The 114,697-nt window shown below is 32.1% G+C and overlaps 8 protein-coding genes, 4 long non-coding RNA genes, 1 other non-coding gene and 1 pseudogene across 19 annotated transcripts; 5 read left to right on the plus strand and 9 right to left on the minus strand.

The window, feature by feature from the left end:
- Positions 1 to 617: 617 nt before the first annotated feature.
- LOC123909640 lies at positions 618 to 1,602 on the minus strand. Its single transcript, XM_045960509.1, has one exon. It carries the CDS (start codon positions 1,346 to 1,348, stop codon positions 722 to 724), a length of 627 nt encoding a protein of 208 aa, XP_045816465.1. The 5' UTR covers positions 1,349 to 1,602; the 3' UTR covers positions 618 to 721.
- Positions 1,603 to 17,242: 15,640 nt separating this feature from the next.
- LOC123908544 lies at positions 17,243 to 18,831 on the minus strand. The gene is made up of 2 exons (XM_045959216.1): positions 18,406 to 18,831; positions 17,243 to 18,054 (listed from the first exon to the last, which is right to left on the minus strand). The coding sequence occupies exons 1-2, from the start codon at positions 18,769 to 18,771 to the stop codon at positions 17,452 to 17,454; spliced, it is 969 nt and encodes a 322-aa protein (XP_045815172.1). The 5' UTR covers positions 18,772 to 18,831; the 3' UTR covers positions 17,243 to 17,451.
- A 15,320-nt stretch (positions 18,832 to 34,151) lies between these two features.
- Positions 34,152 to 38,746, minus strand: LOC123909406 (transcription factor TGA3-like). 3 transcript variants are annotated; one of them, XM_045960236.1, is made up of 10 exons: positions 38,501 to 38,746; positions 38,317 to 38,377; positions 37,858 to 38,033; positions 37,687 to 37,761; positions 37,486 to 37,545; positions 37,329 to 37,406; positions 37,154 to 37,217; positions 35,324 to 35,598; positions 34,676 to 34,903; positions 34,152 to 34,569 (listed from the first exon to the last, which is right to left on the minus strand). In XM_045960236.1, the coding sequence occupies exons 1-10, from the start codon at positions 38,501 to 38,503 to the stop codon at positions 34,396 to 34,398; spliced, it is 1,194 nt and encodes a 397-aa protein (XP_045816192.1). In that variant the 5' UTR covers positions 38,504 to 38,746; the 3' UTR covers positions 34,152 to 34,395. The 3 variants fall into 3 exon arrangements, with proteins under 3 accessions (XP_045816192.1, XP_045816194.1, XP_045816193.1); XM_045960238.1 differs by having other exon boundaries at positions 38,361 to 38,377; positions 38,501 to 38,745; XM_045960237.1 differs by having other exon boundaries at positions 35,324 to 35,595; positions 38,501 to 38,745.
- A 3,958-nt stretch (positions 38,747 to 42,704) lies between these two features.
- Positions 42,705 to 53,782, minus strand: LOC123909871. 2 transcript variants are annotated; one of them, XR_006810024.1, is made up of 5 exons: positions 52,358 to 53,782; positions 50,072 to 50,232; positions 49,052 to 49,622; positions 46,969 to 48,684; positions 42,705 to 45,712 (listed from the first exon to the last, which is right to left on the minus strand). It is a non-coding gene; the product is annotated as an uncharacterized LOC123909871 (long non-coding RNA). The 2 variants fall into 2 exon arrangements; XR_006810023.1 differs by lacking the exon at positions 49,052 to 49,622 and having other exon boundaries at positions 50,072 to 50,245; positions 53,596 to 53,782.
- A 2,998-nt stretch (positions 53,783 to 56,780) lies between these two features.
- On the plus strand, positions 56,781 to 57,754 carry LOC123904491 (annotated as a pseudogene).
- Positions 57,755 to 61,468: 3,714 nt separating this feature from the next.
- On the plus strand, positions 61,469 to 64,826 carry LOC123908036 (zinc finger BED domain-containing protein RICESLEEPER 2-like). Its single transcript, XM_045958542.1, has 4 exons — positions 61,469 to 61,991; positions 62,512 to 64,084; positions 64,176 to 64,518; positions 64,664 to 64,826. The coding sequence occupies exons 2-4, from the start codon at positions 62,522 to 62,524 to the stop codon at positions 64,726 to 64,728; spliced, it is 1,971 nt and encodes a 656-aa protein (XP_045814498.1). The 5' UTR covers positions 61,469 to 61,991; positions 62,512 to 62,521; the 3' UTR covers positions 64,729 to 64,826.
- Positions 64,827 to 66,979: 2,153 nt separating this feature from the next.
- Positions 66,980 to 74,056, minus strand: LOC123908037. Of its 2 annotated transcripts, none has more exons than XM_045958543.1 (13): positions 73,705 to 74,055; positions 73,471 to 73,558; positions 72,801 to 72,900; positions 72,644 to 72,717; positions 72,463 to 72,534; positions 72,211 to 72,288; positions 71,183 to 71,307; positions 71,014 to 71,086; positions 70,019 to 70,080; positions 69,562 to 69,942; positions 68,938 to 69,040; positions 68,116 to 68,323; positions 66,980 to 67,227 (listed from the first exon to the last, which is right to left on the minus strand). In XM_045958543.1, the coding sequence occupies exons 1-12, from the start codon at positions 73,782 to 73,784 to the stop codon at positions 68,132 to 68,134; spliced, it is 1,428 nt and encodes a 475-aa protein (XP_045814499.1). In that variant the 5' UTR covers positions 73,785 to 74,055; the 3' UTR covers positions 66,980 to 67,227; positions 68,116 to 68,131. The 2 variants fall into 2 exon arrangements, with proteins under 2 accessions (XP_045814499.1, XP_045814500.1); XM_045958544.1 differs by lacking the exon at positions 66,980 to 67,227 and adding an exon at positions 68,568 to 68,634 and having other exon boundaries at positions 68,183 to 68,323; positions 73,705 to 74,056.
- A 2,361-nt stretch (positions 74,057 to 76,417) lies between these two features.
- On the plus strand, positions 76,418 to 76,512 carry LOC123912048. The gene has a single exon (XR_006810908.1). It is a non-coding gene; the product is annotated as a small nucleolar RNA snoR113 (small nucleolar RNA).
- A 1,479-nt stretch (positions 76,513 to 77,991) lies between these two features.
- LOC123905446 lies at positions 77,992 to 83,092 on the plus strand. Of its 3 annotated transcripts, none has more exons than XR_006808373.1 (3): positions 77,992 to 78,270; positions 78,743 to 78,900; positions 82,703 to 83,092. It is a non-coding gene; the product is annotated as an uncharacterized LOC123905446 (long non-coding RNA). The 3 variants fall into 3 exon arrangements; XR_006808374.1 differs by lacking the exon at positions 82,703 to 83,092 and adding an exon at positions 81,583 to 81,851; XR_006808372.1 differs by lacking the exon at positions 82,703 to 83,092 and having other exon boundaries at positions 78,743 to 79,781.
- Positions 83,093 to 84,438: 1,346 nt separating this feature from the next.
- LOC123910131 (histone H4) lies at positions 84,439 to 84,826 on the minus strand. The gene has a single exon (XM_045961183.1). The coding sequence runs from the start codon at positions 84,772 to 84,774 to the stop codon at positions 84,463 to 84,465; it is 312 nt and encodes a 103-aa protein (XP_045817139.1). The 5' UTR covers positions 84,775 to 84,826; the 3' UTR covers positions 84,439 to 84,462.
- A 3,290-nt stretch (positions 84,827 to 88,116) lies between these two features.
- Positions 88,117 to 90,707, plus strand: LOC123908595. The gene is made up of 3 exons (XM_045959279.1): positions 88,117 to 88,266; positions 88,348 to 88,512; positions 90,418 to 90,707. The coding sequence occupies exons 1-2, from the start codon at positions 88,161 to 88,163 to the stop codon at positions 88,503 to 88,505; spliced, it is 264 nt and encodes an 87-aa protein (XP_045815235.1). The 5' UTR covers positions 88,117 to 88,160; the 3' UTR covers positions 88,506 to 88,512; positions 90,418 to 90,707.
- Positions 90,708 to 93,423: 2,716 nt separating this feature from the next.
- On the minus strand, positions 93,424 to 95,273 carry LOC123904492 (auxin response factor 17-like). Its single transcript, XM_045954151.1, has 2 exons — positions 94,263 to 95,273; positions 93,424 to 94,023 (listed from the first exon to the last, which is right to left on the minus strand). The coding sequence occupies exons 1-2, from the start codon at positions 95,271 to 95,273 to the stop codon at positions 93,424 to 93,426; spliced, it is 1,611 nt and encodes a 536-aa protein (XP_045810107.1).
- Positions 95,274 to 98,851: 3,578 nt separating this feature from the next.
- LOC123909653 lies at positions 98,852 to 99,475 on the minus strand. Its single transcript, XR_006809983.1, has 2 exons — positions 99,234 to 99,475; positions 98,852 to 99,123 (listed from the first exon to the last, which is right to left on the minus strand). It is a non-coding gene; the product is annotated as an uncharacterized LOC123909653 (long non-coding RNA).
- A 9,635-nt stretch (positions 99,476 to 109,110) lies between these two features.
- Positions 109,111 to 109,934, minus strand: LOC123909158. The gene is made up of 2 exons (XR_006809841.1): positions 109,607 to 109,934; positions 109,111 to 109,495 (listed from the first exon to the last, which is right to left on the minus strand). It is a non-coding gene; the product is annotated as an uncharacterized LOC123909158 (long non-coding RNA).
- Between the last annotated feature and the right edge of the window lie 4,763 nt (positions 109,935 to 114,697).

Genomic DNA, 114,697 nt, shown 5'->3' on the forward strand with positions numbered 1-114,697 from the left:
TTGGACCACATGTTATTAGGTTTCCGATATCAGATCACTCACCATTTATATCCACGCACCAAACCGAATAGTGCCGAGTGTGAGAGATTGTGTTAAGTAGTCTCACATCGGATGTAAGATGGTCTGGACTTGAGTTTATAAAGTACAGACAACTCTTATCTTACAAGTTAGTTTTCTAGGGTTGAATTAAGTCTAACTCTCAATTCTAAGGGTCATAACAACGACATTCTTTTCTCAAAAGATAGCGAGCTTGTGTTATGACCAATATTCTGCATCATGTAATGTTTCCTAAATTGCATTTGAATGTGCAGAAACCAAAATCCATTTTGCTAAGTACTTGGTACAAATTCTGAAACCTCGTTGTTGCTATGAAGCGCGCGCATTAGACACCAACACCAGACTCAACACCGGTCGATATTGTCACGTTGACATTGAGTATAATTTAAGAAATTATAAGTGATTGAAACCACATATGTATATCAGTGTCGTGTGAGTATCGGACCTTGACACGTGAAGGACACCGGTCACTCTTTCAATCTGAAGAGTCTTTGCTACACACACCAGAGATGGTATGGTTTTTTTTGGACCTTAAAATGTTTGGATCTATGATCTATTCATTAATATATCCAAATGTCATACAATACAAAAACTAAAAACAGAAGATACAGGTTTTATATGTATAGATTTATCTTAAAAGATATTGCATCCATCTAATCATTTATCAAACACTTGTAAGCTGAAATTGACGTCTTCTTTGATGAATCTGATGAAGCTCTAAACTTTTCAACCCTGCCTCACCACCAGACCTTCTTTTCCAAAGACTATCCACCTGATTTTCATTCTCCAACTTCCTAGCTCTCTTTATCACAGGCAGAGGAGGATCCATATTTTCAATACTTATAGGAACAATTTTCTCATTATTCCTATGACCCTTTTGGTTGTAGTACTTTCTACATAAATCTCCACTATTTACCGACACTCGGCTTGGCCTAATTCCGCAGCTGGACGGTGTGGTAGCCGTTGTCGCAGCAGTGTTTAAGTTTTTGCTAGAGAAAAGTTTTTTGAGCATGGAATATTTTCCAATAGGAGATAACATAGAGAATGTGTTACTTTTGGGGATGAAACTAATTTTGTGGTTATTCTTCTTCACCTGACCCGTGCAACTTATTCTTGGAGATAAAGGGTCATTGGAGAAAGACCTTAAATTGTTTTTACATTGTGGAAGACTTACATCTTTGATAGATCTTGAACATAGCATTGGCAAGAATGTGGCTTTGTGATGGATATGGAGATTTTGATGGTGGAAATAATGAAGTGGATGTTGATGGTGATGATTTTCTCTTCCCATGTTTATGATATGTGTTAGAGCCTTAGAGCAAGATCAAATTTTGAGTAAGGTATTGTATGTGAATAAGCCTCATTGAACACTAGTAGACACATCAAACAAAGAGGATAAGGACCTTTCTGAATTGGTTTTGTTTGGAGTTTAACAAAGTTAAGATTTCTGTATCTTTGATTATAAATTCTTTAATACAAATTTAGGGGAGGAAATTATCATGAACTTGGCATCTGTGTGTGTAATTTTGTAGACTATGATGGAGAGATTTGAATCTAATCAGTTGACAATGCCACAAAGTACACACCCAACAGGTGGTTAAATCAAAGGCTGAACAACCATTTGTCCCCTAATGGGGTCCACGTCACTTAATTACAAGTTTGTCCCCTAATGGAGCATCCAGAATTGATTCTGAACGTGTAGAATTGATTCTGACTTGTTTGGTTTCTCAAAAGTAGAATTGATTCTGCCTCCAGAATTGATTCTACTTGAAGCTAGAAATCGTAGCTTCTGATTCTAGAATTGATTTTTACACTCAAATTTTTTGTTCAACTCACTTTTTCATGAATATATCCAAACATAAACCACTTCAGCTTAAAATCAATTTTGGCCAGAATCAATTTTACAGAATCAATTCTGCCAAAATCAATTCTCTCCGCCGCAGAACCAAACACACGCTAAGTTTATATGGGTTAAATATATTTTTAATATCTATAAATATCTCGAATTTCGTTTAGTTCTTGTGAAAAATTTCAATAAATTTTGATCCTTTCAATATTATCTGTCCTAATTTTTGGTCTCTACTTTTCAGTCAATTCTTATATATCATTCGAAATTTAAAAAAAGAATTGCGGTTTTTTTTTGTTGACATATTATAGGAATATCTTTTGCAAAAGTTTAAATTTTATTAACAACGTATGAATTAAATATGAATACTTTAGTTTTTTGGCATAAAAATTCATAAATATTTCATCTTATGTTAAAAAATTCTAAATTTTTGTTAGAGAGGTTTTTATAATATTATAAATATGAATAAAGAATCATTCAAAAATGCGAAAGTACACAAGAGTTTGATTAAAAGTAAAGACCAAGAATTGTCACAGAAAATATTTAAGGAATCAAAAGTTGCTGAAATTTGTTATAAGGATTAAAAACAAAATTCGCGATATTTATTGGATCTATGATGACTTTCACAATTTGTGATTGTATGATCTGCAAAGTTTAGGACAAAAGCTTATAAAGTCAATACAAAGAGCATAATAATGCCCTAAAAGAATACATTACCGATTACTCCAACTAGTAATAGACCCGTGCTTCGTAACGTTACGGGTTATTTATTTTAAGTTAGACCCCTTTGCTCCTCCTTAAAGACCTTAAGAAAAGACGTCGTCACTATCACTACTGGTCCAATCTACAATTTTACTGAGAGTGAGGTGGTTATTAGCACACTATGCAGTGGGTAATTTCAGAACTCGAAAGGGAGAACATTGGAATTTGGTTTGTGAAAAATTGATAGTGCTTTGTGTAGAACTTGAAACAGAATAACAAATGGAAAGGATGAAAAGTGATGACAAATGCAGAACAAAACAGAAATCTAAAAATTTGGCGGGCAACAATTGCTAGAATGGATAAATCCTAAGAATTGCTGGAATGTATGAACATGCTGCTCTGGAGTTTCATTAACATTCTCCAAATCATATCCCCAACAGTAAACATGAGTCTCGTGTGTACACATGACAGTATGACACATATAGTGCTTTATCGAAAACTAGTAAGCATTAGACGACTATCCAATGTAGAAGCATTGCAGACTAATAGAAAATTATATGTTCATGATTGTAAGTTTTGTCCAAAAAGAAATACCATTGAGGTGGAGCAATTATCTAACAAAATACTAGCAGACTCGGCATCCATGATTCGCGAAAAGTTTCCTCTTTGTTTCACTGAAAGGAAAACGAGGTGGAGCAATTATCTTTCTTAATGATGGCCTTAAAAATACCATTGAGGTAACAATATATATTAGCACACACTTCACAACAGCCCCTCAAATTGATCTCTCTCAGTTGTGTGCAATTTTCAATGACGACATGCTTCACTTCTCTGTGACATGACTACAGCCTTTCAGTAACAGTTGCAAAAGCCGACGACAACTCTTTGAGATCACATTCAATGATTCATCATCAACTCTTGAATTGACAGTGACACCTTCAACACCTCCAGTTTGGGAACTTCAAAGTTCATACATACCACGCAGCTTCACTTTTGGACAGTAAGTTAAGTCCAAATGTTTAATATTAGAACATCTCCTTAAAACTTGAAAAATACCTTGTTCAGATATATTATCGCATCGCAATAGCTCAAATCGAGCAGTTGCAAATTGGGGAAAATGGAAGCAAATATTTTGATGGTTTCATCTGTTAACCATGAATTGAGAGGCAAATGGAGAGACTTAGCTTGAGGACTTGCAACAAAATCAGTCAAAGAATTAGAATTATCTACACAAGCTTCTATCCAATATTACTGTCAAAACTGGTAGAGCATCAGAGAAAACTTATTACTTATTATATAAATTTAGGCTCCTTCTAATTTGATAAAGTGAAGTAGGTTTTGTATTGTGTGGTACACAGCTCTATAAATTAGACTAATTTCTAATTTCTATACCGTGACAAGTTTGACCCCCAAATATAAAAGCTCCAAAGCAAAGTCCCGTAGACAGCTTCCACTCAGAATACAAATCTCATAAACTCCACTCTGACTTATCAAATCCATTATTTTGACTTACTCACCATTAACATTACTCTCAGCAACACATGCATTAGTTACACACCCACTTGAAAATGTAATGTTTCACTTTTTATTTTGACAATTTCTATATTTTCTATATCAAACAAAGTAAACCACAATCAAATTAAACAATTCAATAAAGTGACTATGCAGAAACTTCAAACAAATCATCATATCATTAATAAATTACAAAAAATCATAAATGTTAGAAAATGTTAATTATGGATTCATGTACTTCATGTCATACGGTTCACAATATGACATACAACATTTCAATTGCACTCAAAACCTCAACACAAGAAGGTGATAAAACAGTTACATTGGGAGAAACTTGCACATGTTTAACCTTCTCGAGTAAACAATCCGAAGGATTTTATCTTTAACATCAGAAATGAAAATCCTTTTCTTATCAACTAAATCACCATGATCCTTAATAACCTACACACATTCAAATCACCAAAATCAACAATAACTAAACAGTAAACACTATAATTTCTACTTCTGGTGTTCACAACACTAATAGATTCATGACTAATTTTGTCTCGTTTATAATTTTTATCCTTTGAATTACATTCATGAATGAATTTCATACCTCAATTTTCAAAATATTTAAAAAATTTCTCATCTATGCATATATATGGTTGATTTCGATGCTTTAACAGGTGAGATAATCAATATGACATTCACATTGCATTGAAAGTTCCACAATCCTTAAGCCAATACACAGAAAGTAAAATTAAAAAATACAAAGACCTTAAATTTAACTAATGCTATCTATGATCCAACAAAACGTACGAACTTTTAATCAATTTAATTAATAAGAATTAAGAAATAAATTCAAATCCCTAAAAGAACAAAGAACCAGAGAGAGTGAGTGATCTCAGAGGGTCACAAAATATCCAAATTGTTTTATATTAAATTTTAGGAAATTTTTATGAAAGTTTAATATTTTTAATCATATTTTTATTCCAAATAATTAACTAAAAACATCTGCATGTGTCCAAAAATTACCCAATGGTACCAAAATTCCCAGAAGGAGGAGTGCTAGCAACACACTCTTTAATAAACACACTCTAACACACTTTCTTCTATTGGTTAAAATTTATATGGGTCCACATTTTTTTATGGGACCCATGTAAATTTTAACCAATAAAAGAGAGTGTATTGGAGTGTGTTTGTTAAAGAGTGTGTTGCTAGCATTATTCTTCCCAGAAGATTGTTTACTATTTTTCTATAAAAAAACACTGTAGCTTCATGGCCCAACCAGCTTCTTCTTCGCCCGTTTTCCATGTACGGGTCACCCGACCCGGTTTGTTCTCTCTGGTTTCTCAACGAACTTGCTACCTTTGTGATCGTCGATTGATTTTAAAGAGATATAAGTCATTAGTTTCAAAAATCGGCAATCGAATCGCATATAAAAAGAGGCTAGAGTTCTCTTTAAAAACAAGAATAAAAACCCAGTCCCTTAAGTTAATAACCCAAAAACCAAATTTGTGACTTTCTAAAGTTTTGAAACAACTCCATCGATGAACTCAACGACTCATTCAAACAAAACAGCACATAAAGACAAGAACTTTATGTTAGAATATTTTCTAATATTAGGTGGGCTGCAATCAATTGTGGGTTTTGGTTTTAATAAAAACGGGTTGATGTTGTTGTGATCCATTTGATGATGCTTAAGCCCGATAATTGTGATCAGTAATAATGGGCTTGAACACTAATTCTGATTTGTGTAGAAACAAAGTGTAGGCCCAACTCTAGAGTCCATGATGGGTGGTACTAGGGTTGTTATCTTATAAATAGGTAGGCTAGGTCCCCTTTGCCGTCACGTTGTCAAGCTAGCAATAAGCTGAACGCTCATTTGTTGTCTTTCCCATCAAAGACCTCAAAGACTGGAGCATGTGATTAGGCAGAGGAAGACCTTGTCTAGTATATCGATGTTTTCGATATTGGTGCGCTTCCGGTAACGATGGTTTGTGATTATGATTATCAAGTAAGTGTGTTCTAATTTCATATAATATGTCGATCTCTAAATTATTAATTATTACATGTGGTATCAGAGCTTTTATTATATGATTTAGAACCCTAATTTTAACTATGAAATATGACACTTCAATAATAATCAACTCAAGTTATATAAATAATAAGATTAAAGGATTTGTAACACCAAATGTTATCTATATTTTAGACTCAACTGGAAAGTATCTGCTTTAAACATTTCTTGTAGTTTTGCTTGTTAATATGATTGAGCCTGTTAGTGGCAAACAAAGGTGTTCCCATACCTTAAATTTTCGTTTGACCAGATGACTATTAATACTACTATTTTAAATTGATTCTGGGGTTCAGATTTTGTTTATACATAGCTTCATGTGTATAGTGTGATGCTAATAGCCTTTTGGTTTATACACATGTGCTGCATTCGATAATTTCTTTTCTCAACCGTTAATTGGATTTAAGTTGAGTACTATAATACTTTTGCTCTCTAATTATGTTGTGGGTCTTCTTCCTCAATATTGGGACCAATTAAATTGTTCTATGTGGGATTGCTACTAATTCTATTTTGCAGCAACCATGTGAAATATGTTAAGAGAAATTTGGTGAGAAATTTTTATTTATTTTTGGTACCACCACTGATTGCGGATTGTTCAATTTAAAGTGTTATGGTATAAGTGCTCAAATTCAGATTATGGACTATTAATTTTGGATGTTGCTATAATTTGCTCAGAGATCAGATTGTTTTTTCAGAAACTTAATTTTCTTAATTTCATGTGTTATATATGATAGAGTTTGAAGCTTCCGTTTAATTCCATATATGATTTAATTTTCTCAATTACGGGAGCATTCCGAGCGTAAATTTGTGCAATATTATGATTTGATTATCTTCTATGCTTGCTGCTTACATTTGTCGGTTGATATATATGAGAATAAAAATATAAAATCAAAGGATATGATTTCGGTTCTGACCTTATTCATAACTTGTGATCAGTCTCTTATGTGTTGTCAAGAGTTAACTGATAGAAGCTATATATGTATAAATTTGAGTGGCAGAATATTTATTAAAATCGTGTGTTCTATTTTGATTGGTTTTCTACGCTTGTTATTGAATTTGTGCACACAAGCTGGTTCCGATTTAGTCTTATACTACACTTTTGCCTTGTTGTTCTTGGTGTACATGCTCAACCGTAAACTAGTACTGAAATTAAGTTTTTTTTTGCAAGGCAATTGAAAATTGAATTATCCTTGATTGTTTATTATTAGAGTCGTTTTATTATGATTTAACAGTTTATTGATTGTGAACTGTTTGAGATGACACCGTAAAAGACTTCATGGTACTCTCGAATCATTGAAGTTCATTGACTCTATTTGCAAGGATGTAAGTCACACTCTTGAAGGTTAGTTGTGCAATTATTTTTCATGTTGTGACTTATTATACAATTGCATATAAGGAGAAATTTGTTTTCAATATCGTCTACTCCTTTTGAAATAATAAATGTGCAATTATATACTAAAGTTTTGTTGTTTTTCCAGAATATTCTAAATTAGAAACTCTCTATATAATAATTAATTGATTTCAAGTTACATACTCCAATTTTTTAAATTTTACTCTATTGAGCGGGAGTATTTCAAGTTTAATATTTTGAGAGTTCTATTCTGGAAAACTATAAATTTAGTGTGACATTGTTTGACATGTTCATTGTGTGATAGAGAAAATAGTTGAATATTTGTTTAAATATTTTAACACTTTTGGATTGGTAAATTCAACTATAATTCTCTATCAAGTGGGAGAGTTTTACATGTCAACTATTTATAAATGTTTATAGAGACTTATATTGAGGAGTCCTATGTTATTTATAAAAGTTCAGGACTATCTGCTTTATATCCTCAATAATATTCAAATGAAGTCTCATATTATTCCGCTGCGTAAATTTGCATTTATTTATTATATTGAGTTGTATGTTTCACAGTAATGATCTCTAATGAGTTGACTGTTTCATAGTAATGATCTCTCTCCCCAACGAAAGACATATAATTATATGTGAAAACTTTTAATTATTGATTCCTATGCAAGAGATTTCGTGCGTTGGTATAGGCCGTTACCATCAAAGTGGGACCGCTTATATTAATTGATGGAATTTTCTTTGTAGTTTGAGGAATGTTTTTAATTGTGACATGTGATTTTCTGCCTAAAGGTGATAATTATATGTTGTAGTTAAAAAAAAATTAATTTGAGATGAAGTTATTGGAGGATGTATTGATCGAAGGAATTTGTCTGCCTAAAGGTGACAACTTTCAAAGTTCAATGTATACTCATTGATTAACTCATCTGAGGTTTTGACTAAGGTTTTGACCTTAGTTGGTGCATTCTGCCCAAAGGTGATTGTACTATTATATTGGCCTCTTTTGATAATACTAATCCAATTTGGTTTTGATTCAAATGAATTTCTCCAGTTATGTTTCCATTGAAATGTTGAACATCATAGATCACTTGATTAGTGGGAGATAACTTATATTCTTTTGATATACTAGTGGGAGTTTAAAATTTTATATTAACTCCTTCATAATGTTGAAAATATTTTAATCAAATATAAATAAATATTATAGCTCAGTGTTGTTGGGATCACTATGCCGGTGATCAACACTATTTTGGAGCTGAGGCATTATGTGTAAACATAAATAAATAAATTAAGCTCAGTGTTGTCGGGATCACTTAGCCGGTGATTAACACTATTTTGGAGCTGAGGCATTATGGTATCTTAAGAACCATGTAATTTCTCTGGCTTTGAGGCATTTGAGAGAAATTATGTCTAAAATATTAGAGCTCGATATTGATTAGATCATTATACTGCAGTAGTCAACATCATTTGGGAGCTTGGACTTGTGGTATCTTATGGACCATTGAATTTCTCTGGCTTTAATGCATTTGAGAGAAATTGAGGACTCACGAAGAAAATGATAGTATGGTTAAGATCACAGACATATCATTTTCTCGCTACACTCTACATAAATGACTAGTTGACGGAGTTTGGTGGTATTTGTAACCACAGAAGGTGTTGTATTGATAATGATATAATTACCGCTATGATTCGATATCATTTAACTTTTGTTGGACGAAGTCTTAATTAGATGTTGCATCTTGGGATCAATGTGGCCACGTTAAAATATGTTATCAACCCGAGAGTCGTTTTCAAAATGTTTTCTTCAAATTAAATATACACAATTGATTTTGTCCAAGTGGGAGAATGTTAGAATATTTTCTAATATTATGTGGGCTGCAATCAATTGTGGGTTTTGGTTTTAATAAAAACGGGTTGATGTTGTTGTGATCCATTTGATGATGCTTAAGCCCGATAATTGTGATCAGTAATAATGGGCTTGAACACTAATTCTGATTTGTGTAGAAACAAAGTGTAGGCCCAACTCTAGAGTCCATGATGGGTGGTACTAGGGTTGTTATCTTATAAATAGATAGGCTAGGTCCCCTTTGCCGTCACGTTGTCAAGCTAGCAATAAGCTGAACGCTCATTTGTTGTCTTCCCCATCAAAGACCTCAAAGACTGGAGCATGTGATTAGGCAGAGGAAGACCTTGTCTAGTATATCGATGTTTTCGATATTGGTGCGCTTCCGGTAACGATGGTTTGTGATTATGATTATCAAGTAAGTGTGTTCTAATTTCATATAATATGTCGATCTCTAAATTATTAATTATTACACTTTAATCAAACAACATCACACAAATTCAACCGCACACAAGGCATAAACAACAACAATTACACGTTCAGTAAAAGAAATAGAAAAGAAAGCAACATATTACCAAATATTCAGAAACTTACTTTGGATTTGCAGTGAATTTTGTGAGGTAATGCTCTTTTATCCTTCTCGAGTAAGTTATGTCCTTGAACTTTGAAGTCCTAGTTTTTACATGAGCATACTCTTAAATTTCTGTTTCATTTTACTATGTAGCTAGAAACACCGCGGTCTTTGGGGCGTGTTACACTACACTGAAAAAATGTGCCATTTATGGTTGTCAATCTTGGATAAACAGCGCGGATATGCTGATATTGGAACCCAAATTTAGAGAGAAAAAGATACCATATTTATTGATTGAAAAAAGATGCATATTACAGAAGGAAACCCCTGTAACCCCAGAGCAAAAACTCCATTTATGATTTGCAATGGTATTTACGGCAGTAGTTATGTGCTAAATTTGTAAGAAATAAGCTTTGACTTACATGGAGTCATTGTTGCCCTTTGTGTTACTCCCCTTCCGAACCCAAAGAGGCCTTCGACCCTCTTTTTCTTTCAATGTAAGGAATGTGGTAAGAAACTTTGTGACTCCACTCCATGTCTAACCAACTTTGTATTGTTAGTGAACTTCCTCATTGTGTTCAAAGCTCATGACTGATTATAAATGAAGCCTATAGAACTAACCCCTCTTTGTATAACCTCTAACCATAGAAATCTTTCCAATATCTTCTAAAAGTCTAGGCAATTTGCACACGGAGTCCAAAACATTTATGTTATTTTGGCTGTTCCAAGTCTACCAGCCAATATGTAACCAGTTGTACAACATTTGGTTCACCGATCTCTAAATCAAAGCTGTGCGCTCATATAATGTTTCCCTAGTTTTCGATCATGTATGCAAAAGTATCAACACTCTCCACAAACACTATTCCAAATGGAGAATTCACCAAGAAATCTATAGAAGTTGTATCCTTTCTGTCTCTCCAACAATCTGACATAATTGAACATTCATATTATGCTCATTGCTTGTCATGACCCATCATCAACAAACAAAAACTTTGTATATTCCAACTCCTTTTTAAGGAATGGAGCTCTCCTCATTTATAGCTTGGAGCCATCAAATGAGGACCATAATTTCCAACAACTTCTAGCATTAACCTTCTCTATATTGTGTCATTCTCATTCTCTTAATGCATTAACTTCCACATTATTAAGTAAAGGGTACTTCGAAGTTCGAATATATATCTTTTGTCTGTTTTGGGGGTAATATTGCAAATCTGTGATTATCTTATATTCTTACTCATCTCCAGCAGCCTCTGCTTAAGGAGATATATTCTTAGTTAGGCATTTTCTAAAATATGCAATAGTCAGATTAAATTGCTGTCTTGTACACTGCCTACAGGAAAAATTTCCAATAGTGTGATAGTATAGAGCCATATGTAATTCATTTATTCTTATTTCTTAATGACATTTAGTTTTTGTACTCCAAACCTATTGCTTTGTTATTTAGATGTGTTTAAACTACTATTGACTCTTCTGAACAACTTACAAACTCAAGCTGCTCAATTTTTTCTTTATCTTTATTCAGGTATTACTGCTACGACAACTAGAGGCTTAGATGGCGATTTTTGATAGAATGGCTGATTTTTCTTTTGATGGAAGCTTAGATAACCAGCATTATACAGAGTGAACATTGCATGTCATGCGGTGTTCTTGAAAAAAATATTATTGAGCTTAGAAATCGAGCTTGGAATTCAAGGGGTTCAATATTTGATTCTTGCAACCCCGTCTGCCCTTATATGCGTTACATTATTTTGATACGACTTGGCTTACTATAGCAACCTATGTGTAGCACTGACACTTCACATTGAAAGTGTATTCGGTATCCAACACCGATAAATGGGGTTACATTTAATTATTTTACTTTCTCAAATTATCACCAGTGTCATGTTTGGTGTTCATATCTTATGTGGCTATGTCATTGATTCATAGATGATAGTTTTGTTCTTACTAGCTTAATATATTTTCATGAAGTTAGATACTGCAAATTGTGTATGGAAATAAAGTCGGATCATATACTTGTTTAATGCTGATTTTAATATTTTTCAAAGATTCTCCTTCCCAGCCCACAGTTTTTATGGCTGTGTTTAGAAGGAATTTCATTAATTACTTCACACTGCTAGAGCTAGAGTTATATAGTTCTTACTTTTAAGTGCTCATTCATCTTGATGTTTCATTTGAAGTATGCATGAGATTATTCAACTTTTTTATAAAGTGCATTCTATTATTTCATATTTTTAAAGCTTATAACTTTTTTATGGAGCCTAATTGCTTTTAGGTGAAGATGGACTGTAATTTATTTAAGAACACGGTTCAATTTTACCTAACACAAGCCCTTATTGTTTTTGTAGACTGAGCATTATACTTTTTATGGGGGGTAAATGCTTTTTCACCTCATGCAGTAATTGCTTTTATTGTAGGGTAGCTCCCTACAACATAATTTGTGGCATGCTGGATTTTGGTTTTTCTGTGTGTTTTGTTCCTTTAGGATTATTTTGTTGTTGGGTTTGAAAGCAGCACTCATATGAACCCTTATAAGGAGGCAACTCATGAATTTCCTCAAGGTAAAGTAAATAGCTTGAGTAGGGATGACAATTTGATTCATATCTAATGGGTACCTGTAAAAAATACCTATAACGAATAGGGTAAAAACCCGCATTTTGGGTATGAAGACGGGTATGGGTAATTACCCGTAAAAATGAACGGGTATGGGTGCGGGCAGGGGCGTCTCCGAGTTTTAGGAGGCTCTGTGCAAAATATAAAAGTGGACCCTTAATAAAAAAATATAATTTTTTTTAAAAAAAAATATTTGTCGAATTAAATTGCATATAATATATATAAAAAAAAATCATTATTATTCTGGCAAACATATAAATTATCAATATTAAACCAATTGCATTAAATCAAATGACAAGAAATACAAAATAATTATCTTTGTATATAAACCTCCTAATCTAAGGTTAAATTTTATGTAAAGATTAAAATGGACTAGAACTATATTTACGAGTATAAATAACTAATATATTGATACTCATGATATTTTATGAACATTAACAATATATAACTATTATTTTAGGGCCTAAAAATTAATCTATTAATATACATTATTTGATATTTTATAGATATAAATAATATACATGTAATATTATATGACCTCAAAATTTTGAGTTGAGGCCCTCAAAATTTTGAGGCCCGATGCCGTCGCACATCTCGCACGTATAGTTAAGCCGCCACTGGGTGCGGGTACAAGTACCTTAGTACCCACCGCACCCCATACCCACTATATATATATATATATATATATATATATATATATATATATATATATATATATATATATATATATATGTTTAAGTGAACCAATATTGGGTTATTTACACATATGTATGGACAAAATTGCGGAAAACCGAACAATTATACAATATTTGCCTTATGTAACACATCGGGATTATGTTCACAGAAGCAATAACCGTAAGCAGACCAGAACAATTGGAAAATATTCAAGTACCTAAAAGAGCCAGCTATATACGAGTAATTATGTTTGAGTTAAGTCGTATAACTTCTCATCTACTATGGCTAGGACCTTTTATGGCAGATATTGGTGCACAAACCCCTTTTATCTCCTTAAAAAAAACATGTTTATCAATTTAAAAAAATACAACACTATTAAACCAATACACATTTTTAATAAAATGTTTATTTATAACTTAATACAAACACAACGTGATTATGAATATGTCAACAAAGAAATGAACTTTAACATGATGTTAATCAAATTTTTGTTTATAATTTTCATGAGTCGGCATTAAAATCTTAAAAATAAAATTAATTATATTAAAACAATATTATATTTTATAATGTATCGATTTATTTTTAGTAAAAATGCGGGTAACGGGTACGAGTATGAGTACTTAGGTACCCATAGGGTATGAGGACGGGTACAAAAGTTGTTACCCACGCGGGTATGAGGATGGGTACGAGTATTTTTTTCAAACTGCGAGTATAGAAATGAGTACTATAGTACCCTACCCATACCCTACTCATTTACATCCGAGATACATTTACAAATGAGATGAGAAAGTGACCACTGAAAAGTTTTTATATAGTAAAAAAAAGTTGAATATGTTTTTAGTTTTTATAATTATTTCAAATTTTGTTGTCTCTATACCTATTTTTCACTCCTTCCAATTCATATGATATAATTATACTTTGGTCACACTTATTTTTCAAATATTATTTTAAGTAGTTTATGAGGTTATAGTTTATTGTTTTTCTTCAAATTTTACTCCTATCATCTTACTTGAAAAAAATTAATTAATTAAATATATTTTTTTATCATTTCATACTTATAAGTTAGTTCAACCGCTAATTTTACCAAACACTACAAATTCTATCAGCTAGCTTATTCGCTATAAGCTAAAAGTTAACTTATAATAGTTATCCGCTATAAGCTTATATGCTATAAGCTGACTTATCAACTATTCGTTATTTTTTATCAAACAAAGTCATAATGTATTTTTTTTTTTATTGATAAATTAGAGTTCAACTGCGAAGTAAATAAAACTTGGTCGCCGAATGAAAAGTTTTAGGAGAATTTAACTACGAGTTCATTGTCTTGGTTTATACATGTACCGTCCCAAAAAGAATGATCCATTTTGAATATATGCACTATTCATATATATTGTTTTGACCATATTTTTCTACTAATAAATAAAAATAAATATTAACATATAAGATGTTGTTAGATTCGTCTCGATGAGTATTTTCAAAATATCAATTTTTTATAATTTTTACTATTATACAATTAAAGATATTAGTCGCCAAAGTTATGCATTGACATGCGTGTTTCGGTCAACTGGGTCATTCTTTTTGGGACGGAGGGAGTAAAGTATATTTACCAATAATAAAAATCTTTCCGGAGAGAAATGTAGTTGGATGAATTTTGATACAAAATCTTACCCTATATTTTAATAATCATTGAATTGTTTCCTATGTAACCGAACCGGATCAGACAAAAGCTTGGTAGGAGTAAAAGAAGTTTGCTTTTTGAGGTTAAAGTAGTTTAGGAATCTTAAAGAGTGTGTTCCCTACAGTACTAAGCTTTCGTTTTCTACTATTTTTTCAGAAGTAGAATCATTAATCATTAGCCATAATAAAATAAGAGAGCACTCTTTCAGATTCATAATGAATTGACCAAAACTAGTCACTGCCAAAGAAAATCAATTCAAAATTAATCCGATGCTTTACTGTCATTGTTCATTTGTACTTATTACCTTCTTTTCCTTTATTGGCTTCTTTAAATAATTGTCTTTTTGATGTGTTGGACATTTAACATAGTAAGTGCAAGAGAATTATTCCATTCATTTAAAATGAGTGTCATTTAATTATCAAAAAAAAAAGAGTGTCATTCATAAAATTTACTTTTTCAATTTTTTTAAATAGTGCTTCGGTGCCACTTGTTAAATTTTGCATTATGTACCAAAAAAAAAATTTGCATTGAAAACATTTTTTGTATCTTAAGAATATTGACTACACAAGTCCAATGCACTAGTTAGCAATTTTGTCATGCATAGCAATGTGCTATCTTATAAGTCTCAAGATGTAATGTTCAAAAAGATTTGTTTTGCCATACAAAAAGAGTCAGCGGCGTATCTTGGTTGTCAGTTTGTCTTTCAAATATCATTATCTTACATATATAAATAGTGGTCCAATGTCATATAAGCACCAACAATTATTTAATAAAAATATCGCATTTTCTTACAACATTAGTGCATTTCTTAATCTAAGTACAAAAACTCTAAACAACACTTATTTTAAAACAGAGAGAGTAACTATAAGTGTTACTACCTCCATCCCTAAATATATAACCCTTTGAGAAATTTTCTTGTCCTTTTTATAAGACCCTATTTTAATTTTCAACCATATTTATAATTTCTTTACCTATATGTCTCTACTTGTTTTGCCTCTTTTTCTACACATCACAATAAATACTACACTAAAAATAATATCCACTATCAATAAATTAATCACTACTATCAATTTTATAATTCTTGTAATTTAGTCAACAAAATCCTATATTTACATACAAAGGTAATAGTTAGTAGCAATTACTAGTATTACCAACATTACTTTTTGGTCTAAGTGAAACTAAAGCTAGAGATTCCTTAATTAAAGGTCTTTGATTCAAGTCTCGTGGATGAAAAAATGTATGTTATGTTTGGTTGCGACCGTGAAAATGAGAAGTTAAGAAATAGTGAAAAATGCGTAAAAAAAAATATAGTGTAAAAAGAAATGCACATCTTGAACCCTTTAGAAGACTACATGCGGAAAATAATAACACCTGTGTAGTCGAGAAAATAGACTCTATTACTGGAGGTCAACCAGAAATTGATTAGTCGTTGGCAAACATTCATCGATAAATTTCTCGAAATTTATATAATCTTATGAATTTATGTAGGTTTCATTTACCATTTTCAAACGTTCAAAAGAGTTTCATAACTCAAATAGTATTGTTAGCACTTTTTTGTAAATAACTGCATATAGAATATACTATATACTATAAAATGTACCAAAAAAAAAAAAATAGATACTATAAACAACATTAGATTACATTATTTGAAAATCTATTCTTAAAATCTACATATATTAATACAATTTTTATTTTAAATCTTTACAAACAACTACAAATATAACATTTTTCATTAAGTTTGTCATCACGTAAAAATTACACTTATAGTCCTCATATTTGGATGGAAAAAGTAACAAACAAGTGATTGAGTTGAAGGAATTAATCACCTTCTCTTAAGAACAAATTGTTTTAGAGCACTAGAGTTTCATTTTTGGGAAAAATATTTCTTAATTACATTTTATTTATGTTCTTGCCGATTTTTAGATTATCAAGACATTTTTTCACTAAGAACCGTAGGATTAACACACACGAAAAAATATTATGATCAACATATTAACATTGGTTGTACAGAATCAATTAAAGAAACTTCTTGTCTGACTTATGCTGCACAATCAAAAAGCATGGAAAACGGTAACTAACTTTCATCTTTTGGATTATAACTACAGTAACTAATTCATTAAACAATAGAAAAAGACCACAAAATAGAAAAAGAAAAATCTTAAAAAGGGTTGAAGGTACAAACAAACAACAATCGACATCAACTAACACTAACAACAACCTAGTCATTGATTCCACCTACCTCCTATTCCTCATACTCTATTTTATTTTATTTTTTTTCATTCAACTTTACTTACACTAACTAATTAACAATATTTAAAGAAAAGTCCCCAACATCATGATTTTTTATATTTAAGATGCAACTATGGATTACATCAGTTGTCACGATCTACTGAGATTAAGTCTTGTTGTTTTCAACTCATAATCTAATAAAACAATAAATTACATCAACCGCAATGAGTGTATTTTTTTTCTTCATAATCAAGTAATGCGGTTTGCATAATTGCTTACCATAAATGTTACTCCAGCCCGCGACTATAATTTAAAACCTCGGTAATTGATTTACCTATGACTACAAAAATCTAAAAGTTTTTTCCTACCTTCCACAATCTCATCAAAAAAATCATCAAGCTGACAAACAATATTATCAGCTCCAGATTTAAGAACACCAAAACACATTCTAACACTCTCTACTCTCTCCCTCAAACCAACTTCCATTTCCCATTGAACAACCTGCGACGAACCATTCCTCTCCATTTCGCCTCTCAGCTCCTCCACCATCACTCTCGATTGCCGAAATTCATACAACAACATCCCCGGCTCCGCCTCGCTCATCTCTGCTGACACTCTCTGCTGCAACCTCGCAGCAGATATCATTAGTCCAGACCGATGAAACAACCGACCCTCGTACCCTGAAACCGTGCCTGATGTGTCCGGAGAACGGTACACCAAACCGTGTAGCAAAATTGTGAGCAGCATTGAACTAATGTTTCTCATTGCATATAATACTCCCCTGAAACCATTGAAACCGTTTAGCTTTGATTCGACCGATACTCTTTCCTCGAAACACAGAGAAGGTAGTTGGACTCTTGTTTCCATCAATGCACGATTTTCTTCCTCCAATCCCATAGCTTCTCTTCTACACCCAGATATGCCTCTCAGAACCTGAAAATTATAAGGACTTCAAAACTTTGAATAGTTTCCAAAAGGGTAAAAATCAAATCAAAAAAAGAATGAAACCAAGTAAGATCCAAAGTCCTCTAGAAAAAGTTCATCTAGTTCAACATTGAAATTTTCTAGCTTCTATTATGAAAAAATGAGGATACAATTCTAGTTATTAAATCCTCTGCAGCTCAGTCTAGCCTAATTTTGAACGTTGCAATGATCCAAATGGGTCAAACAATGATCAAAATAAAGCTAGACTATTCGTGCTTCAGAGGATTTAAGTTTCGATTATAAATCATTTAGCAGTCCGTTTGGTGGTCAGGATAAGATAGAGACAAATAAAAAGTTAACCTGTCGCCAGAGTTGTGGAGTGAAATGAGGGTGAGAGTCGAAGAAGTTGGTGATGTTGATGCCGGTTGAGTAGTAACCATCCAAGCTAGAAATACCAGATTTGAGAAGGTGACATGTTTCCCAAAGCTTGGAACTTTCATCCATGTATTCATCAAGCCATTTATCACCAACCGGAAGATGAAGTTTTTGAACCAAAAAGACTAGTTGGGTGTGGAAGGATCGAAGTATAGAGAGTACCCTTTGAAGGAATTGGATTGACATTAAGTTGTTTGAAAGAAAAGCTCTTTCTAAATCATCAATTCCTCTGCTCAGAAATGTGTAGAAACCATTCACTGAGTTTGTGTTGGAAGAAGGAAAAGGTTCCATTTTGTGAGTGAGTGATTAATTTTTGAGTGAGAATGGTTGTGTTAATAAATGGTTTGAGAAATGAAATGAAAAGGAAAGGAGGGAGATATTTAAATTGATGGGAGAGAATGGAATGTGAGATTTTAATTTTAGCGAGGAAATAAATTACTCACTCCGATTTTATTATAAGAAAAAATTTACTTTTTAGATAAATTAAAAGTTTAATGTATCTAATCTTGATTGTAGTCTAAATAGATCAAACTTCAAATGTACTCCCTCCGGACATAAATATAAGCAAAAAATAAATATTTACGCGGTATTTAAGAAATTTAGTTAAGTGTAGCTAATTTTCTTGATTTAATGCAAAACATGAGTTAAGTTTACTATATTACCCATTTTGAAAAGTGTAAAGGTGAAATAAATGGCTAAAATAAAATAGAATTAAATAAGGGTATATTATGAATAATAGTATTAATTAGTTTAAAAATAGTTAACTTTTGCTTATAAAAGTGACCAAAATTTAAAGTGTTTTTTTGCTTATATTTGTGTCCGGTATCTAAAAATTGAATTTTTTTTATAATTAGGAGGAGAGAGGGTATAAAGAGAAGGGAAAAGGTGGAAAAGAATATTGAAGAAAGAGAGGAATAATATGTTAGAAGTTCTCACAGGTTTCTAAGGTTGTAAAAGATTATTGAGGGGAATGATGGGTGTTTCCTGCAGAGGGGAAAGGATGATTGGTAATATGCCATTTTCATTGATTTTATGGGCACCAAAGAGAGGTAAACAAATTAAAATTTAAAGGGAATATGAATTTTGAATAGTGAAAAGAAGAAAATATTGAAAATAAATGCACAAGTTTTTTTGTTTTTTGTTTCCAGTAAATATTAGTAATAATATACTCCCTCCGATTTCGCTTACCAAAAAAAAAAATTCTTCCTCTGATTTCGTATATAAATTTTAATTTTATTTTTTAAGTTTATTGAATAACTGATATATTAAATGTATAATATAAATTAGATATATCTAGTATTGAATAAAAAGTTTAAATATAAAACAAGAGGGAGTACTCTTTTAGTGGTTATCACTATTTTTTAAAGGAATCTCTTTATCACTTAAATCCTTTGTTGTTGGTTTTTTGGTAACTATTATTCCAATCCTTATCTTATAAGATATAAAAAAGGTATCTTCATACGCAATTATGAAGAGTAATTTTTTTAAGATAATTAAGATTTATTTAAGAGGTTGACCTCTCATAACAAATATTTTTTCATAGGCACTAGTCGGAGATCGAATACAAGACCATATAATTAAATGAACCAAACATCAAAACCACTTATACTATAATATCAAACCAAAATTATAAAGAAAACAACCAAATGATTATTTGCCCTTAATTTTATCTTTTTTTATGTGAGTGTCAATTTTTAACAATGAACTACCTCCAATCTCCTCAAAAAAACTTTTATATAAATTAGGAAAATGCTAACTAGTGCCCCCGGGGCACTAGTTAAGAATACTAATTATAATAAAATTACATTGAAACTTGTGTAATCAATGTTTGTAAAGTATAAACAGTGTCATTTCTAATGCAAAAATTACTTTTTTTGTATCCTTAACTAGTGCCCCGAGGGCACTAGTTAGCATGACCCTATAAATTATTAAGGTCAAGAGCCCCATAGGGAGTGGGTGTGGTCGCAACTTAAGTAATTCCATTATCTATGATTTTGGGAGTTGGAAAAGCAAAGATGCTTCCACCGTTATAGTCAATGTATTTGAATATATGTAATTCCAAATTCTAGTGTATAATCCAAATTAGAAGTGTCATATTATGATTGTATATTATCCATGGCTGTGACGAAATAAACAAATAAAAAATATCCGTGCTATTTATTGAGTAGGCCTACTATACTACCCCATCAAAGAGACATATGTTGGAAGAAGAAAACGATTTTTAATTTGGTTCCATAATAAGTGTATCAATAAATTGAAACCAATTGAAACAACAACAAAATTAAAATTGAGAATGAGGTCGTAAGTCTTCTCAAAAGAGTTTTAAAGATTATACACAACAATGTTGTGATTCTTAAGATTTACTTCTTCCAGTCCCTTATATAAGAAAACTTTTATTTTCTAGATATATAGAATGATTGATGTATCTAGTTCATTATTTAGACCAAATACATCAATCATTCTATGAAACTAAAAAGTGAAAATTTTCTTATATTAAGGACCGAAGGGAGTATAAATATTGTTATCTAAAAAATTGATAATGGTGTAGTTGTCATTTATATTTTATTATGTGTAATTATCCTGTATTTATTAATGAATAGTTATTAAAATTATGAACTTAACACATAAATTAAACTAGTAAAACTTCAAATTAGAGAAAGAGAGAATGAGTAACATAACATCAACAATAGTAGTGGTTCAGTATTAAAGACCTACTCCATATATCGTAGCATGCAAGACAAATGTCATTATAATGAGAAACAATTACAAGATAATGCCCATATATTATGGTCAGGAACGGATCCAGAAATTGATGAGACAGGGGCCGAAAAACGTAATATTAAATGTTAAATAAGTAAATGAATTCAGTAGAAAGATGATTAAGTAAAGTCTGACAAAAAAAATTCCTTCAAAAAATTGATAGTATAATTTTAAAAGTAGTACATTCCATTTTTATTTCTTTAATCATTGCCATAAAAACACTATTTAGCATGACCTTAAATATGACTAAAGAAGGGAGTATAATCCTTTTATCCAATATGACTACACATATATTATTAGTATTGTAAGACAATGAACAAGAGGGAGAGAGGAGCCCAAACCCCTGCTTGTCCCTGCCCAAGTCCGTCCCTGGTTATGGTCTCATAATAGAGTTTCCCTTTACCCCTTGAAATACCAATACAAGAATTCATAAGTCTCTTTCACGACTCTATTTTTAGACAGTCTCTTGATCTCTCAATATCTCTATCTTTCTTTTGACAAGCAGAGAGTTACATATATGGTTATCCCACTTAACACCCTAAAGTGTGTTTCAAATCAATTGTTCTCCTTAGACTTACCTCAAAGAGATACCCTATGAGCCTTGTATAGACCTCTAAAACAAACCTCTAACTAACATAGAATAACATCGATACATTGATTTAATTGTCAATCCAATACAAGATACATATTTACTTTTCTATATTTTTATCGAAACAATATCTTTTAATCACCATCTCAGTTGTAATAATAAAAATGTCCATTAATGTCAACATCTTGAATCCTAAACATTTTTCAAATACTAATTTATGGTGGATATATTTATTTTTATTTTTTATGAAACATTGGAGGCACAGGAATAATATGATAACTATGACATCTCAATTATATTAGCACCACATAATCATCATCTATTATTTACAACACCCAATAAATTTATTAAATAAAAAGATTATATTGATATGATAACTATTTCAGTGGATAATGATTATGTTGATAGGATACATATTTTGACCAATGCATTAGGGGGGCTGGTGATTGTTCTAATTCTTGGAAATGAGATTGAATGAATAAATAAATAAATAAAAGATTCAATAAATAAAAATACCAAAAAGTGTAGTAGCTTCTTTGCACCCACTTGCTAAGAAAGTCAAGCAAAAGAAGTTATTTGAATGATTGTTTTTTTATTTGACAAAATTTGAATGATTGTTAATGATTTCTCTTCTCTTATTTTTCTTCTGGTCTCAAGAAGTCTCAAGAGATGGTTAGAAACCAAATCGTACGGAATGAAGTATCAAAGTATAGCAACTGAGAAGAGCTTGACATCCACTCATTGTAAGACCATGCAATCATCATCAATAATGAGATTCTTTCCCTTTCCATTAATTTGAAGAAATTAAAATCAGAAATATTAATTAGGTATGGCGGAGTGGAGACGGATTTTGCCTTCCAAAAACTCAAACCTATAAAGTTCAGGTATCCTCATACATACCTGTCCCAATTCTCAACGGGGATCAAAACTAGAACCTCAAACCCATATCCCACGGGGTTCAGGTTGGAATTCGGGTATCTTTATTTCGCCCTACCTCCATATGAACTTATCCCTCCGCCACGACACCAAAAAAATCGGGTCGAACTCCTAAAATTGTGTTTTGGCTTCTTTCTTTTTTTTTTTATTAAAAAAAGGGTTAAAAGTGAAAAACTATTTTGTTTCAACAATATTTATACAAATAAAATAAATAGAAAAAACAAATTGTTTAATACTCAACTTAAACATATGAATGTAATATAGAGTTTTTTTTAACAGTTTCTAATTTATGAGCGATCAAATATAATTGGACATGAATGGGGCTGGTTCCGGGTGAGTATCAATATCCTCATTACCCGCCCCACCACCGTATTTTAAAATCGGGGAAACTCAAACCCAGTCAACTCGGGTTTTCCCCATCAAAATCGGGGTGGGACGGATGGGTAGCCGCATGTATGAGTTTTTTATTAGTCATTTTGGTCTTTAAATACATTTTTAGGTGATTATTTAGTCTTTAAATGTATTTTTTGTTAGTCAATTTGATTTATATAACGGTGTAAAAGAATATATATATATAATGCCCCCACTACTTACAATGTCTGTGTCCGTCCCCGATAGGGACACTAGTTAGCAAAACTCAAATATTAAATAGTAAGTTTTTATAATAATATGTGAATTCAAGGGAACCAATGCGCGAATTTCTTCGCAAAACTTGGAAAGCCTCCTCCAATGCCAGCTTGTCTATTCATGCTACTGCTCCAAAAGGTATTCCAAATCTTCTCATAAGTGACACTGTAGGAACATTTTTCCTTAGAGATTAGGGTTTTTTTCCTTGTCTTTTTAGCTTTGTAACCAAAAATTGTATTAAAAATTAAAATATTTAACTTTTTAATAAACAATTTCTTTAAATTGAATTTTTAAAAAGTGCCATGGAAGCCTTCATTATCAAGATCCAATTAAAATAGGGTGAACATTTGCATAGTTAGAGTATAGGATACTATTATATATAGCATTTGCTTAATCAATATTTTGGTCCCTTAAAGAATTTTTTATTTTTTTTGGTGAATGATTTTCTTTTTATTTTACATCGGTCTCGTAATAAATAAATATTCCGATTTGGTCCCTTAAAGATATCTCTATTTGTCACATTGGTCTCATTTGTTAGTTTTTTCTAAAAAAAAAAAACCGTTAACTATAGAAACCTAGAAAATTTCAATTCTTTTATCATCTTTATCACTAAAAATCACATTTTCCCTTTGAATGTTTTAGAAATCATGATTTAGAATGTTGTGAGGGGTATGTTAGATATTTGCTGTCGAGAGTTGTGTGGGTGTATTGGGATTGTGGGGCGGTTGAATATAGTCTATGTGTTATAACAATTTTTACATAATGTTATTTTTTTATGTTGTCATTAGAAAATAATCGTAGTTCTTTCTCGGATTTGAAGTTTTCACGTTATATTATCGTATTTTTATCAGAGGCGGCCCTGAGCAAGGGCAAGACAGTCCTTTGCCTAGGGCCTGAAAAATAAGGGGGTCTCAAAATCGGTTTGTTACATGTTTATAAAATATTTGTTAGGTATGTTTAAGTATAAGTTAATAGTATAAAATGACACAATTTGGTTTATAGCTATTAATTTTGTCATTTGTGTGAAATAATGAAACATTTTGTCTTTTGAAGAATAAAAAAGATAAAATCTTATTAATTTTAATAAAGTTTTTTATCTTCTTAAGGCTTCAATTTTAGTTTGTCTTGGGTCTCGAAATACGTCAGGTCGGCTTTTTTTTTTTTTTTTCTATGTTTAATTTTCCCAATAGTTATAATATATTTTTTGTCTCAATCCTCTTCTCGTTCTCTGGTAAAATAGATTCTAGTATATATAAATATAATCTAACAAAAAATTATTTCAGTTGAAATTTAAATTTGTATTCTTCTAAATAATTATTTCGTTTGCGAAAGCTCGTTAACTGTTCTATTCCTATTGTTTTCCAACATCTTATTTTTAATAATAAAAAGACATTTTATTTTGTTTACAATGGGGCAGAAGATCGAACCTAAAATTTCATGTATATTACTCAAATATTTTAACATTAAACCAAATTTAGTAATTTTATTTTCCAACATCTTTAAAAGACCTATATGTTCAACTTAGCTACTAACTAGGTATCAAAATCCTAACCCACTTCCGAATTCAATTCCCAGGGCCAAGCAAGTCTGAGTAGTTGTATTTTTACGAATTGGTTTATGATAAAATTGAGATTTTTAGGGGTTAATTAAAGACAAAATTGAGATTTTTTTACTGAACTATTTATATATAATACCATTTATTGTAAAATTTTGTCCAAACTCTATCATTCTTCGGACTCCTTCACTGTCCACTATTGCTACCTTTTAATCCTTTTTCGCGTCCCCTAAGAAATGAGGGGTTTCTCGATGTCAAAAAAAAAGGAGGGGTTTCTACAACTATTTTTTTTTTTACAAAGGGTTTTTTTTTAGTTACCATGATATTGGTACGAAGTTTCCAACGCCGTAAGCGATCACTAATCTCCGTCAGGGAACCTGTGGGGCACACAAGGTGGGTTCTCCCCTCCCAACCGAATTTTCTCCATACGCATGAGCCAGGAATCAAACCTCTGACCACATGCTTAAGGGGATCAAGACCCTTACCACTTGGACCAATTTAATGTTGTTTTTTACAAATGGTTTCTATAACTATATAGAAAGAGATTTTCGAAGAAAGCTTAAACCATAATAACTAAGCATTTATACAGTAATCCATGAAATGTCAGTGCTACCACGCTTTATAAAGGGGTATATTTGAGGAATCATTTTATGTGGTGGGTGTGTTGCAACCTTCCTCTTTCATGATTGTGATTTTGATATGCCAAATTACCTTCAAGGCAGAAGGAGTAATGATACATGTCCAAATTTTTGTACACAACAAAATCGAATAAATTAGAATTGTAATTGATTACTTTATACAAGCCACGATAATAATTTTCAGTGGGTCATATTACCTTTAATGATAAGCCATAGTAAAGTCGATCACCAATTGTTCATAAGATCAAAATCAACCGATAACACGGATAGATTGAACATATGTATGATTTTCGAAAATAGTCGAGACTAAAAATTTGAATTTAAAAAAAAAAAAACAATTTTGTGTCAGAAATATATAAAAATAATTAGTCTTCAAAATATTTTAAGATGGTGCTTTGAACACTCTCTTTCCAATATTCACTCTATTTTTAGAGCATCTCTAACGCAATATTGTTCCTTATTTTGAGCTTGCTACTAAGTGCCTATGTTGTATAGTTGTGGGGCACCTATGAAGGTTTTATATTAGCCCATAGTACTTGGTTAATATATAATAGTCGTGGAGCTTCAAATGGATTCCTTAATTGTGGTTCAGGGTCTTCGTGTGCAACTAAAGGAAAGGTCAGGGCTAGGCTTGGAAGATCCGGCATATTCATCGAAATAATAAAGTAGTTCCCCGAAAACACCAATTAACATGACCTTGCTATATTTACATTTACGGTGAAACGAATGGCGTTGTCGATAGATTGGTATATTATGAGGTGTGTCACATAATGTGTTTTTTTTTTTAATCATGGACTAAACCCTCGGTCGTGTTACTTCTGTTCTGTACAATTGTTCTTTTTGAACTCTTGCTCCTCTTATTAACGAATTTGGGTTGTGAGAACTGTTATTTTAGATTTTTTATTTCAATTTCATGAATTGTGAGATCGACTTGTGTTGGAAATAATATAAAATCATTGATGTGACTCTATTCTAACAGTTTAAAGATAATCGGTTATTTGACAAATTGTTCTGCTAGTACAATTTTAGAGATTGAAAAGATGATTAATACCTTTAGGTCAGAAGAAGTTTATCAACAATATTTGAAGAATCACTTATATGAAATTAAGACTCAAAATGTCTCTATAGTTCACTATGTGAATAAGTGACAATCGACCATACCACACCATCACCATTATTCACCAAAGGCCAACAATGGTTGTGACTGATCAGTGATCTGAATTTGGGCTTGAAACTTTGTGGAGAATATGCATTTGATAGTGACAGTCCAGCTTATCTTGATAAGGACAGGGCCCAACAACTAATGGACAATCCACCTTTCGTTTATTTATAACATAACATGGTTTCTGTGCTTTTACATGAGTAAAGACAATTTCTATAAGATAATTGTACTTGAATATTTTTGTAATGACATAAGCACATAGTCGTGTGTAGTATACATAATGCATAGTGCATGTATCCACCACACAACACAAAATGCAGTTCAAATGTTTTGGAGAAGGGGATATTAGGATTCACATTAGTCCTGTTTTTAGTGTGTATGATGTATCTTTCTTAGCCGACAGTACTACGGCCTAGTGAAAGGGACTTCCATATATTTTTCAACCAAAATCTTTTTAGAAAAGTGGAGTCAAAGATTCACTTTTTTTTTTTCTTTTTCATTTTACAATTTAGTGTGTATCATTGCAGGATTATAACGCAAAGCTTTCTAATTTCGGGTTGGCAAAGGATGGTTCAACAGGTGACAAGCCACGTCTCTATCCAAGTAATGGGAACCTATGGATACGCAGCTCCTGAATATCTAGCCACAAGTATATTTGAGTTCATGTTGCCGAACCATATATGTTTTTCGATTCGACTTTTATAATTTTTTTTAAGTTATTCTAGGTTCAGCTTAGTAGCATTTCGGTTAATAGCAAAAAAATTATTGTTACCGTAGGTCATCTTACTACTAAGAGCGATGTTTATAGTTATGGAGTTGTCCTGCCGGAAATGTTATCTAGTAAAAGCGCATTTGACAAGAATAGACCATTTGGACAACACAACTTGGTGGAATGGGCTAAACCGTATCTCGCTAACAAACGTATGGTTTTCAGTGTGTTAGATAGCCGACTCAGAGGACAGTATTCATCAGAGCATCTCTACGAGGTTAAAAAAAGCTTTTTGTTTCATTGGCGGGTGCATGCAGGAGCAAGTTTTCGTAAAGTTGTGTACAACTTGATAACATTGATTAATGGAGTGATGTCATTGGACCATGACAAAAACTTAGAATTCATTATGTGTACACCTTTGGAATAGAAATTTTATGGTATGAATCATAATATGTATTTTCCTTTCAGATTTATAATTTTTTAATATTTAATCAAATCGTGAATGTGATAGAAAATGTACCTCAAGCCTTATAAGTATTCAATCTTAAGTTTGTTAAAGGTGTACATAAATGAGCTTGAGAAAGTAACCAAATCAAGCATGCTAAGTCACCAATCGAACCTATGATGTTTTCATGTCATTGTGCAACCAAATTTGCTTCTTTGGCTAATGAAATCACAAACAATAATTTATTCTTATTTTTTCACACAAGTTATGCTAAAAACACTACTCATCAGCTTTTAGTGTGAAGGAGCTGTTTTTTGGATTCTGATGGGCCGATTACTTTTGATTCGAGATCGGGAGTTAGTGTCTAGCTAGTGGCAACTTTGGGGCTGGGTTGGTGTCTTTGGTGGTCTGAAATCTGGGGGTGTTTTCTGATTAGGAGGTGGACCTTTATTAGGTGTTGTTTGTTTTGGTGTTTATTTTGGCGTTCTGCATATATACGGCACCCTGTTATGTAGTTATTTTTTTACCGGTCTCTGTTCGTCTTGTGCAGAGATCTGGATAATAATATATTCGATGTTAAAAAAAAATACAATAACAAGAGCGTTAAAGGAATTTAAAGTGAGAAAAATTGACACCATTAACCAAGCATCTTCTATTAGCTTCTATGATCAATGGTGGTGGTGGTTTTTGGCTTAAAAATGTATTAGAGTGTGTTTTTCTTTGTTTGTGTGTCTGAGAAAATGAAATAGATTAGTGTGTTTGTGGTTTTAGTAGTCCTTTATGACAATTTCCAACTAAGCACTTCACTTATCGAATATCATGCGGTTGTTTAGTGCTGTCAACAAGTTCTTATGAAGTTGTTATCTATCTATAGAAAAATATTCGAAATAATATATCATATGTGGATCCGTGGCGCAATGGTAACGCGTTTGACTCCAGATCAAAAGGTTGCGTTCACGTCGGTTGCAATTCCTACAATCCGCACTAAATTTTTTATTTCTTCATTTTATTCCCTCTCTAGTGAGATTGGTTTTTACCATTTACAACCGAAGGCCCGGTTTGTCATTGGGCTTAGTTATATTTGTTTAAGAGAAAGGTTATAGAATAATTCAATAATTCTGGACAAATAATAATAATAATTCAATAGTAAATATTTGAGAATTACCTTTTTGTCACCCTACTGATTCTCGGGCGCGCCCTATGAAATTATCAGAGTACCCCTGTTCGCTACTTAGGTCACGGAATCGTAACCGGAACATAGGTCATGGACGTGTTAAAAATTTCAGTTTTGTTACAAGTTGATGGTGCACGCGCTACCAAACACCCTATGGCGTTTTGTCGTCCATGACATAAGTAGCGGTCTAGTGTTTGCCAATCAATGTATATAACATAAAACGCAAATAAAGAATACAAATCATAATATTATTACATTACAATTCATGAGATACATTCATATTATAACATTACATTTGTAAGAAATACAAAAAAAAAAAAAAAAAAACCGATTAATCATAATGATCCGTGGCCAACTCTACTGTATCCCTCTCCTCTTCCTCCAGATTTTTATCCTCATCCTCCTTCATATTTTCATCCTTCTCCCCATTCCCATTTTGAGGTACAAATGAAAGAGAATAAAAGGGTTGAAGGGATCCCTTCCGATTAATCATAATGATCCTAAGAGGTCTCAAAAAGTCACTCGTCGATTAACATAATGATCTCAATCGCCGTCATCAAAGAACATGCATGCATGCGTAAGATCATTGAGGTTGTTAACGCCTAAAAACAACAAAACTACAACTAGACAAACAAAATTTAAGAGAACAAATGGTCGAAGAAAGAAGAAATGAGAATGTGAGAAAATGAAAAGGAAGGGCTTCAATTTATAGGATTTTGGCCTGAATTTCATTGGCCGGTCAAAGTAACAGCTGCATTGACTGCCAATCAATGGCCACCACTGTCCTTGACCATTGACTGCCACCAAAGACCACAAAAATTCTGACTACCGACCGCTCCCCTACCTAAGTCGCGACTGTACTGCGTAGGGTGTCCGTGACCTAAGTCGTAGACTGGCTGACGTATATAACAAGGCCACCACCTTCTTCCCCTTCATTATGTTAGTTTCAAAACAAATAAAACCCTACAAAATCGTCCCAAAACCTCAAAACACAAAAACAAGTCCAAATTCAACGATTTTTTCGCCATTCTACTCGGAATCAAGTCGAAAACAACTTCAATCATCATCCAATGGCAGGTTAGTTCATTTGTTCGGATAATTTTTTGATTTTCGAGGTTTTTTTCTTCTTCATAAAACTGTTTCATAGAACTGTTCAATTCTGTGACTTAAGTCACAGATTAAGCTCAATTCGGTGTTGTTTTGTTGTTGATTGATATGTTGATTTGTGTGGTGTCTACACAACCCGTCATAGGTAATTTGACTCCACCTATCTCTCAAATTAACCACATGCCGAAGTTTATGCACTCTTATATTGAAGACATTATTGATGTCGAGGGTGACAGTAATTGTGGATACCGTGTGATTGCTTTAGACAGTAGAAATAATGAAAATGGTTTTGAAGCTATTAAAGTAGACATGATTAATGAATTGAGGTTGCATATGGATGACTATTTGAAATTATACGGGGGTGAGGAGCGTTTGGCTTATGTCAAAGAAGCACTGTTACCACCAAAGAGAAAGTCTAGGCATGGTGTTGTGCTAATGGAAAAATGGTTGACGTTTCCGGATATGGGACACATTGTAGCTTGTATTCTAGGTAGAGTCGTTGTAAAGCTGACAAAACACGGAGCATCCGAGACTTTTTTTTTTCATTGCGTGGCAGCCCACCAACAGACCCTTCTTCACATATTCTTTGCCTTGGTTACATTCCCGGTCATTATGTTTATGTCAAGTTGAAAGATGGATGTCCGATACCTCCAACGTGTGGTTAGTGGAAGAGGCGTTGTTCTGCAACAGCTGTTGCATGGGAGTCAAATTTTATGGATCGACAAACCAAGTTTGATGAACTCATGAAAGAGGAAAGAGGCGACAACAAAGCGAATATCAAAGTTGGTTCTAAGTTTGATCCTATCCCGCTTTAATTTATTATGTTTATGTAAGATGTATTTTTTATTTAGGCTTAATTAGTCTATTGGTCCCTTCAAGACATTGTAGGTTTTACAATGGTCCCTTAAAGAAAAAAAGGTCTGAATTGGTCCCTTAAAGGAAAAAAAAAGGTCCGGATTGGTCCCTTAAAGACATATATTTTTGCCATATTGGTCCTTTCCGTTAAAATTTAACTCCAAATATAACAAAAAATTCCAATGGTTAAAATTTTAAAAATTAATAAGGTTTTTGGTGGACCACTTACACTTAATGACATCCACAATTCAGTCTACTAAAACTAACGTTTTTTGTAAAAAATTGACGGAAAGGACCAATTGAGAAACATATGTGTCTTTAAGGGACCAATGCTGACCTTTTTTTCTTTAAGGGACCATTGTGAAACCTAAAATATCTTTAAGGGACCAAAAGACTAATTAAGCCTTTTATTTAAGTCATTTGGAACAAGTGTGTATTTTATTTGAGTCATTTTGATGTCTTTTTGCATATGGTTATGTACTTAATTTTGTTTATCAAATTTGCATATGGATATGTATTGTTAATATGGATTGTTGTGTCCTCGGACAATTATTTTTTCCAGACAATTTTATGTTATTAGGATACATCATCATAGGAACTATGTAGCCATTTGAACACGAAATGAGAAACACAAAAATTCAGTTGCTGCAAACATTGCGCACCATGCATCGCGGACGTCAAACGTAGGGTGCGCCGCTACTTAAGTCGTGAACGGTGGATCTTGGTAAATCAGCAAAGTTGCAAGGAATATATATATATATATATATATATATATATATATATATATATATTACGTCCAAATAAATGAAATGATAAAGCAGACAAAAAATTACTCAAATAAATGTTCATTATAAATTAGACACAAAAATTACACCAAATTATACAATTTTGTCATTTCAACTATAAGGAATTTCCCCCTTAGAAAAACTAAAAGTTACATAAATAAAATCGGCCGAGGATACACCACTGACCAGGCAGCCAAAAGAGTGGTCCGTGTTGACTAATATTACATGATAGACACAAAAATTATATTGCAATTACAAACAAATTTGTGCTATCTCATAAGGACGAAAATATCCGACCTGCCATATGTTATCGAACACTTCGGCTTTGTCTAAGAACTTCTCAGAGCAAAATGTACAAAACAGAAAACTCGGCAGACAGATCATGATACCATCGTGACCATGATCTTATTGTGGTCTAACCGATCATGATTCTATTTTCACCTTCGTTTTCGACTAATCTTATCTTAGCTAAATATCAGGATACAAAAGTTCCCCATCGAATAACATACCGCAGCTAACCATGGTTACTAAACAACATTGGTAGCTGCGGTAATATTAGTCGACGACGGACTATGAGACCACTTAGGCAGAAGGATAAAAATTAAACACTACAAACACTAAAAAACAAAATTAACCGAAGAAGAGGAGTGGGAGAGAAGAAGTGTGAATTTTATTCACGGAATGAGTCTTTTTATAGCCCTCCTGGCCACGTGGTAGACCTTTGACTGAGTGGAATGACTTGACAAGCGACTGTTCCGCGACTTAGGTCGCGGTCGGTAAGGGTGAAATTGCTCAAAAATTACTCATTTAACAACGTGAGTAAATTGTAGGACGCACGAGTAACCGATAGGGTGAGAAAAATAAATCTCTAAATGTTTCTTAAGATTGTGCATTACTATTTTCTATAAAAAGGATTAGTCTTACTATTATAAAAGAAAAAATAACAAAAAAATTATAAAAAACAAGTTAGAAAAAAGATATTCTCTTCACCCCGCTTGTGCTTCTACTGCGTTCTAACACCTTGACCTCCTTGATTTACTTCGGTTCTCAACAATAATACCATGTCTAGACATTGAGTTGATCGGGCTCGGCACACGATAAATTCAGAGTAAACTGTATTGAGATACATTAAAATTACGCGATAAAAAATCAATTTTTTTGTCCTCTTCTCTCATCTTCCATGAAATAATTTTGATTTAAACATAGTTCGTAAGTTAAAGTATGAACTCTCAATTCACCCCTAAGAAAATATTTGAATGGAACATTAAAAAAAAATGATTTCAATTTATAGAATTATACGGTGTGTATGTGTCTGTGATTAATCAATATTGTCATAACCGCTCCAACTGCCAATTAAAATATGGTATTGGACGATGCCCAAATTTTTATAAGGTTCAATAGTTAAAGTGCAAACTGATCGCACTCTAAATAGTGAATTGTGTTTCAGTTCACACTCTAAGTATCGAGTGACAATATTTTTAACTCAAATCCAAAGTTTCCGCCGCCTAGATAAAAAAAATCATTAAAAAATTATTTCGTTTTCTAAAATGCAAACTACGAACTGAATTCGTTTTTTAGGATGCAAGTTCGCAATTCTAATGAATTTGTACGTTGTCAGGCTCCGATGAATTTGTTCTAAACAAGTAATATATAATATATGTTGATGGTGGTTTTTAACAACTCTGCTTTTATGTGTCAGCTTGATATATAATTAGTAAGGTTGTTACTCTCTCTTTTACTCCCTCCGGACACAAATATAAGCAAAAAAACACTTCAAATTTTGGTCACTATTATAAGCAAAAGTTAACTACTTTTAAACCAATTAATACTAATATTACTAATATACTCTTATTTAATTCTATTTTATTTTACGCATTTATTTCACTTTTACACTTTTCAAAATGGGTAATATAGTAAACTCAACTCCTGTTTTGCATTAAATCAAAAAAATTAACTACACTTAACTAAATTTCTTAAACCGCGTAAACAGTTTTTTTTAGTTTACTTGCAGCTTTTGTTAATAATTCGATTCGATAGTGGTCTTTTGCAAAATAGTGAAGTTACTTTTGTTTAAAGAAGCACATTGAAGAGTGTTTTAGTCTTAGAACCAACTTGAACGAATATATTATAAACATGACTTGTATACTCTCTCCGTACATAATTATAACTAAAAAAACATTTTTTAGATTCATTGAAAAAATAATGTATCCGGTCTATATTATTGACCAGATACATTACTTTTTCAATAAACCTAAAAAGTGATTTTTTGATTCCACGTTAATTGTATCATAAGTTACATTAAGTTCATCCTCATATAGTGTTAACCCGGAAAAAAAAAAGTAATTTCTTTTCTTCAAAATATACTCCAGATGTAAACAAATTATTGTTCATGTAGAAGATGATAAAATCTGTATTTACAAGTTGTTCTCAATAGAACTACTACAAATCATATAAACTATGCTTCATGGTACTTGGCAGCATCAATACTTGTTCATATAAGTAATATATATACATATGGAATAATTAAAAAATGAAGAATAAAACTTAGGATTGAAAGTAGTCTCAACTCAATCTCAATTTGAGTGTTGAGTAGGGTAGAAATGATCACATGAACGAGCAGTCCACAACGAACTAAGAGTGCGAAGACGTTGAAAGTATTCCCCCATAGCCAGCAAGCCTCTAGCTGATTGCCCGATTGTCAAGATACGAGACATGTACAACAAAGCTTGCTGCCTAAGGTGATCTGCCTGTAGAGAAAGAAAAACATGAATAATTTATCTATTGAAACTTTGAAAGCGTAGAAAATTCGATGTAGGACTGACTAATCACTCGCATTTTACTTTTTTACAATACCTGGATTACAAAACCTTCTACTGCTTCTCCTTTGTCCATGGCAGAAGCCATCTGAAATCCATAGTTTCCAAAATCCAAGGGATCAGCTTGAATGTTGTGGATCATACTTTGCTGGAGTTTCTCCAACCCTATTGAAAGAGCGTCTTCAGCTTGCTGAGAGGATAATCGTAGGTTGTTAATGCTCGCAATTTGTTGATCAGTTAAAGCCTCAAGCTTGGGTAAGATGATCTGTGAGAAAAATTCAAAAGGGTCGTTAATTTTTCATTATAATTTTTTGTGAAAATAAAAAACGAACCAAGTCAATATTTTTTCCACTAGGTGCTACATGCGTCAATTGACGCTATAGAAATTAAATTTGGATTGTGTGCAGTCATAATTTTAAAAAATAATTGAATCTACATTAAAATCTTATTTGTTTCATCTTGATTCAATGTCCACCAATGTTTCTAGATGTCTGATTGCATAGAATTGTGACCGCACACAACCCGCGATAATACTAAAGAATGAACAAATGAGTCTTTAATTCAGTCCTCACACTTTAATGTGGTATGTGTTTTACAAAATTATGAGCTCCTATCCTATTCTGCACATATAATGAACAGAAAATATAACCAATTGTGAGAATCAGATAACAATAAGTGAACGTACATTTAGAATCTGTGACGGACGAGATCCTCCAATCCAAAGAAAAAGGCGTTCTACCGATGATTTCCATGCGCCAGATATTAAATAGAAAACATCAGCTTTTGCAGCTTCTGCTTTCATTCTAAAAAGATTTGAGTATTGATTCAAGCTACTCTCAACAAGTAGATGAAATTGTATATCAGATGCATTAGTTTGCAATGCATTTCTTAGTTCTTCATTTTGTCTATCTTGCTCTTCAATCCAACGTCCATATTCAATTTCAAATAAAGATATCCCTGCTTCACAAAATAATAGGACTACTTGAAAAAACAGAAATGTTTTTTAGACTTCATAATTTGACATTAGACACCCTGTTCCGAGCATATTCTATACCATTTCCGATTTTACATTGTTTTTTTCTCCTATTAATCCGAACACACTGAAACTAGGTAGTGGAAATTGGATTTGCTTCAACCGTTCCCTTTCACGCAGTCACGACAATGGTGGCCATCGGACCCAAAAAGAGCAGATTTAATTATTTTGTCCTACAATTTTAAAAATATTGAGCTTAAATTTAAACTGTCTGATCTTAATCATACGTTCATTTGATGCATGACTGTGTGACTGTGGAATTTGTTGAGTAGAGCAAATCCGGGTCCAGCTGGGTGTATTTCATGGTAACAAAATTTTGCGTCCATATATCATATCATATCATATCATGTTTAAAAAAGAAATCCATGACTCCACTCCACACACAAGCTACAAAAGCAATGATCGGGAAATAAATGGCATCTCATAATGCAATAAAGAAAGAAAGAAAGAAAGAAAGAAAAAGTGTCCTACATTAATATCTAAGAGGACTATCAATATATTGTTACAAATAATTATATATTTAAAGGATCAAAAGTAATCTCCTTAATATGAATCATTCAGGAGAACAAAATTCGATATCTGGTGGCAGTGACGGAGCCAGAAATTTTCATCAGTGGGGGCACTATTTAAAGTCTCACATTGACTAGAGATATGACATAGATAGTCTAAACTTCTCAAATTCTAATTTGCACCGCATATATAATTTTGTAGCATTTTATATGTATACACACAAATATATGACATTTTATTTTTGACGGCATAACAATATATCACAAATATTTTCTACAACTTTTTTTTTTGTTTTGAAAACTTGGTATCCAGCCTTACGACCGACTAATTCAAGGGGACCAATCCCATCAAAATTGGCACCAGTGGGAATCGAACCTGAGACCTTGAGAGGAGCATACTCTAAGGACCCAAGCCAACACTACTCCACCAACCCCAAGTGGGTTATATTTTCTACAACTTAATATAGTTTGGGAATATTGAATGATTTTTTCATAAGTAACATTAGTTAGAATTTTCCTTATTTTAATATATATGAAATGAGATGAGATATGAGATGAGATATGAGATGGCTTGTGTATGATGGATGTGCCCCCACACTCTACTAGTGCCTCTAATCCTAACATCTTTCTATGTGTGTTGGTCAAAATTTGAGCACATATTTATAACAACATATACTAGTAAAAAATTCTCAAAATATTTGTGCAGGCATGTGCCTTCATACTGTTATATGTGCCTCTGTCCCTGTCTGGTGGGAATAATTTTTATCTAAATTTTATATACTTGACGTCGAACTCTAGATTATTTAGGGTTCGTAAACAGAAACAAAGGAAACCTTCCTAGTAAATACAAAAGCACAAAAGACAGAAGCCATTAAATCTCTGCACTAGCATCTAAAAGTAGTAAAGTGATTAACTAGGGAAAGCTCACTTTGAGGAAGCTTAAAACAACAATTATGAATCACAAATCACTAACCTGAGTTTATTATTCCAGATGATCTCATATAACTGACATCAAATGAATTGCTTCTGTACAAACCCTGCGTGCATAAATAAATTTTGATATATACTTGTTGGAATGATAGATGAAATATTATATACATGAAATTAAAGAAATAAGTATGATGGTTTGTTTATTTATTTGGTATCACCTGTTTTCTTGTTTTCTCAATCTCAAGTTCCAATTGCATGAGCTTCAATCTACTTGTTTCCAATTGTTGAACATAAGCCTGTTAATAAAAAAATACAAATCAGATCATAAACACTAGTAACTTCATTCTTATATATAAATTAAGTTTTTACAACAACCTTCTTTCGCAATCGACATTTCCTAGCAGCCTCGCGATTTTGTGCTTGACGTCTTAGCACCTACACATACATATTTCAAAACTAGAATGAAAAAGGCAAAATCCATAGATAAGTGAAATAGCAACAGAAGATTAGAGACGGAAAAGGACAAATCGTTATTTCAACTTTTTCTAGTATTGAATACCAAACTTATTTTATCACCTTCGGAACAGGTTCTTCAGTAGTTTCTTGATCATCTCCAGAAGGCTCTCTTGATTCATGAGGAATATATTCACACTGAAAAAATAAAGTTCAAGACTATTACCAACTAATTTTCATATAAAACAAAGCTAACCTTAAAAACAAAATAGAAATTTATGAGATTAATTTGACCTTGTTCTCCAAGCTACTAATGTTCATCTTCAACATTGGTGAAGCAATTGAATTAAGGGTGCTATGATCAACTTTAAAGCTATCCTCCCACATGCTCAATTGATGGAATGGCTCATATATGTCCATCCTTTTCGGCGCGATTAGTTCAGTTGATAGTGATGAAGAGTTCATATATACTAGAACTCATAAAAAGAAAAATCATACATCAAATTGGAGAATCAAAGTAACATAATGTTGACCAAAATAAAAAAGAGAAAATGAAAACTTGGTCACCATATAAGAATAATCAATAATTGAATGAAAATTTTGAATCTAACTTCAAAACTTGAAATTATTCAAAACATCAACATCAGAAACAGCAAAAATATGAAAAAGTTTGCACATGATTGATGTTCTTTTTTCTCCAAAGAATAGTATAATTTTTCTAAATAAATAAAGATAATACAAATATTTTGATACCACTTAAAAAAAAGGAAGAGTTGAAGCTGAAAAAGAAAGCAAACCTATAGCTTGATAGAATCTGCAATCACACCAATGTTAGCATTAGTCCAATTTAGACCCCAAATGAAAATGAATCTATCTATCTATCAATCTTTTTATATATGCAAAGATATATTTGAACAAATTTAGAAAAAAATAATACCATTACTTTCCCACATGCAAAACAAGCTATGAAAAGCAAAGCACTCACAGAAGAAAACAACTGAAAATTGGATTCAATAATATAAGTAATAAAATAATTTTTCTTAAGATAACAAAAACTTTTTATTTTCACATATTTTTTTATGCAGGGTTTAAAAAATTCTGCTTTTATGTGTCAGCTTGCTAAAGGACTAAGGCTGTTTACTTTCCATTTTAAGAGAAACAATTCAGTGGTGCATTAAAAATCAAAAGGAATGAGCACAGATGAAAGTACCTTATAATTCACAGCTTTTCTTATTTATATTGATAGTGGTCTTTACTAAATATAAGTAGTGAAGATACTATTTTTTTTTTTTTTTAAGTAGCCTAGTGGCTAGAAATTCTACCTTAAAGGTAAATAAATGGAGTGTCTAGAGTTCGAACTCCGGCTCCTGTATATATAATGTGATGTCCCTATCAACTGAGTTGAGCTCGCAGCGACGTGAAGATTGCTACCTCTGAACAGTCACACAATTGCAAATTGCAATTTTTCATAATGACCAAATTTGCAACCCTCCTCTCATGACCTACAACAAACCAACCCCAATACACTCAAAAGTCAAGATTTGTTGCGGTGAACAAATCTCAATATAACTCTCCATGTTAATAATAATTTTCTTCTTGGATGAGTATTCACTTTGACCCATTATATCCTCCCTTCATCCAAAGTCTCACATCTCTTCATTTTGTTATCAACTTCATCCTCACAAATGAGAATATCATCATGATCGTCATCATAACCAACAACATTTACCGAGGGAGCACTCTTCAACTTTTCTGTTTTTTCCTTAAAGCTTTGCAAATGGTCCATGACTTTTGGACATTTAATTTGTATGTAACCAAACTCTTAACAATAATGATATCTAGAAATACTCATATCTCTTCATTGAACTCAACATTCATCTTTATTGAGTAAAATTTATTTTGTGGAGATTCTGTTTATTTTTGCTTATTGTGTGGAGATTTTTTCTGATTATTTTTCCCAACAAGTGGCATCAAAGCTCTGTTCGATGGAGCAATAAGTGAGTGGTGATGGATCATGGACACGGAGAGACTCACACTTGAGAGGAAATGTTGAGATCTATTAAATGTGAGTTAAGTTTCACATTAGTTGGAAGAGTTAAGGTTAAGCACTTTATAAGTGAGAAGACCTATAAATCTAATGTCTTAAGGTTTTAGGTGAATTTGTTGTGTCAAAAATCACTTTTATAGTTGCCCAATGCCCAATATATTGAATCAATTCAGTGAGGCTCCCCCCTCACGACTCAACAAGTTGTTATATTTAGAATACCACAACGAGTTAAGTTATCCTTAATTGGAAGCCTGTTATTAAGCAAATGTCAAACTAAAAGATCACCTTCAAAGCAACCGTCTCAGCCACATGAGTAAGCATATGGTAGACTCCATTAACGGAATACCCATTTTTAGGACAATGACTTCATTCCCATCTATCCGGGACATTAAACCTACAAAATAAAGTTAGATAGCCTACCCCAAAAAACACAAAATTGGATCCAAGTCTAAACACTACCACCACAAAAAATTATACCCTCCTCCATCCCACATGTCCTCCATATCCACTAACATTATCCACCACCATTATCCCAAAACCATTATCACAATCCTTACACGCAATATTCCATTTAGGACCCGTTTGAATTAACTTATTTTTGAGTTTATAAAAAATAATTTATGTAAATAAATAAATTTTTATGTTAATTTATAAGTTTTCACTAACAAAAATTGTATCTTTATATATTTTTTTCATAAACTACATTGACAAACTTATGAGTATACTACGTAGTACACAAAAGCTTATTTATTTTCATAAGTTTAATCTGGTTTGGGTTCAACTCTCTCCTGATCACAGGTGCAAGGGATCAAAACTGTATTCCTCCCTACACTGAACGATTGGTTAAGTTATTTTTGTCTAAGCTTAAAAATACATTCAAATGGACCTTTAATCTAATGAATTTTTCTCTCTTTCTCACTCTCACTCAATATTAAAGATTTAAATAAAGATTAAAACTTAAGTACGTAACGTAGTGCACCCATATTTCATCTTAAAACTCAAATATTTATCAAGGCAATCTGTAATTTTGCAGACTTTAACTACTACTAACAATTAATTAACTTGCAATATAATTGAAAGAGAAACTGATTTGTTCATACATACGTATAGAGAATCCAAACAACCCAATCCATATGGTGAAATATTAACGAGGACCTTATCATGTTAGGTTATGAAAGGAAAGTATCTAATTAAGTTGTTTAACAAAAGTGTTACACATGCACCTTACACTTTATAACTTTGATGATAATATATAATCATATTACTTTTTATAAATTAAAAGAAGAAAAGTTCTAATCAAAGTAGTATTAATTTGTTAATCATATTCATCCTAAATAATCAACCGTAGATTCGATCGTATAGTTGTCTCTTTCCCACCTCACATGGAAAAGGTTTTGCACTTCATAAACGACATCCCAAAATGCTTTTGAAAAGAAGATAAAGGATTTCATTAGAAAAAAGTAGACAGGTTTTTCCTTTATTTCTTCCCCTTTTAATCCTTTTCTCATCACTAAAAGCGTTATAGTAAGCTCAACTCAATCAATAATTTGATTATAAAAAATTAAGTTGCTTATATTGACCAATAGTTTTCATTGGACACTTTTATGTTTTTTTTTAAAAAAAAATATCAAAAAGGGCTAACGTCCGGAAGAAAGATATTACTACGAAACTAAACGATGAGAAGATATTTCCTATATATCACTCACCGTCACTTCCTCTTAAAATTCTTCCGCATCTAATAACTCCAGCATTTCTACACAATCCATCCATGTTCAATTTTACCCACCCCGTCGGCAGAGTTTCCAATATTAGTTATATTGATAGTGATAACTAATTAACAATATGATTTTTTTACGCAATAACAATATGAATTTAATCGGTTCATAGAAAAATTAATAAATAAGATAGGCTAACAAATTAATGTAAAGTTACTGCAATGAAGCATGCTATTGCGCTTGATTTGTCTCTATTGGCTTTGAGAGAGTAATTTTCAAAAGTGACTGTCAACAGCTTGTGAATGCTTTTGGTAATGATTGTTTGTATGTGAATGAAATGCAATGAGTTAATTTTGGACTAACTAATAAAAATTCAAGTAATTTTTCCTTATGAAAAAGTTAAAGTATTTTGTACTAAACTAAAAGAAAAGTTTGAGTAATTAAAGTCTTGCGTAAAAAAAATGTAATTAAGACCGAGATACAAACATGGAGAAAAATCTCTCTCTCATCCTTACATTTAACCCTTTACTCCTACGAACAATCTAACATTCCATTTTACTCCGTTTATTATTTGACATAACCACTATATATAGGCAAAGTTACAAACTGAAAATTTAAAAAATGAGTTCCAAAAATTTAGCTACAGCTAAACTTACCTAAATTTCCAGTAAAAAATTACAAACCGAAACAATTGAAAAAAGATTTTTTTTTTTTTTTTTGATAATAATTGAAAAAAGATTTTTGAAAAATCTAAATAAGAGAATGACCGTAGCTAAAACTAAAATTTGGAAAAGAGCTTTCTAGTAAGACGAACAATAGCATCTTCAGCAATATTCATCAAGAGCAAAATCAATTTGAGGAACAAAATCAATCATGCCAATACTCCACAACCTTTTAACACCAGTAGCACCAATAGGTCCATCATGTCCACAAGAGTCTCTGAATCAGAGTCTCTCATCATTTATGGGACATTGATCTCATAATGAATCTAAAATGATGACAGTCGGCTATTACAGAACTGCACTAGTATACTACTGTTGAACAAAGTTCTATATATAAGAATATGTTGTTATATGAATCTAAAATGAATAATTCAACCATGATTGAAATCATAAAACCAATACAAACAATCACAATTAAATTAAAAAAAATAAAAATAAAAAAATAAAAAAACTTGAATAGCTCATCACCTGAGAATTCCTTCTCATCAACTAGCTTTCACATTAACTGCCGGATTGGTTTGAGGTAGATGGAGGGGAGGGGAGGTAAGGGGGGTAATCTTGACAAAAAAAAAATTCTTTTTATTAAATCATTTTTTCAAAAAAAAAATGTTTTTATTCTTGAAAAAAAAATACAACATTTAAAAACAAATTTTTTTAAAACGTTTTTTTTTCAAGAATAGAAAACTTTTTTTTTTTGAAAAAATGATTTAATAAAATGAAATCTTTTTTTTTGTCAAGATTACCCCCCTCCCCTCCATCTACCTCGAACCAATCGGGCCCTAAGGCATCATCCTGCATTTTTGGACCATCAAGAAAATCCCTTACAAAAATCACAGAACAAAGTATATTCATCTTATTGTTGAATTTTGAGTTAGTGGGCTCATGTTTACCACACAACGCATTATAGATAATGAAAAGAAAAAAAAATCATCTCAGATTCATGATTCGAGTCATAATGCATTTTACTCTAACGCCATTGTCTCATTGAGGCATCCATTCCTTACAAACTTATGAAACATTGGGTAATAAGGACAAATCACTGCAAAATTGAATTTAGGACCTAAGGATCACCGAAGCACTATAGATATCCATTCTTGCATTTTGAATAAAAATTCATATATATTTTTTGACAAAAAAGAGGGAGACACATAGAGACAATTGTTTGAGTGACAATTAAAGCAACAACTAGCTTTCACATTCAGGGATTAGGGTCATTAAGTTCATCCAGCATTTTACTCTATAGTCATTGAGGCGTCTATGATCCATCCGTTACAAAATTTATAAAACACAGTACATTCATCGATTCCAATAGTCAAATTTAGGGTCTTAGCACAAAGAATATCAGTTTCTTTTGAATGTTCTTGAAAACATTTTGTTTGATTGTCTAATATCCCATAAGGCTGAGATTCAAACAATTATTATGAAGAAAGATGATGAGCTACCCCTGGGATGAATATAATTCGGGAGAACCCAAATTTGAATCCCGGGAGAAACAACCTCGTGGCCATAATGCCATATATACCAGATAGATATTATAAGAAACAGTTTAGACTCCAAAGAGTTGGTTTCTATGTACTTTGTTTAAGTTAATTTGTGTCTTCCTTAGAGAATTTCTTTGAAACCCTTATCAGTAGGCTAATCAAACACAAGGACGCAATGCTTTTTGAATTTGCAAAATTAGTTCATATTGTAGTTGCAAAATTGCATTTAGGGACTAGGGTCATTAAAGCACAATAGATAAGAATCCATTCCTTATATTATGAATGAAATTTTATATTAAAATCGCATTTAAGGCAACAACTAGCTTTGACATTAAGGCATCATCCAACATTTTTGGGCCACCAAGACAATCCCTTACAAAAATCAAGGAACAAAGTATATCCATTGAATTTGGAGTTATCTCATGTATGTCATACCACTAGTGACAGTTTCACAATTAGGGTCATAAAGAGATGATAGACACCATCCACGATTAGAATAAAATTTCATATTAAATTGTTTTCCCTTATGAAAGCCACCATCCAACTTTTCCATTATGAATAAAGAATTCATAATGCATTTTTCTCAAAGGTCATTCAGGTATTCATCCCTTACAAAACTTATGAAACATTTGGGACAAGGGTCATTATGTTCATAATGCAAAATCACTTCTAATTGCAGTTGCAGAATTGAATTTAGGGACTAAGGGTCGTCAAAGTATATACCCATTCATGCATTATTATGAATAAAAATTCATAATAAGGAAACAACTAGCTTTTGCATTCAGGGACTAGGGTCATTAAGTAATTTATCCAACATTTTTTGGGCATCAAGACATCCAATCACTTTTATCGAAGCATAAGATTAAAAGTTTTTATCGAAGCCCATCATATCGTTCCCAACAGGTATTGATTACAAAGCAGATGGGGCAAATATGTTGGAATGAAAATTCCAAAACGTGCGAAACTACATTTTCCTAACAAACAAAAATCTGTTTTTTTTTTAAATATTGGTACCAAACATGATCTTGGGACAGAATACGTTTTGCACAATTAAGGTTCTTTTTGTTTTTCTCAAGCAGAAGATCGAATGCTCTTCAATGATCAAGAACCAGGAGAATGGGTAAAGTTGTACCTCTTTTTCAAGCAGAAGATTGAATGTTCTTGACAAAATAAAAAATGGGTATCTCAACATATATGATTCATGAATGCAAAGATGTTGAAATGAAAGTTCCAAAATTTACCGTATCAAACGAAAAAGTTAATCTTTCAAAAATTGGTGCCAAACAAACAAAAGGGTCATTGGACAAAAAGAACACATTTGCTCAATTAAGATTCTTTTGTTTTGTTTTTATGAAGCAGAAGATTGAATGTTGTTCATAATGCAATCACTTCTAATTGCAGTTGAAGAATTGAATTTAGGCATTCAAAGCTGAATATATATAACCATTCATGCATTATTATGAATAAAAAAGCGGACACCGATAGAGACGATTGCTTGAGTAGCAATTAAGGCAACAGCTAGCTCATTCACGGACTAGGTTCATTGAGGCATCTATGATCCATCCGTTCCAAAATTTATAAAACAAATTATATTCGTCAATTCCAACGGTCAAATTTAGGGTTACCATGGCTATATACTCCACCCTTTTTCAGATAATGAAAACAGATTCTTCACACAATGAAAATTTAGGGTTACAGGAAACCCACCATCGTGCCCAATATGTATCGATTATAAACCAAATGGGGCAAATATGTTAGAATGCAAATTCCAAAAAAACGAGTGAAACTCTCCTTATCGTGACAAGCAAAAAATTGTTTTTAAGTTCCTTTTGGGACAGAACAGAACACCCTTTGCACAATTAAGGTAATTTTGTTTTTCTCAAGCAGAAGATTGAATTTTCTTGAATGATCAAGAATGAGAAAAAAATGGGTAAAGTTGTACCTTTTTTCAAGCAGAAATTTGAATGTTGTTTGTTGATGTTGCAAATAATAAAAAGTGGCATGTTGTCCTGTGTACTTAGCTCAATTGGCAGGACATTGCATTCTTAATATAATATATAAGCATCTCATTAATCTAAAATCTGCCATAAGCTCTAGATAAACTAACCAAGTAGAAATATATAATACCTTTTCTTTCTGTTTGTAGATAGCATCAACCTTCTTTATGTAATCATCTGTCAGCTTCTACAAAACAGCACAATTACCATGAGAAAAAATCAATTATTACTTTTACTTTTGAATAATAAGCTACCCATATAAATCCATCATCAATAATGAAATAAAACAGCAAACTGTCCTAACAGGAAAACTTCACACTGATATTGAACAGATAGATAGCCAAAACTTTAGCTGCATGCTAGTTGCTACAATATCTAAGTTATAAAGACGATAAAATTACCACGTGTCTGCAACACGAAAAAGTTCAAAATGCATGGCATATTACGATATTGCATCATTCCCCAATAAAAACAGAAAAGAAAGATGGCAGCAAGAGTTTAAATAGACTAAAAGCACATTGTACCCTTGGGATTATGACCAGGAATACCTTGAAATATTTGTCTTGGGTAAAATCCCCTTTGTCATTGTATTGTCTCTCTTGTATATATATAGTTGTACAGATTCATTTGTTCAAGAATAATAGAATCATTTCGGATTGTTAAGCTCTCCAGTTGATACCTACCTCAAATTTTTCATCTGACATAGTTCAATCTAAGGTTTAAGCCGTTGTGAGCACACTGGTCCATTGTCAGTACTTGACTGCTCACATAATTGATACACCCCCCCCCCCACCCCCCCCCCCCAATAAAAAAAAAAGTAATCCATCTCAAAAGCTGCAAATACGACTCACCTCCGTGTGCCATCACCAAGTCTTGGTTCATGTGATCGCATACACAAGTTTTCAGTCCATTGTTATAAGGCACGTGAGCACATACTACTTTACGGTCACTACCAAATCTCATTGATACAAGGGTGGCAGAGAAAACCTTCATTGTTCTATTGTAAGTTAGATTGGTACACTTAAAAATATTGTTATTCCTTGCATAGGTTTCCGAAAAAAACCACCAACATAACGAATACCAAAGACAGAAGACCGAGTTTAAGGGGATATTAGCAATATTAGCAACCAAGAGCTCATTGAGGATTATTTTCATACAAGATACCATATTGACACATTTAATCAAAACTAAAATTATTTCACTCATGTTATTGAAAAATATCTCAGATGGGATTGTATGCAATATTGCATACTACTCTACTCTTACTCTCAATCAATGACTCAATTCAATGGAGAGAAAAAGAAGTCTGTCGTACAAATCATTCCGAGCATGCCACACATTAAAAAGAACACAAGTATATACAATAAGTTTGAATAAGATAATTTTGATTTTGTTTCTCTATTTCATTCTTTCTGGTTTGTCATATATAAGTGCATAACATACCTTGATTTGTCTGATGGTTGTTGTACCAAAAGAGAACAATTTGTACTAACTACTAAATAGCATATTACGGAACAACAGTGGATTGGTTGAATTCTGCTACATTGTACCGCTACTCTAGTCGATGTTTGACAACACTGAAACCAACCCAAATCAACTAAAAGGAAGTAAAAATGACAGAAGCGAAAGCTGATAATAAGATAGAAGTCATGCAATGAAAAGTGATCATGAGTCATGAAGGACAAGTAGCAATCACTAAACTAAGTGATTGGACTCAAGTGATTAATGAGCTCCACCTGGGATGAATAATTCGGGAGAACCCAAATTCGATTCCTGGGAGAAACAGCCTCGTGGCCATAATGCCATATATACCAGATAGATAGATTATTATAAGAAACAATTTAGACTCCAAAGAGTTGGTTTCTTTGTACTTTGCTTCAGTTGATTCGTGTCTTCCTTAGAGAATTACTTTGAAACCCTTATCATTAGGCTAATCAAACACAAGGACGCAATGACTTTTGCATTTGCAAAATCAGTTCATATTGTAGTTGCAAAATTGCATTTAGGGACTAGGGTCATTAAAGCACAATAGATAATATCCATGTCTTATATTATGAATGAAATTTTATATTAAAATTGCATTTAAGTCAACAACTAGCTTTCACATTAAGGCATCATCCAACATTTTTAAGCCACCAAGACAATCCCTTACAAAAATCAAGGAACAAAGTATATCCATCGAATTTGGAGTTAGTGATCTCATGTATACCATACCACTAGTGACAGTTTCACAATTAGGGCCATAAAAAGACAATAGACACCATCCACGTTTTGAATAAAATTTTATATTAAAATTGCTTTGCTTTGAAAGCCTCCATCCAACATTTACATTATGCATAAAGAATTCATAATTCATTTTCCATTGAGGGACAAGGGTCATTAAGTTGGCATCAAATGCATTAATTTAACATGTCACATATGTTTCTAGAGATGTAGGATCCATGTGGAAAACAACATATTCGTTTAACACCCCCACATTATAGCCCCCTAATGGCAAAAGTTAAGGGATAAATATTTTTGACTGATGTGTTACAATTTCATGAATGTATTTGCCAATTCGATTATTTTGATCGATACTCACAATGTTGAAGACCAATTTGCCTATTCATTCAAATCTTCATTAAGTTATTAATATTGAACACAATCAAGTCAAAAGCACCAAAGATAGTCTAAAAGTTACTCTAAAGTTCAAATGAAACATCTTTTGCCGACCATTACATAGCGGCTTTTTTAAATTATAGTACAGTGAAAGTGAGAAGGGGGAGAACATCAAGGAAATCATAGAAGTACTTCCAAAAAACAAAAAGAATCTTGTAACAGCGGCTTTTTTAAATTATAGTTTTTTGTGAGTTGAAATTATTTTTTTGTTTCTCAATATATTTCAGAATCTCTCATTTAACTTCTCTAAATGTAATAAAAACTACTTTTGTAAGTGACAAACAATTAACTCATTTTATCTGAGAAACTTCTTTTCTTTTTTTCTTTAATCTACAATCTCATTTGAAAAATGGCTTTGAGAGTGTAATTTGTGTTTAAGCATCTCATTAATCTACAATCTGCCATAAGCGCTAGATAAACTAAACAAGTAGAAATATATAATACCTTTTCTTTCTGTTTGTAGATAGCATCAACCTTCTTTATGTAATCATCCGTCAGCTTCTACAAAACGGGCGCAATTACCATGAGAAAAAATCAATTATTACTTTTACTTTTGAATAATAAGCTACTCATATAAATCCATCATCCATCAATAATGAAATGAAACAGCAAATTGTCCCAACAGGAAAAATTCACACTGATATTGAACAGATAGATAGCCAAAAATTTAGCTGCTTCATAGATATTTTTATCATCTTTTTAACTTTAAGTCATCCAATTGACACTACAAAATCCACATATTTGAATAGACCTTCAAAAGATTCTTTCTACATAATGCAAATATAAATAACCATTATAAATGAAACAGTTTCATAATAAGGTAAATGAATAGCCGAAATAATACTCTTGGGATTATGACCAGGAATACCTTGAATATTTGTCCTTAGTAAAATCCCCTTTGTCATTGATTATGATTATAACCATAATTTATTCTATCGTTGTATTGTCTCTCTTGTATATATATATAGTTGTGTTGTGCAGATTCATTTGTCAAGAGAATAATAGAATCATCATTTCGGATTGTTAAGCTCTCTAGTTGATACCTACCTCAATTATTTCATCTGACATAGTTCCAGTCTAAGGTTTCAGCCGTTGTGAGCACATTGGTCCATTGTCAGTACTTGCCTGCTCACCTAATTCATACACCCCTCCCCCAAAAAAAAAAACATCTCAAAAGCTGCAAACACAACTCACCTCCGTGTGCCATCACCAAATCTTGGTTCATGCGCTCACATCGTATGCACAAGTTTTCAGTCCATTGTTATAAGGCACGTGAGGGGATATCATCTATTTTCTTCCAGTTAATATAAGAAATACCTTCGGTTCAAGGTAGCCTAATAGGCTTTTTCTTTGGCCCCTGTAGCTCATACTGAAAATTCTACTATTTATCTCTCACTCTTAGATCCCAGTTGACAGAGTTGGTTCCTCACATTTCAAACCTATAGAGCTTGTGTGTAATAAACATTTAGTGTTGTATCTTATTTCAAAATAAGGACTAAATGCATAGAAGTTGACTGTCATTTCATTAGAGAAAAAGATCCTCTCAGACATCATCAAGACTTCAATGGAGAAAAAATCATCAAAAGACTTCAATGGAGAGAAAAAGAAGTAAGATCCTCTCAGACATCATCAAGACTTCAATGGAGAGAAAAAGATCCTCTCAGAGATCCTCAAGGCTTGTGTGTAATATTGCATACTACTCTACTCTTACTCTCAATCAATGGCTCAATTCAATGGAGAGAAAAAGAAATAAGGCGTACAAATCATTACGAGCATGCCACGGATTAAAAAGAACACAAGTATATACAATAAGTTTGAATAAGATAATTTTGATTTTGTTTCTCTGTTTCATTCTTTCTGGTTTGTCATATATAAGTGCATAACATACCTTGATTTGTCATATGGTTGTACCAAAAGAAAACTGGGATCAGGAGTGCTTATTTGAGCAATGGTCTTCAGTACTAAATAGCATATTACAGAACAATAGTGGTTTGTTTGAATTCTGCTACATTGTACCGCTACTATAGCCGCTGTTTGAAACACTGAAACCTACCAACATCAACTAAAAGGAAGTAAATGACAGAAGCAAAAGCTAATAATAAGATAGAGGTCATGAAATGAAAAGTGATCATGAGTCATGACAGACAAGTAGCAATGACTATACCAAGTGATTTGAGTCCAATCATTGGACCAAGAGGTTAATGAACTCCCCCTAGGATGAATAATTCAGGAGAACCCAAATTTGATTCCTGGGAGAAACAACCTCATGGCCATAATGCCATATATACCAGATAGATATCATAAGAAACAGTTTAGACTCCAAAGAGTTGGTTTCTTTGTACTTTGCTTCAATTTATTCGTGTCTTCCTTAGAGAATTCCTTTGAAACCCTTATCAGTAGGCTAATCAAACACAAGGACGCAATGCCTTTTGCATTTGCAAAATCAGTTCATATTGTAGTTGCAAAATTGCATTTAGGGACTAGGGTCATTAAAGCACAATAGATAATAATCCATGCCTTATATTATGTATGAAATTTTATATTAAAATTTCATTGAAGGCAACAACTAGCTTTCACATTAAGGCATAATCCAGCATTTTTGAGCCACCAAGACAATCCCATACAAAACTCAAGGAACAAAGTATATACATCGAATTTAGAGTTAGTGATCTCATGTATACCATACCACTAGTGAAAGTTTTACAATTTGGGTCATAAAAAGACAATAGACACCATCCACACATTTTGAATAAAATTACATATTAAAATTACTTTGCTTTGAAAGCCTCCATCCAACTTTTCCATTATGCATAAAGAATTCATAATTCATTTTCCATTGAGGGACAAGGGTCATTAAGTTCATCCAACATTTTACTCTATAGTCATTCAGGCATCTACGGTCCATCCGTTACAAAATTTATAAAACACATAGTATATTCATCGACTCCATAGTATTTCATCCATATGTTACTCTATAGTCATTGAGGTAACAAATATCTTTCACATGAAGGCATCAATCAACATTCGGGACAAGGGTCATTAAGTTCATAATGCGAAATCACTTCTAGTTGCAGTTGCAGAATTGAATTTAGGGACTAAGGAGCATCAAAGCAGAATATATATCCATTCATGCATTATTATGATTAAAAATTCATGATTTTTTTTAACAGAAAAGCAGACACCGAGAGAGACAATTGCTTGAGTAGCAATTAAGGCAACAACTAGCTTTCATATTCAGGGACTAGGGTCAATAAGTTCATCCAACATTTTATTCTATAGTCATTGAGGCGCTATGATCCATCCGTTACAAAATTTATAAGAAAGTATATTCATCGATTCCAACTTTCACATTCCTTTACAAAACTTATGAAACATTAGGGACATTAAGTTCATAATGCAAAATCACTTCTAATGGCATTTGCGGAAATGAGTTCAGGGACTAGGGTCATCAAAGCACAATAGCAAACATTTGTGCCTTATAATTTTCATCAAAGCACAATTGCATTTAAGGAAACAACTAGCTTTCGCATTAAGACATCATCCAACATTTTTGGGTTAACAAGACAATCCCTTACAAAAATCATGGAAAAAAGTAAAACTATCTTATTATCGAATTTGGAGTTAGTGGGGTTCATGTATACCATACCACCCTTTATAGATAATGAAAGGAAAAAGAAAAATCATCTCAGTGACATTTTCAAAATTAGGGTCATAATAAGACAATAGAGACCATACACCATTTGAATAATAGTTCATATTCAAATTTCTTTAAAGGCCACCATCCAACTTTTCCTTTATGAATAAAGAGTTCGTAATGTATTTTACTCTACGGTCGTTGAAGCATCCAACCCGTACAAAACTTATGAACCATTAGGAACTAGTGTGATTAAGTTCATAATGCAAAATCACTTTTAATTGCAGTTGCATAATTGAATTTCGGAACTAAGGGTCATCAAAGCAGACAATATACCCATTCATGCATTATTATGAATAAAAATTCATAATTTTTTTAATAGAAAAGCGGACACCGATAGAGACAATGGTCATTAAGTTCATCCAACATTTACTCCATAGTCATTGAGGCATCTATGAAGGAAAAAATATATAAACTAGGAAAATTGATACATCCACTCATGAAATCAATACATAAGAAACTGAGATAAGAATCATATACCTCTTGATCTGACTTTTCATTTTCAAAAGGTTGCTCTGATTCGTGCATGAAGCCGTATCTGAACCATCAACCATCCCTTTACCCAACAGCATTCTTCTAACTTCAGTTACAGGAAATATTATTTTTTATCTCATATTAAAAAAATATTTCCTTTGAAAGCCACCATCCAACTTTTCTATTACGAATAAAGAATTCATAATGCATTTTTCTCAAAGGTCACTGAGGCATCCATCCCTTACAAAACTTATGAAACATTTGGGACAAGGGTCGTTATGTTCATAATGCAAAATCACTTCTAATTGCAGTTGCAGAATTGAATTTAGGGACTAAGTGTTATCAAAGCAGACTATATACCCATTCATTCATTATTATGAATAAAAATTCATAATTTTTTTAATAGAAAAGCGGACACCGATAGAGACAATTGCTTGAGTAGCAATTAAGGCAACAACTAGCTTTCGCATTCAGGGACTAGGGACATCATTAAGCAATTTATCCAGCATTTTTTGGGCATCAAGACATCCAATCACTTTTTACCGAAGCAGGAGATTAAAAGTTTTTATCAAAGCTCATCATTGTTCCCAAAAGGTATTGATTATAATCCAAATGGGGAAAATATGTTGGAATGAAAATTCCAAAAATGTGTGAAACTACATTATCGTAACAAACAAAAAGTTAATCTTTCAAAAATTGGTGCCAAACAAACAAAAGGGTCAAGGGACAAAAAGAACACATTTGCTCAATTAAGGTTCTTTTGTTTTCTTTTTATGAAGCAGAAGATTGAATATTGTTCATAATGCATAATCGAATTCAGGGACTAAGGGTCATCAAAGCATACTATATACCTATGTTGTTGAATTATCAACTAGCTTTCGCATTCGGGGACTAGGGTCATTGAGAAATCTAGGATCCATCCATTTCAAAATTTACAAAACAAATTATATTCATCGATTCCAACTGTCAAGTTTAGGGTTACTATAGAAATATATTCCACCCCTTTTTTAGATAATGAAAACAGATTTCTTCACACAATGCAAATTTAGGGTTACAGGAAACCCACCATCGTTCCAAACACGAGTGAGATTCTTTATTGTGACGAACAAAAAACTGTCTTTTAAGGTTCTTTTGGGACAGAACAGAACACAATTTGCACAATTAAGGTTATTTTGTTTTTCTCAAGCAGAAGATTGAATTTTCTTGTATGATCAAGAATGAGAAAAAAATGGTTAAAGTCGTACCTTTTTTCAAGCAGAAAATTGAATGTTGTTTGTTGATGTTGCAAATAATAAAGATGGTTGAGCGAACCACCGAACATCCACACACAGAGTTTTCATTTCATTCGATTCTTGAAGAAGAAAGAATGGATGTGTCGCAATCGATCCACAATGTCTGCGTTTTTGTTTCGTTCGTTTCTTGTCTTGAAGAAGAAAGAAAGAATATGTTTTTATCACAAATTAGCTTAAAATTGAAAAGCACGCACGTTTTAATCCCTTCGCTTAATGGGCCGTTTCATTTTTTTTTTTAATAATTAATTATATATTTTTTTGTCTTTATAATTACCAAATTTTTTATCTTGGATTTAATTGATATGCACATTTAATTTTACACTGTCAACCAATATCAACCATGTTTTTCGCCATATCACCCCATTTCACCTCATTTTCTTGATATGACATGATAAAATAATGGTTGTTTATTGAATGATGGTGTAAAACTATTTTACACCGTCGGTGCATATCAATTAAACTATCAATTAAACTCTTTTATCTTTATAATAATTACCAAAATTTTTTCTCTCGGTTAAAAAATCGGCATGTTGTGCCGTGAACTTAACTCAATTGGCAGGATATTGCATTATATATATGCATGGGTCGGAGTTCGAATTTCAGTCATCACACTAATCCACTGGTGGAATTTCTAGTCACTAGACTACTTGACAAAAAAAATGGAAAAAATGGCATGTTTTGGTTCTTAGTTTAAGTTTCTATTGTTAAGCTAATCTGTATTTTTAAATGTTTATTTTGTAGACATGTTTAGAACTTTGTAAAAAGTTTTTTTAAAAAAAAAACATTGTAAAAAGTTCTTCAAAAAAAGAATGTCAATTTAATTTTTATGTCGAGATTTTCGATACATTTATCTATCTTTTTAAATTTTAAAAATTCATATATAATTCTTCACATTTTAAAAATTTCTAAAATTATGAAAAGTCCACACCAAAAAAATTTGTATATAGGTGCAAGATTTCATTTCATTACCATCATCTTAGAGTAAAACTCCATAACTACATGGTTGGTAAGTGCAAAAAGAGCGGCGTTGTATGTTGTTCGTCGTCTTGTATGACATTGTTGATTTTTCATATTATTGTGGTGTTCGTTTGATTCCAATTGAAAAATTGTTTTAATCAATTACAAAATCAATCAATTATTTGGGCATCAACGTTGTAGATCTGGAGCATAGATATTCCAGCCATTTTATTTTAATCATATTATTTATAGTAGGCATTTTGTCGTTGCATGTTATTAACTTGGATGTTGTGAGTTTTTTCGCAGATTCATCCTTTATGTTTATAACGATGTTTAATATGTTATTGTATTTGATGTATTCTAACAATTCGAATGAATGAATATTAAAGGCTTAAATGCAATTTTAGTCCCCCAAATTTCTCAATTGTGCAATTTTAGTCCCCCAAATTTTTTTTGAGGAATTTTAGTCCATCAAGTTTCATAATTGTGCAATTTTAAAGCCCCCTATTCACATGTGGTAAGATTGATGTGAAATATGATAATAACATAAACCTTATGGAAATGGATAATGTGCCGTCAAAATTTTAATGCAGTTGATTTATAGCCGTCCGATCACAATCGAAAGGTTTAAATAAATTCAGTTAACAAATACAGTTTTAAATAATAACCGTCCGATCTTGATCGGACGCCTATAAATAAAATGACCGCATGACTGCACCCAAAAATCGAATGCATGGAATCCTGGTCCAAACCTTATACACCTAATCGTCTCTTGCATTCTCATCTCCCCCATTCTTTCTCTACGAACCAATCACACTCTCAACCCAGTATCTCTTTCTCTTTGCCTTCTTTTCATCTCTCACTTTCTTCTCTACCATGAAATTAAAACGGGTCACCTGAAATTTTGAAAAAAGATAACAAATTAACTTTAAAATTAAGAGAAGTGATGAACTAAATATCAACCCTATGGAAACAATGGAACTGTGAGAAGAGTTCTTCAACACAACAACACAGACACAACAACTCAAAAATAGATCAACCATAGAAGGTGAACCATGATGATGATGACTATGAGAATTTTGCAGGTAAAATACAATTGAATCCGACCAAATTAACATTTGGATTTGTACATATGTCCACGTAGGATGTCACGTGTCAATGGAATCCAACGTGTCAACGTCATGTGGCCTTCCGTTAGTCAACTGTTAGTTGACTAAATATTTGGGACTAAAACCAAAACTAAAAATTAATTGATGACTAAAAAGACTGATTTTAAAGTATATGGACAAAAATCAAAACTCAATATAAAATAGAGACTGAAAACATATTTTACCCAAAAAAATAGTGATTTTGATGTAAAATAATTTAGAGATTAGTTTATTTTAATAAAAATCATTTTTTTTAAATGAAATAATCTTTAGTTTGTTTTGATACAACTTATAAAAATGATTTTTTTAATTACAAATAACTTTATTTTTTTAACATTTCTTTTCTCTCTCCTCCGAAAAAAATTTATTATTTTATAAGCTACTCTTAGTAGCTTCTTATTTTTAGTTGTTTTCTGATTATTTTTAGCTTCTGATTATTTTTAAAATCTGTAACAAACAGTTGCAAAATAATTAAAAGTGATTATTTTTATAAAAAAAATTGATTTTTTTCTAAAATAAGCTATAACAAACGACCTCGTATATTATGAAGTCTCTTTCAAACGTTTACGAGAACATTTTTAAGTGATATTTATTACTGTATAACACAGTCAAATTTAGAAAATACAGTATATGTATTACTATTTGTCAAAAAGCTTTTTTCCTTAACAAAAAAGGTCAAAAAAGTTTTTATATAAAAAAAATTATAAAAAAAAGTCAAAAAGTTAGTTTTTGAACTACCTATATTTCTTCATTATGCGCCTCAGAATTCGCTCATCAAACTAACTAGTGTACATCACTTCATTTCAACCCTAATCTCTCAATAAAAAAAAACTCTATAAATATCAACATAGTCAAATTTAGCGAATCCCACTTATGTAGATGCACTTTTTCACTCTAACAAATTTTGAAAGCTAGTAGCTAGGTTACTTTTTTTTTTTTTAACCTTGGTGTGCTTACAATTTTGTATCTTTTTTATTTCTTTAAATGATTTAATTATGCAATATTTGAATAGGCCAAGGGCAATTGTAACCTCTGGTTAGACAAAATTCTGTGTATAACCTCACATTTGAAGAGGTTCAGAGCCAGTTGGGAAGTACAGAGAAATCTCACCAAGTATGAATTTCGATGATCTTCTAAAAAATGTGATTTCAGCTGAAAGTGACCAACTTATGCAAAATCCTTCATCTTATGCAAAAAATGTGATTTCAGATGATAGTAATAGTAATAGTAATAATAATTCATTTTTTATAGGGAGTACAAGTGGTAATAATTTGAATGAAACACTGTGTAACAAAACCTTCAATGGGGTGTGGAGTGAGATTAATCACCAAAAACATGCAATTGGTGGTTCAATGAAGGATCATAACAACTTGCAACAATCAATTTTAGGAGAAACAGCTTTCGAAGATTTTCTAACACATGCTAAGGCTTTTAATATGGGAAACCAAGATAGTGGTCATGTTATCGGTGATGCAAATCAAGTTCCTTTTATTGGAATTGAATCAAAGTTAGTCATGGCTTCACAGCCAGAACATTGGTTACCATTTCAAATGCCAATTCCAATACAGATGCAACATCAAGAGCATCAGAATCGACAGATAATTGATATATGTCAAGATTTCAATGTTGCTAAACCGGTTTATGAGAACCAAGTTATGGATATTGGTTACTCGGAAAATTCACTTGCCATGTCAATGCCAATAGGAGCCACAACAATGTCATTTCCATCGACATGTTCAGATTCAAAAGGAGTTGTTGTTGCTGCCGCTGCTGGTGGTGGTGGTGGTGTCGGTGTTGGAAGAAAGCACAAGTACTCAGACGAGATGATGGAAAAGACTATTGAGAGGAGACAGAAGAGAATGGCGAAGAACCGTGAATCTGCTGCAAGATCAAGAGCAAAGAAACAGGTAAGTAAGACTCGTAAAGCATAGCCATCAAGTTACTAAATGATATCATCTTATTCTTTGCAGTGTATATTCACCATTCTTCTTTATCTGTTACTTTAAGGAACACATAAATAAGTTACATGAGGACAGAGACAGGTTGCAGAAAATAAATATCGAACTCAAAATGAAGAAGGTACACAATCCATACCATTACTTCTAATGGAAAAAGTTTTGTTTTATTTGTTTCTGTTGTATTGATCATGATTTTATTATATGTATGATCACTTTGTTGTGTTATTCCTAATACAATATCTCAATTTGTAGCATCATGCATATATGTTTTGGCCTAAGATTTGTTGAATGGAGATGCCTTGTTGCTAAGTAACTGAGATATTTATGTAGGCAAGCCAACCCTTTATTAGATTAGGACCGCTTCTCGGATGAGATGATAGATGCCTTTGGCCGATTCCCTTGTTTGATCACCATTGTGATTTTGCGGAAGTTCTAAAGTGTACCATTTGCAAAAATCATATAGCTCACCGTCAAAGTCGACCATTTGTGATTTAGACTATTTTAACATTGCAAAAAGTTAAACATTTATGTTCTCGGTGCATTGAATTCACATATTTTCATAAATATTTCTTAAAAACTTACTATTTAAATTGCTTAAAGAGTACCTTGGATATACTCATTAGCAAGACCCTAAAACTAAACAAAGTTAACATTTTCATAAATTGTGTCATGTTTTCCTAACAAAATCTTGGATCAGGACTGATGAATAAATTGTGCCAACCTTTTCATAAATTTATTATAATAAAATTTAAAAAGTAATTATTTTTTGTGTTTGTACATGGGCCTCTTATGGTAGGGAAAGAAAGGGGTTGACATGTTTTGCTACGGGTTATCTGAGATTTGACGAATGGATGGCATATTAAGATATATTGTGCTTTGGTACCTAAAGTTGGTGGCCAATATTAAGATGTTGTCATGAAAAGATAGTAGGCAATGTCTTTATTGTGAAATGGTGTGTTGACTCTTTGAATTATTTATTGATGAACTAATTCATTGCTTGATTTCTGTGTTGATTTTTGTCTTTGATATGTTTTTTTGTCTTGTTTTCCGTTAAAAGGCATCTTGGTACTCTTGTTTTATTTTTTGGTGTATAGAAGGCACTTGTACTCTATGATTGTATTAAGCTTGTTTTTGCAAAACAAATATATAAATTATTTCTCTAACATTGCTTCACAAATATATATATATATATATATATATATATATATATAAGATAATTGAGAGTGAAACATGTTGGATGACTAACTTATAACCTAGATTGGGTACAATACCATTCAGTCAAGATCGAATGGTTTATATTTAAAAATCAGAAATTTTATATCTTAAGATATGAAAATTGCATCATAGCGACGGTAATGAATCTATTTTCCTTCCTTAAAGAAAGAGAGGTTGGCATGAGGGATTATGATCCTCCATAGCCAAAACTTTCTCTATATATCTACATATATACTCTTTTTCTCTCTTAAATTTCTATACTCTCTTCATTATGTCTTTTTTTTAACTCGCTGGTTTCCAGAAAAAGGAGTCTGATAATCAAAAATTGTTCTCGCATTTATTAATGATTCAATTTGGGCTCAAAATATTTCGTGAACTGGGATTAAAAGTTGATTTTCATATGTTATAAGTTACTTTCTAGCTCTCTATGAGCATAGCTCATAAACTCAGTTGATAGGGACATTGCATTATATATGCGGGAACCAGAATTCGAATTCGTAATTCCCCACTTATTCACCTAAAGGTGAATTTCTAGACACTACTTGACAAAAAAAAATAGAAATTTACTTTCTAACAGTTTGATCAAAAGGAAAATTAGTATTTGGTCAAGAAAAATGATAAATGGTTTTTCAATTTATTTTGTTGACAAAAACATTGAGGGGTAATTGCAAGATTGATATTTGTTTTAAGAAATATAATAGTGAACTAAAACATACTACAATATAATAAGAATTTTCTTTTTTAAAAAAATTATAATTTTGGTTCTTGAAAATTTCAATTGTTTTTAGTAGTGTGACTCTAAAATAACACAAATTAAACCAAGTTATTGGGCTCAAGTGGTTAATGAGTTTTACCAAATGACGGATCGTTCTGGAGAACTCGTGTTCGATTTCTCAATGGGACAATTTTTTAGCCAAACTTTATTTACCTCGCGATCGAAATCTGAATTAGTGGGGGGCTTCCACTTGGAACTGCTACTTTCAACTTAAAAAAAAACTGCTTTAATTTCCGTAGATAAATTAAAAAGTTTTATCTTTACATTACAATTTCAAAGTTTTATAATAGTTTTTTTTTTTTTGACAAAAAGTTTTATAATAGTTAAGACGATTTTTTGCGTAAACCTATACCTATAGTATTTGGATTTTTTTTTTTTTTGGTACAATAGTATTTGGATTTAGGATAAAAGGAAAGAAGAAAAAGAGAAAAATAATTTGCATGACCAACGAGGTCAATGAATTTGTCCAAATGAAGCTCAGTTTTCAGGCTTTCATTTATTTCCCTTCCCTCGTTTTGGTTTACTATTACGTATGAGATCGAAGTGCTCCAATTAGAATAACAAACTCAATTATATATAAAAATTAAAAAGAAAGGGATGAATTTTTGGCTGATCATAGTTTATTTTCAGCTGCATCTATTGATATTTATTTTCTAATGTTTTTTTTTATGTATGCAAATTTATTTTCTAATGTGGTTTTATTAATAGGGTCATGTTAACATGTGCCCTAAGGGCACATGATAAGATACCTAAATATAGAAATTTAGCATTTAATGATACAAAATATTAAATGTTAAAAGAGTTGATTACACGATTTTCAAGAACATATTTCCACATTTATCTCATTAAAATGTGCCTTAAGGGCACAAGTTAACATTTTCCTTATTAATATTGCAGAAAATAGATGAATGGTTGTTGCCAAATCTCACTCCAAGATACCAACTACGGCGCACAAGCTCGGCCAAATTCTAGTTAATTGTCATTGGTTTCTGATACCCAGTGAAATTTTGCTCGGTTACATCTTATATTTGTTTCAGTTTAGCATGAATAATGTACGAGTCACAATTTGGGCTTCGACCCCCTTTTATACCAAAAAAAAAAAATGTACGAGTCACTTCACCCAAAAAAAAAATGTACGAGTCACACATTGACATCGAGTAGAAAAGAAATATCTGTCCATAATATATGGGTGGTACTTTATGTCATGATTGGCGCTTTTGAAACTAATCTTTTAGGTTGAACAATCAATAGACTTGCATAACAATTGGTGACAAAAGGAGTAACAGCTGCCACCGGATTTTGAATCTTATATTGAGTATAAAAGTTCAATGTACTTTGGTAAAAAAAAAAAAAAAAGTTCAATGTAATTCTAAAGACATGAGACTCTTATGGATTCATCATTGGAATTTAACTCTCTTTTATAGATGATTTCTCTCCCGACCTCCCGTGATTCTTTTATACCCCCAATATTTCAATTTTGCCCTTGCATAAAAATTCGGTTCGCAGAAACCGAATTTTTTCTAGTGCAAATTCAGAGTAAATTTTGGTTTTTAGAAACCGAAATTTGTTTTCAAGACAAGAAAAAACTTCGGTTTCAACAAACCGAAGTTTTTTAAGGATAAAATTGGAAATTCATAAAGTATAAAAGAAACACGAGAGGTCGGGAGAGAAAACATCTCTTTTGTAATGTACATTTTTGCTGTTAGTGTTAATAGAGCGAAAGCTTTAAGTGGACGTTAACAATTAATGAGGGGGTAATATCACGAGTAGAGCTGTCAATAGGGCCCTAATTTAAAGGGCCCATTTATTTGGCCCCCTATAAAGCCCCAATATAGCTGGCCCCCTTTTAAAAAAATTTAAACAAATTATTTTTGGTCCAGCCCTGTGTTATCTTTTTAAATTATTGGCCCCCTCTTGGGGCCTTACTATTGGGCTAAAAAAACGAGAAACCCAAAACGCATAATGCATCTTCTCCGCCGCAGAAACAAGCAGAAAGAAAACACGCAGAAACAAAATAACCCTTTCTCCTTCTCCGCCGCACCGCATCTTCTTCTCCGCCGCACCGCATCTTCTTCTCCGCAGAAACAAAACACGCAGAAAGAAAAACACGCAGAAAGCAAAATCGCGATGCATCTTCTTCTCCGCCGCACCGCCGAACCGAATTTCTCTTCTTCCTCATCAATATTTCCATAACCCAGAAACACAATTTCTCCAAATTCATATATAAATTCATGTCTTCCCTTCATTCTCTTCCAAACCCAGAACCACAATTTCTCCAATCCAAGTGAAACACAGGTGATTTTTTTTGTTTCAAATTTTCTATCTTTTTGTACTTTTTTTAATTGCTTCTTGTAGTGTATTTAGTGAATTTATTGGAAAAAAAATTAGTTGTTTGTGAATGTAGAAGATACAATATGCTTATTGTGTTACAAGTTAAAGAGAGAACTGAGAAATTGTAAACTAGCTTATTGTGTCACAGAAAGACAAAGTAAGTGAGAACTGAGAAGTGTGATTATTTAGGTTTGTTTGCTTTATCGATACAAGTTAAAGAGAGTGGGTAGGGATATAATGCTTATTGTTTGTGAATGTAGAAGATAATGTATGCTTATTGAGAATAATCACAATTTGTGTATGCTTATTGTTTTGTTTGTGAATGTAGAAGATACAGTATGGATGCTTATTGTGTATGCTTATTGTGTATGCTTATTGTGTATGCTTATTGTTTTGTTTGTGAATGTAGAAGATACAATAGTAACAGTAGTAACATCTTTGAAAATGATATTGTGTATGCTTATTGTTTTGTTTGTGAATGTAGAAAATACAGTATGGATGCTATGGATATAAATGCGGATCTTGAAGATTTAGATAATAATCTGTCAACTCTTTGGAATATTTTTGAAAAAATCGGCAAAGATCAAAGTGGCGTCGAAAAGGCGATATGCATTTATTGTTATACTGAATTTTCCATCGGAAAAAATCCTATTTCAGGTCAGAATTATGGAACTTCACATCTAACTCGCCATGTTTTTATTTGTAAAAATTTCAAGTTGAATCTTCTTAGTCTAGAAAAACCCCCACTTCCATTCAACCAAAAAATTCATCGTGATTTGCTTGCGGAAGCCATTATCGCACATGATCTTCCTTTTAGCTTTGTTGAGTATGAAAAAATCCGTGCTTGGGTGGAGTACTTGAATCCTTCTGCTGAAATGGTGTCTAGGAATACTATTGTGTCGGATATTGAAAAAATATACGACAAAGAGAGGATCAAACTTAAGGGAATCATGGATAGGATTCCAAATAGAATTTGTCTAACTTCAGATGTTTGGACAGCTACTACTAGTGAGGGTTATATTTGTTTAACCGCACATTTTGTTGATGATAATTGGAAATTAATCAGTCGTGTTCTTAATTTTTGTCGAATGAAACCCCCCCACACCGGTGTTGCATTGGAAGCCGCGTTGTTTGATTGCTTAAAGCAATGGGGAATAGATAAGAAAATATTTTCTATTACCTTGGATAATGCATCTAGTAATGACAACATGCAAGATCATCTGAAAAAGCATCTCCGCATGCAAGGTAATTTGATGGGTAATGGTGAATTTTTTCATATCAGATGTTCAGCTCACATACTCAATTTAATTGTCCAAGAGGGTTTAAAAGTGGCAAGTGAAGCACTACATAAAATTAGAGAGAGTGTAAAGTATATTAAAGGATCTGATGGAAGGATTGTAAAATTTGAAGATTGTGTCAATGATGCAGGGTTAAACGTTAGTAGTGGTTTAAGATTAGATGTGTCGACACGATGGAATAGCACATATTTTATGCTTGAAAGTGCCTTGCAATATAGGAAAGCTTTTCAATATTTTCAATTGGCAGACAGAAATTATAGACATTGTCCATCTGATGAAGAATGGGATAGGGGGGAAAGAATTTGTCAGTTCTTGGAACCGTTTTATGATATCACAAATTTGATTTCGGGTTCATCTTATCCAACTTCAAACTTATATTTCATGCAAGTGTGGAAAGTTCAGTGCATTTTAGAAAAAAATCAAAATAGTGTTGATGGTGTTATAAAGGACATGTCTAAGTTGATGAAAGAAAAATTTGACAAGTACTGGAAAGATTATAGTGAAATACTTGCGTTTGGAGCTATTCTTGACCCACGTTTGAAGGAAAATTTTTTAAGGTTTTGCTACACCAGACTTGATGCTTCAACATCTCAAGCTAAGCTTAAGAAAGTGATGGATAAATTTAAAGTGCTTTATGAAGAATATGTGAGCTATTTTGCTAATGAAAGTGTTTCCCTTTCTCAATCTTCCTATGAGTCTAGCACATTGTCTAAGCCATCCAATGTAGGGAATAAGACTAAGAAATCAAAGATTGCAATGGTAAGTTTTTTATGTTAACAATTATTAAATTTAATTTATTTTAATTCAACTCTTCTTGTTTTTAGGTTACTGATATTGATTGATGTATTAGGACTTACAAGACTTTAAAACATGGAGCTCAAATGAAAGTTCTACCCCTGGAAAGAGTGAATTAGAACTATATTTTGAGGATAAACCCATGCAACTTGAAGAAGAAAACTCCGAAGATTTTGAGGTACTCCTTTATTGGAAGCTTCATGAGAAAAAATTTCCAACGCTCTCCATAATGGCACGAGATATTCTTAGTATTCCCATCACTACAGTGGCATCAGAATCTTCTTTCAGTATTGGTGGACGCGTTCTTACCAAATACAGAAGCTCCACACTTCCTGAACACATCCAAATGTTGATTTGCACTCGAAATTGGTTGCACGGCTTTACTGAATATATAAATGGTAATAATACTTGGTATTACAATTTTTTTGCTTTTGTTATAAGTAGTAGATCAAAGTAGTGTGAGTTTGACTGCATTTATGGCATCAATTCTGTTTCAATTCATTGCACACTTATTCTAATTATATATATTGATGATTTTTTAAGATGATGATGAAAGTAATATTGTGGACGACTGCAACACTGCGGCGACAATGACTCAACATGGATGAATGCAACGCTAGGGGCGACTGCAACACTGCGGCGATAATGACTCAAAGAATTTTATTTTATATCTACTAGTATACTTTTTTCCTACTATGTGACTGTGTTCTTATATGTAAATCTCCCGCTTATATTTGGACGAGTGTATGAGGATTTTGATAATTTGATGTGTTAGATGAAAAAAAACTTAAGTGAGTTCTAGGAATTTTTTTCCGAAAATTCTCGTTTCCGAGAATTCTTAAAATTTTCGTTTCCGATGCTTCGACTCATCTGATGGGGTAATCCAGCAGAAACTAAAGTGATCATTTTGTTTTAACAAAATGTAATTATTTGATTGAGCAAAGTTTATATTTATAACACCAGATATTAGTACACAAATCTTAATTCCCAGATGGCAATATTGTTACTACTTTTAGCTGTTGGTTTCAATTCTTAATTACAATATTGTTATCGAAATTCCCAAAAAAAATTAATTCTCAGATTTTTTGGATAAAATTGGGCTTTGGGGCCCATTTTGGGCCTTGGGGCCTATGTTTTAACTTTGGGGCTTAGTCTTTTTGGGGCTTAGTCTTTTTGGGGCTCATTATGATTATCAAATTTAGGCCCCCTTTATGTTGGGGGCTGGGCCCAAATTTGCTTAGCCCAACAAATTGACAGCTCTAATCACGAGTCCCACAATGAATTAAAAAAAAAATCAATGTAATATTTGAGTCATACGACCTAATAGAATATTGGTAGATTATAACATATACATTGGAGTGGAGCTTTTTATGGCTGAAGACTGAAGTCATAACATATACTTTTCTTGTAAAACAATAAAGGGTATTCTTCTAATTATGAGCGAAAGAAAACATGTAACACAGGTACCATTCATTTAAGGTTGATGTTAGTTACTAGGAAGTCATCTTATTTTTTTTGGAAGTATTAGCTATCTTTATATTTTATCTTGTTTTAATCCCTTTAAGAAAAGGGACCTAGTAATTGGAAGTTTTGTTGAGAAGTAACTAAAATCCGACTAAAGAATTATGTAAAACAAAACATCTTTACATCTACTTTTTAATATTAATATTATTATTATATTAATATTAATATACATAATAGGAAACTTCTAGGGTATTCCAACAAATTAGTAGGTTTTGATACAAAATTTATTATCCCTAAGACCTAAGTAATTGATATTTCCTTTGAATAAAGGATTTTTTTTTTATAATAATGGCCAAGTTATCTTTTAAATAGTGAATTTCATACGGGTGTGAGGGTCAAGTTTTGGTCACGATTGAAATGAAGGTCAAGTTTTCCCGCCCAACCAAATATACATATAATACTTACTCATACTATCTCTGTTTTTCTTTTCGCTTTTATAAGACCATCCTTCGATTTTCAACTACATTTATTATTTTTTAGCTACATAACCCTAATCATTTTAGCTCTTTTTCAACACCTTACAATAATTCAAAACCCACATCCAGTAGTAGCAGAGCTTCTTTGTGAAAGCCATGGCAAGCATATGTTGGTGCAAGGTATTAATAGTTGCAGTTTTTCTCAAGAGACTAATCTGAATTCTATGTTTCGGGAGGAACTAGAATAAGAATTTACTCGCGCTTTTTAAATGACAGCGTCTATAAATTATACCTATTTGTATTTAATTATGCATAACTAGACTAATTATTTAACTTCCAAAATAAAAATGAAGTTGAAGCACACAGATATATTCAATCGCAGTCAATTTAACGAACACAGTTTATAAGGTATATGTAATCATTAACCTAACTAATTTTACTAAATTAATAAGTAATAACTATGAACAATAAACCTTTAAAAAACTATGAACAATATAGTTTATTCTATAATAATGAAATTTGGTTCTGCTTTTTTGGCTTATATGAAATTTGGTTCAGCTATCAACAGATTAGAAGAGTTTAGTATAGCCTCAATTTAAAAACTACTTAAATTATTTTCTTTTCTTTTAATTAATTAGTCAATTGGTTATCTCCAAATAATATTTGATTTGATATATAAAACATTTACTACATCTAATAATAAATGAATTTAGATTAAAAAAAATGTTAAAATATAACATTCATACCGATGAAAGACGACAAACTTTGGCACAACGGTAGGATAAGGTTGCGTCCCTGACTTGGAGGTCACGGATTCATATCCTTGAAACAACTTCTCACTTGCAGATTTGAAAGAGAGAAAAACAAAACGAATAATTTATCATGCTTAAGCAGAGACCTAGGAAGTCAGGAGTCAAACTAACAGGAGCAAAACCATGAAACTTTGAAGCTATAGATATAATCCATCGTTGATAAGACTTGGCCACATATAAAAAAGAATTAAAAGAACTTTCCCTATCAAAATATGTACATATATTCACAACTCGATTCTCATATTCCATAATCTATATTATACACCCCTGGAATCAGGGAAAAGGAACTAAAATGCTCCAAGTAGTTTACCTATACAGATTCCAGAATATTATGTCAGCTTTCATTCCCTTCGATCTGACAGAAAGAAGAAAAAAAACAGATTCAGCCAAAAAATTCCAAGCTAACCAATAAAATAAACAGTAAAAACGGAAAAGTATATGTAATATAAGGTTTTATTGTGAGCCTAAACAGAGAATGAACTACTTAGATAAATCAGGATGCTTAACTATTCAATGTTCAAAGCTTTTTCTTAAATATATTCTAATTCAGAAACATGATGCATTCTTGTAAGTGTAAAGCACTAAAAAGCTAGCCGTTTTCTTGAGTTCAAAAGAATCAAAACTATAAATTAATGAGCTGGTGTGTGCACAGCTAAAACTCAAGGCAAGAACAATCTTCTATAAATTTGAATCCACGAGCTCGATTGCATCCTTAAATATAGCAGCTCTATTAAGTGAAATAATTAGAAGACTAAACAGTTAGGTCCATAACCATCCTCAATAACCAAATTACCACTTGGAATCAAGCTATCCAGCCTTCATTTAATTTTACATTTATAAACTATAAAAATAAAATAAAAAAATTAATGCTACATGTATCTATATTGGTGGACACATGAAGCCCATATGCATGAGTGAATTATAGTCATCAAACTATGAAGAAAAAAAAAAAACTTCATTTAAAGGGGACATACAGAAGTCTGTTAATCATAACCATTCTCTATTAAGTGAAATAATTAGAAGACTAAACAGTTAGGTCCATAACCATTCTCAATAACCAAATTACCACTTGGAATCAAGCTATCCAGCCTTCATTTAATTTTACATTTATAAACTATAAAAATAAAATAAAAAAATTAATCCTACATGTATATATATTGGTGGACATGAAGCCCATATGCATGAGTGAATTATAGTCATCAAACTATGAAGGAAAAAAAAACTTCATTTAAAGGGGACATACAGAAGTCTGTTAGAGATCATTTCCTTTTAGCATCTATGAACATAGCTCGAGTCCAGTGCTCAACATCCTCACTTTGTGATGGCGGTGGAGGAAGAGTGGGATGTTCAACAATGTCCCATCCTTCAATTAGGCACTCACTTTTTCCATCAGATGAATCAGTAGGATAAAGAAAACTAGCAGCAGAACTTGGCATATAATTCTCAATTCTCTGCAATCAAAAGAAAAGCATAAAATATATCACATATCTAAACCCAATCCAATGTTGAAGCTCGCAGTATTATTGATTTTTTGAATCAATCAAGGTATTGTTAGACATGGGACTTAATCGGCTCTGTTATGTTACTATGCCTGGTAGCAGGAGTTAGTTAATTGTAATGGGTTAACCTGTCTATAAATAGAAATAGGAGTGTGTAATTCAGATGTGGTTAGGAGAGTTAAGGTATCATAACAACCTGAAGTGTATCATTTGCCCAATTGAATAGAGAATTCTTTCTTTTCTTCTTCTAGAGAAGTTGGTCCCTATCAGGCACAAATCAAACACAGCCTCCTTCATTCCCCTTTATGTAAGCATTTATATTTTAAAGCCATATAGGTTGATTTAGAACAAACATGAATTCGGTGAATATCGAAGCACTGTACAAAAGTTAAGGAACTTTGCCCTTTAAGTTTTATACTCCTTTTCAAGCAACTATGGGAATCCAAATGATAGTTGTTTGCTAGATTTAATTGGAAAGTGATGAATCAAAGACACTAATGCATAAAATATGAATCAAAACTACCAGCATTTTCATTCAAATTATAAGATGATGAGAAAAGATATACCGTTGTGGGCACAGAATGTGCACTTTCCAGCAAAGTAGTTGAGGAAATAGCAGAGTTCATATTCCATACAGATTTGTTCAATTGTTGAGCTTGTTTGCATGTCCTGAATGAAATTAAAAAATTCAGGCACAATGCTGTTTGCATTCTATATAAGGGGAGGGGGGTATTACGCCAAACTTTGTGGTGCAGATTAAATTGCTAGATTAGACAAAAACCAAAGCCTTAAAAAAATTCAAACATCTAGTTTGTTTTAGCTTGAGAGGTTTCAAATGAGGTTCTAGTGAAAGCACAAAAAAACTTCCGTTAGTAAAAACTGCATTGTGAAGTGTTATTTTTTTTAAACTCCTACTGGAACTAAAACAAATGCTATAGAGCTCTAGCACAAGCTCCCCGACACATACTAGTTGTTCAGAAATTCCGCAGACATGAATACATGATTCTCCTGACAGCCAGTTTCAGTAGTAAAAGAATATATCTATGATAAGGCAGAAGAGAAAAAAATTAGCTATTGGGTATCCTGTGTCCTCGGAAGGAAAATATAACTAAAGGAAACGTCTAAACATCAGATACAACTGTCCTTCGTACATTCATGAATGTCCCAGAGCACAATAAATATGACAATACCTAGAGCGAGCCATTTTCAAGGAGAACACAGATCGAACTTCCTTGGATGATGAAAGAGTAGCCAATAACTTGGCAAATGCTTCAAACGTAGATGCCTCCGAAGGGACATCCAAACATAGGGAGTTGTAACAGTATGCAGTAATGCATGCTACACTTTTCTTTAAAAGTGAAATTCCTTTCTGCAGATCTTTGTGTGATTGAACAGAATGCGAAGAAGCTAAAGAATAGTTAAAGCTACTACTCCCAGATGAATCCAGACGAGGCCTCCTGTCAGATTCTATTGACGCGACACCGAAATTGCTTGAACTTTTATCAGTCCATGAGTTTTCCCCACTGTTTGAGCAATAATTTTGGCGAGGTATAAAAAGAGGATATTCATTGCTGAAAAAGAAAAAGTAGTTTAGTTAAAGTCTTTGCTTAAAGATAAACCATGCCAAATATAATATTAGCAAAATACCTCCTGGAGGAAGGTCGTGCATCACAATAAGAATCTCGTTGCCATATTCGAGAGCAAGAACCCTGAGAAAAATTTAAAAAGTTTATAAATATACAACATTAAGTTCCTTCTGACAGAAAAAGACAAAAAGGAGTCTTTAAGACCATATTACTGGATTCACAATCATCGACATCAATAAATACCAAACTGTAAAATGAGAATATCAATTGTAGTGGGAAAAGGAACATTAATCACATTTTGCATACATCAAAACCCAATGATATTTAATAGGCTTTAGTATATTCAGTCCCTGAAAATAAGAATATTTGAATTCTAGCCATTTGTAATAATCCCAACATTTGCCATAAATAGTGTGTTTCTAGTCCATAAAAACCAATGTTATTAAAACCGGACCGGCCGGTTCTAGTACATAAAAGGGTGAACTAAAAACATGTCATTTGTGTATATATAGGTACAAAGTGAATAGAATTCACATAGGGACTAATTTCTTGAAGGAAAAAAAACTTATGTTCATGAACCAAAAACAATTTTAAACCTATTATGTATTATGGAAAGCGTCAAACCTAATTTGATAATATACTATATAAGAAGATACAGAAATGTGCTAAAATTTTCTTCGAATATTTTTAAAAACTAATATTTTTCTACCTCCTATCAACATTCAGTAAGATGAAATCTTAAAAACCATAGATCATCAAAAAAAAATTGTATAAAAACAAGCACCAAATAGACACAAGTTTGGAACATGCTCTATAACTTATTTCGAAAAAAATAAAGGAATACTTTATGTAGATAGCACCCTATGCACCATCCACTCGTACAATTTCAATCTCAACCAAGTTAAATAAACATGAATCCTAATGCTACATTGATCCTCCAGTGCAATCAAATGATAATGACTAACAATCTAACATAACCACCCTTAACCAGAATATATCAAAAGTGATCTTACAGAAAACAGAAACCCATTGATTGGACACCAATACAATGCTTACCGCAAAACCTGAGTTATGAAGCGCTGGGGCAGCCAAGTTGTGAACAACAAGATTTAGAAGTTGAACCATGTATCTGTTTTCCAAATTACAAACATGAATATAACTGGTTACATGTAACAAGAATATTGAACCAAAGTAAAATTTGTGTAACAATGTCAATAGGGAGTACCCTAAAGATGCAGAAAGCTCTTCTGATGGAACAGAATGTGGATCAAGTGCTCTTGGTAAGCGCGCATTGCATATTTGATCATATTGACCACTACAATCATCCCTCTTCTCTCCCTCTATAACCACCTGACACCATAAGGACAATAGTGTGTAAGCATGCTTTGAAACTTTATCAAATTATAAAGAATAAATGATAACTAGTTACAAGACATCTAATCAGCTAGGATATTTAACAAGCACTTAACCATGTGTCCTTTTCCAATTCATCGTATTTCTTTCCCCCCTAACCCCCACAACATAATTCTAATTATATGGGCTCCAAGCATGCAACAATTAAAGGAATTAGATTTTTACATCACTTTTTAAATAAATAAAAAATCACTTTAAGGGTTTTCATCCATGTATTACAATTATAAACATCAATAAAATCTAAAAACTTCTTAAAGTAAATTGTTTTGAGTAGCTTCTCTTTAAATTATTTTATTAGGATATTTTTTAAAAATACGTGATTTTCATTATTATTGTAAAACATACACAAAATTAGCTTCTACTTTTCTTAAAAATCTATAAATTATGGAACACAAAAAATGCTTTTTTTTTATATAATTTGTAACAAATAGGATGGCTATGGCATGTGAGAAGAAAACCAATATAAGCTCTACTTAGAAGAGCTCATCAGAGGGAGAATAGCCTAATTAAACTAGAGGTAGATGTAGACCAATAAATACCCAAAATGGAACCGCGGAGAAGGGTCTACAATTAAATGATCTCTCCAACGAATTGGTTTGTGAAAAATTAAAGATTACAAGTACAACAAAAATAGAAGAAAATAAAATAAAAGCACGAAAACATGAAACTTATGGTTGCATTCAAGATCTCAAGTCCCATTACATTCTACTCATTGAGGGAAAAGTCGGCACAAAATCCAGACTCCAGAGCATTTTCAAAGAATGTTTAACTTCATAATAAATCATATATTCATTGACATGAACCAACAAAATATTATTCATCAGCATAAATTGACTTTACCCGGCGTTGTGGAAACAACTTGCATATCTGTTTTATGACCACAGACTGTTTATGAAGACGCTCAGAGGTAATTGCCACCTGAATATATAAAAATATGAGCATAAATTTTGAGGTTCCTCAAAAAGAAATGATATTCCAAATATGATTTAGAAATGGAACACCAAAGGAACATAAAAGAAAAGTAGACTGTATTAAAAAATAAAACACGGAAATTAACACTTGCTGGAAGTGAAATAAACAAATGGTGCTCACATGCCCTAAGCTCTGGGTGCCTATAAGATTAGGGTAGAACTTCTCCAGTTGTTCCACTCGATTCTTTTCCAACTGCAAAGAGTACAATAATAAACCATCTACATCTTCATAACTTGATGAGTAATTGCCATGCAATAGCAATAGCATTAGTAAATAAAGGTCAAAAGAAGTAACATAATACCATAGAAAGGGCAGATTCAAGCACTCCATATTTAAGTTTCAGATCAGCGGACAAGGCCTCTATCTTAGCTCTTCCTGTAAGGTTTACTGATTACACTAAATTCAAAGATTGGAATTTACATCTCAAGAATTTCATTCCAGTATACGAGGGTTCTAACCTTGAGTAGCTTGTTCTTTACTATGACGGAGCTTCTCCCTCAACCTTGCAAGCTTTTCGTGTCGAAGCACTCTCCAATTTGTTTGATCGTCTCCCTTTCCCTTATTAATATTATACACAAACTTATTACTTGACTTGAATATCAATAACTTACTTGAATTGAATATCAATATTGCAAGATGTCTTGCAAAATATAATGTTGTTTCCCTTGCCATAGAAAATGGTAAATTTCAAAAGTAACTAGAAATCAATAATTTTGAAAAACAAATAATATAAACTTGGCACTAAGCATGTCTATAACCTGAACCCAGACTCTTTACAGCCATGCAGCCGGTCCAACCTAATCTCGCCCGATGAATTTTAGTTACCTTTTGGTTGTTTGAAGTATTAGATACACTTATATACAGAAACTTATATAGTTGGAATGTCGTGAAAATTTGACAATTGTGTTTAATCACACCTTTTTTTCTTTTCACTTTATTGCATAAATCAAAACCCTAAGTTCAAACTATACAGCTACAGTCCAGCGTAAATCAATACATACAGCAAAGTCTTAATCATTGAAACAATAATCATCTTCAGTATTCATCAATCAACATTTAAAACAGAAATTGAAGATTATCAAATTTATTTCCAAACTTGATTAACTTAGGATCAAGTAAGATTCAAACCTTACGGACAAGAACTTCGCTCAATTTTGAGTACAACGAATCTCGACGCTCTTTCAATGATTTCAACGAAGTGTTATACTCATTTAACCTACCAAAATCAAACAAATAAAAAAAATAATCAAAATAAATCAAATCAGCACAATTTCGAACAAACTATATACCTGTATTATAAGAAATTTAAACAAAGTTTCAAACACCTAAAGAAGAAATTAATCAATTAAGCAAAGTATATACCTGTAGTTGACACAAATAGAACAAATAGAAGGTTGATTCGAATTCTCACATATGGCGCAATTGCAGGGTTTTCTCGCCATATCCAGCTTCTCAGTTCTATCGGTATTGAAAGCAAAAGAGGCTATTGTGACGATGAAGAACGGTGGGTATTGAGAAGAAAGGAAGGGAAAGTGAAACCCTAGGAAGAAGACGATTGAAGGAAGCAACGCCCGTGGTATCGTTCGTGAATTGTAACTCGTTGAGTCTTGAGTTTAAACGCATCGTATGCGTTACAATTTCATGAATGATGATCTCATCCGCTTCAAAGTAATAGTTTAAATTTAACCAAGAAATGAGGAAAAAGAAAGGCAAAAATATCCATGCTTCGTAACTATAAGTTTGTACCCACAAAAAAAAAAAAAAAAAAAATATATATATATATATATATATATATATATATATATATATATATATATATATATATATATATGTCTTTTTTTATATATACGAAATGGGTGAACTTATCCTGAATTTCGATCGTGACGTCCGACACAATTCGATCGTGATGTCCGACATAATTAATTTTGATATTTTTGTTAGTTGAACTAGAATTTGTGGACAACATATAAGTCATATGTCATTTATTTTATTTACTTGTAACAGTTTAATCCTTTATTTATTTTATTTTATAAACTTTTGTCTCATTTTTTTAATTAAAGCAATACTTATATATATTTTTTAAAATCTTTTTTAATAAATTTTAGGGTTAAATATATTTTTGGTCTCTATAGTTTTTCAAAATTTTCATTTTAGTCCCTGAAATTTTTTTTTACACTTTTTAGTCCTGAAATTTTTTTCGTCAATGTTTTTAGTCCATACTTTTTATTCAACTCGTGTAATGTTAAGTTCTAGTAATGTTAAAAGAGTGTTATTTAATGGTACAGATAAAGAAAAGCCTAAAACTCCCATCCAAATAACAATCAGAGATACATGAAATTTTCAGTGTTTTCTAGTTTCTTATCCATTGGATTGATCTAATGGTTAAAATTTGGAGAAGAGAGAAAAGTAGACAAATGAGGAAGAAGATCCGGATTCTTATGGTGTGATTGGTTGTGAAAAAATTGTGAAGAGATAAATAGGTGAGAGAGAATATAAAAAGAGAGAAAAAGATGAAAATAGAGTAGATTTGATGTGTTAATCGGTATAAGGGAGAAACTTGGGGTGTACATGGGTTGGGCAAATTCGGTCGACCCGGTCAAACCCACCCAATCCAACTCAGAAAAGTGGGTTGGGTCGGACAAGTAGGTGGATATGGATTTCAAAAATGAAAAACCCATTAAAAAAATCGGGTTTCGGGTAAAACCGGACCCAACCCAAAAAACTCACTAACCCACTAGTGCTATGTTTTTTGAAATTTTTTTATGAAAATACTAAAGATTTTTTCATTTGATTATTAAATATTTTTATATTGAAAATAAGTTATACTATTTTGTACGAAAATAAAAAAAGATTGAATAATTTTTATGAACAAATATAATAATTTTTCGCATTATTTTTTTAAAATTTTAAAAAATTGAGTAATTTTCATAAACAAATATAGTGATTCATGGTTTATTCATTTGATATTAAAAAAAGCAAAAAAATCATTTGGATAACACGCTATCCAACCCGTAAATTAGTAGATTTACACAAAAAAATGGGTGATTATTTTTTATAGTGAAAAAAAGTTACCCTATTTTTCAAGAAAATATATTGATGGAGTTATTTTTTATGAAAAAAATATTATGATTCAACATTTAGATATTTAATATAAAAAAAATAGAAAAATAATTTAGGCAACCCACAACCCAATCCAACCCAGAAATTAGTGGGTTTACCCAACCCAGCCCAATGTTATAACGAGTGGTTATTTTACTAAACCCAACCCGGAGTACCATATGTGATTTGAGTTTTGGTTTTGGCCAAACTCAACCCAATCCGGCCCACGTACACACCTAGGAGAAACATAAGAAATACTGAAATAGAGAATAAAGAAGTTTTGTTTATTTTCAGAGTTTTTCTCTCCAAAACAATTTTTAAGTCAAATGTTTCCCGCACAAACAGTACTTTTTTCCATCTTTCAAATTTCGAATCCCCCCAAAACCTTCTTCTCTTCTCTATTTATGAACCTCTCTCTGCCTCTTCTTTAATATTGATTTCCCCTTCAACCTCTCACTTTCTCTCTCTTCCAGCTTGGGTTTCAAATCAAAAATCAATTTCAACTCAAAACCCTTAACACCTAATTATTTCTGATTGTCCTCAAAACCCTCTTCCCACTGATTCCTTCGTTTCTGATTTATCAAACCCTAGTTTTCGTGCATAAAAAAGCTTTTTCGGCCTTCTGCATTAAATGAAAGACAGTCAAGAAGAGGTGATGATGGAGGGAAACCAAGTAGGAGCAGAAGAACTTGGATCAAAGAGCAGCAACAAAGGTTTATTTTTCCTTCTATTTGTTAAATTTCAGATTTGTTTTTAAAGATTTGTATCAATTTTAATTTGTTTTGTTTGTTATTTGTAAAGAAAATCCATGAGTCAACAAAATTGCAAACGAGCTCTCCTTAATCGAAACTCATCAGAGTTCCCTTCTGAATTTGGAATTTGGGTAAGATTTTCATGCTCATTTCCTTCCCACTATTTTTTATGCCTGGTTTATATTTTCAGGTTTTTTTTTATTTATTTTATTTTTGAGTTTTACTGGCAGTGATGATAAAAAGGCCGGTCTTACGGCTGCCATTTACTTCTTTGGTAGTAGATTGATTAATGCTTTCGTGAAAGTGTCTTCTGAGCCGGTAAACAATATTCATAAATCATAAGTTTTTTTTTTTGTCTTAGATGAAGTGGTAATCCACTTAAATTAAACTCACAAATAATTGTGATATCCCGGGTTTGAACCCGGATCACGTCATCCGGCTTAACAATTTTGGCATTTTTGCCATTTGAGCTAGGACATATGGACATAAGATTTGCTTTCTAATTCCATGGGTTTAGGGTTTACATGAATGCTTATACTGCTTTTCAATAATAAACATTAAAGCATAGAGTTGATATGAATGCCATTTCAGTTTTTTAATAAAAGTTAAAATGCATTTAAATTCATCGTCTTTTTTGGATACAATGCATATATGTATTGAGTGATCAACAAAATGAAAAACAATATTTAGTAATTGATAGGGTGCTTCACAGATTTGACAGTAAATTCTGCATAATTATGCAGATTTTTATCTAGGCATGGCCAATTTTAACTTTAAAAACTATTTTTGAAATGATTGGAAAAAAGTTTAAATGCTTAAATTGTGAGGTTGCATTGCAAAAATGAAGTTTTTACAACTACAATGCTTATAGTAATTTCTTTCTTTTGAAGTATCCTTAATTTCTTTACAGGTTGTATTTATAGTATCAATACAACACTACTTTTCATGAAACTAGAGGTAGTTTTGGGAAGGAAGTATCCTACTGCTACTATATTTTGTGGAGAAAAGGACTTGCTTGATTGTGATGAGGATTAAACCATTACATTTGCAAAGCGTACAAGGGAGGATGAAGAGTCAAGCGCATAGTCTCTAATAAAAAGAGTTAACATGTTTTTATCAAAGATATATTTGAAAAGCACTAAACTTTTTTATTTTATTTGTGAATCAATTTTTTTCATTTTTTTAGAGATCTACTATCTTATAAATATCTTTTTGAGGCCTAAAAAGTAGAAGCCCGGCTCCATAGGTCACTTTGCACATTTAGCATACTAGTAGTGAGTAGTTAATGATTAATCAATCATTAACCATTGATATTACTCAACTTAATCATCATTAAAACTAATTTCTTACTTTTGAGGAGCTTTACCCAACTTTAGATACTGGTATTCTGGTAAAGATATTTTAACATGCATTGTCCAAAAAATATTTAAAATTTAAATAGTCTTAGTCCTACAAGACCGAAATAAAACATGTCTCAAGGAGGGAAAGGAAGTAAGGGGTTGGGAAAGGGTGGTGCCAAACATCAACACAAAGTTCTGAGTAGAGCTGTAAAAAGGGCCTTAAGGGGCCGGCCCTTTAAGGGGCGGACCCACTTATTCCTGATTATTAATTTTATTTAAATTTTAAACACAGTTTTTTTAGGGTGCCGATCGTGGACAGTGCTGATTGAAGAAAAAGAGAATAAGTTCACGACACTAGAAAAATTGTTTAAAATTTAAATAAAATTAATAATCAGGAATAAGTGGGTCCGCCCCTTAAAGGGCCGGCCCCTTAAGACCCTTTTTACAGCTCTAGTTCTGAGAGATATAACATTCAAATACTATTGATTTTTCTAATTCCTCCAAGAGGCCCATGGCCCAATTGCTATTAGATCCACTATGGAAAAACCCTAGCTATATATTTGTAATGCTGCCTCTCTTTGAGGATAATGAATCGACTTGTAATTTATTTTCTTAGTTTTAAAATTCTGTCTTTAGTCTTTACTCTTTAGCATAACCCTAGTTTGTTACCATAGCTGAAGAACAAGCCAACACTTTCATTCAGTTAAACACAATCTACATCCTCCACCATGTTCATTGTAAGTTTATCAATTCACAATTCCGAGATTAAGGCTACAATTTATACTTCTGGGTTTGCATTGTTTTATTGTTAGGCTTAACTATACATTTAGTCCCTTACGTTTATTTTAAGTTTCAATCTGGTCCCTTACGTTTAAAAAGTATCAATTTGGTCCTTTACGTTTATTTTAGGTTTCAAGTTAGTCCTTTTTGTTAGTTTTGTCACTAACACTAGTACACGTGTCAGTGTGTCCAAGTGCCACATATTTGTCCACATAAGCAAATTGGCTGCCACATGTGACAAAATTGACGAAAGGACTAACTTGAAATCTAAAATAAACGTAAAGGACCAAATTGATACTTTTTAAACGTAAGGGACCAAATTGAAACCTAAAATAAACGTAAGGGACTAAATGTGTAGTTAAGCCTTATTGTTATTATTATTTCGGTAATGAAATGTTGATGTTAGTTCATGTGTTTTTGTATATATAGGAATTAAATTGTCCTGCTAGTGTGATAAAGCAACCGGGAAAACTGTTTGCTGAAGCTCACAAAAACTGTGCCTACTGAGTGAGCCTGAAATTGTGCCTTTGATTGAAGCATGCATTGCAAAAGATGGTGTAAATTGTAAAATATGCTGATCATCAATGGTAAGATGTATAGATATATGTGAAATTGATTAATGGATTTATAACATGTTTGGAACTTTCGATTGATTTATTTGAGTTTTGATATAGACAAAAGCATTTGTGAGACTATTTGAGAGAGGTTATGGAAGCAAACTTATTTGAGTTTATATACATTACTGACATAACACATAAGCACTTGTGAGATTATTTGAGAGAGGTTATGAAAATAACTTATGATTGACTTATTTGAGTTTATACTTTATATAAACTACTGAAACAAGTACTGGTGAGATTATTTGAGAGGTTATGGAAGCTTATGACTTTGATAAGCTCTCCTGAATAGCCTATGAAAACATGTTGTATGTTCAGATATGTGGAGCGGATTTAGGGTATGTGTGGATTGACTTATTTGAGTTTATCAATTAACATAAGCACTTGCGAGACTATTTGAGAGAGGTTATGGCAATAAACTACGACTTTTATAAGCGCTACAAGATTAGTTTATGATAACAACTTATGGCTTATGAGAACAATATGGTTTTGTATTATTATATTTTCCAATTCTGCAATAAAAATAAGTTATACATAAGTGCTTAATTAAGTTGTTTATCCAATTAGCCACTTAGGGTTATTTATCCCCTACTTTGAATGATTCTTTTGAAATCCTTTTTATTAATTACTGATTTTGGATTTGGCATTACATTTTGTTTGTTATCTGGCTAAATTAGTATTTTGGCCATTAATTAATTTGTTGGTTTCATTTTAGTCTCATAATTATTTGTTGTTACTTTTAGGTCCCTTAACTTTGTTTCCGTTGATGTCCATGCCTCAATTTTAGTGTGGTACAAAATAAGTCTATCATGAACTTCTGTACTGAATGTTTGTATTTTTTTTCTTCTAATATTGAAAATAAACATGCAAAAGATGGGTTAACTAAGTTTTTATCTTGGTGGAGTAATTAATTTCATTGCTCTTTGGTTTGGTCTCTTTCTCTCTAAAGGATCTTGATCCATGATTTCATTGAGTGAATTTATGAAAAAACTAATTTTAATAAACAATATTACAACATATAGAAAAAGGTTCGGTTTGTTACAGTTACACCAACAAATAATAGATTTACATTAGACGGTGCAATGCCCCCATATTAAGACACGTAGGCGGAATTGGGGAAGTCCATATGCTCCAACAACCATAATTCCCAAGCGAATTTGATAGTTCATTTGAACCAAACGACCCAACGTGTACCTTTTAAGATAACCAAGGTATGCGTTGGGTTGTTTGGATCAAATTAACTATCAAAGTCGCTTAGAAATTATGGCTACTTGAGCTTATGGACAACCTTTTTTTCGTCCGCGTCTCTCCATATGAGGCGTTGCACTTCTGATGTAAATTTTGTTAGTGTAACAAACCGACTCTTTCCTATTTATGTTGAAAATTATTTTAGAGTTGCCAAAATTAGTTTTCCCACTGACGAAAATCTCATGCTGTTTTTTTATAACCTGTTTTCCCAAAATTAGTTTTCCCATTGCATGTAGCTGGCAACAACTTTCTAAACCTAGAACTAAAACTCTTTTCCACAACCGCTCTATTGAATATGATTTTGAGGTGACAAATGGGTTGTATGCATGCATTGAAAAGGTGGTTCCTACTACATAAGGTAAAAAACACACTCTTTGCAGTGCTGGTGTTATGTTTAGAAATAATTTGCAATTTCACAAAGGAATTCACTTTCACCAGGTGAGAATTAATGTATTTTTCAACTCTTCTAATTTTAAAATTTGGCACACTCGCATGCATTGCATAACATATTTGGATTTATATTCTAGCGCAATGTTTGTAGGTAAAAAATTGGTATTATGATTTGTGTGTAGATGTTATTCTTGTTTGCACAACTTAGACGCCTTTTCTTATGTGTGTTAAAATGATATGAAAATATAAGCTAATAGGTTTTGAAAAGTTAGCAAACTTTATTGAACTCATCCTATGATAGTTGATGTCCATGCCTCAATTTTAGTGTGGTACAAAATAAGTTTATCATGAACTTCTGTACTGAATGTTTGTTGTTGTTTTTTTTTTATTTAATGAAAAACCAATTTTGGCAACTCAATAAACAATATTGCAACATATAGAAAAAGGTTCGGTTTGTTATAGTTACACTAACATATAATAGATTTACATCAGACGGGGCAATGCCCCATATAAAGACACGTAGGCGAAACTGCGGAAGTCTATAGGCTCCAACAGCCATAATTTCCAAGCGACTTTGATAGTTCATTTGAATCAAATGACCCAACGCATACCTTGGGTATCCTAAAAAGTATACGTTTGGTCGTTTGGTTCAAATTAATCATCAAAGTCGCTTAGAAATTATGGCTACTGAGCTTATGGACGACTTCTGTTTCGTCCGTGTCTCTCCATATGAGGCGCTGCACTTCTGATGTAAATTTTGTTAGCGTAACAAACTGACCCTTTCCTATTTATGTTGAAAATTATTTTAGAGTTGCCAAAATTATAACGTTTACTTTCCTAGTTTCTATGACTATAGTTATTTATTAAATTTTAATGTTGTAATTTCTTTTTAAGAAAATGAATAAGTTAGAGCATATGGGATGCAACTTGGTTTGTGTCAAATATAATCAAGCATTGCGCCAAAGATAGACAACTATAAGGATGAAATTGACCCAATTTCACTTGGTGATATAGATGACTCATGTAATAAGTGACTGGTTGGGATGATGGATGCTGAAGAAGTTGATGCCTAGGAATGAAAAGGCGTTTGAGGTTTAGGATGCCCTTAATTGGGAAGTTGTTTATAGGGCTTTAGGAATTGGAGAGCCTACAGTATATACTAGGCAAACAACTAAAAAGCATAGTAGTTAATCCCGGATCCCGGAGCGGAGCGGCCAGCCCCAAAACTAGGATAGCGGCATCCCGGGGAGCAGGATGGCCGGGATGCCGCTATTATTTTTTATTTATTTATAAATTACATAAATAATATTATAAACATATAATTAATGTAAAATTAAACAAACATCTCAAAATCCATAAAACATTCATAAATTAAAAATTAAAAACACAAATCTCAAGTCTACAACACCTTCTTCATCTTTGTCAAAAAAAAAAAACACTTCATCATAAAGTAACTAAAAATTACCAACAAAAGTCAAGCAAAATAAATAAGCAAAAGTCAAGTCTCCAACACTTAGATTAATAAAGTAACTAAAAATTAAAACTCGAGTTCATCATCAAAGTCTAAGTCTAATCATCCGAGGTTGGAGAAGAAACAACAGATGAAGGTTGAAGAAGAAACGGCAGATGAAGGTTGAAGAAGTCTGGATCTTGAATTGTGGCTAAGGTTTAGTTAGGAGTAAGTAACAGTTTTAAAGGTAAAAAACCAATTTTACCCTTACTAAAATGAGTGAGATTTCAAAAATGGCATTTAAAACCCATGAAAACAAAATCTCAGTCCTAACCCGGGATGGCAACTCGGGACCCGCTCCGCTCCGGTCCACTGGGAACCTGCTGGGATCCCACCGAGAAGCTTAGCTGCGCCGCTCCATCCCATCCCGTCCCGGCAGAGCTCCGCTCCGCTCTGCTCCACCGGGATCCCATCGGGATCGCCCGGGATTGACTACCATGCTAAAAAGAGAAGCTCCAGGCCCTAGTGTTGTTGGCGCTTCATCTAAAACAAAAAAGACGTTGGCTGGTTGTACTTCAAGACCCAATTTAACAATATTATTTTAAATTTTTTTTTCTTTCCGTGATTTAGCCAACACATTCTATACTTTCTTTTGATGACTAACCATGTTTAGTTTTCATTTAGGTTATTAAAGGAAAATTGAAGGTTTAATGAGCCAAACAAGTGGGGAAATTTGTTTCCCTTCCCTCAACTGTATGTTTGTGACAAAGTGGTGTGAATATTTCTTCTTGCGCTATGCTATTTGTCTTGATCAATAAGCCATCAGTTGCTTTCAAACCAAATGCTATATCAAGAAATTTATTTTCTGATAAAAGAAAATAGAGGAATTAGCAAGTCATAAATTGGCACAATAATAACACTCATGGTTATGCAATTGTGAAGAAGAATGAGAGGTTTGCAAATGCATACTTGATTTTAATGCACCTGACAACAACCTCAACAATTCTCTTGTTTATTCTTTCCATTCCCATCTTAACCTTTAGCAATTTGTTTTTGTAAGTAAAATTTGTCGATGAAAGCAAGGATCATTCCTTAAAAATTCTAATTTTATGAAGTAAACCTGCTAAAAATGAACTTACTCACATGTCGCATATTTCATTGTCAGCACAAGGAAGGTTATGCAGACATAGATTGATATGCAACCCAACCTGGCCATGGTAATCAATTATGTGTGCTGCCGTTGATATGACATAAAAAGAAGACACATTAACAATTTTACAGTACCATGTTATAATTCAGAAATAGAGTTTAACAGGTTTTCAAAACCACAGAATAAAATTTCCATCCACACTTATTAAATTGATTACATGTTGTCACTTGTCAGCGAACATAGTGATGAGAGGTTTGGATGTATGCATGAAGTCTTAGGTTCGATCTTCATCGGCAACATTGTAAATCATAATTGCAAAAAAACTCGAAAAAGATTACTGATGAATAATGAACTACTGTGATTTCACCAAAAATCGATTCTATGTATAAGATCAATTTTTCGATGCCAGCAGTACCAATCATTCCTATAATTTTTAAAATTGAAAACTTGAAATTGCTAATGCCTGAACACAAAATCTGCATAATTATTGAACCAAAAAAGTTATCTACATAATTATGCAGGATTTACTGTCAAACCCCTGGTTCCTAACTAATGTTGGTCATTTTGTTGATCATCAAAGCACTTGGTTTTGTCACACTTCCATATCAGACGGTCAACTCATCCCGGATTTATTTATTTCTATAAAAGTGAAGAGGGAGCATCCAAATATTATATTAACATTACCACTCAAAATTTGGCTGTACAATACTGTTATCAGAAATGTAATGTGAGCTATAATCTCAAAATGGAAGTAGACACAGTATCAATTTTATAGCCTTTTATTCATTTTTTTTTTGTGTCATGTGCTAATTAACAGTGATGAAGGTTTTCAAATCTATCTAAGAATCCAATTTACATTCATATACTCGAATCATGCTATCAGAAAGCTCGGCCCATTGGGCCTGAAGCATGAACGATGTAAGAAGCCGAACGATAGACCCGATAAGTTCTGATACCATGTCATGAATATCGAGACCTAACTCATCTTACAAAATAAGTTTGTAAGATGAGTATTGCCTCTCTTTATAAACTCTTCTCAAGAATCCTATTTGATGTGACACTAAATTCCACCTGAGTGTTGGCCGCTAACGAAAACAACATCACCACAAGATTTTTAAGCCATTTTTGAATACATACTTCACAATTTTATCATAAAGCTTTTAGGGATAAAGATCAACAACAGAAAAAACAGTTCTTAAAAGATTCAACAACATAAGAATAATAATTCAACAAGCTATTACTAATTTTCTAATTTTAATAATAATAAGAAGAATATTAATAACCCACCCTAACCCTAACCCCCAAAACCATAAAGGGTCCTTCCTTGCCTTTTGAGTGCATAAACAACATCCATAGCAGTAACTGTTTTGCGACGAGCATGTTCAGTATAAGTAACAGCGTCACGAATAACATTCTCAAGGAATATCTTGAGAACGCCACGCGTTTCTTCATAGATCAAACCACTTATACGCTTCACACCACCACGTCTTGCAAGACGACGAATAGCAGGTTTAGTTATACCTTGAATGTTATCTCTCAGAACTTTCCTATGACGCTTTGCGCCTCCCTTTCCCAAACCCTTTCCTCCTTTGCCTCTTCCAGACATGATGATTGCAAGATTCTCTTTAGTTTGTTGTTGTTGTTGTTGTTGTTGTAGTATCGATGGTTGTTGATGTTGATTTCATTTTGATACTACATGTGATGTGATGGTTTTATATTGGATTGGATTGCATTTGAGATGATGAATTTTCTGCCGTTGGTATGGGTTATCCGTGTGAGATACATGTTTCAAGATATGAACCGTTGGATTGTAAATGAATGCTATGTCACTCGGATCGCCAGCGTGGACTTCAATTTTTGGAGTGGCGCTAATATTTTATTTGAGTTAGGCAGATTCAATTTTGAAATGTTTGCTTCAATTTTCTTATTCCCTCCTCCGTAAAAATAGGAATTTCTTTTTTCACCCCAACATTTAACTCTTTACCCCTACAAACAACCTAATATTCCTATTTTACCCTTTTATTATGTCATTTCACCCTTACATTTAATCAAAGTTATACATGGAAAAACTAAAAAAAATTCTGAACAAACATATAGTGTTTCGGTAAAAAATTTGCAAACCAGAATAGTTAGATAAAGTATTCCGGTAACCAAAGTGAAGTGATGTCTCAACCACACCCAAAATCCAGTTTGCAATTTATTCAACAATGATCTTTGGCCAATATGCAATTCTATTTTAAAGCACAAACCGTCATTCGATTTAAAGGGTGGTTAGTGAGAAAGAAGCGATAAGGAATATTTTATGGTGAGGTTTGCTGCAATGTAAAAATGAAGGGAGGATCTGATTGGTGAAAATGAATTGAATGAGTTAATTAAAATAGAAGGTGTAAGAGAAGAACTGGAAGATGCCAAAAAACACTAGACAATAAAGCTTGAACTTTGGCCATGGAGGATTGTTCCGAAGAAGAAGCCACAAGACGAGGAACTTTTGGAGTTGTTGAACAATGGAGATCTCGTTACCGGAATACTTTATAAAACTATTCCGGTTTGCAATTTTTTTTTACTGGAATATTTAATTCAAGTGTTCCGAAAAAAAATTATGCGTTCCGGTTTGTAATTTTTATTAAATGTAAAAGTGAAATAAAATAATAAAAAGGTTAAAATAGGAATATTAAGTTGTTTATAGGGGTAAAGGGTTAAATGTTGGGGTGGAAAAAAAATTTCCGTAAAAATAACATTTCTTATCTATAGAGCTGGTCCGGCCCAATGGGCCAAACAATATAGATGTTTTCTCTTTCCACCCCGTGAATCTTTTATCCCCTTGAATTTCCAATTTTGCCCTTGAAAAAACTTCGGTTCGTCGAAAACCGAAGTTTTTTTTTGCCTTGAAAACAAATTTCGGTTTCTAAAAACCGAAATTTACTCTGAATTTTCACTAGTAAAAATTTGGTTTCTGCGAACCAAATTTTTCTGCAAGGGCAAAATTGGAATATTGAGGGGTATAAAAAATTCATAGAAGGTGGGGAGAGAAAACATTAACAATATATATATATAGGTTAGCCTGGCCCGACTCAATTATTGTTGGGTTACCTATTTCTTACCTACTTATACGTGTTCTATGAAAGTAAGATACATATTTTAATTTTTTTTATATCATATGAAGTTTATTTACCAAAGTTTTTTTTTTTTAACGTGGTATAAATGTGAATTTTTAGAACGGTATAAGTTCAATATAAAAGTAATGAAAATTATTACTTAAAAATTAAATTTTAAGCTCATATATTTAGGAACTTTTTATGATGTTCTATCAAATTTTGAATTATATTTTTTCCGTTTATGTTTAGTACATTATAGTGTAACATAAGTAGTAGATATTTGGATGTCTTAATCATTTGGTTTTGGGTTCGATTCTCAGCCGATGCGTATGAAGAAACATTTGTTGGGAGATGTCAACCCCTTAAATGGATCTCAGTTACCTCGAGGGGATTAATCTTTGCAGTTGCAGGCGAATGATACATTTAATTTACCAAAAAAAAAACTTTAGAAATAGTATAACTTATTTTTTAAAAAAGGGTGAATTAACTTATAAGTTTTTATAGTTTTTGCATATAAAAATTTTAAATTTCTTTCCGCAGTCATTTTTAGGGATTAACTTATAAGTTTTTCACGGTAGTTTATAAGAAAATATATTACAACTTTTGTTAGTGAAAACAGATGAATTAACATAAAAGTTTATTTATTTGCATAAACTATTTTCATAAGCTAAAAAATAAGTCAAATCTAAACGGGCCATTAATACATTATAGAAACTTCTCTTGCAAAAATGTTTTTTTTTTTTTTTTGTAGAGGGGTGAATTAAATATAATTTTTTACAAATAACTAATATACACTAGATAAAATATCACTCATAATTTATTTGAAATAACTACAATATTATATATACGTGACAAATTGTGATTAATATTTTTTTAAAATAACTATTATACACAAGATAATTGTTGATAAAAATTTAAATGAACTATTATACACGGGGGAAGAGTTGCTGCTAATAAAAAATTTAAGTCACTACTATAAATGGGGAACAAGTTTTTGCTGATAAAAAATTTACATAATTACTTTTTTTTTGACGCATTTAAATAATTACTATGAGAACAAGTTGTTGCTAATGAAAATTCTAAGTAACTAATATATCAATTTTTTTATTTATAATTTTTTTTTTCTTAATGAAATTTGTCAAATTTAATATTTAGTAATCTATACCTATATATAAAGAGGATACAAAAACTTTTGGTGTAGATTTTTCATAATACCAACAATACCCTTATTTTTTTTTTTTAGCAGCAAAAATCTTTTATTAATAAACTTACCGTAACATAAGACATATATTTCTTTTTAGCAGCAAAAATCTTATATTAACAAACTCACTATAACAGAAGACACAAACATGCGCGTAATGCACCTTGTCTGACCGCTAGTATTTATAATTCAAATAAACACGCGACAAAAAATACCAGTATTTTCTGGGTGTATTCGATAGTTTAGGGAACTGTAGATTAATTAAACCAAAATAATTTAATTCCATTGTCTGATTTTTTTTTTAGCAATTTGAATTTTGTATTGTATCGGTTAAACTTAACGGTAAAAAAACAAAAGAAGAAAACACATATCGTAATATTTATCGATAATTTCTCTTTAGCACCCCATGTTTTGTTTTTTTTCATCATTTGAATTTTCAATTTTGCTTTTGAAAAAAATTTGGAACGCTAATAGCGAAATTTTTCTAGTTCAATTTCAGGAAACAAAATCCGAAATATTTTTTTCAAGGGAAAAGAAATTCGATAAACAGAAACCGAATTTTTTTAAAGAAAAAATTGGATATCCAAGGGTGAAAAAAAAACACGTTTTAAGCGAAAATTATAACTAGGCTCGGACGTAATTGAACTTGATTGAAGTCTTAGAACTGAGGTTGGGTTGGGGGCAAGGGGAGCACAGATGGAATCGTCATCGTCATCGTCGCTGTCAATTTGGGAATTCATTGTAATCATCTTCCTACGTCCCCTTTTAGCCATAGCTTTTGTTCTCTCCTTAATCACTCTTGGTAAGTTGCTAACTATCTTCTTTTCTCTCTCACTCTCTCTCAATCGCTTCTTCAATAAGGATTTTGTTTGTTTGTTTGTAGGTTGGTTATTGGCTTGGAAAATGGTGCTGGTTCACGTTCCTTTGGTACAAGAAGTTTTCGGTCTTAAAAAGAAACCTATTCGATCTAAGCCCCAAACTGGTCGTCTCTCCAAAATTTACAGTCAAATTAATTCCACCCCTATTTCACCTTCCACTTAAATTAAAGGTTGGTTTTATTCTATTTTATGCTCAGTTCAGTTATCTAGTTAATTAACAACTTATGTATCCAAACGCTGTCTTTCAAACTAGCTAAGGCATTATTATTGTGTAGTGTTTCCAAATATTCCAATCAAACATACCTAGTGTTAGATTTAGCATTGCAACTTTAGGTTAAAGTCATGGACAATTCTAGCATACACAAGTTTCATGTACTTATTGATTGATAGTTCCATTGAGTAATCTCGTCGTTGCCATGAGAGTGGTGGTGACTTGATAAGATATAGATAGTTTCTGTAGTCTATTGTGTTACTGTTTGGTAGTATATTTCATTTGGGCTTGATTTTGGTCAGAAAAGGATGATAAGAAAGATAGGTTGAGATAAACTATCCTATACTAATTCAGTATCTATTGAGTCAATTCAGTATTTATTGAGTCGATATGATAGGATATTTTATCGTTGTAGCATATCCTATCTTGTTCATTGTTGCAAATTTTATCCTTAGGGAGGCTGTTTGGTTAGGAAAAGAGTATAATAATACCATTGAAACTTTTTTTTCATTTTCACTCTGTTAGGAATGACGATAATGTACAGGGCACTAATCCTTTGATAGTTTATCATAGGCGAAACAAAAATTAGTATATTTGTACTTTAAGTTGTTGTTAGTCTGTTATCTTTCTGTTAAGTTTCTGCTGGTAGTTAGGATAGTTAGTTCTCTGCATACGTTCCAGTGAGAGAGGATTATCTGATTGTTTAGTTGTTGGACTGGAAAGTTCCCGTGAGAGTGGAGTATCTTCCTCTGTGTATCTTTTTTTCTCTAATTCAATAAAACTAAGGGGACAAATAATTCCCGTTACCTATTGTGTTCTTTCAAAAGAACCTAACACACTCTGTATCCAACCATCAATTTATCAATCAAGATTCTGCAGCATTGCTGACCTGCACAGATTGGCAGCGATTCTCAGCTAAGTACTTCTTTCACACTGTTCACCATTAAATGCACAACAAATGTAGCTTATAAAGTTGACATGCAGTGATTGACTTGCATCATAAAATGTAGCTTATAAAGCCGATGTGCAGTGGTGCCATTAACGGCCAACTTACAGTCAAATAGTAGTTGTAGAACTTGTAGTGGCTGCTAAATTGAAACTTTTGTAAAGTTCTAATAAACCTTTTGTTGGACCTTTTGGTCATTTCAACTTAAAATAGCTACTCAACTGATAGCTTTGCCCAGATTTTTTTTGGACTTTTGTCATTTCACTCTTAATTGAATGACTATATATAGGATCCTCCTCTCTTGTCATTTCTTCTCCTCTGAAACAACTTCATTTCCCCTCTTCACCTTGTGCAGCTTCTTGGTAGCTCTTTTTGCTATGTGTATGATATGAGTTTCTTTTATTGTTTCTCTAAAACTTCGACGTAGCGTCCATACCACCACTATCCACTGTAGCATTTTGGGGGTCAGCTGGTATGCTCTACTATCTGTTATCGACTTATTGACTACATTGGTTATGCATCGCTCTGCTATCACTTTCATCTACTATCTTAGAAAAGCCAAAAGTATATTAGAAGTTTTTTTTTTTAAAATTTATGTAATTTGTGTCATAATAATATTAATAATAATAATAATAATAATAATAATAATAATAATGTGGTTTTGTCATTTGCATGTAATTTTATAACATCCTATCAATGTTTTGGTTCATGTCAAACATAGAATAGGATAACAATACTATCTGGTATTATATAGTGTGAAGTAAATGTTGTATTTGATAAGGTTTACATCATATCTGGTTTGTATCTAAATAGATCATTGGTTGCTTTCTTTCCTTGATATTATAGATAAGATCATTAAATTGATTTAAGATATAGAAATGATTATGGATATTAACGGTTGGTTTCTTGTCGTTGCAGATATGATCATTGAATTATAAAAAGTTTGTTGAAAATGGCAAACATGGGAACTTTGGATAGTAGGACAGGCACAGGCAGTCAGTGACTCCAATGATTGAAATCAAATGAAAAAACTCCAAGTTGCATACAACACGCCTCAAAAGCTTTGGAGATTTTTATATTATAATGCTTGTACATAATAATACCAGTATTAGTTAATTAACTTAAGAAAACTAGATCACGATTGATCTTACTCTACATATTTGTGTCAAGTGATAATTATTTATGATTTATTTTTATGATTGCTCTAATCATACTAACAAGTAGCAACACACATTTATGTATGGAGTGTGTGCAAGTGTGCAACTAGGAAGCATGCTATTTAGATATAAATGAAGTATGGGTTGGAAATTCTATCTATTTCTCAAAATAAATGGACATTATATGAAAATAGAAAGACAAAATATAACTAGTGTATTAAATCTTTAAGGCAAAAGCTAAAATGTGCCCTAAGGGCACATGATAAGCATTTTAATATAGAAAAATTCTTCTCAAAAATTGTGTATTTCTCTTTTCAAAAGTCAAAGTGTTGTATTTTTCAATTCAAGAGTTCTACTTTTTGGTTTCTTAACATGTGCCCGCGATCCAGAGATATGCTTACAGAGATATGTAAGCAAGTAAAGATGATCATGAGGTATTTTCAAGTTACAAATGATTATGGTGTGCTATATCATAGTTAGATGGCAGAAGAGGGAAAGTTGTAGGTTATTGTGGCCCTGATTGGTCAAGTGACGAAGTTGAAAGAAAAAGCACTATGGGATATGTCTTCAGTGTATTCAATTCTCCAATTTCATGGAGTTCAAAGAAACATCAATTTTAGCTTTATCAATTTGTGAAATTGAATATAGCTATGCCGCATGGCAAATGATCTGGTTGTAGACATTATTACAAGAAATGAAGATTGATATTGATGAAAGAATTGAGCTTATGGTCGACAACAAATCAACTATAAACCTTGACAATAATCCAAAATTTCACTTTCTTAGAGATCAAGTCAACAAAGGAAAGGATCACTCTTAGCAACAGCGAAACTGAAGATCAAGTTGCACATGTACTCACCAAGCCATCGAAGATTGAGAAGTTAAAAAATATGAGGATGATGCTCAATGTGTTTGGCCTAGAGATATTATTTTTTTGACGGTTTTGGCCTAAAGAATTTGAATTAAGGGGGTGCAATGTATTGTAATTCAAATTAATTAGGATTTCAAAAGTTAGTTAGAATTAGTTTAGTTGCTTGTAGATCAATTAATCGAATTAGTTAGGATTTCAAAAGTTAGTTAGGTTGAGTTATCATGTTATATGGTTATGTTTGTTAAGTCTAGTTAAGAGACTTATGACTTTGTATATAAGGAGCACATTGAGATAATATGAAAGTTGTTGCACATAATTCCATTCTTTCCCTTATTAAACTTTCCCTTAATCTTTCAATTCTCTCATTCATTCCAGCTTCTTTTTCCAACAGTCCCGTCCGTCCCAATGTTGCCCCTCTCCCCTCTTCCTCTCATCGACAATCTCCGCCGTCACTGGTTGAAAAAGAAAGGGAAAATGACAGAGCCATTTAATCTGTTTGTCAAAGACGATGAAATCCTGTACTGGATCCAAATTTTGAATCCTCTTGATTGCATAATGGAATTTGGGAAACAATATTTTATCTTGCGATGATATCATGTTATAGATTTTTTTTTCCCATTAAATACTAGCAAAATATCCGAGCATTCGCACGAGTTCATTGATTAAAATATAGTTTGATATTTAAGTTCATCATTATATTAGGGTCCTATAATATTATTTGGGTTACAAGTCTGTGTCGTGGAATAATGTAAGAAATTAGGTTACTATAATATGATGTTTTTGGTAATTTTCTTTTTAAGAGAAGATTTGTTTAGGTTGAAGAATTTATGGATTTTGTAGGTTGAAGAAGGTGAGAAGACTTCTCCAATGGTGGTGGCGGCAAGGTAGCTAGAAAATGAAGAATTGGAAAATGAATTTTCACATTTGTAAATTTTAAATTTGGTCCTTGGACAAACTTTTTTTGTCCGTGTAATTTAAGCAAATTTTGTTTTTGGTCCCTATAATTTGAATGAATTTTGGTTTCCGTCTCTGTAATTTGAGCGAATTTTAATTTTTGTCCTCAATACACGCCAAGTCAGCGTCTCCTGAACATGTGGCATTGGTCCGGTCAACAGGTTCTGTTTGTGTCAGCATTTTTATGTGACATGGCCAGAGTATAAACTAAAATGAAAGGAATATGAAATTACAAGAGCAAATTGAAAGTTTTTTTTAGGACTAAAACGCAAGTTTGGTAATAAAATTGAAATTCAAGTTAATGGTTATAAAAAATGCTATTTGGTAAGAAATATTTATGCAAGAAAGAGAAGAATCATATCCGACGACATTTAACAATTAAAAACTATAATTATTCTCTTCTCCATATATGGTTAACCAATTTTTAATCGATCAAATTTGTTACTTTTATTTATAGATTATTCTTCTAGTTCGAAGGGTATTGAAATCAGTCGAAAGCGAGTTAAAGCCATACATGAAGCTCTCTAAAGTTTTCTTATGAAGTTAAATTTCATCATCTCACGTGCATAAACCAACTCACCAACTTATAGTAATATTTTTTTTAAAACTAATCACTTGTGTGAAAAATAAAATTAACGACTGATTATTAGCAATTATTCCAAAATAAATAAAAATAAAATGATATGTTAACAACTAAAAATAAAATCAATAAATTCATAAAAATAAAATAAAATTTTGGAAGTCTTAGAATATCAAAATTGAAAAATACGAATTTTTTTAATATCAACCTCTAATTCTCAGAAGAAAGAAGGTTTCGATAAGAAAATAGACAATTTAAAAGTATATACATTTGATGCCAGAGAATCTATTTGCAATAAGACTGAAAAGAAAAGATAACCCATAAAACTATATACTATGAAGTCAGCTTATATGCATAAATGTCTATTGAGCATTTCCTGTGCAAATTTTGTCAACAACTTCAATTTGACTGCATCCATTAGAACCATCCTCTGATCCCTTAATACCAGAGTCAGTAAAATCACTACTTTCAACAATGTGTATGGTCTTACCAAACAGCTTAATTGAACTAGGCTTAACTCTTTCTGTGTTATCATTGTGAGTTTGAACATAATTTGTCCCGAAGTTGTTATGAGGCGATGACGAATCAACAGATGTAGAACTTCCAATGTTTATCTCTTTTGGCATAGTACTCATCCCAGCCATTATACTATTCACAAAAAAACCATAGCCATTATAATTCAACAAGTTGGAAGAAGTTGATGCAGCTGATGATAAATGATCATGCCTGGCTCCCTGCATGCCAGCAGGAAAAGAATCACAATTCAACAATGTTTGGTTGAAGGATTCCATTGTTGAACAAGGAAACTCTATCATAGGAATGAAGGGTTCTCCCATTGTAAGTCTAGGTCTTTTTGTTTGGTGGAATGGTAGATAGAGTGCAGGTACCTGGGAAATAAGTTCAACCTGCCAAGGATTCACACAGTTTGGATATTGCGAGATTTCAGGTTCATCCCAGTTAACCTATATATGATAAAGAAGTGAAAAAAGGTAAGAATTTAATATCAGTCATTTGAAATATGATAAATAAATTGCAGTATGTATTTAGACATCAAAGGTTTCTTATCAAAATCAAAATCCTACTTAGCAATAGCATTATGTATCAAAATCAAATTACTTCAAAACAATAATATTTATTTACAGCATTATGTATGCAATTGATCAAATATAAAAAGAGCCAAAAAGGAGGAATGAATGAATACCTTAAGCATGCGCCAATTAGGGACAATAGAGACATTTGAGATTGCCCCTTGAGGTTGACACAATGGCTTCTTTGAACATTCCTCCTTCTTCAAAACAAGTTTAACTCTCATTCCAGATTCCCAACCAATCTTCATAGCCTCATCCACAACCTTAGCTTCCACCACAAAATCACTCCAATTAGGAGTAGGGTAATATACAACTTCGAATGCCATATTCTTCTCCGCCCGTTCCACCGCCTCTATAACCGCCGCCTCCTCCGTTACATTCCCTCTTTTTCCATTCCTCGAAAAACCCTCAACCTTCTCCTTCTTCTTCTTCTGTGATGCTGCGGCTTCAGGTGCGGCAAACTTCATGTTCCGGCGGATACCTACAAACATATTTCCAGTCGAATTTTTCAAGAAAACAACGGTATCTCCTGCAACGAGTTTTTTTCCGTTAACAAACGGTGTCCAACCGGTGGTGAACAAGTGTCTCTTAGGTTTCCCACGATAGACATGAGTGTATTTCCAGACTCCTCCACCATGAACTTCGTTGATGTAGAGTTGTTGAGATGGCATTGGATCGGTAAAGTCAAGCTCAGGGAAGATCAAGTCAGCGCATTGGCGAGGTACGGAGAATCCACCACCGTTATTTGAATCAGACTGCGTTAGAATCTTGATATAAGAAACAACTTTGTCACCACCATCATCATCATCTTCTTGGTCAGGAACCACAGGATGTTCTTGGACATGTTGTGTTTCAGTTATTGGAGTTAGGATAAGTTTGGCGAATACCTCATCGGTGTGAGGATCGGAAAGGAGATCAACGGCGGTGATGATGCAGGGAATATAAGGACGGTTATTATTATGAATGATGGAGATTGTTTTAGGGTTAGGAAAAGGGCATGCGTGTTCCAAATGACCTAGTGGGAAGTAGTAAACTTTAGAGTGGAGTTTTGGGATGGTGACGGCGGGGCCGGCACATGACTGCCAGATTTTGGGGTGGACAGGGCGTGGTTGAGGAGGAGACATGGTGGTTGGTTGTATTAATATTGCAAACAGAAGAATATATAGAAAGAGAGAGAGAGAGAGAGAGAGAGAGAGAGAGAGAGAGAGAGAGAGAGAGAGTAATGAGCGGGAATGAAGTTTGATAAAGTTGTTTCGAAACATTAGAAGAATGAATGAATGAATAAATAGATAGAGAGTGAGTCATCGGTTTGGCCTAGAAAATTGTCAATCTGTTAGAGAAAAACAAGGCAGCCGAAATGCAAGTTTGTTTGAGAAGAGTGGGTAAGTGTAACTGTCTAAGTGATAAGTGAGTCATTCAAATGTTTGTTTTTTTGGTCAAAGCTTGCAATGTTTTTTTCTCATTGCCTCTTGTGAGTTGCATGTGACGGTTATTTAATCAGAAGTGTTATAAGAGAACCCATTAACAATTCAATGTATCTAGTCTATAATATATATTAAATACATTAAATTCTTGATAAATCTAAAAAGTAGATCTTCTCTTATATTTAGAATCGGAGGAAATAATAGATAAACTTAAATTTGTCTCAGGAAATTTTTGTAGACTGTGTAAATAATACTCCCACCGTTCTTTTTTAAGTATTTTTTTTTAACAAGGAAAGATATTATTAATCAAGAGAAATTGGTTATGGCCAGCATATCGTTTAATTTTTTATTTTTTAATATTAACACCAAATTAGTGAAATGTATTTTTGCACTTTTTTTTTCTATTATATCTTCATTTTAATATACCAATAAATTTTCATTTTTTTGCACACATTTTTTCTTCCCAATAATTTTAATATGCACAAAAAAAATAAATATGTTATGTACCAATTTTTTTTTAAATAAAAAACACTTTTTTTTGGTGTATAAAAAAAACAAACTTTAGTTTTAAGAATATATAGCACTAATTAGTTTTATTGAAAAAATAAAATTAATTGACAAAGGATGTAACTGACAAATATACCCTTAAAATACCAAAACAACAGTTAAATAGAAACGTAAATTTGCAGTCAAAAGAGATTAATAAAAGAACGAATTGAGTAATAATTAATGAATTTTTCTACAGTACTCTGGCAATATATAGCAACATACGGTATACAAACTTTTTAGCTTGTAATTTTGATTTTTAAATAAAAAATTTAATTAAATATAAATAAATAATTATTAAGCTGTGTCAAAAAAAGTTTACTAAATGATAAAAAAAAATTAATAAATTATTTATGCGTGTTTGTATGCATGTAATGTTAAACCTAGCTAACAATAAATAAAATTTAACCACATAAATAAGTAAAGTTAGTTTGTATAGGCATTACTTTTTGTGATGACTAATGAAAAAAAAAAAATTTAAGTTAAAAATCGAATTTTTTATCACCGGCTTAAAAAATCAAAGACCCTTATTACTAAAAGGGGAGGTGCTTCCCTGAGTAAAGATAACAAATCCCTTCACTTAGGGCCTCAAAAAATAGGGACTCGAATTTTCGGTTTGTTAGATATTTCTAAATTATTGATGATTGTGAATGTTTAAGTATTAGTTAACATTGAAAAATAATGTAATGTAGGTTGAGTCATTTTTGTAAAATGATGTGTGTGATTGTGGGTTCAAGTCCCACCTATGACCTATTGCATTTTAATTTGTATTTTTTTTGTTCAAGAATTTGTATCTCTTTTTATTAAATGGTCTTTTGTTTAATTGTTTTTGGTAACATAATGTTCTTTTGTTTAATAATCAAAGATGGTGTTTTTTAATTTCTACTAAACTCAAAGATCATATAAATTTACTTGTTTAGAATAGCTAAATACAAATCATTTTATCTTTTGAAGGATAAAAATAAAAGTTAAATAAAAACATTAAGATAACTATTTTTTTTTTTCAAAGAGCCTCATTTTTTAATTTTTAATTTGTTCAGGGCCTCGAAATGTATCGGTTCTTATTACTAGAATCAATTCATTTTGATTTATAGGTACCAGTTACCAATTTGCTTACGTGACTAACTTTAACAGGTTGTGGACTAAATTACTCAAAAACATTTAAGGCATACTTTATAAGGTTTGGGTTACTCTTATTAATATATATTTTTTGATAAAATAAATAAATATGGGTTTCTATCAAAATAAATAAATAAATATGTGAAAAATATATATATCAGAGTTCGGGCAACTAACCAGGCTTGCTAGACCTTAGAACGGCCCTGAATATATGTTTAGAATGTTATAGGGCATAGTGGGTTGGATTTGTTTGCTCACCAAATTCTTCCCAAAGGTCATCTAGATTTCCATAAATATACTTGAGAATCTCATCTAAGCTAGAAAAGCTTATGAAATCAAGAAGATATTTGGTTCACAAGTACTTAGAACAAAATGGAAATCACTTTCACAAAAGTAGAAAAGATCATAATATCATTTTCATCTTAGGAAAATCTCAAAGAGGTACACTCACTCACGTACGTACACTATCTTCATACAAATATTTTAAGTGTAATCTCATAGGAAAAGACTCGCACATTGTGAGCAACTCTCAAGTGATATATATATCACAAAACTTTCATCCGTAGATTGTAAGCTCACTACCAACCATCTTGGGTTGTAAGCAAGATTGAGTTATTTTTGTAAGTCTAGAGAGGCTATAAAAAACATGTAAAGGTCAGGTGACTAAAAGATTGAAAGGTGAAATTTTGAGAAGGATTCCCAAAAGTACCATAGTGCAAAATCTCACAAGGTTGTGAGGATTGTATTAGCCCATATTGGATGAACTAATATAAAATCTTTGTGTCAATCTTCTCTATCTCTTATCTCTTTATTTAACGGTCTAGATGATCTTTTGCTAAGGTATCATAATTCGTTGCTTTCAAACATAAACCAATAAGAATCATTTTGATTTTAATCTCAACTATTTGTCAAAAGCCAAAGTTTTAAAAGGTCACAATTTCAAATCTCTCTTTCTTGTGACTGATATTTTTATTTCATATGTATGAAAAAATAAGGCCAGTAGCGCCAAGTGAATTTCACAGTTACCAAAATCCAATTAATATTGTGAACATGAGTTTGATGGCTGATCTATATTTATATCAGTCGGACTAGTAGACTTCCTGAGAACCACTCACCTCAGGAAGCTATAGAAATCTAAAACGACAAAGATAAATTAAATTTTTTGTTTTCCACTTTTATAATATGATCAAGTTAATATATATTTCATGAAAACAATATCCCCGATCAACTAAAAAGTTAAGACTCAAGTGTACTAACATCTAGGTGTAGTAAGAACTCACTCAGACAAGTAGATCTCCTTCGTCGTTATTTTGTTTCGATAAGCAGGTGGGTAAGTCAAAGGTAAGAAAGCATCCATATAAAGAGAATGCTTGGAAGTTGTTTTTTTAGTTTTATCTGAATATATGATCTTTATGAGACTATGTCCTTGGAACATGAATTCTAATTGTAATTTTGATGTGTACTCATTTATTTTCAGTTAAAATACGTATTGGACTGATGTATCTTAACTAAATTTCTTGTATTTTAATGTATCAGTTATATATGTATGTCCGATTAAAAATTCTAGCCAACTTAATCTGGGTGTTATAGCCATAATCACAAGGGTCGTGAAATTAAAAAAGAAAATAAAGTAAAATACTATATACATTTATTGGGTGCATCATAGTAACTAAATTCCAAATTTGGAATATTTTATCATAAGGTATACTACTACTACATCGATTTTTTTATTAGAGTAAGAACTCATTCGTCCATGCATGGAATGTACTCTCTTTGATCTGTTATTTATTCAATAGATAAAGATGCCAACATTTTTTCTTATAGCAAACAAACTTGCCAGCCACAGCTATTGGGCAATCCTCTTCAGTTTCACAATCAATTGGGTCTGCAATGAAAAAACAATTTAAAACAATGATACTAAAATGAGATAAAATAAAGTGTACAAACTACAAACTAAAGAAGGAAAATTTTGAAACGGATGAAAATATAACTTACATGGTTGGTTCATTGCAACAAGAAATATCGAGAAAAAATAAATAATGGCACACACAAACTTAAGGGTTTTAACCATATTTTTTCTCTCTTCGCAATTAACAAATAGAATATGATTTGACCGATTTATAACATATGAAGTGCATGTTGTGTTAAAAAACTGAATATTTTTAGTGCTTAAAAAACTCTATTTGACTTTTCAAAAAAAAAAAAACCTATTTGAAAATATAATCATAATTATGTGTCTCTTAGGTAGATCAATGTGTTTTTTTTTTGAAGGAAGGTAGATCAATGTGTTGTATTTGTTTTATTTTGTTTTTTCACACTTATTGAAGGGGTAACGTATGTAAAAAAAAACTTGCTAATATTGGAGAATGTAGTTCCCGACAGGTGCATATAGAGAAACATTTATTGGGAGATATCAGCCTCTTAAATAGATCTCAATTACTTCGAATGAATTAGTTTCTGTAGTTGCGCGCGGACTATACCTTTAGCTTACCAAAAAAGAGGAAAAAAATATGCCGACAATTTGTGACATTAATATAATATGTAAAATTTAGATGATAATAAAAATAAAAATAAAACTAATTTAGATGAAGTTATATATAGCCCATGCTTGACACGGGTGTCCAAGCTAATTACTAAATAGTACACTACAAGAAAACATGCATTTACTGAGGGCCAAAGGCCCTCAGTAATGCACAAATTTCGTCTAAAATGCATGCATTACTGACGGCCTTGGGCCCTCAGTAATTAGCTCGCCAGTAATGGTTACTGACGGCCCAGGACCGTCAATAACGTTACTGACGGCCTGGAGCCGTCAATAATACACACTGGTCAATTCAAAAGGACAGGCAATTGTGACGGCCTGGAGCCGTCAGTATTACATTTTCTTTTACACATTGTGACGGCCTAGAGCCGTCAGTAATGCTTGACGATTTAAAAAAAAAATTAATAATTTAATTATTTAAAAATCAGTTTGATTTTTAAATAATTAAATTATTAATTTTTTTTAAAAAAAATTAATATTAATTTTTTAAAATAAAAAATATACTGCATAATAACGATTTTTAAAAAAATTAATAATTTAATTATTTAAAAATCAGTATTTGATTTTTAAATAATTAAATTATTAATTTTTTTAAAAAAAATTAATATTAATTTTTTAAAATAAAAAATATACTGCATAATAAATAATTAAAAAATATTAAAATTAAAATTTAATAAAAAGCATAATAAAAATACTTAACATAAGTATAATTAAATATAATGATAATATTGTCATTACAAAAAGAAAACAATTAAACAAATAATAATCAACAACAGATTATTAAAATTACACATCAACGTTGGTCAGGCGGCTGATATAGTGGTCGCTTCCCCTTGCCAGTGTCTGTTGGCTGACGCGACCTTCCTCGGCCTCGGCCTCGGCCTCTACCTTCCTCGTGTATTACGACTCCGGGGAGTGACGTTCGCGAAGGAGGTCGTGCCACAGGCCTATGAACGAAGTTAATTGGGGCTTGATTTGGGAAGAAGTTGCCTTGGGGTTGATTTGGGTTTTCATATGGGATTATGAAGTCTTGTTGTGGATTTAATGATCTCTGGTATTCGGTGAAAGCAGTTTGTTGATTATTTCTACCGCTTCCGCCACTACTGCTTCCACTTGTTTGCCCAGTAGGATCAAAAAATTGTAAATGAACTGGTTCATTAAGCATCTGACTCATATCCTCTATGCTCATACTCAGTACTGGATCACCCTCTCGGTACTCCGGCAGCTGATTCAAATTAACCATGCTACTCAAATCCGGTCGATATTCTTGTTCACCGGCATTTTGATTTTGTCGTGCGTTGTACGGGTTCGATTAAAATATATAATTAAAATATTTTTATAAATGAAAAATAATAGTTGTGATAATAATTAAGTATAACCATATATAGTTAAATATATAATAATTTAAAATATGATTATATTTAATATTAGTATATGTATAAATTTTTAAAAAATATTAGATTTTTTTATTGATTTATATCGTAGTTTTGTTTATATTATTTTAATGTAATAGATCTTTGATAATATCTGATAAGTTTGAAGGGATGCATCATATTCTATTTTAATGGTGTAGTCGTATGAGATTTTAGCTTTCTTTATATGAGTTGCAATTGTACGTATAGTCACATCTGCATTTTATTCTTGATGTATCCTTTATTTTATTTTTTCAATAAGAGTTGGAGGAATGCATACATACATGCTTTTATTTTATCACATAATCTCGTTTTTTGAAAATTACGTATAAAATAGCATAAACGCTTACTCTCTTCCATGCAATTTAAGTTATTGCATATAACTTTTCTACTTACTTCTCTTTTTTTTTTAAGTCTCTTCTCACATATTCACTTGGTGGAAAATAATATTTGCTTAAATATTTAGTTTATTTTTGTTATAATATAAACTTGAATATTTTTGTCGCCAATATACAAGTTTGGATGTTGATTTCATATATTTGAATTTAATTAGGTTTAATAATAATAATTATAATTCATATTATTCAACAAAAGGAAGGCTAATTACAAAAAGGAAAAAAACAACTAAAGTAAAATAAATGGAAAAATTAAATCTAAAAAATGTGGCTCACATTAAAAAAATTCACATTATGTTTAATATGAATTTCTTAAAAATTATCAATTACAAAATAACCATAAAGTTAGTACGTACTACATATTAAAGCTCTTAATGACAGTGTTTCATGTTGACAATAGATACATAGTCAATACCTTCAAAAGAAACAATAGAATGAGATCATAACGTATAAGAATATTATATTGCAAATTAAAATTTTAAGTAAATTATATTTTCAACACATTAAGAGTCAAACATAATTAATATAAAAAAATGAAGAGAAATAATAAATTATCTTTTCTATATATTACCTCCCAAAAAATTTCTCTAGATCTAATGATGATATCTAAGATGCACAAGCACAGTCATGCTTTAGAGCTGCTTAATGAATCCTAGTAGTACTCTAGAGATGCCAGAGTTGATTGAAGTCCATCATCAAATAACTATCTTACAATATTGGTCGAAACTTATATATATAGTATGAAAAAATTGTATAGAAGTGTGATCTATACATGTCTATATTTTTAATTATTGTCGTGATATCTTCTAAAATACTTAATACAATCGATTTGAGATTTCCATTCACATTCTTATCAACTTGAAATGCCAAAGAATAATCAGTATGTTTAGTAGAAAAAGAAACAAAGTTAAGAGCCATTGTTTTTTAAAAAATTATATAGGGTTCAAAATAATAATGCATTATGCTTAAGGGAAGATATATGAACACAAAGTAGTAACTCACGATAGTAGTGACACTGACAGTCAAAGGTATGATATCCCTGCAAAAATTACACGAATGAGTTTCTTGCCATCAATATACAAATTGACGTGTTGCTAAATCAAAAATACGTGTTATTTTTTTTTAACATTACATATACAAAACCCTTAGTTTAAGTATAGCTAAATTACTTACGTATAAACTGGTGTGTTGCTAAATCATCACAATTCACATTCCCAAGATCTGTTCCATTGTTATCTTTGAACAATTTGAACCTTAACAAAGTAAGAAAAATGGACATGGATATTAAAAATAGAATAAACTTTAAACTTAAAAACACACCAAATAAAACCTACAATATGAATAGTTGAATACCCAAACATGTATGACTCTTCTTGCAAAAGTCTCAATATATATATGATAAAATCTCCATGCTAGCTAGTATCTATATATACTTACTATGTCTATGGTTTTTTAATTTTATGAACGTATATGTTTATTATTGGAATTCTTTGAGTCACATAGCATAATAACCTCCCTAATTATATTTATTGACCTTATGTATTCATTTCATAAGGTGTGAGTAGATTGATTTTCCGTATTCTTTTTCATTAAGTTGATGTCATTAGCAATATTTATTACCTTTTAATATAATGAATTAGTTTTTTTAGATTTAATTTAATAAATTAAAACAGATAATATTAAGATTTTAACAAAGATTGAAAACATTTTCTTAGAGTGCCACATCATCACAATGAAGGCCTATGAGCAATTCAACCTTCCTTTTACTAGTAAAAGATAAATGTACTTGCCTACAATAGATAAATACAAATCATTTTATCTTTTGAAGGATAAAAAGTATAATTTTAAATAAAAACATAATTTAACAAATTTTTTATTTTTAAAGGGTCTCATTTATTAATTTGTCCCAAGCCTTAAAATGTGTTGGTGCGGCCCTGATTTTTGGTCTCATTTATTAAACTTCAAATTTTTAAACAATGTGAGACCAACTCACTCACACTTACCACAACAATCTTCCCTTTAAGTGTGAGTCACCAATTCATTATGTTTCCCCTCAAGCAGAAGTATTTTTTCATCAATACACTTATACTTGTCCTGCCGTTGTGTGCTTGTAACTATTAGACTATTATTGTACTTGATTAGCAATAATTATATATGATTAGTCAATAATTGTATTTGATTAGTTATTGTAAGAAATATTGACCTTACCATTTCCATTACTTTGTGATAGGTTATATACAAAGAGGGTATCCTATATAATTATGACTAATCAAATACAATTATTGACTAATCAAATATAATTATTGCTAATCAAGTACAATAATAGTCTAATAGTAACAACCCTCAGCCCCATCTTAAGCGATCTCCACAGTGCAAATTGTTAGCATTGCAAAATGAATATAAATTGAGTAGAACAATAAAACGTGGATAAATATTATTGTTAGCATTGCAAAATGAATATAAACTAAGTAGAAGAGTCAGACCTGCGAAAATATTTTTTTAACGATAGCTAAACTCTGTTTGTAAGTGACATATGAAAAGACTTAGAAGGAAAATGAGTGTAATTTTCCCTAATAATTATAATTATTATTAATTTAGAATTAATAATTTATAAATCAAAATTCTATAATTCAAACCAGAAAAAGAAAAGAAAAGAAAAGAAAAGAAAAGAAAGAAAATTGCATAAAAAAACCAGAAAAAGAAAAACGATATAGTTTTGATTAGAAATCTTAATTATTCAATCGTCAAAAAACTCCTTATTGTTCTCACAAACCCATAAATCAAAATCTTTGAAACCACAAATTCAGAAATGTTTCTCCCTCACCCTTCTCAATCCCCATTCTCTCTTTCTAATCAAGAAACGGGTTATCATTATCGCTACTGCAATCTTTTTAACTCTGAATTCAATTTCATTCCAATTCATAATCGATTCATTCTACCCAATTTGTTTTCTGTTTGCGACACTCTTTCAATCTCCGTCATTCATCATAACGCAACGCTATAAAAAACCCCCACAACACGACGCAACTCGTTCGTGTAAATTGCTCACTCGACTCGCTCCGTAACTCGTTCTCTTCATTTTCCATTTTTTCTGCGATAACAGGTATATCGTTTCTATCTTTTTTTTTTTTTTTTTTTTTTTGCGATTTTCTGATTTTTATTTTTAGGTTTTAGAGGAACAATTTTCATCAACAATTTGTAATGAATCGTGTTCAATCCGGTTTTTAATTCGATTTTTTTGTTAAAGTGTGACAGGAAGGAAACAGATGAACAAAGCCGCTAAGGACACTAACAAGCCGAAGAAGCCTCCAAATGCTTTCTTTGTTTTCAAGTATGATTACTCGAACCCTAAAAATTATATTTGAATGGTTCAGTAAAAAATGCACAGAATATCACTATCATTATTTTAGGGTTTCATGATTCTGCTGCTTTTGTTTGATTCAATTTGAAATGTAAAAGAATTATAAGATTCTTGACTGGATCTTCAATTACTCTGCAGTCCACTCAAGTACAGGCCCCTCCATGTCCCTAAATTGAGTTTATGTCCCTCGATGTCCCTAAATACGATTTGAATATGAATAGTTTATTCATAACTTGAAACACAAGTTGAGATGACCCTTGATAATGATTTTTGCATAACAGTAAATTGGGAAGATGGTTATGTGCATTGGTGCCTTCGATGCAAAATTGAGTACAGGTCACTCGATGTCCCTTAAATGAGTTTATGTCCCTCAACTAAATTGTGTCCCTCGATGTCCCGAAAATTGATGGTCTGAATGCAATTTCAATGTGAATGCTTTAAAACTTCAAATGTAAGTGGAGAAGACACTTGGTGCCTTAGATGAAAAATTAAATTTATGTCTCTCGATGGCCCTAAATTGAATATATGTCGCTCGATGTCCCTAAATTGAATATACTTACTTCAATATCCCTAAATTAAATTTTCATAATTCTGATTTGTATTGTTGTCTATTATTGTTGTCTATTATGAAGTTTATGGGAATAACTTATGGGAACAAGTGCTAGACTAAGCTTCACAGTTGAAAATTGTGTTCATCAGTTACTTTAATGTTGGAATTTAGCGAAGAGATTGTGTTATGTTTCGGTCTGATGCTGGCAGAACCTGACTTGCTTCGTGTCTGATGCAGACTGATGATTTGCAGAATTGATGGTATGTCCCTCGATGTCCCTAAATTGAGTTTATGCCCTCAATGTCCCTATATTGAGTTTATGTACCTCGATGTCCCTAAATTGAGTTTATATCCCTTGATGTCTCTAAAATTAATGGTCTGAATGCAATAGCAATGTAAATGCTTCATAGCTTTAAATCTAACTGGAGACGATCCTTGGCGCCTTAGATTGTGTTCTGTTTCAGTCTGATGCTGGCAGAACCTGAACTGCTTCGGGTCTGATGCAGACTGGTGATTTGCAGAATTGATGGTATGGATGCAATTTCAATGTTAATGCTTATTCATAAATAGAAATGTAACTGGAGATGACACTTGGCTCCTTAGATGGAAAAATTGAATATATAGGTCCTCAATATCCCTATTGATGGTCCGAATGCAATTTAAATGTAAATGCTTAATCATGATTCATGACTATCCAACAATGTGCTAAATTGGTGAATTATGATTATTGAAACCTAAGAAGGCTAAATTGGAAAGTAAGAAATTGTATAATGGCTAAAAAAATTCTTAAGATAGGTATTGAGATGATGTGTTTGGATGACTCTAACGAGATGAAATTTTTACAAAAAATGTGGTTTACAATATGAATTCTTATTTTATGGGCTAAATGCAGTTTGAGTATGAACGTTTTATTCATAAGTTGAAATGCAAGTCGAGCTAACCCTTGATAAGGATTTTTTAATAACGGTAAATTGGGAAGGTTGTGTGCCTTTTTGTGCCTTCGATGAGAAATTGAGTATATGTCCCCCAATGTCCCTAAATTGAGTTTATGCCCTTGATGTCCCTATATTGAGTTTATGTACCTCAGATGTTCCTAAATTGAGTTTATGTCCCTCGATGTCCCTAAAATTGATGGTCTGAAAGCAATTTCAATGTGAATGCTTCATAACTTCAAATGTAAGGGGAGAAGATCCTTGACACCTTAGATGCAAAATTGAATATATGTCCCTCAATGTCCCTAAATTTAATATATGTTCTTCGATGTCCCTAAATTAGATGTTCATTATTCTGCTCTGTTTTGTTGTCTATTATGAAGTTTATGGGAACAACGTATGGGAACAATTGCTTAACTCCAGCTTTTTAGTCGAAAATTGTGTTCATCAGTTACTTAAATGTTGGAATTTAGATCAAAGATTGTGTTCTCTTTCAGGTTTGATGCAGGCAAAACCTGCGACTGCTTCGGGTCTGATACGGGCTGGTCCTTTGCAGAATGCTACATCGGCTAAGCCTGGTGCATGGCAGACATATTCAGTTGCTGGTAATTGGTGAAGTAAACTCACACTATCTCCAAAATCTTGTTTGATAAAATGTTGTTTTGGGTTTATTTTTTTGTTTGCAACATTAACATGTTAATCATGATTATCTAACAATGTCCTAAATTGGTGAATCTTTATTATTCAAATCTAAGAATCTAAGAAGGCTGTATAATTGCTAAGGAGCTGGATTTGGAGAATTGAGTCCCCATGTTTTTGCAGTTGCAGATGTTGCATAAAGGTGTTAGATGTTAATATAATTTTTTGGGTCATGTTAAACAGTGCACCCAGTGCACTTGTTAAGCATACCAAAAATAGAAATAAAGCATAAAGTTAATGTTGATAAAAACAACTTTTTACACTTTCAATGCATTGAATGCACGAATTTCAAAACAAAATTTTCTTATTTATGTGTTTAACTAGTGCACCGGGTGCACTATTTAACATTTTCCTAATTTTTTTTCCGCATGTTCTTTATGTATAGTTTGTTTATGACCATGCATGTTTTTATTTTATGGCAATGATCAATGAGGAAAAAGCAGGAAATATAGAGGAGGCATTCCTAAGCATCATAGAAAGGTGTATTACTTTTATATGAACATGTAGCCAACAAGAGGGACTCTTATATTCCAGTAATTACACGACAATTATATATAATATGATATGATAAATGTTATTTTAGTACTTTTAATTGGTTGTATGAAATCATATTTAACATTTGCCAGAGGACGGGAGCAGTTTTGACTGAGCTTCTTCTGTGGATGAGGTTAAAGAGTGAAAAAAAAATTAGGGAAAGTGAAAATATATGATGGAAAAGTGAAGGAAAAAAAAAACGGAAAGTAATAATAGATAAGGTAGCGCGTGTTTTTCCCAAATCTGTTATAAGCAATCTGCAGCGGTTCAAACCGCCGGTATTAGATAAAGCCATCAGGGGCGGTTCTAACCGTTGGTATATGTGGAAGGCGCGGTTAGGGATCAACTGCCGCTATTTGACCATCGGTATATGCTTGATTCCTTGCAGTGAAAGTTGATTCCAAACCCGTTGATGATTTTGATTTTGATTTTTAGGTTTTAGATGAACAATTTTCATCAACAATTTGTAATGAATCGTTCAATATGGTTTTTAATTCGATTTTTTTGTTAAAGTGTGACTGGAAGGAAACAGATGAACAAAGCCGCTAAGGATACTTAACAAGCCAAAGAAGCCTCCAAGTGCTTTCTTTGTTTTCAAGTATGATTGCTCGAACCCTAGAAATTATATTTGAATGGTTCAGTAAAAAATACACAGAATATCAGTATCATTTCTTTAGGGTTTCATGATTCTGCTGCCCTTGCTTGATTCAATTTGAAATGTAAACGAATTATAAGATTCTTGACTGGATCTTCAATTACTCCGCAGTCCTCTCAAGTACAGGCCCCTCAATGTCCATAAATTGAGTTTATGTCCCTCGATGTTCCTGAATTGTGTTTATGTCCCTCGATGTCCCTGAATTGAGTTATATCCTCGATGTTCCTATATTGAGTTAAGGTACCGGATGTCCCTAAATTGAGTTTATGTCCCTTGATCTCCCTAAATTGAGCTTATATCGATGTCCCTAAATTGAGCTTATATCCCTCGATGTTCCTAAATTGAGCTTATGTCCCTCGATGTCCCTAAAATTGATTGTCTAAATGCAATTTCAATGGGAATGCTTCATAACTTTACATGTAAGTGGAGAAGACTTTTGGCGCCTTAGATGCAAAATTGAATATATATGTCCCTCGATGTCTCTAAATATGATTTGAATATGAATAGTTTATTCATAACTTGAAACACAAGTTGAGATGACCCTTGATAATGATTTTTGCATAACAGTAAATCGGGAAGATGGTTGTGTTGTCTTGGTGCCTTCAATGCAAAATTGAGTACAAGTCACTTGATGTTCCTTAATTGAGTTTATATCTCTCAATGTCTCTAAATTGAGTTTATGTCCCTCGATTTAGAGAATCGTTACACCAATCAGAGAAAACTAAATTGACGTTGTTCCCTAAACGACCTATAAACCAAAACTAATAAATATAAAAAATTTGATCTACTAAATAAGAAAAAAAAAAGAGAAGTAAAGTATACATTTATTGGGTACATCATAGTAACTAAATTTCAAATTTAGAATATTTTATTATAAAGTATACTACATCGACTTTTTTTTATTAGAGTAAGAACTCATTCCTTTCTTAAAAAAAAAAAAAAGAGTAAGAACTCATTCGTCCATACATGGAATCTCTTCGATATGTAATTTATTCAATAGATAAAGATGGCAATATTTAATCTCTTAAAGTCTAGTTCGGTATATCTTATGCCACGAAGACTCCTCGATTCATTTTGCCTTGTTAAAACAAAAGACGCCAACATTTTTTCTCATAGCAAATAACCTTGCCAGCCTCAGCTACTGGGCAATCCTCCTGAGTTTCGCAATCAATTGGGTCTATAATGAAAAAACAATTTAAAACAATGATACTAAAATGAGATAAAATAAAGTGTACAAACTACAAACTAAAGACGGAAAAGTTTGAAACGGATGGAAAATATAACTTACATTTTTTGTTCATTGCAGCAACAACAAGAAATATCGAGAAAAAATAAATAATGGCATGCACAAACTTAAGAGTTTTAACCATATTTTTCTCTCTTCACAATTAACAACAAATAGAATATGATGACCAATTTATAATATATGATGATATGAAGTGCTTGTTGTGTTAAAAACACTGAAATTTTTTAGTGCTTAAAAAACCCTATTTGAAAATATAATCATAATTATGTGTCTCTTAGGTAGATCAAAATGTTGTATCTGTTCTTTTTTTAAACCCTTATTAAAAGGGTAACGTAAACAAACTTGCTAATATTGGAATTTGGAAGAGTCATTTTTTTTAAACGCTTATTAAAAGGGTAACGTAAAAAAACTTGCTAATATTGCTACTATTTCTGGAAAGTGCCAAGTTTTGAATCAAGTACCTCTAGGTTGCAAAATAACTTATCAACCAAGTGACTACTTTGGAAACAGGCTAATATTAATATTACTCCTAGTAATAGTCTCTGCTCTCTATAATGTTATCGAATTTTGGTTTACCGGCCCCCTCACTAACCATGTCACATCATCATTTGTGAGGAATTTTAAGCCAGCATATTCAATAAGGGGCTAAAATGACATAATCTTGACATTATAAGGAAATAATCCTGAAAAAAAAAAATATTAATGAGGATAAACCAAAATTCGCTAACATTACAAAATATAAACATTATTTTATCCATATTATAATTAAGTCATATCCCCGGACAAAAAAAAAAGTCATATTAAATTATCATCTTCTACGGATAGAAAGGGCAAATTTATTTTAAAATTAAAATAGGCTTAAATGCAGTTTTGCCCCCCTATTTTGATTAAATCGGAATTTTACCCCCCCTGTTTTAAAATGCGGACTTTTACCCCCTGTTTTATAATTTTTTGGATTTTGCCCCCCCTAAAATTATGATTTCAAGTCACAAATTCAAAGCTTCGCACACAACATAATTTGGATCAATAATTCACCAAACGAATATCGAAATGACCGTAATCGAGTTATCTTTACACAGAATCAAACCCCACTAAATTTGGAGTTACAATGAGAGATTAATTACCGTTTTAGTGAAGGTATGTCCCCCAAAATTCTGCACAAAATATGCTTTCGAGGCACAACTTCAAAGCTTCGCACACAACTCAATTTGGATCAATAATTCACCAAATGGATACCGAAATGACCATAATCGAGTTAGCTTTCCACAGGATTAAACCCCACTAAATTTGGAGTTACAAAGAGAGATTAATTACAGTTTTAGTGAAGGTCTGTCCAATTACTAATTTTGCAGGAATCTACTTATGACCTTTAAATTCAACATCGTCTACCAAACACATCGTAACTCCAAATTTGACGAAATTTAAATGACAACAAGGGTAATTTCGTTAGCTTTCCGGAAATGTAAATACTATTGAAAAATGAGCTACAAGGTGAGAGACATGACAAAAATACCAGTAGTAGTTCCATACATTAATTGATTTGGACAGACCTTCACTAAAATGATAATTAATCTCTCTCTGTAACTCCAAATTTTGTGTAGTTTGATTTTGTGGAAAACTAACTCGATTTCGATCATTTCGGTACAAGTTTGGTGAATTATGGATCCAAATGGAATTATGTGCGAAGTTTTGAAGTTGTGACTCGAAAGCAGATTTTGCGCAGAATATTTGGGGGACATACCTTCACTAAAACGGTAATTAATCTCTCTTTGTAACTCCAAATTTAGTGGGGTTTGATTCTGTGTAAAGATAACTCGATTATGGTCATTTTGATATCCTTTTGGTGAATTATTGATTCAAATTGAGTTGTGTGCGAAGCTTTGAAGTTGTGACTCGAAAGCAGATTTTATGCAGAATTTTGGTGGACATACCTTCACTAAAACGGTAATTAATCTCTCTTTGTAACTCCAAATTTAGTGGGGTTTGATTCTGTGGAAAGATAACTCGATTACGGTCATTTCGATATCTTTTTGGTGAATTATTGATTCAAATTGAGTTGTGTGAGAAGCTTTGAAGTTGTGACTTGAAAGCAGAATTTTAGGGGGGGCAAAATCCAAAAAATTATAAAACAGGGGGGGTAAAAGTCCGCATTTTAAAACAGGGGGGTAAAATTCCGATTTAATCAAAACAGGAGGGGCAAAACTGCATTTAAGCCATTAAAATATAATAACGTACAATTGGTGTGATAACGTAATTATGCACAAGTTGAAGTACCGCTCAACTAAATTAATAGTACCTAAAATTTTCAAGTGAAACCTATCAAAAAAGAATTTGAAACCTATTTAAGGTGCTTAGGCTTTCTAATTGGACCAATTTTTTTTTTTTTGTATAAGTAAAAGGATTGAATTAAAAGGAGTGCAAGGGGCACTCAACCCTTATAAAAATTCGGAAAACCATTAGATGTTTAGAATACAAACTAATGGATCGTTACACCAGTCTGAGAATACAAAGGAAGGATTAAGTTTTATTCGACCTACAAACCTAACCCAAGAAATAAATATAATCTGATCAACAAGTGAGACCAAATGATTTTAATCTGTACACGTAACGTGAAACTCATACACAAATTTAAATATGACTAATGGAGCCGCCCCAAGAGTATTGACGCCACCGTACATTGTTTGAAATAGCTAGCGCTATCGGTACTCCGTTGTTGTTAGATGAAACTACTAAAACTCGTACTAAAACTCCGTTGTTGTTTCAAACTTGCAGTGGTATATGAACGTTTGCCTGATTTTTCTACGCACAGTGGAACTACAGGTCATAGTGTTCAAGCTTGTAACTGCCTGAAATCGTGTGAAGCGAAGATTGATAAATGTGACAAAAAGATTATCACAATCAAAAAGGAAGTTGCGAACATGCAATACTTACCAAAAAAGAAGGACAATGTCTTAGCTAGCACTTCTGTTGAAGTGGAAAAAAAAAATCAGCAATCCAATTTGATAGAAACACATGAGAGAAAGAAACAAAACAAGGAGCATGAAGCAGAACGCCAAGAAGCACATGAGAGCCCCAAAATTTCAAGTAAGGATAATGGCACAATCTCGGATGCTAATGATGGAGTTGTTGTCCAACATCCAACCTTCTTTAGTATGACATTGTTCTTGAAGATATTCAAATAAATGATATGGTACTGCAACAAGTGACCACTGATGTTTTTAACGAATGAGAAGAAATTGAATATTGTTTCTCATGTGCAAAAGATCATAAGCATCCAGAGCATATATAGAAGAACTGAAGCAACAACACTGCACTTGCTTAGACAGACTAGTTATAATGGGGGTGTTGAAAAAAGAATTAAATAGTTGAAAGTGTTGTAGTGGATTGTTGAAGGGAGTGCAGAAAGTGAGGTGGATTGTTTGAAGTTGAAAAGATTCAATATGTTGAATGAGGAGGGTGCGGGATCACATGTAACACTTGGCAAAATATTATTGGTTGATGTGATTTTCAGATTTTTATTTCATCATAACTATTTGGGGTCAATTATTTTATAGTAAATTTATTTATTTTTCACCAAAATTCATAATTTTTTTTTTTGTCTATAAATATAGACTTAGTTCATTTGATTTGGACACAGAGAAAAAAAAAATGATATTTTTTCCTCTAATTTTTCTATTTAGCTTTCAATAAACTCTTGTTTGTAGCTCTAAATATCTTTGGCTTAAATGTGGTTTTACCCCCTGTTTTTAAAAATGCGGAATTTTACCCCCCTATTTTAAAATACTGAATTTTACCCCCCTATTTTATAATTTGTTGGATTTTGCCCCCCACCAAAATTCTGCACAAAATCTGCTTCTGAGCCTCAAGTTCAAAGTTTCGCACAGAACTCAATTTGGATCAATAATTCACCAAACTGGTACCAAAACGACCGCAATCGAGTTAGTTTTCCACAGAATCAAACTCCACTAAATTTGGAGTTACAGAGAGAGATTAATTACCATTTTAGTGAAGGTATGTTCAAATTAATTATCATATGAAACTACTACTGGTATTTTCGTCATGCCTCTCACCCTGTACCTCATTTTTGAATACTAATTACATGTATGGAAAGCTAACGAAATTACCCTTGTTGGAATTTCAATTTCGTCGAATTTGAAGTTACGATGCGTTCGGTAGACGATGTTGAATTTGAAGGTCACAAGTAGATTTCTGCAGAATTAGTAATTGGGCAGACCTTCACTAAAATGGTAATTAATCTCTCTCTATAACTCCAAATTTAGTGGGGTTTGATTCTGTGAAAAGCTAACTCGATTACGGTCGTTTCGGTATCAGTTTTGTGAATTATTGATCAAATTGAGTTCTGTGCGAAACTTTGAACTTGAGACTCAGAATCAGATTTTGTGCAGAATTTTGGTGGGGGGCAAAATCCAACAAATTATAAAATAGGGGGGGGGGGTGGTAAAATTCCGCATTTTAAAATAGGGGGGTAAAATTCCGCATTTTTCAAAACAGGAGGGGTAAAACTGCATTTAAGCCAATATCTTTTTAGTGAAATGGATCCCAACAATAACTTTTTTTGTTACTAATACTAACCAACAATATTCCTTTTAACACCCAAAATTCTTGTAATTACCCATTTTAAATTTTTATAATTTTATTTATTTTAATAATGACTATCTCTATATCTCGTGTTTATTACTTGCATGAAAAAAAATTAATTAAACAAGTAAAATTTAAAAAATAAATTCAAATAAATTATTAAATTAGAAAAAAAATTATTTAACTCTTAATTATTTTAATTTAATTTAAATGGATAATTATTATTACCATAGTATAATCACAAGGACAAAAACATAAAAGAAAATAAGAATATGAAATAAAAGTGGTGGGATAGGGTGCTGAATTTTATTAAACAAAACCATTATAATTGATAAAAGTTAAATGTGTGTTGAATTATTAGATGAAAAAGAGAGAAAATAATGTGAAGTGTAAAAAGTGAAAAAGGAGGGTGTTGAAAAATTGCACCATTGAGAAGTTCTATGATCTAAACATCTCTTCATACATTGACGTTCTCACTAATCCATCAAAAGTGAATGTGGAGGTTCTCATTAATCCATCGAAATTGAATGTGAA

This window comes from Trifolium pratense, linkage group LG2 (genome assembly GCF_020283565.1).
Source record: "Trifolium pratense cultivar HEN17-A07 linkage group LG2, ARS_RC_1.1, whole genome shotgun sequence".
Classification (NCBI taxonomy): Eukaryota; Viridiplantae; Streptophyta; class Magnoliopsida; order Fabales; family Fabaceae; genus Trifolium; species Trifolium pratense.

Bases quoted from the DNA above. Each gene is read 5' to 3' on its own strand.
- LOC123908544 (XM_045959216.1), bottom strand. From the start codon at position 18,771: ATGGAACCTTTTCCTTCTTCCAACACAAACTCAGTGAATGGTTTCTAC. The intron at 18,055-18,405 runs GTTAACTTTTTA...TATAATTTTCAG, and splicing joins CTCCACAACTCTGGCGACAG to GTTCTGAGAGGCATATCTGG.
- LOC123909640 (XM_045960509.1), bottom strand. From the start codon at position 1,348: ATGGGAAGAGAAAATCATCACCATCAACATCCACTTCATTATTTCCAC.
- LOC123908595 (XM_045959279.1), top strand. From the start codon at position 88,161: ATGGAATCGTCATCGTCATCGTCGCTGTCAATTTGGGAATTCATTGTA. The intron at 88,267-88,347 runs GTAAGTTGCTAA...GTTTGTTTGTAG, and splicing joins TCTCTCCTTAATCACTCTTG to GTTGGTTATTGGCTTGGAAA.
- LOC123904492 (XM_045954151.1), bottom strand. From the start codon at position 95,273: ATGTCTCCTCCTCAACCACGCCCTGTCCACCCCAAAATCTGGCAGTCA. The intron at 94,024-94,262 runs GTATTCATTCAT...TATCATATATAG, and splicing joins CTAATTGGCGCATGCTTAAG to GTTAACTGGGATGAACCTGA.
- LOC123910131 (XM_045961183.1), bottom strand. From the start codon at position 84,774: ATGTCTGGAAGAGGCAAAGGAGGAAAGGGTTTGGGAAAGGGAGGCGCA.
- LOC123909406 (XM_045960236.1), bottom strand. The intron at 37,762-37,857 runs GTCAAATTAATC...TTATTTTTTCAG, and splicing joins TTAGTAGCTTGGAGAACAAG to TGTGAATATATTCCTCATGA. The intron at 37,218-37,328 runs GTGATACCAAAT...TTATGCACGCAG, and splicing joins TTGAGAAAACAAGAAAACAG to GGTTTGTACAGAAGCAATTC.
- LOC123908036 (XM_045958542.1), top strand. From the start codon at position 62,522: ATGGATGCTATGGATATAAATGCGGATCTTGAAGATTTAGATAATAAT. The intron at 64,085-64,175 runs GTAAGTTTTTTA...TTGATGTATTAG, and splicing joins AGAAATCAAAGATTGCAATG to GACTTACAAGACTTTAAAAC. The intron at 64,519-64,663 runs GTAATAATACTT...TGATTTTTTAAG, and splicing joins CTTTACTGAATATATAAATG to ATGATGATGAAAGTAATATT.
- LOC123908037 (XM_045958543.1), bottom strand. From the start codon at position 73,784: ATGGCGAGAAAACCCTGCAATTGCGCCATATGTGAGAATTCGAATCAA. The intron at 73,559-73,704 runs GTATATACTTTG...TGATTTTGGTAG, and splicing joins TCTATTTGTGTCAACTACAG to GTTAAATGAGTATAACACTT. The intron at 69,943-70,018 runs GTATTTTGCTAA...TTTCTTTTTCAG, and splicing joins GCACGACCTTCCTCCAGGAG to CAATGAATATCCTCTTTTTA.